Source organism: Canis lupus, chromosome 35, assembly GCF_048164855.1.
Source record: "Canis lupus baileyi chromosome 35, mCanLup2.hap1, whole genome shotgun sequence".
NCBI lineage: Eukaryota > Metazoa > Chordata > Mammalia > Carnivora > Canidae > Canis > Canis lupus.
The window spans coordinates 8316198-8460376 of NC_132872.1; the positions used below are offsets into that span (position 1 = coordinate 8316198).

The following is a 144179-nucleotide window of genomic DNA, read 5'->3' on the forward strand; positions in this document are numbered from 1 at the left end:
TTTTTTTTTTTTTTTTTTTTTTTTTGACCGTTTCACTTGTTACCACTTTTTTCACTTGCTCCCTTTTTTCATTAGACTCTTCAGGGATTTAAGAGTTCTAAGGTACCCAGTGCAATACTACTAAGCTCTTGATAAATATTGTTGAAGATGATGATGCTTACATTTTTAATTTCCCCAGAATCCAGAATTTTGGCCAATATTTTGAATTTTAGGGCTTTAAATTAGGCTGTCTTAGTGGGGTTCTTGGTGAGGTCTCTCCACATTCCATCTGAAGCAAAAAATAAAAACCAGATTCCCTCTATCTGGTCCATTTTGCCCCTCTCCCCCCAAAAAGGAAAAAAAATAGTTGGCCTGAGAGGGCCATTTTGCCAATAAATATAGGTTATTATCATAAGCAACCACTAAAACTGAAAGAAAACAGTAGGAGATGCATGCATTTCATTTCCAATTCACCATTTAAAATCAACCACGCATTTTGAGGAATGGTAACTGATTTGAAGAAGCACTTTGAGAATCTGATTTTGCAGCCCTTTGTAGGGCACCATGCAGATAGATCCTCCTAAAACCACCAGCCCTTGTTCTGTCCCTCCTCTGGATGGAAGCAGGCAATTTGATTTCCATCCAGCCATTCTCAGAGGGGTCACTTTTCAGTGAATGACCAAACAGGTAATCTCGGGGCATTTGAGGGAACAATTTCAGGGGAAAAAAAAATGTGAGTTCTCTCTGCCATGAAATGGAATTTCCTCAGCGTCAGGTTAGCCCAGCCCACAGGAAGTTTATGAATGTGTTTGTGACAGTTGACAGTCTGGGCTATAGCGAAGAAGTCCACATTTAGGCCGCAGGGCACTAATCAAGAAGGTGAGTCAGCTTCCACAGCCTTCCGGATTGACTGGCTAGGAGAGCTCAGAGTAGAGAGTATCTCCAGACAGTTGTCATTGTGTCTCTTGATGGCATCCGCATACCCAAACTCCTGAAGATGACGCTATGAACAAGAGATGACAGAGTCGAAGGAGCAGGGCAGCCTTTGAAGAATCTGCCTGGGCGCCTCAAGCGGAACTCCCTCTATGAACTTCATGGCTTCTCACTCTATCCCCATATAAAATATATCCTCTAAGTGTTACAAACAAAAATTCAAAATGATCATAAAATAGTTTAAATATTTCGTTACTCGGTTCAGAGCTCTGATGGTGAAGCAAAGTCCAGTTCCTTTCTTCCCTCACATTCTAACTGGAACGTGGTCTTTATCAAAGTGTAGACACCATAGTGCACTGCGATGGGAGAAAGCCTATCTGCCCACATTTTCTGATAAGGCAGGAATGTACTTTCCAAGTCTCCTGAACATGGCCTTTCTCATCTGTCACCACTATATTTCTTCACCTTGTTTGCCAAGGAGGAAAAATGCCCTGCCCTAGGACGTTTTTTTTATGGGTTGACTTCTCATTGGCTGCTGGTCCAGGGTCTCACTCACCTAATGAGAATGGAAGACACTGAACTGCCTCTTCACTGTTCCTCTTGCTCACACACCTCAGTGCCCCCTGAAAGGAGAACTCATTAGCTGGCCTACCAGTTACCCTTGCCACAGACACTGGCTTAAAAGGCATAGCACTAGATTTCAAAACTAAGGCTTATCAGGGAAGAAGGGAGAGAGGAATATGTATCTGTTGCAGGATATCGGCTTTTAATTTCTTCCCAGATGAGGTAACTTCAGTTCGGCCTTGGTTGTGAGGTCTGCTGAGAGGTACTGCTAGTCCCTAGAGAAATTTCTGCAATGACAGCTTGTGAACAGTTGAGCCGGACTTGAGCCTGAGAAGATGTGAATAGAGCTAGAAACAGGTCTCTCTTAATTTGTTCCTACATAATAAGATTGTTGTCTTAGAAGGTTTGAAACTATTGATACCCTAATGGGTTTTGCTTTGAGAAGGGCTCTTGGGAAGCCCTTTTGGGGGGAGCACCAAAAATCTGCCAGCAGGTTATATTAGTTTTCCTTCCTCTCACCAGCTGAAAAAAGAAAGAGCCATTGGAAGTTCTAAATAACTGATATAAAATCAGATTGGTTTATTGCTTCTGCTTGCATATAGACAGGAGAAAGGCAAGTGGGAGGGCCTGGGGTGGGTGGTGGATGAGGGGTATCAGGGGGGAGAAAGGTGCCTCAAATCTGCTCTGAGTAATGGAAGGAGAGGGAGAAAGGGAGGCACCCGCAGGCTAAAATGAAATACATTTTCTGCGGGCAGCTCTCACCGAGTGGTAGTGATGGCCACCCTGCTAGGGCTCCCTCCTTATCCTCTCCCGTACTCCCAGCCTAGCGTGGGAGGACTGGGAAGCTGAGCCAGAAGTGTTTTCTACTACTGCCCCATCGATTGGAACACATTAGTGCAGTTCTTTAAACACATCGTGTGGTCCTACCTATGCATGGGGTTTTCCTCTATGATGATATCCTGCTCACGGACTCTGATTTGGAAAGCACACAGATCACTACTCCATACCTAAGTGAAAAGTCAGCACATTGCACTGAGGTAACCCTCAACTCAGCCCTCACCCTGCCCAGCTACTGGATTTATAAATCAGAGGTGAGGATAATGGTAGAGTCCCAAATTAACAAAAGCCACAGCCAGTACGAATTTGCTCTCGTGTATCGATTCTGATTTTCTACACTGACATATGGAACCATCTCCAACAGGTAGGTCTGCAGAGATTCCAGGGAAAGAGCATGGGTAACCTCACCCACTTGGGTCTCTAAGTGTACATTAGCTTGCACCTCTACACATGTGTAGAGTGTACACATCTACAAAGTTTATCAGAAAACTGATCTAAAAGAAAACATGCTTTAAGGAGCATTAAAAAGCGTGAAGTAAAGAGGAGGCCTTCAAACCTCAACAGCAACATTTTCCAACACAGGCAAAGGATTTTTCTTTCTTTCAAAAGACGCATTATTTTAGCCAACTCTCAACGATAATAGATAATGACAATGGGAGAAATGCAACTCACAATCCCAAACTCAATGGAAGCAAGTACTCCATCTTCTTCCCTTACCTGACCTTTTCCCACCTGCCGTTATGGATTTATGTAAATTTCATCCCTGGGTCCTTCCCTTGACCTCTCTTCTGGCAAATGGACTAATTAATAAATGGTCAGAAAGCTGGAGAAAGAAAAGAGGCCAAAAGAGCCCAAACTTGGATAACCTATTCCTGGAATAATGGCCACGCTGGCCTTGAAATAACTTCCAGATGATGAATCATGCCACTTTTTTCCAGACACCAGCAGGTGAACTAATGTCATTCTATTTGCCTCCCACTTCTTCCATCCAGAATCACTGATCTCCGCTGGGGCTGGTAAAAACAGCTGGTTGAGGTCTCTAGTCTTTGGCCATTCTTAGGGATGGTCATTTTATTCCTAAGTGTAACCCCTTCTGGTGTGACCCATGTGTTTTCCGCCAAATCCCCACAAAGAAGGCCAGGGGAAACTGTCTGGGTGGGACTTCTGATAGGGGACAGGAGAACCTTGGGATCTGTCACTGTGGATGAAGGGGGAGGGTGGTCCATAATGGGGAAAGGAGGACTGAATAAGATTAGGCTCTGAGGTCTTCCTGGCCTTGACCTGTGGAAAGGTTTAGAACCCCCGGACGGTCGCTCTATTTTTGAAGAAAGAAGGTTGTCTCCGGATGGCTCTGTCTCTGATGTGCGCTTTCTGCATTGCACTGTTGCATCCTGGGTGGAGAGCAGGTTAGCCAAGACTGGTTCTGGAGGAAGGGTGGGTCCCTCACACATGTGGGATGTAGTGGTATCCATTGGCAAGGACTCAATGGCTCCTGTATCTTGCTTTGGCTTCTCTTCTTTTGGGCTTTCCAAGGAGAGAGAATCCTCTCTGGCAGATCTCTGAGAGGTCCCACCAGTTGAGCTGGGTTCCTCTTGGCTCCTCTCCAGAGGCTGCCCTCCACTGTCCCCTGAGCTCTGAGAGGGCAGGGGCTGTGGGATCTGTGTGTATTGAATCTTGGGTGGGATGACTGGGACTGCCCTAGCCTGGCACATTTTGACCATGAAGGAGGTTCTCACAGCTGACACGCTCACAGGAGCTGAGTTACGGCGGCCTGTCAGGGCATGAACAACAATGTCCAGGTCCTGAGGGTCCTGGGAGCACACGCTCCACGGGTCTACTTTACAGTGAGATGAGGTCATCCATGTGACTTTTGTGTCTCCTGGCTCAGAGAGCTGCGTTCCAGGTGAACCGAATGAGGCCACATTGTCAAACCGGAAGAGGTCAGTGATGGGAACAGCGGAGTCCAAGTTGAGAGAAGAAGGCCTGTTTTTCCCTTTCGGAGGCCCACACTCAGTGCTCTGCAGCTGTAACTTTGGAGGACGCTCTCCAGGTGAGGAGCTGTCTTGCACACGAGGTGAACTCTCCTTGCTGCCGTCTGGCCCAGGAACCCCACCTCGCTCAAGCTGAGGGCTGCTCTGCTCATGGTGTGTCCCCGGGTCCTCTCCTTCTGCTAGGCCGACAGGGATGATTTCAGCTGTTTGGGGCTGCAAACCACCCGGTCCCTTCTGGCTGGGAACAGCCTCTGTCCCTTTTGGGCCAGAGAACTCTCTGAAGGACCTCAGGGTTTTCTCGTCCCATCCAGTAATCTCTCTCCTGGGTGCCAGGGGCTGCAGAGGGTCGCAATTCCTCTCTGCTTCGAGGTTGGCACAGCTGCTGGAGGATGGAGCCTCAAGAGTCCACTGGCTCCTACCCGTGGTGGTTTTGCCATCTAGAGAATGGCTCTGACGGAGGCCGGGCCTGTGGGGGAGCCTCTTCTCCAGTCGGCGGCCCTGGGCACCCTGCACCTGGGCCTCCTGCACATCCTTCAGGGTGGGAGAGTGAAGGGGGCTCGTTACCCACTGGGGCTCCTCCCACGGCTCCACCATCTCCAGGCCATGCTGGCCGATGTCGGTCACAGCTTCGTCTTCGTCACAGTCTGAGGGCTCCTGCGCCGAGTGGGCCACCTCCCCGTCTCCTGGTGGGGAGCTCTCCGCCTCTCCTGTTGGGCTCCCCAAACCAGAGCCTTTTCCCTCAGGATCCGGAGCAGCATTCTTTGAATTTCGCTTTTCCCTTTGTCCTCGAGGGGCCTCCTGCCCCGGACACCGGCGAGGGGCCCCCGGGCTGCCCCCGGGCTTCGGCAGGTCTGTGCACGCCTGTGTCCTCGAGCTCCTGGACGGGTCTGCTCCCTCGGGGCCGCCCCTTGGCGGCTGGATTCGAGGCGCCTCCTCCAGAGGAGTTGGAGGGGGGGCAGCAGGCGGGAGAAGCGGAGACAGCTCCCCCGGGCCTTCCCGGTCCACCTGTGCTGGTGGAGAGGCTGCCCCAAGAGGAAGTATTTCCAGAGGAGCCAGGCCGGTGGGGTCCGGCCGCCCGCCCTTCTCGGGCTCGGGCCTCGGGAGGATGCTCGCGCTCGGGCTCGCGCTCGGGCTCTCCGGCTTTTCCCTATTGGCTGCCGAGGAGGCCCCCTGTGCGCTCTGATTGGTCGGCTCCCTAGTCCCCGCCTCCGCGGGGGTGGGGCCTGCGGGGGGACCGCAGGCTAAGCTCGCAGCGGGCTCCGGGGAAGCCGAAGGCCCCGGGCCGGACCCCACGGTGGGCTGGGCTGCGCTGAGCTTCAGAGCAGGTGGTGGCAGTGACGAGAGCTCCTCCTCGAATTCAATGATCTTCAGCTCCTGTTGAATCTCGGGCCAGATCAGGGCATTGGCCAGGTCATCTTCATCCTGAAAGACATCAAGAAACGGATTATTTTAGAGCCCAGGGCTCGGGGCACGATTTCCCAGTGACAGTGAAGGGACTGGCGCGGTGGCAGGTGCACTGTCCCAGCAAATAAAGGACACGGCATTATTAGCAACCGTGGATGTTTATTTATTATTCATTCATTTTTTAGAAATATTTTATTTATTTATTCATAGAGACACACAGAGAGAGGCAGAGGGAGAAGCAGGCTCCATGCAGGGAGCCCGATGGGGGACCCGATCCCAGGTCCTCAGGATCACGCCCTGGGCTGAAGGCAGGCGCTCAACCGCTGAGCCACCTGGGCTGCCCTTAGTGCTTACCACGTGCCACAACACATTTTAACTGCATTTTCTTGTTTAATTGTCCCAACAACTCTAAGGCATAAGGACTCCTGTCACGACTCCCATTTTAGAGGTGAGACCTATGTTCAAACAGATTAAACAATTTGCCTAGGTCTCCCACAGCAGCAGCCTGGGACTGCGATCCAGGTATGTCTACACCAGAACAGAAACGCTTAATCCCCGTGCACTGTTGATTTATAAAACAAACCGACCCCTGGTCTCATTTAACCTCAGGTTTACCAGATGGCACACAAGAATGAGCTTCTCCTAGTGGAATCTAAATGCTAACTCATACCCTGACATCTGCTTTCCAAATAAACAAATCCAGCTTCTCTTATTACCAAAGAAATACATATATTTCATGTGGAAAAAACACCCAAACACGTGTTAAAGGAGAATATAAAAACAGCAAATTCTTATAATCGTAGTACCCGCAGATAACGGCTGCTGGCCTAGAAGGGTGTCTCCTCCTCTATCCTGTTTGCTGCCCCTTATCTCTCCTCAAGTATAGTTTCTCTTTGTCTGACTCCTCCCTTCCCCTACACAAAGCCCCAAAGTGCAGACAGGAAAGGGATTGGAGGGAGGCCCGGTCAGGGCCAGGGAAACACATTTCAGTGGCCTTCATTTCTTGTCTCAAGGCCTATCTGTCCCAAGGAGCAGTTCCAGGAGGCAGATCCATCCTGTGGGGGGTTCAGGCCTTTATGAGAAATCTGACCTGCTGCCAACTTGACATCACTTCCCACTTGGCTCTGATCACATGTTTCATATTACAATTAACTTGACGCTTTTCCCAATGGACTACGAGCTCCTTAAGGTCAGGAATTATGTCCATTCCTCTTTGATTCCTCAAGGACAATGGTGCCAAGTACACTGTGAGTAGTTGCTCATTAAGAGTTTTTATTTTGTGTTATTTCTATTTGAGATATTTCCTTCAGAGGATTCTCTAGGAGTAGAACTCCTTGGTCAAAAGGCAGGGATGTTTTTGAGATCTGATTCTGCTGTTTCGCACTTACTTGTATCTATCTCTATTGCACCTTTAGGGCAGAGGGAGCCTTTTATCTGTCTCTTTACTCTCCTCAGCAGCTACACTAATAGACCTCTTACTAAGAAATCAATAAATTTGAAAAATAAATAATCACATAAACTCCCCTTCCTCTCCCCCACCATCTCAGTAAGTGGACCATAGTGCATCTTTCTGCTTAGATCAGAAATCCATGAGGTGTCTTGTCTCTTCCTTCTTCCTTACTCACATCACTTCACCAAGTGCTGTTCATTCTAGCTTCTTTTTCATGTGACAAATATTATTTTATTATTATTTATTATTTTAGACACTGCTATTTCATTTCATTTCATTTCATTTCATTTCATTTCATTTCATTTCAGTAGGCTCCACGCTCAATGTGGAATTGGCGTGAATTCATGACGCTAAGATTGAGAGTCACATGCCCTACCAACTGAGCCAGCCAGGAATTCCACCCCCCCCCACCCCAAATATGGAACACTCACAAATTTGTGTGTCATCCTTGCACAGGGGCCATGCTAATCTTCTCTGTATCATTCCAATTTTAGTATATGTGCTGCCAAAGCAAGCACCATTCTAGCTTCCAAACAGCTCTTGAAGCCTTCCATTTCTATCCTTGTGGCCCCCACCCTTGTCCAAGACACTATTTTTTCTCACCTGGCCTGTCACATACTACCCTTCTAACTGGCCTCCCTGACACCTCTCCTGCCTTTTCCAAGCCATTCTCACAAAATAGTGATCTTTAAAGTATAAAATTCTAGGAGCACCTGAGTGGCACTATTTATACTTGATCCCCCCAGAATTCAATCCCTGTAGCAACCTCTGTCTCCTTCACCTTCTACAATTGCAAATACATCTCTCAAGAACCTTTTCCCAGCCTTCGTGAGGCCTTTACAGCACTCCCACACTGCCCTAACTCCCAGCACCTGGTCCTTCTGGAAACCAAATCTATAGAAACAAGCTAAAAGGCAAAGAGCTTCCTTTTCCCCTTTGGCACACACCTCCAGATCACAGAGCTGCCTTCCAAACGCAGGACTCCTCCCTGGACGTCCCTGACAACCTCCTTGCACCTTCATTGTATTCAAGGACATCTCATAAAACTTTGGAAAAACTTCACCTCTAAAAAGTATAAGATGTGAGGCACCTGAGTGGCTCAGTCGGTTAAGCATCTAACTTCTGCTCAGGTCACGATCTCAGGGTCCTGGGATCAAGCCCCGCAGTGGGCCCTGTGCTCATTAGGGAGTCTGCTTGATTCTCTCTTTCCTTCTCCTTCTACCTGTCCCGCCACTTGTGTGCGCTCTCTCTTGCTCTCTCTCTCTCCCAAATAAATAAAAAAATCTTTTTAAAAAAAGTACAAGAGGTGTGGTAAGTTCTGGCATCATGTTTTAACTTCTCCAGAAGCCATAGGAAAAAGGCATGAATCCTGGAAATCTTTGAAAAGATTTCACAAACATACACAGACAACTGTCCATCCAGGATGTCTGGAAGGAAAGCTGGACCCCATAACGGTCATCAGAGTTGGGACTGGGATATGACAAACAGCTTTTGTGCTACTTCTGGGATTGAATGTCATTATATTTCAAGGACATGTCACTCATTTATGGTGACTTCAGATCAGAAATATTTAGAGTTGAGTCTGTCTTAGGGAATCTGAGCTGGAAGATGCCTTCCCATCACCACAGGCCCTCTGAAAAGTCTGCTGAAAAAAAAAAAAAATCCCAGACCTGGTTAGAACGTTGTCTCCTAAAGTTCCTTGGGCAGAAACTGGATCTTAAAATAAACACCCTCTCTCCGCCCCCAATCCTTGTTTTCAGTTATACCATGAACCCTTGGGACAAAGAGGATTCTACTGGCTGGGCCAGGCAGTGGGTCCATCTTACCATCTCATGGAGAAACACCGCTTCGGCTCTGGCCCTGGGGCTCTCCTGCAGAGTGCTGGGCTCCACCTGGCCAGCCTCTCCACCCTCCTCCTCCTCCTCCTCCTCCTCCTCTGCCTTCTCCAGGTCAAGCCTCTTCTCTAATTCACTTGAATGTTGAGAGCCCAGGGAAGTTTCTGAGGTCTTCTTTTCCTCCAGTTGGGAGCCTGGCTCCAGGGAGGGGCCCTTGTTGCATTCCACTGTCCTCACTGCTTCTGGTCCTTGCTTGGCATCCTCGAGAGCCACCTTCTTAGGTAGAGAAGCTGCAATGAGGATGAGAGGTACTTGTTGAAGACTTCGTTTGCAGAGAGGCCATTCCCAGCACAGTCTCTGTCCTGGACCAGCCCCGCTTCACACGTATGGAGGGAGCACTCACAGCCCCATCCTTTCCTCCTAGCCGTGCCCTGCCTTTATATCCCAGGGTCCCCGACTGTCAGAGATGGGAGAGGTCTTGAAGATCTTCTAGTCCAAGCGCTTGCGACCAGACACCATTTGCTCTTCCCCTCCCCAGGAGACATTTGTGTGCAGAGGAGGTGGCTATTGGCATTTAATGAGAAGAGGCCAAGGATGCTGCTAAATATTCTACAAAGCATAAAATAGCACCCCCCCTCCTAACAAAACTGCCCAGCCCACAATGTCAATAGTGCCAAGCTGAGAAAACCTGTTCTAATCCAATCTTTCACTTGACATATAAGTAAATTCAGATCCTGAGAAGTCAAGCTGTTGCCTAGGGCATAGAAATCTGTTATTTACGCCAAGTTACAAAGATGTATTATATTATGATTGACAGCTTCCTGTGTGACTCTCCCCAGAGGTTATCTACACATCAGTTTGGATGTACCTGAAGTGATTACGCCCTGGTCTTAGGTCTACCAAGGCAGCGGAGAGGGAGGCAGACCCCAAGGTCAATCTCTACTACCTCCATGAAGAAGGTCCTATCTCATTGTACAACACTGTTGTCACGGGGAAGAATAAAGACCAAACCCCTAGGACACTAACTGATTACATAGTTTCCTCAAAGGCCTCACTTGCTCCTCTAGCCCTCACTCTGCTCCACCTGGCCCAGCCCAGCACAGAGCATTCTTCAGACAGGGCTTGTTTTGACACCACTGAGTTTTTACTCATCTTCTGCTCTCGTCCTGAAGAGAATGGGAGGAGAAAAGGACAATGACTTATTGCACATTGTCTGCGAGCCAGACTGTGAACGGGCATTTTATGGACCTTCTCCCATTCAGACTTTACCTCAGCCTTGGAGAGAGCGACCACCCCTGGCTCAGAGAGATATCAACCATGTTCCACTGTCACGCGGCCCCAAAGTGCTGAAGCTAGGGTTCAGATGGGCCCAGGTGCGGTCCAAAACCTACACACCTCCTGCAACATTCAGCTGCCTCTCAGCCCAGCATGCCTTCCCCATCTTTTCTTTTTTTTAAAATATTTTATTTATTTATTCATGAGCGACAGAGAGAGAGAGAGAGAGAGAGAGAGGCAGAGACACAGGCAGAGGGAGAAGCAGGCTCCACGCAGGGAGCCCGATATGGGACTTGATCCCCATCTCCAGGCTCATGCCCTGGGCTGAAGGCAGCACTAAACTGCTGAGCCACCCAGGCTGCCCAACTTCCCCATCTTTTCTGCATGGAGAAAGCCCAGCCATTCATGAAGGCCCAGACAAATGTCACCTCCTCTGGGAAGCCATCCTGGAATCCTCCTGAAAGGACTGCCTCTCCTTGATGCCCTTGCAATCCTTTCTAAATACCTCTTTCATTATGTTTCAGGGACCGAAGCCCTCCCTCATTCCAAAAGCCCAAGGAGGGGGGCACCTGGGAGGCATAGTCAGTTAAATGACCAGCTCATGTGATCTCCGGATCATGAGATTGAGTTCCACATTGGGCTTTGTGCTGAATGCAGAGTCTGCTTGACATTCTCTCTCCTTCTCCTTCTGCCCCTCCCCCTTATGCTCTTTCTCTTAAAAAAAAAAAAAAAAAAAAAAAAAAGCCCAAGTTGGGTCTTATGCTACTTCTACAGGCTGACCTTGTGCTACCGTTCAGTATGGTTTTAGTTTCTCTTCCTAGTTCATGAGCTTGCTGGGTGAAGAGATCGTGTTTTAACAATATCTGTAGCTCTACAGCTGATTGCAAACATGGGAAGGAGCATGGTGGAGTGTTTTAAAGCATGGGTTTTAAAATCTGTATTAAAATCCTGGTTCTTCCACTTCCTTGCTATGAGTCATTCGGCAAGTTAGTGCATTTCCTCTCTAAGCAAATGGGGCTAATAGTAACTACCTATCCCTCACAGTGTTGTTGTGTGGAGAATGGAGATAACACGTGTAGAACACTTATGACAGTGCCTGATACCATAACGGTTGTTTCAAAAAAGTTAGCTAATATTAATGACGAAAATATTCTTTAAAAAAAAGATTGTATTTATTTATTTGACAGAGAGAGAACACAAGCAAGGGGAGCAGCAGGCAGAGGGAGAGGGAGAAGGAGGCTCCCTGCTCAGCAGGGATGGGGGCTCAATTCCAGGACCCTGGGATCATGACCTGAACTGAAGGCAAACATTTACCCAACTCAGCCACCAGGTGCTCCTAATGAAAATATTCTTAAACCACAATGAGCATTTGTTGGTTTGTCTGTCTGTTTTCCTTTCCTTTGAGGTTCTCCCTACTTCCATTTTATGTGGGTCACAGTTGGCTGTTGACCACAGAACCCCTTCCAACTCCAGAGATGGTTCAGAGACTCAGGCTTAGCCAGTCTTAGAACCCTCAGTGCCAGGCAACCACGACTGGTCCAAGGCTGGGCATGAGCCCCAAGCAGGCCAATCAGAGTCTTCCCTGCATTTGATATATAATCATTGGGAGCAAGATACCCTTTCTCATTGCTAGGGTTGCTATCCACATTCTCTGCAGATATGAGGGATGGATGGACGGAGAGGGGTTGAGTCAAGACGAGTTGAATTCTTTGAGCTTTTCCTCCTGCCTTCTCACTATATGAGTGACTAAAATAACAGGCAACCTTACTGAGTACCTACTATGTATTACTCACTGTTCTGAGAGCTTCACTAATTTAGTATTCACAACAAACTTTTGAAGAAGATATAAGTAGGAACATCGTTCCCATTTTATGGCTTAAGTTGAGGCACACAGCTGCTAAAGATGGGACAGTAGGGGATCCCTGGGTGGCTCAGCGGTTTGGCACCTGCCTTCGGCCCAGGGCGTGATCCTGGGGTCCTGGGATCGGGTCCCACATCAGGCTTCCTGCATGGAGCCTGCTTCTCCCTCTGCCTGGGTCTCTGCCTCTCTCTCTCTCTCTCTCTCTCTCTCTCTGTCTCTCATGAATAAATAAGTAAAGTCTTTTAAAAAATAAATAATAAGATAAATAAATAGAGATGGGACAGTGGAATGGGTGAGACTGGACTCGGTCTCAGGCAATCTGGCTCCAGAGCCCACAGTCTTCACCACTTCACTACAATGTCTTGCAAACTCTGTTTAAACAAGTTTAAGTCTGTTTTTTTAATCCCTTGCAATGAAAAGAAACCCTCCCGGGGTGTCTGGGTGTCTCAGTCCATGAAGCATCTGCCTTCGGTTAAGGTCACGATCCCAGAGCCCTGGGATCAAGCCCTGTATCGGGCTCCCTGATCAGTGGGGAGTCTGCTGCTCTCTTGCCCCTCCCCCCACTAGTGCTTTCTCTCTTTCTCTCACTCTCTCTCTCAAATAAATAGAATCTTGAAAGAAAGAAAGAAAGAAAGAAAGAAAGAAAGAAAGAAAGAAAGAAAGAAAGAAAGAAAGAAAAAGAAAGAAAAAGGAAGGAAGCAAGGAAGGAAGAGAAAGAAGCCTTCCCTCCCGGGCTTCACCTGCAGAAGTCTCGGCTCCCAGTGGCTTGTCGTCTTCAGGCCAACCTCCACTCTCTGACCCCTGGAATGAAAACTCTTCCAGGCTGGAGAGCGACTGGAGCTCCTTCGGGGGTGTTCTGCATGGGGTGCTGTTGGTGCTGATGACAGCTGACACTCGCAGCGGCACGGACACGGCAAAGGGCTCAGAGATGTTCAGGGCTTTGCGCTGGTGCCGAGGAGAGGGCTCCATCTGGAAGAGACTGCTGGCGAAGACAGATTTGCTGGGGCTGTCGCTGGACGTGTAGAACATACCCAGCATCTTGGGGGCTGTTTGCTCACTCTCGGGGTCCTCGATGGGCCGGAACACCTTGAGCTGCTCGGGCGGGGGCCGGGCCTGAGCGCCCTGCAGTTGGCTTCGGTCACCGCTCATGTCGAAGCCCCCCTCTGCCCCCGCTGGCGTCCCCTCCTGGCCCCACTCGCCCTCCTGCTTGCTGAGATCGCATGAGCTGCCGGGGTTGGTCGAATGCAATTTTGTCGCTGGAATGAAGAATCCACCGGTGGTGACCGTTCGATTAAAATTTCCTTTGTTTTCTTTCCCTAGTGAAAGAGCAAACAAACACGGGGTCAGCAGCCGGGACGTGCACACACGCACTCACACGCACCCCCACACCCCACTACACAGCCTCCGGGAAGGGAGGTGCACAGCACTGCCGAGGCAGAGCATTCTGATGAGAGCGGGGCCCTTCTTGGAAACACAGGCAGACAGCACGTGGTTGAGGCGAGAGCAAGCACAGAATGCGGGCACGAGGCCCTGGGAGGACCACCTGCGGCTGCGTCGCATGCGGCTGCGTCGCATGCACCTGTTCTAAACTCTGCAGGTAGAGCGGTTTCCAGAAGGTGGCCACTGCTAAGGTCGCCAGAGCAGTCCTCCACCACCCAGTGACCGTAGATCACGAAAAAATAAAACAGACAGCTGGGAGATGGCGGCACGACGTTTGCTCAAAATGAAGGAGAAGACAAAAAAGGGCAAAATAACAGAATTTTGTTTTACTTTAAAACTTTAAAAATGTATTGTTCTAAGCCTCCTCTGGCAGATGGACTCCAACAGGGGTTTGATTTCCCAGCAAGGAAACAAATGCTGTTCTCAGCGAGACCTTCCTCCCTTTTCCCAGGCTTCTTCCTGCTGCTTCAGGGGATGAGAAACTAGAAATGTAAATTAACTAAAAGTTAGAAAGCCCAATTGTGAGGAGCAATTTCCCGACTGGCTTAAAAGTGAAAGCAAAGAAAAGAAAAATCTGTATGGGAAATAAAGAGGCTGCGAGATAACACATGAGTCGCCTGGGATGGGGACAGTAACTCCCCACGAGGTCCTAAGGGCCCCGCTGCATGGTCTAGGCAGCATGGGGTTTACGGTTCTCACGACCGCTTACGTAGGACAAGTGTCATGACCTTTAACATGCGAGGAAACCAAGTCCCTGGGAGGCCGACAAGCTGCCCGGTGCCCATCGATGTGAGGGCCTCGATCTCAAAATCCTAAATTCTGTAGAACTGCCTCAAGAGGCTCTGGAACCAAAGCGAATGGCTGAATATGAAGGTGAGGAAAATGCTAGAAGCATCCAGCCAGCTCAAAAAGAGTTCCCTGAGTATTTTACAATTATTTTTAAAAGGTTGTTCTACAGGTTTTCGGCATTGTTTCAGGATGCCTCCCTTATCAGAGAGCAAAATATTTTGTATTAAAGGAGCTGGAGGGGATCCCTGGGTGGCTCAGTGGTTTAACGCCTGGCTTTGGCCCAAGGTGTGATCCTGGAGACCCAGGATTGAGTCCCACGTCGGGCTCCCTGCATGGAGCCTGCTTCTCCCTCTTCCTATGTCTCTGCCTCTGTTTCTCTCTGTGTGTGTCTCTCATGAATAAATAAATAAAATTTAAAAAATAATAAAGGAGCTGGAATGTCATGGGATAAACGTGGGGAGTTTAAACAGTCTGCTGCCAGGGAAGCCCTGTGCCTCACGACTCGAAGCAGTGCCCGTTGGCTGCTTAACAAAAACAGAAGCGAGAGGGACAGGCAAGTCAGCCCTTAAGACCAACATGGTGTCGCTTTGTCGACGTGTCACCTCGCGGGCAGCACTACACACAGCCACCCCGCCACAGGATGACCAGCTGCATGCCAGGCTGGTGCCCATTGCTGTCCACTGGTAAATGAATGAATCACTCAACAACTTGAAATCATGAGCCAACAGGTACGAGGGAGCTAATGCCTATGGGAGCGTGCAAATTCAAGACTTCTCTATCGAGGCACTGAACTGTGAGGTAAAAACCAATGCTGGGCTCTTCTTTACACCCAAGGGGGAAGCCTCGCCTGCCCTGGTTCACAGGAATTGCCCTTTCACCTGGTTCAGGTTTGCCATCTCCCGCTGCGGTTAGAGGAAGGCGGGAGGAGGAGGATGGCCCTTTAGGCCAAGGCCTGTGGTGTGACATGGGGCAGCGGCAGAGGGGGAGCTATGTGAAGCCACTGGGCTCGGGCAGGGTCAGGGGAGATTTGGGACCAGGCCACGTGCTTGACTGTGACGAGACCAGCAGGCAGGTAGCTTGTGAAGGCAGGTCTGGTACGGGAGCTCCTGTCTCCCAGTGACAACCCCCAGTTCTGGAAGCAGCTGTGAGAGCTCACCTTCCACAGGCACTGAGCACAGTGAGTCCATGCTTTTAGCTGGTCGGATGGTAGCCTTTTCCACTAAAGACAAAAAGAGAAAAATAGCCCTGATGAGTGCATGTTGAGAGGAAGTGATCAGGACAGAAGCCAGGCTGCAAGGACACAAGAGAACTTTCTTCAGGAAAGTTTTTCAAGTATTTATCATTTTCCCCTTTGGAAGACGTTCCCCCATTCCACCCTGGATGCTCTTATTTTCATCATGGGACTGAGCTTATAAAAACAGGGCATTTGCAGATCAAGGTTTTTGGGGACACTTGACAGGTAAAGGTAAGCTACAATTTTGTCCGATGGCTGTTGGCCAATGAGAGGCGCTGAACCAAATCGTCCCGGGGGAACCAAATCCTCCAGGAGGCTCCAAGCAACCCCTCCTGCCGTCTGGCAGGCTGGAAGGCAGGATTCGTGACTACAGCCACGTCAGACAGCACGCAGGAATTTGGTGCAGCAGGTGAGGGGGACCCAAGGGACCGTGCAGCTCTGCCCCTGAGGGCTGCAGGCTGGTTGCTCCTCCAAATGACCTCACCGTGGAGCAGATCCAAACCAAGCCTTTCCTGAGCACCCACTATGTGCCTGGTGTCCTCTGTGCATCTCGGTAAGCCACCCAGGCAGATCTGGGGACGAGTGTGACTTCACCAAGTAAACACAGATTCCAGGCACTGGACTCAGCCCTTCGAAATGCCGTTTCTTCTCAGGTTGCTGAGCTGGCTGGAAGGTAGCTCCTCCCAGGCAGCTTGCCAGGAGGGGCAAGAGGACAGCCTGGGAGCCGAGTGGGAGCCCCAGGGCTCGTGGCTGTCCGGTCACTCTGGCTTCGAATCCCAACCCTGCCACTCTGGGCGGCGTGACCTCAGACACACAGCTGACCTTCCCGAAACTTCAGTTTCCTCATGCGGGAAATGAGGAAAAATAGAGTTGTTGTGTCAGTCAGGTGGCACTAACCCAGGGCAGAGGAAATGCTCAGCAAGGAGGAACCCTTGCTGGTCTTGCTCTTCAGGATGGCCCAGGGCTCAGCAGCCGGGGGGACTCAGGAGATGGCCTGCAGGGAGCCCTCGGAGTTGGCCCTACCCCAAACTGAGCTGGGCATCCCTCTTTTAAATCTCCCCCGTTTTCTTCCTCGCCCCAAGCCCTGCTGCTCTGGGAGTCTCTGAATTAGCCCTTTGGCCCCCCTGGCTCGGGGCTTCTCTCTGCCTGCACCCAACCCTGGAGAGCCAGCTGCCTCCGCCTCCATGCTTCTACTTGTACTCGAGACTTATATTCTAGAACTCCTGTCCTTCGAGATCTGCTACTTCCACAAGCTTCCAAACTGACTTTTCATCCTACAGCTGCCTGGCCAGTGCCCCTTCATTTGGAGACAAGCTTCCGCCTTGGTATTCCAGAGGCTGCACTTCTGGACTTCTTCTCAATTTCACGTGTCACCCTTGAGTGGCGCCAGTGACCCGATGACACAAAGTGTCACAGAGGATGGGCAGCAGTTCTCTCTGCACGGCCACCAGTGTTCACCTTCCACGCTGGACCCCTCCCCACCCCCCTTTTTTTAAGATTTTATTTATTTATTCATGAGAGACACACACAGAGAGGCAGAGACACAGGCAGAGGGAGAAGCAGGCTCCATGCAGGGAGCCCGATGTGGGACTCGATCCCAGGACCCTGGGATCAGGTCCTGAGCTGAAAGCAGATGCACAACCACTGAGCCACCCAGGCATCCTAGACCCCCCTTCTGACGATATGGCCTCTTGTGGCCTCAGTGGCCGCAGCAGCTGCTTTGGGGAATAGTCCCAAGGATTCCCTGGCTCCGTTTCTGGATGGTGACTAAGCGCTCAGGGCTCCTTGGCCCATGACTATATTCAGATTATAATTTTCTGTCTGAGACTTTGTCCTGACCTCATGGAGGCTCATCTACCAGTTTTCTGGCAGCTTTGGGTCCTCAAGCCCCCTCTCTTGGATTATCCCTATGGCTTTGGGTCTTCCCTGCTTAAAAGTGTTCACTTGGAGACCTCCCTGGACTCCCCCTGTTGGATAATACATAAATTCCAGTACGTTAGTGTCCAGGACACCGCAAAGTTTATGCATCTCCATTTGGTCAATACCCCAGTTTTTCAGGGCACCTGGGTGGCTCAGTGGTTAGGAATCTGCCTTTGGCTCAGGTCGTGATCCCTGGGTCCTGGGATCGAGTCCTGCATTGGGCTCCACTGAGGAGCCTGCTTCTCCCTCCATCTATCTCTGTGCCCCTCTCTCTGTGTCTCTTATGAGTGAATAAATAAAAAAAATACCCCAGTTTTTCTTCTCCTTTATTTCTTATTTCTGTTCAGCTTTCTAAATATGGGTGAAGACCCTTTCATCTCCCCCCTCCAAAAAAGTCCCCAGTGCTCTACATGGTGAATCAATTTTGAAAATTCCCTTATTTACGGAGTTTAGAAAAGATTGTTAAAATTATTTACATATGTTAATCTACCGACTTTTTTCACATGCATATTTCAACAAATAGTGAGTTCATGTATCACTTACAGAGACCATGTTGGTGGATGCGACCAGAAGCTGCCCGCACCCCCGGTCTTCAGTTTTGAGGGTCTGAGCAACATTCATTCCTCTGGTGAAGAGTGGGCACTTCGGCAGTAGGCAGGGTCAGAGAGCCACTGGTACTGGCACTCATGGGTCCTGCATTTCAACCCTGCATCCCCTCAGAGTTCAGCCATTCCAGGATCTGTCTCTGATTAGTTTGTTCACGAGGTCTTAGACCCATGGCTTCTTCCAATCCTGGCTGCGTTTCAGAATCACCTGGGCAATTTTCTAAAAATGGCCAATACTCTGGTTCCCCCACAGACCTCCTAGGGCAGATCTGCTATGGGAGTGAACCCCTGGGGTGCAGTTGGGCTGGGACCCCCTGGCCAGGGACATCCTGTGCATTCTGTGAGTTGACTACCATTTGAGCCGGCACCTTGGACTTCTTCCTTTTGAAAACCACATGGAGGGAGGGGGTGTCGGGAGGGGGTGGAAATCTTCCTAAGGCAAGATCAAAGCGAATCACTGATTTCATTTTTTGCTGTTTGTTTTGCTCTATTGTTTTTGACTTTTTGTTACTTGGTAAACTTCTTGCATTGTATCACCGATTCTGTAACCGGAATTCTCTTTGATGTACTTCAGCAAATCTCTTTATTATTAGATCAGGAGTTTCTTGCCAAGAACTCCTCCCCTCAAATTCTCCTTTGCGAATCCTAATTTCTGATGTGTATCTGATCTACGATAATTGTGGCCACCTGCCCTCTTCGCCTGAGATATCTTTCCATTTGGAAAGGCATATTCCTCATATGGCGAATGTTGTAGATGCCTACCCAGAATCAGCTTCTCTTCCTCCTTCTCACAAAGCCCTTGTACTTCTTGGGTGCATCTCACTGTAATCCCATTCCCCCTGCCAGTGATTGGTTTAGGAAGCCAGGCCTAAGCCAGTCAGCGCAGGGCACTCCCTTGGCCCTAGGGGTTGATCCATATGACTCAGTGAAGGCAACAGAGATGGTAGTGGGGTGGGGGGTGTTTCTAATGGGAGCTGCTGGGAAAGAAGAGTCCCTGCTCTTAGGAGCACGCTACCAAAAATGATGTTCTTTCTCCTTCTGGACATAGTGATAGAGGGAAAGCCTCTAAGTACTATAGCCATTTCGTCACAGCAAAGAAACCAGTCTGGGGATGAAGCTGACCCACAGGGGAGGCCTTAGCTGAGGAAAAGAGGGGAATGGAGACAGAGCCACTGTGTTAAACCCTGAAACCTTCCCTACATCTGGTGTCCAGTTACAGAGCCCGGTGAGTTCCCTCACTGCATAAGCCAATTGAGTTGGATGTTCTATTATTTCCAGCCTGAATCATTGTAACCACTATACCCGGTGACATCCCTCATTACCCCAGTAGGCAAATTGTGAAGACTTCTAACATCTGTACTTGGCGTACAGTTATCACTGGGCTCAAGGAAAGTCCTTAAAAATATTTTCTCTTATTTTTCCTATAAGCATTTATTTTCCTCCAAAAAATCTTTATCGTTAAAAACTTCAGGGGCACCCAGGTGGCACAGTGGGTTAAGCGTCCGACTCTTAGTTTCAGTTTAGGTCATGATCTCTGAGTCCTGGGATCAAGCTCCACATCAGGCTCTGCACTCACTGTGGAGTCTGCTAAAGTTTCTCTCTCCCTTTGTCCCTCATCACCTCCCTTGCCCCGCCCCTGTGTACTCTCTCTCTAAAATAAATAAATAAATCTTAAAAAAAAAAAAAGGCACTTTGGGGGCACCTGGGTGGCTCAGTTGGTTGAACCTCTGACTCTTGGTTTCCACTCAGGTCATGGTCTTGAGGTGATCCTGCCCCACACTGGGCTCCCCGCTCAGCATGAGTCTGCTTGAGATCCTCTTCCTCATCCTCTCCTTCTCCCTCTCCCCCAATCTCTCTCTCAAATAAATAAAATCTTCAAAAAAAATGACAGCACCTTCAAACATTCACAAAATTTGAAGATCTCTAAACTTACCACTCAGGTTTACCTTCACCATTTATTTCCTTTCTCTCCTTTTGCATCTGTATGCACCTGTTCACTTAAATTTTGCTGAATCATATGAAAGTCAGTTTCGGTATTTTGACACTTCATCTTTAAATACTTCAACTTTAGCATATGCCTCCTAAGAACCATCAGCACTCTATGAAAATTTACGATTCCTTAATATCATCTAGTAACTACCAACTAATAACTTATCTGTCCCCAAAATTATCATTTGTAGCCCCATCTTCCCCCCAAAGGTTCCAATCAAGTTTTGCTCATTGCATTTGTACGTTTACCTTTTACAACTTGTTTCCATAAGTATTGCCCCCCATCATTTTTTTAAAAATCAGACTTTCAAAGGTCACTGTGGCAAATTTCTTTGTACTTCCCTTTAGGACAGTATTCAGCTGGATTGGTTATATTCCCCATTGTACTGTGACCCCCTCAGTTCCTTCCTGCACCAATTCCCATTGATTATTCAGTTATCATTCTCACAAGGCAACACTCCTATTTAAAAATTAGATATAACCCGGGCATGAGTCATGGGACACGAGAAGGGACAGATCTTACTTATAATGCAGTTCAATTGATCGATGTAGAAGGAATGATGGAAACAGAAAATGACCATTTGGTAAACACCACAGTAATAACTGTTATAATTATAGTAATAACCTTTGGGGCACCCGGGTGGCTCAGCCGGTTAAGCGTCTGTCTTTGGCTTGGGTCATAATCCCACAACCACACCCTGCCCCACATGTCTGTCTCCCTGCTCAGAGAGGAGTCTGCGTCTCCCTCTCTCTTTGCTGCTCTCCCTGCTTGTGCTCTCTCAATAAATAAATAAATAAATAAATAAATAAATAAATAAAAATCTTTAAAAAAAATTGACAGTAATAACGTTTGCAGGCAAGAACCATTGATGGGGTGGCTCAGAGGGTTGAGCATCTGCCTTCAGCTCAGGTCATGAGGTCGTGGTCCTGGGATGGATCCCCATGTCAGGCTCCCAGCTTAGCGGGGAGCCTGCTTCTCCCTCTCTCTCTCCCCCTGCTTGTGCTCTCTCTGTCTCTGTCTCTCTTTCTCTCAAATGAATAAATTAAAAATCTTAAAAAAATGCCACTGATGGATGCTAAAATTCAGGGATAAAAGTATAATTAGAAACAGGATATTTTCATAGTCTCAATATATTTCCCACAATATACTCATTAATCAGAAAGGGAAAAAAATGTAACTTTACATGGACAAAAGCTTGTAGACAGCACATTAACCAAGTGATCAAAGTTAACATCACCAGCAATAAAATATTGACACCATGTGCCTCCTGATAGGACACGCTAAGATGGCACAACACTCATAACCTCAATCGAATCATGAAAAACCTTTAGACAAACCCAGGCTGAAGTATATATAGTCTACAAAATAAATGGCCATACTCTTCCAGAGTGTCATGGTCAGAAACACTGAGAAAATGTCCTAGACTGGAGGAGATTCAGGAGGCAGGGAAACTGAACGCAATATGCATTCCTGGACCAGAAAAAGGATATCAGTTGGACAATTGGTCAATTATGAATAAGGTCTGTAAATTATTTAATAGTATTGTATTGATGTTAATTTTTTGGCTTGGCTCACTGTATTACGGTTACCGTCAAAAGCAGCTGCGTGAAGGTAAAAGGGTTCTCTGTATACTAGTTCTGCAACTTTTTTTTGTAAATCTAAAATTTTTTTTTTTTTAAAGACTCCTTAGTTAATCTTTAAGTTTATGTTTCAGGTCTAGTGAGTTTGACATGATCAAACCAAAGACCTAAGAAACAGAGCTAGGAAAAAAACACAAATATAGATATAGATATAGATATAGATATAGATATAGATATAGATATAGATCTCCTTTTATATATATGATAAATAAATACGCATAAAATAGAACATCTATATTGGCTCTGTCCCTGGTTTAGGAGTACAGGGTGATAAGAGCGTCTTTAGCTCTAATGAGGCCACTCTGGGTGGGTTCCTGGATGGGGGCTGCTCCCCAGAAAGACCAAGCCATGATTGGAAGCTTGGAATTTTCAGCCCCGTGCCCTATACTCTTGAGGGGAGAAGGGCTGAAAATGGACTTAGTGAGTGATTATGCCTGTGGGATAATCTTCCATAAGTTCCTAATAGTATGGGGTTCAGAGAGTCCCCAGATAGGTGAACACGTCTACACCAGGAGGGTGGGTTCTTCCCTATGTGGGAGGTAGATTGAACTGAGTTTTTCTAATACAATATATATCTCGTAAAACATAACTGCTAGTGATTCTTACCTGAGAGCCTCTGTCCTCTCACAAATACACTCCCATTTCTACTTAGCTTTGATTTGGAGTCTGATCCAGAACGTCCCAGGTTAAATATTGATTTCCACTTCTTCGATTTACTGGAGAGCTTTCTTCTAAAAGAGCCAAGCCATAATAAAGGGTTAGTTTGGTAACTGGTCATTTCCCTGGGATCTTTAAATTGAGAATGCATGCCCTAATCATGCTCTTGGTTACAAATGGCTCTGACATTTCAGGAAATTCCTCTCTAAAATTCAGGGCAGCCCAGGTGGCTCAGGGGTTTAGCGCCACCTTCAGCCCAGGGTGTGATCCTGGAGACCCAGGATCGACGCGGGCTCCCTGCATGGAGCCTGCTTCTCCCTCTGCCTGTCTCTCTCTCTCTCTCTCCTCTCTGTATCTCTCATGAATAAATAAATAAAATCTTTAAAAATTAATAAAATAAAGCACCTCTTTAAAAATAAAGTAAAATAAAATTCAGTTTGAGCCTGAGTCTGGCCCTGTCTGGGGATGTCTTGAATGACAGGGCAGGCTTTCATATTCCCCAGGGGAAGGAGCAAACGTGTGCTAATGAAGGCAGGTGTGAGGGCAGACAGAAGCAGGGATGGCTGGGAGACTTGGAGGTCACAAGTGAGCACACACAGTTCTGGGAATTCTGGTAGGAATTCTGGTAAGCACCGCAGTCCTAGGTTTTCAAAGACACTTATTTTTGGCAGGAGTAAACACAAAAGACCAAAGAGCTCAGTGCTGTTATGCCCCCTGCACTTTGGCCATACTGCTAGGTCACCCACAGGTGAGGACAGGGCTAGCAGAGACTTCCATGGGCTGAATAGGGGGCAGACGAGAAAGTGACCTGGAAAGGAGTCCAGCCTGGGAGAGCCGGAAGCCACTGGGTGTGGTCAAAGATCACTGCAGAGAAAGCAGAGGGCTGACCAGTGCGTCCGTCCGTCCGTGGTTTCCTTCTCATTTCCCTGATGTCTCCCACCAGGCTGCCTCAGTAGGAGGCAAGGAAAGGAGAGTGCTAGACTGGGTGCGGGGAGCCTGGTGCCACCAGAGGTCACCATAGAGGCCTTGCCCTGCTCTGGCTCCTGCAGCTTCAGACTTCATAAAGCACTCAATGAAACCCTACAACCTGTGGCTTCCACAAAGGACCTTTTCTCCACAGGGTTCTCACAGAACATCCAGATCGCAAGCCCGACATGTTTTTATAATCAATCAGAGCTAGATCTGCAGTGCTTAGTGGTTTCTTTTGAATTGGGCCTAGTTTTTTTTTTTTTTTTTTTTCAAGTACTTGGCCTGGGAGGTTACTTTATAGGGTGGCATGCCTTGGGGTATGGTGTGCCCCATCTGTGGTTAAGGCACAGAGAAAATGCACTTGATGGTCCTCCTGAGGTACTCTTCTTTCTGATCCCTGGGTGGAAGTCTCATTCTCCAGGGATTTAGGGAGCAAAGTAATGGGGTTCAGTCTAATAAGAGCATGATCCACATACTCCAGGTAATGGAGGGGTTACTCGCCAGGTGAGTTCTAGGCATGCCATCCCCATGATGCACATGCACTGTGACAGGCACCCCTACTGTTGTGTAATGTGGAGCCCCTTTTTCCCTCCCTGGATGGAAACAGCCCCACCATCTTGGGGGTCATGCTGACAAGAAGTCCAAAGTGTCTATTTTCAAACCTCTTTGAGGTTGACAGTCTCCAATGAAAATTTTGCCTTTCAGCCCCTCCACCTACTGTCTGCCTAGAGTTTAGGGGTCCTGCTTCAATCACTGCCTACTTTTTACAGGGGTGTGAAGGTGAGAAGGGAAGAAGGATGTGTGGAGACCAGGGTTACAACAGAGGAAGCAATGAAGAAAGTATCCTATGAATAAAATTGATGTTCAGGTTGGTTTTGGAGGGGAAGGAGGGCTCTGACAGGTATGGAAGGAAGAAGGGAAGCCAGGCATACGTGTCCCCAAGTGCTGCATGCCCAGAGCTCTCTGGCGTGGCACTACCTGTCAGCTTATCCTCCATTCATCTCTATGGCTTTTATAATGTCACTTGGAGGTGGAAGATGGTGGGAGGGGGTCAAGTTTTTGATCTTAGCAGATGTCCTTCTGAGAATGTCAAGACTGTTTTGTCTAAACTAAGGAGTAAGGGATTTTAGTCATGACTCTTGACCCCTATGAGCCCCACCCCCATCATTAGGGATCTCTGGGGGGAGAGTTGGTCTTCATGACTTGAGAGCAGTGAGGGAAGACATCAATCCCGGTGATAGAGAGTTGTGAGGCAGCTCCCCTTCTCTTCTGGAATGTTCCCTCACATCTCGACCCAGCCTGTCCCCACAACCTGTGCTGCCATTGTTGGTTCTGAGACTATATAACTACATACTCTGTCCGCCTCCACCCAAACGTTCCCCAGAATTTAAGAGAATGCTGCTTACTTGTTGTCTGGTAACTCAAGAACAGTGTGGAAGAGGGTGCCCATGGGAGGGACAATTTCAGGCAAGCTATTCTCCCTCCTTTCCTTCCGAGCAGGATGGTTAGTAGCCAGACTCCGGGCCTGAGCTTCCTCCAGGCTCACCAGCTTCATGGGCAAGGAGAGGGCTGGCAAGGTCAGGCTCTTCATGATGGGCGGGTTTTCTATACAAAAAAGAAAAGAGCTCAGTGGTGGAAGGAGGCCTGTGCATCTAGTGTAGCCAGATTCCCCACCCACAGTGCCTCCATTCCAGACCCCCTGGCTTCTGGGGGTTGGGGGCCGAGGCTGCACATAAGGAACTGACAACTCCATGGCCAGACAGCCAGCAGGCACACAGGGCTTCAGGAGAGGTAGCCTGTACTTCTTGTACTTTTCAGAGAGGGACCATTCATTCATTCATTCATTCATAGGACAAACATTTACTGAGCATTTACTTCCTAGTACTTTGGCCAGGGAGGAATGTATGTCCAGCCATAGACATGGCCTCGCTCAGCTAGAACAAGGCAGGAGACTGTTCCTGCTCTCTGCAGCCACAGCACACACACTCCAAGGCAATTTAATGTGGGAGCCTATACTTTCCCTGATCACTAATGTTTATATCTCTGCACTGAAAAGACATTTTATAACCTGTACTATTCCTTAAAACACAGATGGCTTTTTACTCACGACTCAGTGGTATTAAGTGTATGCAAGCTAATCTTTTCTTCCTATGGTTTTATTTTTGTTTGTTTTTTGTTTTTGTTTTTATTTTTTATTTTAAGAAATGGAAGTGATGATGAGAGACCAATGGTGTCCAGGGTCATCTCCTTTCTTAAGTTATTGGTTCTCAACTTGAGGCAATTTTGCAGCCCAATGCCGCTTCCCCAGGGACATCTGACAATGTCTGGAGCGCTTCTGGTTGTCATAAGCATGTGTGGGAGCACTCCCGGCATCTAGTGGGTAGAGGCCAAGGATGCTGCTAACCATCCTACAGTGCACAGCACAGCCCCCCAACAAGAACTACCCAGCACTAGCACATGGGGTGCACTGATGGTGGGCCCTTCTCTGGGACCCTCATGGTGTACCTGTGCCAGAGGAGCAAGAAGCCCCACGCCATTGTCCAACCTCCTTACCAGTGGGCTGTGAGCACTGAAGGGGGCTATCTAGTGTGGAAAAATAAGAAAGGAAAAAAACCCCAATGACACATACAAACAAAAAACCAAAAACCCCCCAAAAAACAAAAAAGAACTATGCAGCACAAAATGTCAGCAGTGCCAAGATTGAGAAAACTTGATCTAAGTAAACGAAGAGGACGTCTAAGTTGGCCTCTGAGTGGTCTTTGGCAACCTTGCCAGCTTCCTGTAATACCTTCAGAAGGTGTAAAGAGACTCAAAGATAACTTGGACCAACCGAGAGTCAGCAACCATTTTGGGTATTGGACTCACCTAATTTTCAGAGAGCACCCTGATGGCACTATTTCGCTTTGCAGAGCGTGTGACCCTCTCTGGGAGGAGGAAAATAAAACCACTGAAAAAGGGCCTTGAAGGAAACAGAGACGGTACTGAACACTGGGTTCTTCCAGGCAGGACAGCATGACGGTCATTCCTCAGGACTGCAATGAACTAAATGAACTAAATCCGCAATCCTAAAAACTTCTCAGTAGCTTCTAACTTGAACCCAGTTTTTCAACTTAATCCCAAGGAGGTTAAAATATTTAAATTTTCTATACTCTTACTATTTGCATTTTGATTATTTGTGATTTGTTAACTATTTATTTACTTAAACAATTCAATCACTCTGGGAACAACTGGATCGATGCAAGAACCTACACTGCTGGGTCAAGAGACCTCCCAGCTGGTTTAGCACCCACCTCTCCCCCTACTTTCAGGCTGCAGGGTCCTAAGGCCTGCTCATTGTCTCTGCTTAGATGTTTAACAAGCATCCCTAACTTCACATTTCATAACAGAGCTTGGGGTTGTTGCTCCTTCCTCTAAACTGGTACCCTTCCCATTTTCGTTAAGTTAGTAAATGGCACCATGCGCCACCCAGCTGTAAGCAGAAACCTGGAGTACTTTTTTTCATTCATTCCTTTCTTTGGCATGCCACCCATTCCCACATCTAGCCTAATAAGCAAGTCATATAACATTTTTTTAAAGATTTTATTTATTTATTCATGAGAGAGTCAGAGACACAGGCAGAGGGAGAGGCAGGCTCCCTGCGGGGAGCCCAATGCTGTTCTTGATCTTAGGATCCCGGGATCCACCCCGAACCAAAGGCAGACGCTCAACCTCTGAGCCACCCAGGCATCCCAAGTCCTACAACTCTTACCTCCAAAATGCATCCTGAATCCAGCCACCTTCCTCATGTCCACTGCTAACATGCTAGTCCAGCCCACCAGGACGGCCCACCTGACTTCTGCCATTGCTCCTTAACTGGTCTTCCTGCTTCTAGACTTGCTGCCTTTCCATCTCTCCTTCACACAGCAGTCAGAACGTCCAGGCCCTACACTCCCTGCTCAAAATCCTCAAATACTTTCCCATGGCACAGAGAACAAACCAAACTCCTAGCTTGACCTACAAGGACTCTCCATCTGTTTTCCCTCTCCTCTTTGCCCACTGACCCAGTGCTCTACAAAAATATATGGTAAGAATTTTTGACTGTATATTCCCATTATAAATTATACACATATACCACTGTGTTAGTGTCATATATAACAGAAAACATACAAAATCATAGAAATGACAAAATATACAATAGAAAGAAATGAAGAAGAAATCCTAATAGTGTCTTCCAACACCCATAGTTCAGTATTCTGGTCTTTGGTGCCCATAGGGTAGGGCACTCCACCTTGGACGCCCCATTGGCTCTAGCCACACTGGCCTACTTTCTGTACCACTCTGAGCCCCTTGCCACTTCAGAGCTTTTATAATCTCTGTTCTTACTGTTTGGAACATTCTTCCCCCAGATCCTCATGAGGTTGTTTCCTTTTGTCATAAGGTCTCAGTTCAAAGATCACTTCCTCAGAGACCATGGCCACTCGGTACCAAAATAACACCCCCAAATCATTGACCATTACATCAACCTGCTGTATTTTATTCATGGTATTTACTGTCTTTAAAGTGATCATGTATTTATTTGTAACCTTGTATATTGTCTGTCTTCTCAACTAGACTAGAGTTTTCTGCAGGGCAGGATCTTTGCCATTTTGGGCACTGATGTGTCCACAGTGTGCAGAGTAGTGCCTGGCACCTAGAAGGTGCTCAATGCATATTTACGTTTTAATGAATCTTGGGTACATCACAATCTCTTGGACCTCGTTGCTCTCATTTATTAAACAAAGGTATTGGATTCTATGACTTCTAAAATCTTTCCAGTTTGAAATAGAACCTGGGCAGCCCCGGTGGCACAGCGGTTTAGCGCCACCTGCAGCCCGGGGTGTGATCCTGGGGACCCAGGATCGAGTCCCACATCGGGTTTCCTGCATGGAGCCTGCTTCTCCCTCTGCCTGTGTCTCCCTCTCTCTTCGCTCTCTCTGAATGAATAAATAAATAAATATTTAAAAAAATGAAATAGAACCCTATTTCCAGGGGACCTAGGTGGCTCAGTAGACTGAGCATCTGCCTTCGGCTCAGGTCACTATCCCAGGGTCCTGGGATGGAGCTTTGCATCAGGCTCCCTGCTCAGCAGGGAACATGCTTCCTCCTCTTCCTCTCCTTCTACACGTGCTTGCTCTCTCTCCCTCTCTCCCTCTCTGTCAAATAAATAAAATCTTAAAAAAAAAAAAAACCACCCTATTTACAAATCTAAAATTCCATCCAGAGAGTATGGCTTCTTCCATCTTGTGTAAAAACTATGTTATCTTACCAGAGTCAAAATGAATTCATAACAAGAACACTTAAATGAAATGCATTGAATAATAAGTATTAGAGAAACTCAAGAGTTAAAGGCTCAAGAATAAACTGGATTTCAATATACAGTACAAAAGATGATTAAGGCATGGTCGCAAGGAGAACAGGCATTTCCAGGTTGGAATCAGGAACAGCTTTAACACTAACAGTAACAGATAGGATTTGCTATTTAGAAGAACATTTCCCAGAAGCCCTAATTCTCCACAATGGTTTATTGGTCTATTTTCCTATTTTTTCTCTTCAGAGAGGCAGCATAGAGTTAAGGAAAGAGCAATGGGCTGAAAAATTAGGTTCAACATTCAGTCTCAAAGTTACCTGTTGTATGGCTTTGGGCAGGTACTAAGCTTTTCCCATGCTCTGCTTCTTCATATATAAGATAAGGTCAATAACACTTTCTGGTTGTTGTGATAAGTCAATGAGATGATGTACAGAGACCACCTGCAATCGTTCCTGGCATAGAGTAAGTCCCCAGTAATTTACTGGTTGATTCAAAAGGATGAATAAATGCATATTCTCTCCTACCTTCAAAAAGGCTTTATATAGCTTATGATAAAAGATACATCTATAGGGAAGCCTGGGTGGCTCAGTCGGTTAAGCATCTGCCTTCAGCTCAGGTCATGATCCCAGGATCTGGGATCAAGCCTCCATATCGGGCTCCCTGCTCAGTCAGAGGTCTGCTTCTCCCTCTGCCCCTTTCCCATTTGTGTTTTTTCTCTATGTCTCAAAGAAATAAATAAAATCTTCAAAAAATATATCTATACTGGGAGAATTAAAATAAAAATAAAAGAAACATTAGCCACTCCTAAGTATACAACCAAGAGAATCAAAAACATGTGTTCACACAAGAACTTGGATTCACAGCAGATTATTCATAATAACCAAAAAGTGGAAACAACCCAAATGGCCATCAACTGAAGAATGGATAAACAGAGTGTAGTATATGCATACAACAGAATATGTATATTATTTATGCATAAAAAGGGAGGAAACATGTAACAATATGGGTGAGCCTCAGAGAACATGTGCTAAGTGAAAGAAGTCAGTCACAAAAGGCCACATGTTGTATGATTCCATTTATATAAAATGTCCAGAAGAGGCAAATCCCTAGAAATAGAAAGTAGCTTCGTGGTTGCCAGGGTCTCGGGGGAGGGCAAAATGTGCAGAGACTGCTTCATGTGTATGGGGTTTCTTTCTGGAGTGATGCAATGTTCTGAAATTAGATGGTGGTGATGGTTGCACAATTCTGTGAATACACTAAAAGCCACTGAATTGTATACTTTAAAATGATTAAAATGGTTAATTTTATGCTATGTGAATTTTATTTCAATAAAAATTTTTTTTCAAAGAAAGGTTACAAGCCGCATAGAGGACAGGAATTATGCCAGGAATCAAAATTTGATGTTAACTACAATTGATTATTCTGATGGTTATACTTGTTTTTTCCAAACACATTAGCTAAACTTGAAAAAAATGCTTTAATCAGCTAACACAAATATTTTGCAGATAGGATTCTCATATACCACTGGTTCTCCAAGTGTGGACCCCAACCAGCAGCAGCAATATTGCCTGAAAATTCATTAGAAATGCAAATTCTCTCGTCTTACAGCCATACCACCCTAAGCGCGCCCAATCTCTTCTGATCTCGGAAGCTAAGCAGAGTTGGGCCTGGTTAGTACTTGAATGGGAGAAATACAGATTCTTAGCAGCATTCCAGACCCCCCGAATCAGAAGTTCTGGGGATTAGGTCCAGTAATCTGTATTTGAACAGCCCTCTGGGTGATTGTGACCTATGCTAATGATGGAAAATTCACACAAGTGGTAGTTACAAGGCTTCTTGATCAACTAGATTTTTTATTTTTACAAATTAAGCTCACAGGAATTCAAGCAACATAAACCAACTCATGCCTAGGGTTCATTGTATCATTATGAAAGCTATAGGAAATCGTATTCTCGCATCTCATCACATCCAGCCTACGATCGCTAGATCTTTCTCAAGAACATGGCTACAGAGGGTTTCAGTGCTAACTAGTCTTTGCATAGGCATGCCCACAAACCCACACTCATTTTTGTATGCCTAGTGCCTGCTGGGCGGTAGAACAAAGTAAGCACTCAAGAAATGCTTGTGAAGAGAATGCATTCCGAGCATACATGTGCATATGACCATGCTGCGTCTTAACTCATTCACGTAAAACTCCCAGACGTAGGCAAAAGGGTCTTCCAAAATACCATAATGAAAGGAAAGGTGAAATCTAATAGTTAAAAGGGAGGAATGTTATCTGTAGATAATAACCTGGAGAGTTTGATGGCTTACCACAACCAACAGATTATTCCAGCGCAGAACTCTGTGTTCAAGGGATAGGCCATGTATGAAACTGATCAGAAACATGCTACAGCCACCCACGAACACGTCTTGCTGCACACAGATCAATGTACATATATGCACGACCCCAGACACTGACACCCAAAGAAGTCAGCACACACGCACAGCCAACACTCAGAACTAGAACCAAGCCCGCCTTAACTTATTCTTGAGCCCCATGACTAAGGCAAGGAAGAAGGATGGCCTCGTAGGGAGTATGCCAGAAGAAGCCATTACCATTGTTCTCCAAAGACCCAGGTGTGCCATTGTTAAAGATTTGATCCACATGATTCAATATGAACTCAATCACCACCTGCTGGACCCGAACTGCAAGGAAAGCTGCGTCTCCATTGCAACCAGTGGCTTCGATTTCTTTGGACCTAAATCATGGATGAAACACACTTAGTGAGTGAGTCTGGCCCACAACAGAAAGCAGTAAGGGGAAGCCAATGTGCCTTCTGCACAAGCCCCATTTCCTAAATGTATACAGTTTGTTAATCTCTAGAATATTTTTTAACTAAGACCTATTAAAAGGACTCTCTGAAGGCTGTGAAGCCCAACACACTGAACAAATTTAAAAACAATTACCAGGTATCATACATTGCTAGACTAGAAACATTGTATTTGTAAATATCCAGGAACTGATTTTTCCCCCCCACAGGATCTCTCCCCCCCCCCCCAATTGTTCTGTGGGTCAGGTCATCATTTATGAAGTCATATGAAGCAGTGATCCCACCAAGATCAACAAAAGCCAGTAAATCAGACAAGAAAGGCCTTTTCAAAAAATTATGACCTACAGACCCAAAACTTCAGCCATATGCTAGTTGTAGCCAGAAAACGCCTGTGGAACACAGAGTTTCCAGGTTAACAAAGAGCTCGTGCTAAAACTCCCCCCCCAAAACAAAACAAAACAAAAAAACACAAAAAACAAACAAACAAAAAACCACAAAGAGCTCATGCTATTAAAATTATCTTAATTTATGTGTGACAAGTGACCACTTAGCTATAGGTTTGTCTTCAAGAGGCTTCCGTTTTGAAGAATCCAATCTTTGTTTCAGTTGGGGGGCTGCTCTGAGCCCATGGGGATGGTGAGACGGTGAGCACGTGGTGGTTACCTGAGCAGGTTTGGCGCCCACACCAGGGCCAGGTTCCTGGCATGCATGTTGGTCTTGCTGCTGAAGGAGGCGATGTGGGCCAGGTGTCGAATCAGGTATTCCAAGGTCCTGTAATGGTTCATTTTTTTTTTTTTTAAAACAAAGAAACTTCAGCGCCTGTGTAAAGCCTGACATCTGGAGATAATTTCTGAGTTTGGATTTAAGAGATTCTAAATATTTCTATCTCATGAATTTTGGAGGGATATCAGGAAGGTATCAAGATTGATGGAAATAATCTTCTTGGCCCTAGGCATGCTGGCCCAGGATGGAGAAGGGGTATGGTTTTGTCAGAAGTCAGCTGAGGCCCTTGGAGAGCCAGAGACAGCTCCCCAGGCCTCCCTTTACCCAGGCCACCATTGCCGGCACACGATCTTGAAACTGGCTCTTATCTCTCTGCTCTTTCAGTTATTCTTCCAGCTAGGGGTAACTTGGTCCCTTGTTAGTTAGAGAGCTCATCTCATGGATGAATGGCATCTGTTACTGTAGCCAGTTCTTTTTCATACCGTAACAAAATCTGCCCCCTTGTAAAAGAGGCTTAGAGAACTGGGAAAGGTGGAAAGATAAGGGGCTAACCTGTAAGAACAAAATGGAAGGATAGGATGATGTGAGGGATGGCACTGATGAGCAAACAGAGAGATCAGTCAACCACAAGCTCAAGGGCTACAGCCAAACCCTCCTTAAAAAATCAACCTGGATTCCAGAGATATGTTTATGCTATGAATCTGGGTAAGAACCTAGGATATCATAGCCAGTGATGCTGGCTTGTGTGACCAGAATGACTTCCTGTGAGACTCTGAGGGGTGCCCCACGAGGAAATAGGACATGGGCTGCCCCTTCCTGCCAATGTCTCTGGGCAGGCACCAACTCACTCTGATAAAAGTCGACCAGTTCACCCACCTCAAAATGCCACAGGAAAGTCACTATCCACTGAACTTGTTCCCTTTTATGATACTAGCCTGCATCTTTGGTGTTCAACCACCTTGAGAGGCTGTGGACTTCTTTTACCAAGGGTTCTTACCTATAATGGGATGGGGGAAGCTCCTGGATAACATTTTGGATTCGGGCCAGTTGGCCTTCTTCCGGGCAATGTGACACTGCTTCCTGTGGAGAAGAACATGAAGCAGCCCAGTGAGTGCTTCAGAAGGTGGACACCCACCTGTGTCTCCTGTTTTATTTAGGTTTCGGGTACCCCAGCCTTCCAACCAGGCCTAGAGGTCATCCTGCCCAGAGGCATGCTTTCCTAGTAAACACAAACAACCAAACCTGAGTGTTCATGATGTTCAAGCGTCTAACGGTTGAGTGCACACGGGGACATGTGGATTGCTTGGGTCTCTGTGTGTCCTCAGAAGGTTATTGGGTATCTGGTAAAGGTGGAGAATCTTGGGTGTATGGTGTGGCAGGGAGAGTGACAGAGATTCCCACTGGGACATAAACAGACAGAGATGGAGATGACAGCATGGCTCCATGTTTACTTAGCCAGCTGTCTTCTTGGGTGCAAATAGCTTCTCCCCACCTGGCCTGACACTGTTCCATGACCTCAGTACTCAGTAGCTCATCTACTGTCGTAGGTGCTGATATGAGGAAGCCGGGAAGATGAGCCTTCTCAGCAGGGTAAGAACTTTGTCCCTGAGACCTGATGGTCTCACCTGGACTTGTTCTCTAGTTATTTCCTACATGGGTATTTGTTCTCCCGAGATGGAAACTGAAGGGACCCCAAGAAAAAAGCTGGGCTTTTTTTCTCTGCTCCTTTTCCTGCTTCTGTTCTTGCTAGGACCTACACCTCTCACCTTACACAGGCCTTACAGAACAGATAACATATGTCCTCCTTGCAAAGGAAGAAAAGTTAATGATCTCTTTGGAGTCTTCCAGCACAACAGATGACACCTAAGGATGTCATCCTGACGGTGGAGTTGTCAGGATCTGTTTCCAACACCACTGACTCATCAAAATCCCCGGCTCCAGGGCATAAGTGACTTATGGAGAACACCTAAACACTCGTCTATGTTCCTGGGTTACTGACACAACACATGCACACCACCGTCCTCAATAAAGACCCCAGGCTCCAAGTAAAGATGAGACTCATTCTTCTTTCCTTTCTGAGTCTTCCGGAAAATTCTCTGTCCATATCTACTCTCTGTCTTTGATACATTCTACTCTCACTTCTTCTCAGCTTGTATTTGATTTCCATCCTGCGAGAAGCCAAGGACCCTTGGCTGGGCCTGTGGGACTCTGCTCTGGGTCCTTGGACTCAGCCAGCCTGTATCACTCCCCTCTGCCCAGCACCTTCAAGGGCAGGCAAGGGCATCAGCAAAGGCAATGTGATCACAGGCTTGCCCAGAACTTCTGCACAATGCAGATATCCCCAGACAGGTGCCCCTGTGCCCTGTCCTGAGAAGCTGTCCTGCCCGGGCCCGGGATCCAGGGCCCCTTCCAGTGCAGGGCCTGAGTGCTCAAAACTTAGCCGTACCTAAGCGCTCGGTCAATGATCATCACCTTTCTTTTTTCACTGAGGTATACTTTACATACATTAAAAATCTACCAATCTTGGGCAGCCCGCGTGGCTCAGCGGTTTAGCGCTGCCTTCGGCCTGGGGCGTGATCCTGGAGACCTGGGATCGAGTCCCATGTCGGGCTCCCTGCATGGAGCCTGCTTCTCCCTCGGCCTATGTCTCTGCCTCTCTCTCTCTCTCTCTCTCTCTCTCTCTCTCTCTGTGTCTCTCATGAATAAATAAATAAAATCTTAAAAAAAAAAAAAGCCAACAACTACCAATCTTAAGCTAGAGCCCCATGAATTCTTTCACATGCACATACCTGGGTAACCCCACCAAGGTCAAGATGCGCTTTAAAGACAGCGCTTGAGCTCATGTCAATCCTTACGGCCCTGAATTCACAGGCATGTGTGACTTACACAGCCTTGTATTTCCTGCCAGTGCTAGAAACTTGCTCCACATTTGTATATAAGGAAAAGTAAAATCAGGAAATACAGTCCTTAATTTGATAAATACCGCCCCTTGCAATACAACCAGAAACAGGATCCTAAGTGTCGTATAGTTTTCTTATATCGCTTACTTCTGCTCAGGCTTCAGCTGCCATTTTTTGCTTGTGTGTGAAGGCTGAAGCTCATACTCTCAATAATGAGTATTTTCAAGCATAGAAAAGTAGAAGGAAATTTATTGGGCACTTTCTGTTATGCGAGGCCCTATTCTAGGGCCTATTCTAGGCCACACCTGCTGTGTCTGCTCTGTTCTAACTTAGAGAAGCCCTAAGCGCTGCCCCAGCCTGGCCTTCTCAGCCCCCTTGCCTGTCTCCACTGTTTCCCACAGCCCTCCCACCATCACTGCTGCTGCATCACATACTCATTTATTCCATCCATTGCTTATTGCCAGTCTCCCACGCTAGACGTAAGCTCTGCAAGAGCAGGATGTGATGAGTCCTAGTGCCTAGCGCAGGGCCTGGCACCCAGGAGGCACTCCGTCTAAGGGGGACGTCATTCCAGGGCTTTGTCCATCAATTTTCTTTTTCCTTTCCTTTTCTCCCTTCTCATCTCCCCTTTCAATTTAATTGCAGCAAGACATACACAGACATCAGCTGTTTTAAAAGGCTGTCAAAACTCTCCACATGGGAGCACTTGAGATTTTGCTTCCTAAGCACTGGTGGGAGAAAGGAGGAACCAGGAGGGTGACAGTCGCGGGCGTCCCAATCCTCCCGTGGGAGTGCAAGCCTGAGAATTGAGCCAGCATAAGCATGATCTCTGTCGAAATCCTCCATTTTCGAGATATGGAGGAGGTGGTGGAGGGTGGGAACAAGAATGGGACCTGGAGCAGGAACCCTTACACCTGCGGTCTTCCTGAGGGCCTCAGGAGGGGAGCCAGGGGAAAGAAGCTCTGAGGAAAGAGAGGCCGTGGAATGCGGTGTAGACCCTCCCACATTCTATCCTGCAAAGAGGGAAGGGTGGGAAGCCTCTCTTCCTCTCAGCAAACTTTTTCTAAAAATGTATCTGGGGAATAAAGGTGCAGGTCAATTTAATAGCCCTCATGGAAAGTTTCTTTGATATTTTAGGAAGCTGTTAGTCATCTTTGTTCTGCGAGGCTGGGCGGGCCCTCCCCCTAATGCCTGCGGGTCCCATTTGGGATTCTTGTTTATTTCATTGTTCACAGCCTCTCCCCATCCTCTTCAGAAGCCCTCTGGATCCTGTAGTTTCTCCTAGAGGGGTCCAGTCCTACAAACCTATTCTTCATTCCGTGTTCTCCCATTAGGTTGGCTGAACCCAGCACCAGGGAATTGGGGAAGGGGAGTTGAAACTTTGCCTACCCCCGTTTTTTGCCAGAGAGAGAATTTCACTCAACTTTTGCCAAGCTCATCTGGCTAACAGTTAAATTTTAAAAGACCGAGGATGAATCTGTGACTACTTGCTCTCTTCCAATCAGTATCAATAACACTGGCTTCCTTGCCCTTTGTGGACTTGGTCCAAGATTGGACTCTCGCTCCTTCTGGTGGGTCCCTTGCTCTTGCTTTATCTGTTTACCTGAATTCTACTGTCGCCCTTATAGTTCAGGTCCTGCTGCCTGGGCAGCTCTGTCACCAGGGTGGATAACCAACCCATGCCTCTCCTTTCCAACTGCACCCCAGCTACAACTACAGTAAATTATTTTAAGTTATTAGACTAAAAAGTAATTCATGCACACAATTTAAAGAATGAAAGCAACCAAAGGAACACCCAGAAGAAAGTCTTCCTGCCTACTGCAGACCTTCAGAGGTGGTCTCCAGAGGTAACTACCTCTGTGTGTCCTTCCAGACAGTCCTTACACCTTTATGTCTTTGTCCCACAAGCCTGATTATGAAAGAGAATTTTGGCTATCTCCATTTGACCTCAAACTTTCAACTGATTAAGTTCTTCTTTCCAGCTTATCTGTTCCCCCAGGCAAAAGACCCTGTGGGCAAAGCATCCCTGAGGGAATCAAAGCTATCCCTCAAGCCCGAAGGACTGTTCTTGAGCCAGCAAGACCCCGTGACTGACCCCAAGACAAAGACCTGTTTGACCTTCACTACCCACCTGCACGTACCCACCCACCTTTTCCCTACATTTTCCTTATATAAACCTGCAAAGTATTTTTGGGTCTTTGGAGACAGTCTTGGAGATGCTAGTCCGCGGTCCCCCTGGTGTTGGCCTCCCTGAAATGAATTGCTTCCTTGTTTTGCCACCAGTCGCTTCTCTGCCTTTGCATTTTGCCAGGGTAGGCACCCCCTGTGCCCCAGCTAGAATTAACGTGATCTTGTCCACCTGCAGTTTCCCGTTATCCTGGTTTGCCTGAGATTAAGGGTTCCCTGGGACATAGGACTTTCAGTGTTAAAACTGGGAAAGTCCTAGGCAAACCAGAGGCAGCTGGTCACTGCCCACTTCCACCCCCTACCCCCCACCCCCTCGCCCAGGGGCAGCTCTCTTGAGCTCCCAGCCAGTCCGCTTTTGCCTCCTGCCACACACTCGTCACCCACCTCAAGTGACAGTTTAAATGATGTGTGTGGGTTCACAAACCTGTCAGCAAAGGCTTACTAGGTAAACAGTCCCAACATTTTCCAGTAGCTGGAGAGCAGAGAAAGGAAAACAAGAATGAGCAAAATGAACAGTTTCTGCCCTCAGGAAGCTGGCAGTTGAATGAGGGAGACTGATCCACTAAGAAGTTAGTTCAACATAAATGTAATACAAAATTAAACACCCCTCTAGACTGCCTTCTCTAAAAGTCCCAAATCAGCAACTTTTCTTTTGGGTATAATGATTCCAGCTGAATCAATCTGACCAAAGTTGAATTATTCCTAAAATGAACTTTCTTTTTCTTACTTGATAAAAATAAAAGGTAATATAGTAGGTTGAACAACTGCTCCCAAAGATATCAGGTCCTAATCTCTGGAACCTGTAGGTGTTACTTTATTTGGGAAAGAAGTCTTTGCAGATGGAATTCAATTAAAGATTTTTAGTTGAGATGATCCTGATTAATCCGATGGGCCCTAAATGCAATCACAACTATCCTTGTAAGAGGGAGGCAGAAGGAAATCTGACACAGGATAGAAGAGGAGAGGACAATGCCATCACGGAAGCAGAGGTGGGAGTGATGTGGCCACAAGCCATGAGTGCTGGCAGCCACCAGAAGCTGGAAGAAGTGAGGAACACCTCCTCCCACCCTCCCTCCCGAGAGTCTCTGGAAGGAGCACCGCCCTGCTCACACCTTGATTTCAGGTCAGGGAAATTGATTTCAGACTTCTGGGCTCTTGAACTGAGAAAGAACAAATTTCTGTTGTTTAAGCCACTAAGTTCGTGCTGACTTGTTACAGCAGCTACAGGAAACTAATATGTGTACTTAAAATTAAAATATGAAGTATGAAGGAATTAAAAATCACTTGCTAGCCTACCATCCAGACATTATTATTAACCTATTCATGTGTGAAGCATAAAAGAAGCAATCTGCCCGACTTCCCAGCACCAAATATGAACGCTGGCATCACTTCCTATTCAGTTGCACATATTGCTTTCTTCCATTTAATTTTACATTGTGGCCAATAAATATCCTTCAGAAATGTGACTTTTCATGGCTATCCAGGATCAAAAATAATATATTTATCATAATTTATTTAACCTATTCCTTACCTTATTGTTAGACACACAATCCCCAAATTTTGGTATTATACTACTGCAATAAAGTATTTAGGAGTCAGTTATGTGTGTATACATCTTATTATTATCTTAGAATGTAGTCCTAAAAATAGAGTTACTGTATTTAAAACATATGAGCACTTTAGGATACTCAATAGTATTTCTAATGAGTTTCTGAGGTGTCCAGTCAATTCACATTTATTTATTTAATAAATTAATTAATTATTATTATTCAATTAATATTTCTCTAATTCTATTTTTCCATTGAGATAGTATTCTACTTTAGCTGTGCCAGTGGGTTTAAATAAATCATTTTAAGAATGTGTGACAATGTTAACAGTTATTTCCACATTCCTGAAGAAGTTTTGCTTACATTATCTTAATTTGTTATTGTGATCAAAGAAATCAATTAAATGATAAAATTTTCAACATCATTGATGTCACTAGATCCTACCTATGTAGAAGTCAGTTGCACAGCAAAAAATTTTTATTTTATTTTATTTTTTTAGTGTCAATACCTTGTTAGATTCCTGGAAATTTGATGACAAATGGAAAATAATGTTGCTTTGGTATTACCATGTTGCTGTGGGAGAACAGAATGATTAGCAATGTTAGGGAACAAAAGTGGGAAGTGATAAATATGGGTTTTGTTCTGAGCCTATAAGCACGATTTAAGAAAAAACTGTATTTTTGAAGTTTCCAGACAAGAATTCTTATCTACTTCCAACTATCATAAAATGAAATATAGTTAAAATAAATTAGACTCATTCTGTTCTTTAACATGATGATATTCTACTCTATCATATTCTAAGATGTACTATTATACTGATCAGAGGATTAAAACTATGCAGAAAAAGACAATAAAGTCTTATGCACAAATTAAAACAAAAATAAGATATATTTTTAGTTAACTCAGATTGGCAGATAATTTAACAAATACCCAGTATTAGTGAGGCTGCAGAAAAAATACTGTTCTTATCTCTCTGGAGAACAGTTTGGTAATACATAACAAAATTTTAAATAAGAGCTTTTTACTCAGTGAATCTAAATCTATTTTTTCCCTAAAAATATAAACAGAGAAATGGACAAAGATACAAAAAATATTTATTATCATATTATTTTTTTAAAAGCAAAGTGTTGAGAAACAAAAAGTCTAAATGCCCATCAGGAACTGGAGGGTATTATGCTGAGTGAAGTAAGTCAGTCGGAGAAGGACAAACATTATATGTTCTCATTCATTTGGGGAATATAAATAATAGTGAAAGGGAAAATAAGGGAAGGGAGAAGAAATGGGTGGGAAATATCAGAAAGGGAGACAGAACGTAAAGACTGCTAACTCTGGGAAATGAACTAGGGGTGGTAGAAGGGGAGGAGGGCGGGGGGTGGGAGTGAATGGGTGACGGGCACTGGGTGTTATTCTGTATGTTAGTAAATTGAACACCAATAAAATAAATAAATAAATAAATAAATAAATAAATAAATAAATGCCCATCAGTAGGAAACTGGCTTCAGAAATTCATTACACATATGAGAAACTTCTCTGTAAAAATAGGGTTTCTCTATTTGTGAGCACAGAAAGATGGTTGTACTGTTGAGTTAATGTACCAAAGCAGCGATAGACAGTATTGAAAAGGGCAAGTGGGCAGAAAGAAAGAGACAGATTGAGAGAGCTTGAGAGACAGCAAGAGATCTGTAATGATGTCTCCTGAAATGTCATCAGCAGATATGCCTGGGGTGTTGGATTTCCAGGGATTTATACTTTCTCCCTTATGCTTTTTTGTATTGCTTACATTTTTGCAATAAAATTCTATTTCAATTTGGGAAAACAAAACACAACAAAAACACTATGCAAGCAATAAAAGAGTGAAAGAAGTACCCAAACGTTACTTTGGTAGTTATTTTTGGTGTTTAAGAGAGGAGACAAAAGGTTCCTTTCTACTTTCCTCTATTTTCCAAACTTTTACCAAATATGATTACCTCTAAAATGATGAAATAATCACATATGGTGATGGTGATTATAATCTGGCAGATTCACATGAGACCCATGACTTTTCCTCCTGGTTCCTGGCAAAGACTCCTCTGTGGTTTCAATGGTTAGAGGCTGCCATTATTTTTGACTTCCACTCAGAGAGGAGGGGGCATTTGTCTTCAGCCTTAGATCTTGAGGTCCCCTTAGATCTCTTAAGGTCCACAAACCCTGACACTTCACATCACCTGGTATATGTTGGCTTCTCCAGTAGCACCTCTAGACCCAAGTTTTTTGTGTTTGGGCCTAAATTTTTTTCATTAAAAAAATTAACGTACTTTTAGTAGATGAGATTTTGAAAGTTAAAGTCTAAATAAGCAGGGAAAACAATAATCTCATCATTGAAATAAATGGCTATTAATTCTTGGAACATCTTTCCCTTTAATTACATTTTAATATACAGTTAGGCATCTGATCTTTTCCAGTTAAGATTATGAGTGTTTCCCTCTATTATTGGAAACTCTTAAATATATTTTAATGGTCCAAATATATGTTTGAAATATATATTTCAAAATGTATCCATTTATTCCTATATCACTTGGAATTGAAGAACTTTTTATATGCTCAAAATAAGTTTATTACAGGAGTTATGAGAAAGATTGCTTTCCATGTTAGAGTTTAGATCTGGTCCTTACCAATAATTGCAACTCCTCCATAATCTTAATTTCAAATATCCCCTTTGACCATCCCACTGTAACAGTCTATTGACCTCTTTGGAATGAATGATCCACCGATAGTACTTTTTCACTGTTACTCACTGCCTTACAGTCTCACTTCCCTTCTTATTCAGACGAAATTCCATGGTCAACTCTTAATCACTCTCTTGCATACACCCTCAAGTTTCTCACCCCCCCTTTTTTTAGCTGAGCCTCAATCTTGGTTGAACCCATTTCTCCTCCTACTCTACACCTTCACCCCAGCAGCCAAATGTTCGAGTCTGATATTTAATGCTATCTCTACAGACATTCTGTAAGAATTTATTTTTTCTACTTTTTCTACAGATGCCCCTATTTGGTAACCACAGAGCTGCCAGTAAGGTGTCCTGCCCATCCACTCTTCACCAACCCAACTCATGGGCCCAGCCTACACTTTCTTTTGGATGCATTTCCTGGATTCTTTTCTCTTTTCAGCTTTCTTTTTTTAATTTTTTAATTTTTTTTCTTTTCAGCTTTCTGATCTCTCCCTTGACTTGGGTTTGTCCTCTTTCCCACCTCTACTTGCCCACCTCATTCCCCAACCTCCAAAAGAAATACAGAAGGAGAAGCTTGATAAAAATAAACTAGCAGTAGATGTATATCTGGAGTCTCACATTCCTGTCCGGCTGTGTGACATCGGTCCAGTCATTTCACATCTCTCGTTCTTAGTTTCCCCTCTACAGTGAGGCACATTTGGTTAAGTAAACACAGGGATCATTCTAATTCAGCTCTTGAAACAAATAAACATGATTCTGAAACTCTAAAAAAGGAAAAATGTAGCCAATGGACCCACTACCTTACCTTCCTCACTATGGCATCTTACTTCCATTACCTGGCTAAGATAATGTCAACCATCTGGTGAGTTTTATTATTGTTATTTCAGTGCTGAAACTCTCCTTGGCCAGTCCATGAGTCCCACCCAGTAACCATAATGGAAATCCAAACACTCACCGTGAATTTCTCATAGAGCTCATAAGTCAGGAGAGGGTTGGGCAGCTCCCTAAAGTAGAGCTTGCAGAGTGAGCCCACACAGTGAATGTCCTGGAGGTACACTTCCCTTGTCAGATCTGGACATTGATCTGAGCCAAACTCTTGCCTGAAACAACACAGACAGAGACATAACAATCCCAGGAGCATGTGTTCCATGTCAGCAGCTGCTTGGCTGCTAAGGGGTAAAAAGACCCTAAACTGCTGATCTGACTCTATTTTTGACCTTGATCAAAATGACCTTCTATTCTTCGCATAGGGAAAGCAGGGGAAGACTTCCACTTCAGGTCTGGATCTTCCCTGTAAAAGCTGCCTTCATTAGAAAAACATAATGCCCATGTACAAATGGATTTCTCAGGCCATTATGTCTCAGTTTCAGTTATGAACAGTAGGGGAAATATGAAAACAGTTTGCCAGAAAAGCCTGTTGAGATTTCAGTTCTCCAAAATATTGTTCTAAATGAACTTCTCTATCTTGGAGGAGAGACCAAAATCAGGGTGAGTCAGATTGTTATCATTCATCTCCATATACTCACGTCAACAAACTTGTTTTATCTGGAGACTCAAACCCTTCTAAGCTGCCTGATACTGACTCTCACGGGATAGATGAGAGTATAAGTATCTTGTGAACAATGTACAGGGGGGTGTTTGGGAACAACATCAGATTCCAGGCCTTGTTTCTAATTAAAAAAGGATTTCTTTACTAAGGTGATGTGAATAGACTGCCTCAAATAATATATGCTTCCAAGTTAAAAAATCTGTTTAAAAAATGACAAATTTGAGCTTCCATACAGAGGAGAAGTTAGGTTTCTCGAGAGGATTCATTTGGTGGCCAATTGGTGGCAAACTCAACAGGGACTCTCAGAGCCAGCACTTCAAAACAGCTTGCTGCCCCTTTTCCTGTCACCTGGTTCAGATGTCTAACAAAGGGTGGGGAAATCCCAGATGCTGTTGGAACCTGAAAGGAGAGGGGTGGGGCTCCAAAAAGAAAACCCTGTGTCGGCCTTATAAATTCATGGGTGTGTGTTTGTTTTGTTTTTTAAAAGAGAGCAGAGGAGCAGAACAAGAATAATTCATTGATTTAGCCAGAATATCCCTGTTGAGGCTAAGGTCGGTCCTTTAATGAAAAAGAATTGGCTATTGCCCAAGTGTTCTCCCACCATACCAGCTACGGTGCAGCAAATTTCAGAGCTAAGAGTAAAACATTAAAAAGTATTTGTTGTTGAAACTCTAAAAAATATCACGCGAGTAAATTCGTGAAATTATGTAAGCACATAGATCTGTTAAAATCTACGATTGCAACAAACCAATTAGTTTTTAACAGCCACCAGTTCTCCAGGAGTAAAAAGGATGTCTTATTCCTTTGGTATAGGGATCCCTGGGTGGCGCAGCGGTTTGGCGCCTGCCTTTGGCCCAGGGCGCGATCCTGGAGACCCGGAATCGAATCCCACATCGGGCTTCCGGTGCATGGAGCCTGCTTCTCCCTCTGCCTATGTCTTTGCCTCTCTCTCTTTCTCTCTCTGTGACTATCATAAATAAATAAAAATTAAAAAAAAAAAAAGACTATTCCTTTGGTATAATGTCATTACAATTGTGAAATGAGGGGGAGGGGCAGAAAATCAAATCAGAGGAAGAAGAAGATGAATTAACTATACCAACTATTAAATTTAATGGATTAATCTGGTAACATGAATGTTTTTATTGTTTTATTTATTTATTTTTATTTATCATTTATTATTTTTAAATTTTTAATTGATTATTTCTTTGTTTTTGTTGTTTTAAAAGTCTACACTTATAACTAAATGTATAATAAATACACACAAATAACACCTGATAAAACATTCTATATGTACTATATATCTACTTCTTTTATTGTGTGTGTGTGTATATATATATATATATATATATATATATGTAATACATATAAAACATGCACATACATATCTGTGTTTTGTGTGAAGGCTATTGTACTCTTAATTTAATGTGATAGATATTTCTTCCAAAAAGCTCTAGGATATATTTTAGAATTGTTTAGGATAAACCTATAGAATTGGAAATAGTTCAACTATCCCTAATTTTCCAGATCTCGGCCTCAACGAGAGAAATGCACAATCATGCAGATTTTTGATTTCCCGACCAACTGAAAAACCAAATGTTGAGTGTGTGCCAACAGAAAAACTAATATCGTCTTCAAGTTCTGAACACCGTGTAACCAGGATCTAACTGAGCTCTGGGTAGGCAAGTGAATGATAACAAATGATGTTATCCTAACTTGCGATTTAAATCATTTGAGTTCAACCGAATCCACCTAAGAAGGATAAACCTGGCACAAGACAAAAAAGCAGATTAAAAACCCTCTCAGGAGCTTTTGTTGGAAAGAATTACATCAGACTAGAGGATTTCCTGATTAGATTAAGAACAGCTCGACATCTGAAAACATCACACTTGATCTTCTGCTCTGCTACCCTTCCCACAACTGCTTTGGGTTTTTGGTACTCCCAACCTTGGCAGACAGAGGTATGGACAGAAGAAGGATCATGGGAGAATTCTTTGGGGAGCTATTATCTTCTAGCTTACCTTAGCCTTTGTATATTTGAGGTGACTCCCGAAAGCCGATAAATTCCATCCACGATGCCGTGAGTCTCTATAAATTCCGCACAGCTCTTCAATACGTATGGAACTATGTAAAGAAAAAAAATAAAGTATTAGATAGAAGTCTAATTGTCCTTTAAAGATATCCTTTTAAAAATCCAGGTAACTTCAAGGGGAAGCAAGTATGGAATGCGTACGAGTTGCAAGTGGAAGCAATTACTTTTAAAAGGTAGACGATCTTCTTTTGTATTTAAAAAAAATCATGAGGTTTTGTTAGAGTTTAGAAAAGTCATGTGTTTTAAGAGTTGGTTGAGTTTTCTTAAAGAATTTGAAAAATATGCAAACACTTAGATTTTGAAACCAGCAGTGACCTTGGAAATCCCACAACTCAATCTCCTCATTTCACTGGTTCTGCAAGTGTGGTCTTCTGACTGGCAGCATCAGCATCTGCAGCGAACTTGTTGGGTGTGCAAATTCCCAGGCCCCACTCCAGACCCACTGAAGCAGAAATTCTGGAGGTGGGGCCCAGCAATCTGTGTTTTAAAAACCTTCCAGGTGGCTGTTGCACCATACAATTGCCTATTGTACACATGAAGAAACCAAGTGTGCAGATAAATTTACTTACCTCACTCAAGATTATTTGTTGCTTATGAAAAGTAATTAACACATGGGAAAATGCTTATAAGTAGGTACAAGAAAAACAAGGCACAAATTCAAATATACATTGTGAAGGAAAAGAGACTGAAAATGTCTACCAGGATGTTAAAGGTGATTAAAAGGTCAAAGAGTTTTAAAATTTTTTTAATTTTTATTTTATTTTATTTTTTAAGATTTTGTTTATTTATTCATGAGAGACACAGAGAGAGAGGCAGAGACATAGGCAGAGGGAGAAGCAGGCTCCCTACAAGGAGCCCAACGCGGGGGACCCAGGGATCACACCCTGAGCCAAAGGCAGATGCTCAACAGCTGAGCCACCCAGGCGTCCCTAAAGGGCTTTTTTTAGAAGGTGAGAACCATCCTCCGCCAAGATCACTAAAGGGGTCCAACCAGTCATTGATTGACCAGACTACATAAAAGGGACCAATATGGCCTTTTGAATTCCTGCCACTCCAGAAGCTCAATGCCCAAGTAGAAAAGTCTGGATATGCTAGCCTCTCCTCAAGACTGACCCTGATTGGCCCAGCCAGCTGAGTGACACAGAATGGCAGCTACAGGCCTTTTGGGATGGCATGGAGAAAGCAGCAAGTCACTTGCCACTTTGGTCCCTGGAGTGATCCACCTGAGGTCCCTTCACGAGAGTGCTGTGGATGGTAGTTTTTTTTATGGAGCTGCCCAAGCCTCGGGCACTGAAATCTTCAGTTGTGGAGGGGGTGGGGTGTAGGAACTCCATGAACTAGTGCTTGGGTTAGCACTGTGCTCCCTCCCCCCAAAATATATCCAATCCATTAATGACTTGGGTTTAGAGTAACACCAATCCATTAACACTTAATGTATACAATCATGCCTGCACACAATTGCAAGTTGGGCTGGATTTTTACATAAATAGACACCAAGTACTCAGACTCAACACTCTTCCTGGAGTCCCTATTACAATATTTTCTAAACATTTCCCACCATTTCTTTCAACCACTAACTATAATTTTGGATGCTCAGTAAAATTTGTCCTACTTAAAGTATTCCATCCATCTTTCAAAGGCCGTGCACCCCCAGGACCATTCCTCTCCAGGACACATCCATGGACAGATCCATTTTGCCCTGATCTTTCATGACTGGAAATGGGGAAGGACTTCTTAGTTATCCCAGGTGGGAAGAGGGCCGGGAATGGACTCGGGACTGGAAATATTGAGACCAGCGACTAACAAGGTGGAACCACTCACTATGAGTGAATACAGGGTGGGAGCAGAGTGTGGTGGAGAAGGGGCTGTGAGGGTGGGAAGGGGTCCAGGGCCCCTGCCTGGCTTTCACCAGAAGAGCTATCCTTTGATCAGTCTTATGAAATAGTGTTCCTCATGAGATTTTTGTCTCTCACCCCATGCCTCTAAGTAATAAATAAATAAATAAATAAATAAATAAATAAATAAGGAGGCAAAGAGAGTTCCAGTGGTTAAAAAAATTGTTTTGGGTTTTTTTTTTTTTTTGTCTTTGTTTTCTTTAACCCCTATCATGCACAATAATGGCCCAACTCTTTCCCTACCGCACCAAGCTGTTGTTTTTGGAACCTGCCTGCCACATTTGGTCTATGATTGAGAACACAGGTTTAGATATCAAACTGCCTTCATAACTTCAGGCAAAATACATATGTAATAATTCTGTTTTTCAGTTTCTACATCTATAAAATGAGGATAATAGTGATATTAACCTCATATTTTTTTTAACCTCATATTTTTGGATTGAATTAATACCTGTAAACATTTAGCACAGATCCTGATATATACTAAGCATTCTAAAATGACAGTTATTATTTCTACTTGAAGCCTATTTGTGATATAAGTTCATAATTTGTGAGATGTAATCTTAGTGAAAATAATCTGCCTCCTCTCATCCAATGGGTGATTAGGGTAGAGCGAATCAACCTCTTACGAGTTGACACTCATCTCTACTATTTGGAATGGCTTTTGTGTCCTTCTTTGGTTAAATTTTATTTTATTTTATTTTTTTAGATTTTATTTATTTGACACACACACACACATACACACACAGATATAGCAAGAGAGAGCACGAATGGGGAAGAGAGGGAGAAGCAGGCTCCCATAGAGCAGGGAGCCCAACATGGGGCTCAATCCCAGGACCCTGGGATCATGACTTGAGATAAAGGCAGACGCTTAACTGACTGAGCCACCCAGGTGCCCCTGGTTAAATATTTCTGTTTGAAGATAATTTTGCTTGTCTAAAGTCTCTTTTCTATGTATTGAGGTATGTCTTCATAACACAAAGGCAGCAGGATTCAACAGTGTACAGATTTTGAGTTAGAGTCCCAGGGCTATGGTTGGCCTTGGTGTGTTCCACAGCGTGTGCTCGTACAGAGGTGTATGGCTATCGTGCCAGGCAGGGCGCAAGTGGACTCAAGAGCTCTGAGCATTCCCAAGAAGGACTCACAACAAAAGCCCTGGACTTGAAAGGCTTTTATAAAACACTCTACATAAGGGGTGGTGCAGGGTCACCCACCCATCCTATCCCATTCTCAGGTAGGGCCCTCCCAGCACCATAGCTCTTAGCTGTAACTCCTCAGGTCTGTTTGGTTTAAAGGTGGAGAAAACACATTCCCGGATGGGGCCTCTGCCGTAAATTTATTCTGGCTTTGATACAGAGGCCCTAGAACCTTTTGTCCACAGCTCTGTTTAAACAAGAGGCAATATTAAAACAACTCAGGGGAGGAGGCCATGGTCCTAGTCCCTGAGGAGTGTTAGCTTTCCTGGATTCTGGTCGTAGGCTGAGTTGGAAGATGTAGGGATTCTCCATCAAACTCGGCAAATGGGAAAGGATCCACTTAAACTCTGTAATCATCCAGTTCTAGAGCCAGAGCAGTGGTTTTCCGACTGTGGCCCTCAGGTCAGGTATTCAAGCAGCAGCTGCCTCCAGGAAATTCTGAGGCGTGCTGAGGTTGAAGAACCATTAGACAAGACACGGGCGTCTCCTACTTTAATGTGACACAAATTGCTGGGATCTTGTTAACATGTGCGTTCTAACAGGGGAGGAGTGTCAAGAATTTGCATTTTTAAGAAATTCCCAAATGATAGGAACACTGCCCTCCTGCTTCCCACACTCAGGGTAGCAAGGGTCTAATGGTAATACTGGTGCATGAGTGATGCTGCTCGGGCTACTAGGAGTTTAGTCTCAAAGTCTCAGATTTCTTTAGACTGTTATACCTGAGGTCCAATCAAACTGGGGACAACCTAGGATTCTGGGCAGGGTAGAAGTTTGACACAAAACAGCTAAACAGTGATAGATGGAAAGAAAGCTTTCACTGTCAACTCGGGCATGGGTGATGTTAGAGGTCAGTCACAGAGCTGGTTCTGCAGATTTATCATGGACTCAAAGCACCTGAAGTCCCCTCCTACAGAGGTACACACCGTTGCTGATTGTGATATAATGTTCTAAGTTCTTTGAACTGTTGTGCTGAAGGTTCTCAATGACCCTTTTTTGTTTTATTTTTCCTGGATCGACAATCTTGAATGTTAAATTTTAATCTTGAGCACAAAATAAATCTTGAAGTATTCTGATGGAAAAGAAATACTCTGCCTTGGATTTATGCTTTCCAGTTGACACATTTTAAAGTCCTGTGGCTCGTTTGATCCAAACTGGTGCAACTAAAAGACATTTTATTACTTATAAAATAATGTGGGGGCACTTCTTCCCTCAATTCCTCACCTCTCCAAGGGTTTAGTGTAATCATTTCTCTGTTGATTCATTTCTCTGAGTCCCCCCAAAAGTAATGTCTGCTAAACTGCCCCACTTCCCTTTGTAGCCAGGACCTGATCAGATCTGGACATAGAGATTGGAACAAGCACAGTTTTACTTGGTTACTTATGTGGTTGTGGCAGCCATGTGATTTCATAGTGCAAATTGCATTTGGGTTTTAGGAAAACATGATCCTCTTTCCTCCCTGTTCTGGATTTTTGTTAAGGTCTTCTACTAATCAGATATCATCCCTCTCTGAGTCCTGCATTCCTAATCTTTAAAGTGAAGTCTAGAGGCACCTTGGTGGCTCAGTAGGTTAAGCGGCTGCCTTTGGCTCAGGTCATGATCTTGGGGTCCTGGGATGGAGCCTCAGGTCATTGGGCTCCCTGCTCAGTGGGGAGTCTGCTGCTTCTCCCTCTGCCCCTCCCTCCCCTTGCTCTGCTTTCTCTCTCTCTCTCAAATAAATTTAAAAAAAAATTTTTTTTTTTTTAAATAGGGGCCCCTGGGTAGCTCAGTGGTTAAGCATCTGCCTTCCGCTCAGGTCATGATCCTGGCATCCTGGGATTGAGTCCCACACTGGACTCCTTGCAGGGACCTGCTTCTCCCTCTGCCTGTGTCTCTGCCCCTCTCTGTGTGTCTCTCACGAATGAATAAATAAAATCTTAAAAATAAATTAAAAAATAAAGTCTAATGTTGTATACACACAATGAAATCCTACTCAGCCATAATAAATAATAATATAGCTAGCATATGGGCGAGACATCAGACTATTAAAGAGTACATGCTGTACACTTCCGTTTATGTTAGAAAATGCCACTAATTTATAGTAGGAGAAAGCAGGGGAGAGGCAGGAGGTAGGAATTGGGAAGTGGTCAGGGAAATTTTCTGGAATGAAGGATATATTAATCATCTTGACTGAGGTGGGGCCACGGGTGAGTGAAGAATTGATGCTTGCAGGAGGAAGGTCAGAGAGTAAGGGAGATAAGCCCCTGCACAGAGAAAAAAGTCTCTGAGAATGTGCCACTGTGCATAGGGCAGAGAGTAAGGTCTTTTTTTTTTTTTTTTTTTATTCATGGGAGACACAGAGAGAGAGGCAGAGACACAGGCAGAGGGAGAAGTAGGCTCCCTGCAGGGAGCCCGACTGGATCCTAGGACCCCAGGATCATGACCTGAGCCAAAGGCAGCCGCTCAACCACTGAGCCACCCAGGTGCCCCGAGAGTGAGGTCTTTAAGCAGCACTGCTATGCTCTGACTGAGGTGGCCCTATGGCACTTTTTTCTTGAGATGGAATAAAGATTTCAATTACTTTTCCATTATTCCTGGCTGTCAGCTGAGAACTTCCCAGCTCCCCTCCACCCCCGGTGAATCTAAGAGCTGTCACAGTGGCTCCTGGAAACTTCTCTCTGCTAGCTCCTACTCTTTATTTCTGTTCCACTCTTTCTGTCCTGCATCTCCAGCTTTTTTGTCCCAGGCTCCCCTCAACCCTCTTTGAGTCTCAGCTTGCCTTGAGGTCACTGTCCTCCACGATTTCCCCTCTGGTTCTTCTTCCTCCTCTTATTGTAACTTCTTTCTACTCTCTTCCTCCTGGCCTAGTGTGGAGTTAAAGAAAAGTTTGAAAATGTGTGGTATTGATTTTTTTAAATTTTTTTAAAAATATTTTATTTATTTGAGAGAGAGAGAGAGAAAGAGAGCACAGGGGCAGGAGGGACAGAAGGACAGAACCTCAAGCAGACTCTGTCCTGACTACGGAACTGACCAGGGCTTGATCTCATGACCCTGAGACCGCAACCTGAGCCAAAACAAAGAGTAGGATGTTCAACGAACTGAACCACTCCGGCACACCTGCATGGTATTGATTTTAAAAAGTATAATGTTCCCTGTTCTTTAAAAAGGCAAATTAACTGCTTTTTAATTTTCTAAGGAAAAATAATTAAAAATATTCAGGCTTTGGCATGTTTCCCTAGGAAGAAAGTTTTTTTTTTTTAATTTGAATCCTTAAAAAATTCAGATATAATTCAAATGCTGTGAAATTCACCCTTTCAAAGCATATAGTTAAGTGGTTTTGAGTATATTACAGAGTTAAGCAACCATCATATTTCAGAACATTTTCATTACCTCAATTCCAGGATATTTCCATATATGTAAGCTTACTTCATTGCAACAATTTTTGTAATAGCACAAGATTGTCCATCAATAGAAGGCCGCTTTATAAATATAGAACATCCATATAATGAAATACTATATAGTTATTAAAAGGAATGAGAAAACTTTCATGTACAGATACAGAGTGGTCTCCAAGGTATATTGTCAAGCAAAAAGAACAAGATGGAGACAAGCATGACAGTATGCTAGCATCTGTTTTTTAAAAGGAGAGAATAGAAGAATAGACATGCAATTCATTTGTATATGCATTAAATATTTATGCATGGACACATAAGGAAGTCATTAGTTTAGCCGCCTACAGGACAAGGAATGAGGGGGTGGGCTAGGGCTGTAAGAGGGAGACTTTGCATCATATATTCTTTTATACTTTTAAATTTTGCACTGTAAGAAAAGATTTTCATGAAAAATGAAATTTAACAACAACAAAAAATGAAATTTAACAAATATTTACTGCAAGCCTGATCTTATCCAGCACTGAGTTGTGAGCTCCTTGGGGGCACTGAAGACAATATTGTGTCTCATTCATCCAGAAAGCATTGAAAACACAGGTACCTAGGGCACCTCGGTGGCTCAGTGGTTGAGCATCTGCCTTCAGCTCAGGTCATGATCCCAGCATCCTGGGATCGAGTCCCACATCAGGCTCCCCACAGGGAGCCTGCTTCTCCCTCTGCCTATGTCTCTGCCGCTCTCTCTCTTTCTGTGTCTTTCATAAATAAATAAATAAAAACTCTTAAAAAAAAAAAAACCACACACAAAAAACCCCACAGGCACTCAAGATATTTTGCTGAATAGGTGATTGGTCATTTTTCTCCAGATGGGGTTTTCCATGCTCCATGGATATCTAGATTCCATACTCATTGTGTATCAGGCATTGCATTAGAAGTTAAAAAAAAAAAAAACAGCATTCTCCATTCTATAATCATAGCCAATTGATGAAATAGGTGGAATTCTCACCTAACAATGTGACACTTGATTCTGATTGGTTAGGTAAACTGCCCAACATCACGCAGCTAGTAAATGTCAGAGTTGAGCTCCAAAGCCAGGTGTGACTGACTCCAAAGTCCATGTTTTTTTCATAGTATTACAGTGTGTGTGTGGGGGGGGAGGGGATGCTGGAAAAGCCTTGCCACCATGAGTTGGTGGCCAAGTATGGAGATAGTATTTGAGAAGAGCTGATCAGTTATTGCCCTTTATCACCCAAATGTCTGAAAATCTACCACTGCAGGGCTTAGGCATTTAGTACCTCGTGGTTAATATCTATTTCAAAATTCTTCTTGGGATCCCTGGGTGGCGCAGCGGTTTGGCACCTGCCTTTGGCCCAGGGCGCGATCCTGGAGACCCGGGATCGAATCCCACATCAGGCTCCTGGTGCATGGAGCCTGCTTCTCCCTCTGCCTGTGTCTCTGCCTCTCTCTCTCTCTCTCTCTCTCATAAATAAATAAAATATTAAAAAAAAATTCTTCTTGAAAAAGTTCCAAAGGCAATATATGTTGATTTTTAAAAAATGAAAAACACTTCCGATTTTAAGCTATACTATAAAGCTATAGTAACCAAAACAGTATGGTGCTGGCATAGAAACAGATGAATAGATCAATGGAACAAAATCAAGAATAAACCCAAGTATATACAATCAACTAATATTTGACAAGGGAGCCAAGGACACTTAAAAGAGAAAAGACAGTTTCTTCAATAAATGGTGCTGGTAAAATCATATATTTACCTGTGAAAGAATGAAACCAGACTCATATCTTACACTACTTACAAAAATTAACTTGAAATGAATAAAGTTTAAATATAAGATCTGAAACTCTTAGAAGAAAACATAGGGAAAAAGCTCCTTGACATGGGTCTTGGCAATGAGTTTTTGGAGATGATACATAAAGCACAAACAACATAAATAAAAAACAAACAAGTAGAACTACATAAAGCTAAAAAGCTTCTGCACTGTAGGAGCACCTGGGTGGCTCAGTGAGTTAAATATCTGCCTTTAGCTCAGGTCATGATCCCAGGGTCCTAGGATCAAGCCCCGTATTGGGCTGAGGAATTGAGCGCGGAGCAGGGAGCCTCCTTCTCCCTCTCTCTCTGCCACTCCACCATCCCACATGTGCGCTCTAATAAACAAATAAAATATTTTTTTAAAAAAGCTTCTGCACAGCAAAAGCAATAATCAACAAGTGAAAAGACAACTTAGAGAATGGGAAAAAATATTTGCAAAGCATATATCTGATTGGGGTTAATATCCAAAGTATGCAAAGAACTCAATAACTCAAAAGAAAAAAACAAAACAAAAACAAAAATAAACTAAAAAACAAAACACCAAAAAATTCATTTAAAAAATGGGAAGAAGACCTAAAAAGACATTTCTCCAAAGAAGCTATATAAAAGGTCAACAGCCATATGAAAAGATATGCAATATCACTAATCATTAGGGAAATGCAAATCAAAACCACGATGAGGTATCACCTCATGCCTGTTAGAATGGCCATCGTGAAAAAGAGAAGAGATAAATTCTAGTGTGAATGCAGAGAAAAAAGAAACTTGTGAACTGTTGATGGGATTGTAAATTGGTATAGCCTCTATGGAAAACAGTATGGAGGGTGAAAAAAAAATAGAACTACCATATGATCCAGCCAGTCCACTTCTGGAAATATTTCCAAGGGAAAGGAAAATACTAACTCAAAAAGATATCTGCACCTGCCTGTTCAGAGTAGCACTATTTACAATAGCCAAGACATGAAGACAATCCAAGTGTCCGTCAATGACTTGTACACACACACACACACACACACACACACACACGGGAATATTACTCAGCCATAAGAAAGAAGGAAATCCTGCCATTGGCAACAACACAGGTAGACCCAGAGAGCATGATGCTAAGTGAAATAAGTTAGACAGAGGACACAGAGGACGGTGTTTACTGTATGATCCACTTACCCGTGGAAACTTAAAAACAAAACAAAACTCACAGAGAAAGAGATCAGAATTGAAGTTAACAGAGGTAGGAGGTAGGGGGAGAAGAACTATAAGATAGGTAGTCAAAAGACTTCCAGTTACAAGACAAATAACTACGAGGCATATAACCTTCAGCATGATGACCCTCGTTAACACAGCTGTAGGACATTGTAGGAAAGTTGGTAAGAGAGGAAATTCTGAGAGTTCTCATCACAGAGGAAAAAAATCTTTCTTTCTCTGCTTTCTCTTTTTATCCTAGCTACAGGAGATGATGGATGCTAACTAAACGCTGTTACAATTTCACAATACATGTAAGCCAAACCGTTATTCTGTATACTTTAAACTCACACAGTGATGCCAATTATATCTCAATAAAACTAGAAAAAAAATGTGTAAAGAATAAAAAAAAAATCCTGGTAGTATAAACAAGCAAGAAACAAATATGAAGACTACACAGTGATGGTCTCTCTTTTATATGACCCTTCCCCAAATCTTAAATGATAAAAATAAATAATACACACTAAAATGTTAATAGTAGTTACCTTTGGTTGCTAGAAACCAATTTTTGCTTTGCTATATTTTAAATTTTGCTTTTCTGAATTTTCTGTAATGAAGATCTGGAACAAATAAATTTTTTTTTTTTTTTTTTTAAGAAAGACACAGGTTGGGCAGCCCTGGTGGCGCAGCGGTTTAGCGCCGCCTGCAGCCCGGGGTGTGATCCTGGAGACCCGGGATCGAGTCCCACGTCGGGCTCCCTGCGTGCAGCCTGCTTCTCTGATGCCTGTGTCTCTGCCTCTCTTTCGCTCTCTCTGAATAAATAAATAAATAAATCTTAGAAAGAAAGAAAGAAGAAAAGAAAGAAAGAAAGGAAGGAAGGAAGAAAGGAAGAAAGGAAGAAAGGAAGAAAGGAAGAAAGAAAGGAAAGAAAGGAAAGAAAAAAAAGAAAGAAAGAAAGAAAGAAAGAAAGAAAGAAAGAAAGAAAGAAAGAGAGAAAGAAAGAAAGAAAGAAAGAAAAAGACACAGGTTTTTGGAAAACAAGATTCATTAAAGAAGCCAGAGGGCGTTCTGAAGTCAGTGAGGCAATTTCTAGATGTTGAAATGACCCCACTGAGATAATCACTCCTTGTTAAATAGAAGTATTTGCCTAACCTGCTGGCCTGGTGTGGCCAAGGACCAGGTCTGTTCCACAGTTGGGCCCATGATGGCGGACTGCATCTTGGGGTCCCCTCCCCTTCCCACGTTCACCATCTCAGATACCAAGTCAAGTCAGCTGTTTCTTGTGGAAATGGGAAGTCCGGATCCTCCCTCTGGTGCATACACTGACTCGCCCCAGCTGCCATCAATGCACCCCCTCCTTCCCAGTGGCAAGGATTCTCCTTAGTATAGAGAAGCCGTCTAGCCCAAAGGACACAAAGGTTGAGTAAGACTTTTGTCCTCAGAAAGACAAGAAAGGAATGGAAATGACTGCGCACCTACTTTGTGCGGATCCCTGAGCTCTACACTTCCATCCATTATCTGTACCCGACGCACAAGCACCGTATGAGGAAGGTATTTATTATCCCTGCTTTATAAATGAGGAAGCTAAAGCTCAGAGGTATTAGGGAACTTGGCCAGTATAAAAATATCAAGCCGGCTATGTCAAGGGCTCTAGAGAAGCCCAAAAAATGTGACCAAAGTCCTCCTAAAGAGACTACGCGTGGTGCAAGAGGTCAGGCAGGGCTTTGAGGTGTTGAACAAAAAGAGGAGGTTGTGGGCATTTATAGGTGCTCACGGTACAGAGGGACCACACTAGAGGATGCTGGGACAGGACCCTCGCCCCAAAGGGCTCACATGTTGTGACGTAAGTGGATAAAGAAGGACCAATCTAGGCTATGCGGTACAAACTGTCCACACTGGTTTGAGGGGTGATGGGAGATGCTATGACGTGATCTGACGCAACATGATGTTATGTATCTAATATATACCACTACACACACAGGACGCTTCCTTAAATGCCTGGCATATAACAAGCACTTAATAAATGCCTCCCACCTTCCCACCTGGTATAAACAAGGTGGGAAAGCAAGAAACGATGTGGTGAATTCCAGGAATGCTGACTAGACCAGTCTGGCGGAGAAGCGTTCAGGTAAACTGGGGGAGTTTTTAATGACAGCCCAGGAAGATTTTGTTCTGTCTTGATCTTCACTGCCAGACAAATCTTTCTAAAACACTAACTTGATGATAAAGCTAGCCTACTCTGGAACATTCGGTGGCTCCCTGTTGCCAATAGGGTGATGTCCAAGCCTGGCAGCCCTGGGACCAGACTCTCAGCTGCCTCATCAGGGCTTACCCTCAAATTCTTCCTGGCAAGGGAACAGTCCTTTGAGAAAGTTGGGCGGGGAGAGGAGATACTGTGAGGGAAAAGACCTACCCCAAGCCTGCTGCTCCAAAAAGAAAAAAAAATGAAGGTTAAATGTAGAGGACCTCTGATACTTTGCTGAGAATGAAAGAGAAGGGGAGAAGGCTCACTGTTTTCTAGCTCATTCCTGAAATTTCTCTAAGAAAGGAAAGTGCCTTTCTGACTCACAGGTAATAGGCTGGGGGGCCCCTGAGTGGCTCAGCGGTTGAGCATCTGCCTTCATGACCCCAGGTCATGATCCCAGAGTCCTAGGATCGAGTCCCAGAGTCCCACGTCTGGCTCCCTGCATGGAGCCTGCTTCTCCCTCTGCCTGTGTCTCTGCCTCTCTCTGTGTGTCTCATGAATAAATTAAAAAAAAAAAAAGAAAGAAAGAAAGGCTGGTTGAGGACAGTTAAATATCTAGTGGGCAAGTGGAAACAGCCTTGGAGGGGGTGGCCAGCGGGGTAGAGGACGGAGGCCGCTGTGGCCCCGAGGAAGGATGGTGCTGAGGAGAGAAAAGGGGGGGGACGGGATGGGGTTGCTCACAGGGACAGCAAACCTCCCAGGAGCTCCTCGGCGGCTGGGGCTTAGCAGGCCCGGGTCACCCTGTACACGGGAACAGCACAGAAGGCTGTGGCTGTCCTGTGGCTGGCAATGGAGGCCTCTGGGCTCTGTGTCATTTGTAGACCTTTTTCTTTTCTTTTTTTTAAAGATTTTATTTATTCATGAGATACCCAGAGAGAGAGGCAGAGACAGAAGCAGGCTCCCTGCGGGGAGGCCGATGTGGGACTGGATCCCAGGGCCCCAGGATCACAACCTGAGCAGAAGGCAGACGCTCAACCACTGAGCCACCAGGTGTCCCAGACTTTTTATATGCTCATCCTTCTTACTGTCTGACTTTGTTCTCAGGGTACCCGTGGGGCAGGCATCACTCACTCCACGGGGCTGACCTTCCAGTCACGCCCCAGCATACACCCAGGCTCAGCTTGTGAGCATCCATTTCCTTTTCATTGCCAATAAATCACTTAAATCCTCAATTTAACTGCATGAAGACCACAGCCAGCTTTGGTCACCTGTTCAAGGTTTTATTTCCTGGACCAGCAGCCCCTCCCTTTCTTGCCTTTCTTGCCTCTCGGGATGCTGCGGGTAGAGGCTCGGCCTTGATAACACAGACTGACCGCATCTGCCTCCAGGAAGAGTCCCAGGAGGGGAGTTGAGCAGGGATGGGAGCTGAGCAGGTTAACTAGAGATAAACAGGGAAAATAAACCTGCTTCTTGAATAGTATGCTTCACTAACACCAATCATCTTAAGAATGAGGACAATGTCACTCACTTTTTTTCTCAGCTGAGTGTGTCTGGGCCACTTTTTTTTTTTTTTGCATGCCTAGTGGATGGTCATGGGAGGCACTGATCAAATGCTCTGTGGGGTGTCATGCTTAATGATCATTATTTCATTTAACTCCCACAACTCTGAGGTGTCGGCATTCCTATTCCTATTTCATAGTTGGGCAGCGAAGGTGCAGTGGAGTTGGATGATTTGTCCATGGTCCCACAGTTAGCGGCGAAGCTGGGACGCAATTACAAGCCTCTTCGAGTCCAAAGACCATGCACTTTACAGGACACTTTACAAGCATAACCTCCAAGCTAGGGAAACTGAGGCACAGCCCAGGCATGGGGAAGACTAGAGAGCAGCAGGAAGCGGAGGTGATTTCCTATCCAAGAGCAACTGATGATGGACAAGGATGTAAAACAATGAGGTAAAGAAAGCTGAGTTTTCGCCCTGACCCCAGGTACCAGATTTGCAGAATTCTGAGGAGAGCAACTGTTCCCCTTTTGAATTTTCCCACGGGTACTAGGTGCTGCGTACTTAGCAGTTAAAGCCACACGAATCAGCTGTATGGCTTCCAGGAAAAAGAAAAAAAGCCACTCCCAGCCTCAGACCTTCATCTGTCCCAGGAGCAAGTTTTGGATCTAGATGACTGCTAATGTTCCCCCCAGGTTGGACACCCTGCGACACATGAACTTCCTGGTGGAAGCTGGGCTAGAGACCTAGAAGGTGGACTTGACTCCTACTGGAGGCTTGTATCTAGGTCTTCAGGGCAGACCGTTAGTTTGTGTAAGTTTTGTGTTGGCTTCTTACTTGTGTGAATGACTCCTGACCTTGCCCTTCCCGTATGAATGGAAATTTGTGTTAAATAAATATAAACTTCAATCTCCGAAGGTTTACATGTATCTCCTTTGGTATAACTGGACTCCCATGAGCTCAATGATATTTTTGTTATTAGATGCCAGAGTCCCCCAAGGACTCAGCTTTAAATGGTGGGTGGGAGTCCATCTGAAGATTCCTACCCCCACCCCACTCCCAGCCCCACCTGAGGTGACCCTGCCCTGAGGGTGAGAAATACCTTCTCTTGCTTATTGTACCTTCTGGTTTCCCGGGAGGCTCAGCTTCCTAATGGTTTCCAGACCTATGGCACCATGGGTTCTTTTCATTTCTGTGTTTTTCTAAAATCAAATTTGCTGATGAAAGATGAGGAGCATTTAGAAAAAAACAACTTCATCGCCGGTCCTCTAGGTCCATGTGAAGAACAGCCAGGTAGTGCTTATCAGCTCCTCGCTGTACCCCCTGTCCCAGCATCCTTTCATTTCCTGCCCAATATTCCCGAACTGCAGGCAGCCATTGTTTCCAGAACAGCTCTGCTTGGAAGCCTGGGTTCCTCGGCCTCCCAGCGCTTCCTGTTGTTACAAGGCCTCTCTTTCCTGCTGAAAACAAGGGCACTTCCCTGCAGTATGTAACCCTTTTGGGGCAACTAATTTCTTACATGCGCTTGTTCTGTGCTTGCAAATACTAGGTGCTCAGTAAACTTATTCCATTTAACTGTTAAAAATTTATTATTATACCAATACTGCACATATAAAGATATAGATGAGCAAAAGAAAAAAAATCACCAAATCTCACCCATTCTCTTAGCACTTAAAATCTCTACGGCGTTCAAACTCTAAGTCTCTACATCAGGCATCTACATACACAGAACTTACCATAGGACCTGGGCTTGAAGACATGCTCATTCCCAATGGGTGGAGACAGGCAGGGAGGCCTGCCTGGAAACCAGCCTCTGGACGGTCTCAGACACTAGCCTGCAAAAGCCCTTGGCAGCTTAAGGAAAGTATAAGAGATTCCCCTGCAAAGTCTCAAGACTACTCTTACAGAAAGAGAGAGCTCTTTAAGAATTTTGTTAAAAGAATTCGGGAGGAGCTCCCGGGGCAGTTGAACATGAAGGGATTGGGGAGGTGGCAGAGGGATGACATTGTTGGGGTTTTCAGGAATCAGAGTCTACTCAAGCCATCCCACCGCCAGCTGCCAGAAAGAGATTTTGAAAATGCAGATCTGATTGTGTTTCTCTTTTGCAAAGACCAAGGTCCACAGCAGGGCTAGCTGGGTCTCTCTGGTCCCTCCCCCAGCACTTTCTCTAGTCCCATCAAAGTTCCCCAAAGACCACTGCTCATACCTTTGCCTTCTCCTTCCTCCTACTGAAATACATCATCCCACAACTCTCCTGTAATCTCAAATGGAAAAAATTGCCCCAAATTGGACACAAATCTCTGCTGTATTGCCTAGAACCCTGGACATGACCCTATGATGCAAATCAAGGTATCCTGATTTCTGGAGTTTCTGTTTTGTGGTCCCAAGGAACACAGTTGAGGCATAGGATGTAGAATATTTCAGAGACTAACACGTTCCCCTTCTCCAACTTTTTCTATGAATCAGGAGGATCCCAACAAAAGATATGCTCCTGCAGAGAGACTTCACCTTCACTTCGTAGGTAATGTATTATCCTTCACATAAAATCAGGCAAAAATTAGGAGCTACCTGTGGTTTATTAAAACAGCAAGGCATGCTGATATTCAAGCTTTTTATCTTAAGTCTCTGCTGCTCAAAAATGACCTCCTATTCTCTGAACGTCTTCTATAAGGAACCAGCATTCCTTCAGAGAGGATACTGCAATGACCAGAACGTGCTCACTCCTCTCCCCACTCAGAACGGTTATACCCCTGTCTGTACAAGTGATCTTCAGCGGGTATACCTAGGATTAAGGCTCTGTAACGAAGATGGCACAAACGACTACTGTCAGATTTCTAGATACCTTTTGAGAGGAGGAGGCCGTCATAATATATAAAGGATGTAGACAACTAGTGAAGAAAATGCTAGTTTACCGCTTAGATACCTTCATTTCTAGAGTTCGAGGAGCTAGATATCAAACAGATCTCTTTTGCTTTAAATTTCTAACTTTTGTTCTGCTTTTTCCTTAATGGCTTCAGAACTGGAATTTTCTGCAGTTTGCTATTTGCAATAGAAAATGTAAGTGCTGGATCTGATCCAAGGGGAGCCCAGGGACAGGCAGCTTTTCAACGCTAAGGGTTTCTCGGGTACTTGGAGGGGGCCAGAGAGGGAGTCAAGGAGGCCTCTGGGGGCACTCTGGGCACCAGAAGGCGGCAGCTCAGCCAGGGTGTAAGCCTAGAAGAGGCTCCAAAGGGAGACTAAGTCTCTACTCACATTTGCATACAAGGAAGCCACTGTAAAGCTTCCGTCAAGGAAACAATGGCAAGAAATTGCTATTTTAAAAGACGAATCAGGATCAATCATAGGGAGGAAGAGAATCAAGAGGTGGAGAGAACTTCTGGGAAAAATCCAGGCACTGAGAGACTCACCTCCAGGTCACTTCCTCTGGGAAGCCACCTCTGATCCCAAAAGGAGGGAGTACTTATTACACAGTTTTAGAGTAGCTGATGTCCACTTGATACTTAATTGAGTGGTTCTGTTTTTGTGTTTTTAAACAACTGCTTTTTATCTATTCTGTAAACTCTGTGAGGAGCCATTCCATCTTACTCAACTTACAAGACCCTGCTCATGATCTCATCTGACAGTCCAGGAATTGACCCATTCCCGAGGAGCACCTGGAAGAGGGCAGTGAGCACTGCTGGAATAACAAGTGGAAGGAAAGGTTGGCCCACGGGTGCAGGCGTCAACTGGACGTCATGGGGAACATGGCACGATGCTAAAGACCAAAGTAGAGGCAAAGTGCACCTCTGTCTCAGGTGCTTTTTTTCTTCCCAGCTCCGTATTTATTTTCTCCTTTCTGGCCACCCCATCCCCACCCCCGAGCATTTACTCCGTACTTCCACTCTCCACCTCTCAGGCACCCAGCATCCTGGAATTTGGGAATGTCAGAGTCGCAAGGGACTGTACAATCTTCTTGTTGAACCTCCTTGATTTGGTGCCAGGTAAGCAAGGCTCAAGAAAGTCTGGAGACCTATTCAAGGTCACTCAGCTCTAGAGTGGTAGAGAGATCTAGAATTGGAGAGAGCCTGAGGAAAGGGGGCAGGAGTACTGAAAAGTGAGTAGCATTTCCTCTTTTCAGTTTTGAGGATTAGGGTTTAAATACCTGGTAGGCCTCTCTCTGGCCTGGACTAACTAACACTTTACTGCCAGAAGCAATTTATGATATTTAAGCTTAGGCACACCCTTCTCAGTCAAACCAAATTAAGTGTGTCTCTGGAATCCCCACACGTAAAATGCTGTGCCAAACTCTGGGGATTCAAAGAAGTATCTTATACTTATGAGACCCTGCCCATGACCTCAGCTTAGAGTCTAGTTAGTTCAATTACATGCAGTTAAATTGTGGGTGGAACAAAAATGTCAGGAAGAGCCCTTTCAGCTGTCAGGCAGGAGTCGGTCCGGTTTAATGATATCTTTCTGGAGAGAGGAAAGGGAGTCAGCTGCCAGAGGCTGTCTCTCCTCTTCTTCAAATGTGCTCTATCTTCTTAAAAAGTGAGTAGCTGATCCTCAGCAAGAAGGAGGGGTTTATTTATTGTTTTAAAGACCGATTCCTGGTTAAAGAGGATGTAGGCTTGCATTGAATTGTCTCTAAGTTCCCTGAAGAGAGATGGGAGTAGGAGGCTGTCAAGGCCCTCTCAGAGCAGCCTGTGGCTGGAGTGTGGGTGTGGGAGGGTAGCCTCAGGGCAGGGGCTCTGGTGGGAACACAGAGGAAGGCAGGCCTGAGCTCGTCGGGGAGACTCTGGGGACTCACTGAGAAGATCAGCTCTACATGGAGGACAGAGCAGCCCTGGTGCCACAGGACCCAGGCGATGGGACCAGCTCTCAATCCATGGGATCCAAGAGAGGCAGTGTGCACCTGGGTGACCACGTGAAAGGGGTGGGCAAAGGCTGACGGAGCCCTTCATGACTTAGTCTCAAGCACAGGCTTCATCTTGGTCATGTCCCAACATTTTGGGTTGGAATCATTCACTTAGCTTACGTAATAGCCATCTCTCACTTATCTGGGAAGAGGGACAGATCAAGGAAGAGAAAGGAGTCCCTGCCCTAATCCTCTCCATTATTCAAGCTATGCCCATGTCCCACCCTCTCCATGAAGGTTTCCCAGATTCATCTGTCAATTAAGTATTTTTTTGGCACCCACTCCATGCTTGGGTGGTAGGTGCTAGTGTCAAGGACAGGATGGGAGGCAACACAAGAGGCCCCATCTACAGGGATTTGAGTCTAGTGGGAAAGAATTCATTGAAATGAATCTCCTTTACTGTTCCTGGTTAAGGGGATAAGTTCTGAAGCCACTCTACTGGGGTTCAAGTCCTCCCACTGCACCTTTCTACCAGTGAGACATGGGCATGTTTCCTAGAAGTCGATGCCATAATCCTGGTGTCCTTGGCTGGTTCTAGTTTATGCTTATTGTTCTGTATGATTACAAATAGTAATCCCTTTCACTTAAAAATGTTTCCCAATTTGGGTAAAAAAATTATATGGTTACCTCACTTTTTTTTTTTAAGGGGGGAAAGGGCAGAAGGAGAGAGAGAGAATCTTAAGTAGGCGCCACAGCCAGCACATAGCCCCATGTGGGGCTCGATATCACAATCCTGAGATCATGACCTGAGCCAGAATCCAGAGTCGGATGCCTAACTGACCAAGCCACCCAGACATCCTTGGTTACCTTATTTTTAATGTTCCATTTCCTTATTTATAAACTGAAATCAATAATAAAATCTACCTCCTAGGGTAGTTGTGAGGTTTAAATAAAATCATCTGCAAAGTGCTTGAAACGACATCTCAGTAAGCTCCCAATAAATATTAACAATTGCCATTGTTGCTTTCATTGTGATTACTGTCCCTTTGGACTTCGGTCCTCTAGGGTGAGTGGGACCTTCTCCAAGACTCCTCCCTGAATTCCCTGCACCCAGCACTGTGCCCTGCACAGAGATTCTGACTCAAAATCTACTCAAAGGCGCCAGGCCACAGGTCTTAGCCACAGCAGAGTGAACCTGCCGAATAGCAAGTTGGTGGTTTGTCCAGAGAGGCTGCTTCCCATCTGGTCTCAGACAGAAGTACAAGAACATGGCAGATGTTGTCCTAATTCCCTTTCCGAGTAGGGCTGCCAGAGAAACTGCAGAACACCCAGTTAAATCTGAATTTCAGATAAACAACAGATAACTCTTAGTGTAAGTACGTCTCCAATATTGCATGAGACCTATATTAAAAACACGATTTATTGTTTACCTGAAATTCAAATTCAGTTGAGTGTGTTGTATTTTTATTTGCTAACTATGGTAACCTTATAGCTGAGTCCATCTCCCACTTTTGGCTGCTGCCCGCCCCGCAGCAGTGTTCCCATCAAGCCTCACAGTCACAGAGCCACTGCCACCATCTCCTATGTGACTATTAGCCAACGCTGGGCCAATCTGAGACACCACTCACAGGTGAGCTCACTCCCACAGGAGGAGGACCTGAGAAAGGAGTGGGAGGCAGCAGGCGAGGATGTACTGGGGAGCCACAATTCACACTGGTCAAAGGACTCTGGATGTCCGCAAGTGCCCATGGGCTCTCCTCCCTGTAGAGTAAGGGAAAGCTATTTCCCCAGCTGGTCTCTGGGAGAAAGGGGACAGCAAGGATAAAGGCGGTCTTGATATCTAATCAGGGTTTCTCTTCCTATGTCTTCTAAGCTGTCTCTGCATGTTCCTACCTCCTGGGGGCCCTTCTTCTGGGTTCCCAAGCATATTTTTGATTGCATGAACGTGTGGGTGGGTGGGGGTATCTTGGCAGCATTCTTTCAGAAAAGGAGGGAACAAGAAACCAGGGTATCTCTGAGTTTAGGAGGTATAAATGTTTGGAGTATCATCTCCCCCTCTCCTTCTTTCCCCTAAAACCTTTACTGTGTGCCAGGGGCTGGGTTAAGTATCTCATATGTATTACTTCATTCAATCCATACCAGCAAGGCAAATATAAGTCTCGTCATTTTACAGGTGAGAAATCAGAGGCTAAGAGTTTACTCCCTTGCTGAACACCACTCGGTTTGCAAGTGGTAGAGCCAGGATCTAAGCTGAGTCTCTCCGACTCCAAATCCCACTCTTGAACCTCCTACTCTGCTCCTCTTTCAGAATTCACCCGAGTACCTACTCGGTGCTCAATGAGCAACACTATTTGCTGAATGAGTGCACGACTGAATATTTAAATCAATGTATCTAGCCCTGAGGAACCACAGTTGCCTCTATAGACTCCCGAGACGACGCTCAGCAGAGCGATTTGTCATGATGTATTTAACATATTTTTGATTTTGGAAACTCATCAAAGTATAATTTGTGATCAAATATTTCATGGCTGTTAATACCATTGCAATCTTTTGTGTATTTGTTTTTAAATGAAAATATTTTGGTTATAGGTCCTGGGTTCCATGGATTTTGACACTGCTAGTTATATTTTACATTTATTATAGTGTTTTGGGGGAACATATTCCCTGTGTAATTCAGGATTCAGCTGGCTTTTGGGGAAATCATCCTTGTGGGATACTCAAATCATAGCCTCTGGCTGGTCCCTGCCTTTTAAAGAACTTTACTAAAACATGCTCTGACCTTCAATTTTATGTGAACCAGCAGTAACCAATGGTCTCTGCAAAGCTCTGAGTATTCCATTGAGAAATTTATTTTTTCTTTTGATCTTGATGTACATTTGGTATTAATTTTTTTCTTGGTGTGTTTCCATTTACACATGAATGACCTCAGTCTGTTTTTAGCAGAGCACTGCTAGAGTTGGATGAGGATGCAGGGCTTATTAACAGAAAAGTCCTTGAAGCTGCTGGCCTAGGATAGAATTGCTTTTTCAAAGCACATACATTTATAGCACACGTTCTGTTACACGCACACACACACGCACACACACACTGGGTCATAGGACATCAGGCTGTGAAACACAGAGGGACCTTACTTTGAGGAATATAACAATGAATATGAAAAAGTAAAATAATCACTATCTTAAGAAAAAAGCGGTGGGGACCTGGTTGGGTACAAGCTGTGATATGCAGTCTGGAATGGTTTAGATCAACATTCCAGGAGTGCCCAGAACTCCTAAGTCTGTGTCAGAAAGTGAGAAGACATCTGGAAGACCCCTGAGAGGTAGCAGGAATGTCTTGCACACAGATTTCTGGTGGTTATATAATATCAGCGATGGGTTTTTTAATCAAGATATGTGCTTGGACAAACATAAGAATACTTAAGAGAGGAACAGGGAGGAATAATAAATATGGAATTGTCTCAGATATTCTTGGCCATATGGTCAACAAAATTAAACTGCTCCAGAAAGTCACATAAACTCCTCCTGGAGACTGTGGCCTTGGCCATGTGTAGAAACAATATCCACATCCACACTGAGAACTAGGCTGAGTACCTCAAATCCATGGGTTTCAATCTGATCCTCTAATGTAAGAATTATCATTCTCATTTCCAGAGGAGACAAGTGAATCTCAAAGAAAGGGGTCCCCTGTCACATCGCACAGCTAGAGTGGCCTAGGTGCTGTCCACCTCACTTAAGCGCTGCTCTTCAGCTGCTGATAGGGCTAACTGGTGCCAATTTTTTCTTTTCTTTTTTTGTCTTAATTTTATTTATTCATTCATGAGAGACAGAGAGAGAGAGAGAGAGAGAGGCAGAGACACAGACAGAAGGAGAAGCAGGCTCCATGCAGGGAACCTGACACCTGACGTGGGACTCGATCCCGGGTCTCCAGGATCACGCCCTGGGCTGAAGGTGGCGCTAAACCGCTGAGCCACCCAGGCTGCCCATGGTGTCAATTTTCATAGACATTAGAGCTACTCCTATATCTACTTAGTCACTAAATCCTACTGGAATTATATACGGCATTTGGGAGATACCTCTGGAGACCTTTGTGGATCTACCAATTTGGGGATGCCACTAGAGTATTTAACTTATATTATAAAGTGAGAAGAGAACGAATTACCTTAGGAGATGGCTACTGGGGACAGCTAAGCTCTTTTGCTGGCTGACTTATTAATTTCTCTATGCCAGATCCTCAGTGTATGCCATAAATGTGTGGCTCAGCAAAATTAGAAATGACTGCATGACGAGTATCTCACTGTGGTTTTAATTTGCATTTCTCCAGTGGCTAATGATGATGAACATCTTTTCATGTGTTTATCCATCTGTATATCCTCTTCAGTAAAATGCCTGCTCATGTCTTTGGCCCATTTTCTAATTGGATTGTTTGTTGTTGGTGATTTTGGTTTTGGGAGGGTTTTTTTTACTGCTAAAGTTTGAAAGTCCTTTGTCAAATGTGGTTTGCAAATTTTTTCTCCTCTTCTGTAGCTTATTTACCTTGTAACCAGAGTCTTTTGCTGAGCGAAAGTTTTAAATTTTGATGAGGTCTAGTTAATCAATTTTTCCTTTTATGGATCATGTTTTTGTTGTCATGTCTAAGGACTCTTTCCTAGTCCCAGGTCCCACAGATTTTATTTATTTTCTAGAAGTTTTACAGTTTTGCATTTTACATTTAAGTCCATGATCCATTTTGAGTTAACTTTTTAAAAATTAATTAATTTGTTTATTGATTTGAGGGGGGCAGGGGCAGAGGGAAAGGGAGAAAGTCTTTTTTTTTTTTTGAAAGGGAGAAAGTCTTAAGCAGACTCTGTGCTGAGTGCAGAGGCCATGAGGGGCTCAACCTCATGACCTTGAGATCACGAGCTAAGCTGAAACCAAGAGTTGGACATTTAATTGACTGTGCCACCCAGGAGCCCCTTGAGTTAACTTTTGTATAAAGTTTGGGTCTAGGTTCATTTTTTGGCCTGTGGATATCTAGTTGCTCCAGTACCATTTTTTTTTTTAAAGGTTATCCTGTCTAAAGGATTGTTGCATTGCTTTTGCACCTTGGTCAAAAATCAGTTGGGGTGTACTTGCCTGGGGCTACTACTGGGTTTTCTATTCTGTCCCGTTGCTCTATGTGTCCACCCCTCTGCCAATGCTACACTGCCTTCACATTGTAGCTATGTGTTAGGCTTTAATATTGGGTAGAGTGATTCTTCCCATTTTCTTCTTCTTTTTCAAGTTTGTTCTAGCTATTTTAAGGCCTGTGCCTTTCCATCTAAGCTTTAATATAAGCTTGCCTAGGTCTACAAAAAACCTTGTGGGGATTTTGAGAACTGCATTAAGCCTGTAGGACAATGTAGTGGGAAATTCTCATCTTTCCTATGTTGAGTTTATAAGATCTTTTTGATTTGTTCCTTCTCCATTCCTGTAACTACCACCCAAAGGAGAATGGATGTCATTAGCTCATGTCACAATTACTTGACCAACCTTGTAACTCAACTTTGAATCGTGGTCTTCTGCTGTGCCCATTCATCTTGCATATTGCTGCCAAAATAATGAACCCCAAACCCTCTTCCACAAAGTTTTTGTTTGGGAGTTTCAAATGGCTTTCTACTCTAGACCCAAACCCAAGTCTACCCTCTTCTGCAAACTCTCCAAACTTCCACTTTTCATTCATTCTTGACATACCCACGTAATTCATGACTGTACCTTTTCCTATTCCTATAACTTAGCCAAGAATTCCTTCCACACTGCCAGACTAATCTGTTTCCATTTTTTCCTGCCAACTCAGGCTTACTCTATGCAAGAAACATTCCCTAAATAACCTGGTCATCTTGCATATATGTTCGTATATAGTACCCTGGCTAGTGTCAGATCAATAAAAATAATCTGACATCCACAGCAGATCATTTTTAATACCACCTTCCTTTTATAATGAAATTATTTTTAATAATTAGCATATAATAAGTAGTAGTATAATAATAGTTATTATTTCATTTTGTTCTTTAGTTTTAAATCAATCTACTTAACAAGGAAAAATAAAATTATATATATATTTAAGATTTTATTTATTTATTTGACAGAGGGAGAGCGAGAGCCAGAGAGCACATATTGGGGGGTGGAGAACAACAGAGGGAGCGAGAGAAGCAGACTCCCTGCTGAGCAGGGAGCCCAATGTGGGGCATGATCCTGGGACTCTGGGATCATGACCTGAGCTAAAGGCAGACACTTAACCGGCTGAGCCACCCAGATGCTCCATAAAATTGTATCTTAAAGATAATAAAATTCAGTAAAATATTTCATGTATGAACTAAAATTTGGATTTATAAAAAAAAATTATACCTTGCAGTTTATACTGTTTCACTCTTGAGAGTCTTAACCACAAATAAAAAACTCCAGTGGTCATATAATGACTTATGTTCTGTTTCTCCCTGTTTGTAAGCATTGTGCTATGATTACGTCATATCCATTGTAAAATCCAAGGATATGTAGCACCACAGGGGTTTAAGACACAAACTGTACCTGAAATGAGTTCAAACTATTCAAGCCAGTATGAATGGTTGTTAAATTGAGTACCAATAGTTGAGTCCACATGGGTTGGGATGGCTGTATAGATGGGAGGTTACTAAGTCAACATCCAGGTAGAATACAATGTTTATGAAAGGGTAAGTAGGGGATCTCTGGGTGGCTCAGTGGTTTAGTGCCTGGCTTTGGCCCAGGGCTTGATCCTGGGACCCTGGGATCAAGTCCCACATTGGACTCCCTGAATGGAGCCTGCTTCTCCCTCTGCCTGTGGCTCTGCCTCTCTCTCTCTCTCTCTCTGCCTCTCATTAATAAATGAGTAAAATCTTAAAAAAAAATAGAAAGGATAAGTAATAAAAATGTACTAACACACTAAATATATTTGCATATACGTTATTCCAACTCACAGTCCCTCAAAATGCTAAAATGAGTTACCCTGGGATCCAGCAATTCCACTTCTAGGTATATACACCCAAAAGAAATGAACTCATACATCTTCACAAAAGCCTGTACATAAATGTGCATAGTAGCATTATTCATAATAGCCAAAAAGAAGAAACAACCCAAATGTCTATTAGCCATTGAATAAATAAATAAACTCTCTGCACCCATACAATGGAATATTATTCAGCAACAAAAAGGAAAGAAGTACTGATGCATGCTATGACATGGACGGACCTTGAAAACATCTTGTGAAGTGCAAGAAGCCGGAAACAAGAAGCCATATGTTGTATAATTTCACTCACATTAAGTGTGCAGAAGAATGGCAAATCTGTAAAGATAGCAAATTGGTGGTTGCCTAGCATGGGAGGAATAAGTAGAGAGGTGAGGGAATGGGGAGTGACAGCTAGTGGGCACAGAGTTTCTTTTTAGGGTGATGAAAATGTTCTAAAATTCATTATGGTGATGATGTTTGCCCAACTCTGAATATACTACAGACCATCAAGTTGTCTTTAATGGGTGAATTGTATGATGTGTCAATTCTATCCCAACACAACTTTTTCTTAAAAAACAACAACATAGGAATTGTTTAGAACTAAGACCAACAAAAGACTTTTGTGGTAAAGGATATTTTATCATTGTCATTGTTAGAACTACCAGGACATGGTGATTAAGAAAAGCAATCCTGGGCAGCCTGGGTGGCTCAGCGGTTTAGCGCCACCTTCAGCCCAGGGCCTGATCCTGGAGACCCGGGATAGAGTCCTGCGTCGGGCTTCCTGCGTAGGGCCTGCTTCTCCCTCTGCCTGTGTCTCTGCTTCTCTTTCTCTCTGTCTCTCATGAATAAATAAATAAAATCTTTTAAAAAAATCTTTAAAATAAATAAAATTGCTTTAAGAAAAGCAATCCCACTCTTAGTTGGTTTTATTGTCATTAACTTCTCTGCAGATGGCCTCATTTGGGGCACACAGGGTGGACCTCTCCCACCACTGCACCTTGTTGATATGCTCAATGTATAGCTACACCAGGGCCCACCTGGTGATTGGCTGATATAAATTGCTTATGTAAAGAAAAAAGTGTAATTTGGGACTTACATTTTAAATAAAAAAACTGAGGTAACACTCTTGTTTTTTGGGGGGATTGAGAGCCACTAAAAATGAAATAAAACCTTTTATATAGTTAAGCGAGTCTTCTGTAGACTTTTTACTCAGAAATCACTGTTTTTAAATGCAATTAACACAAGAGTCTAGATTCCCTGTACACTTGACCAACACAGAGCACTCTATACTGATGAGTATGACTGATTCCCCCAAAGCAGTAAGAGCCCCTATTCCCACAGTGGTGGAGACACTGTCCTTGAGGTTACCTCCCCGTTTAGTCAGGGCCCAACACCCCTGCTCTTCAGAGTCCAGATCTCCTCTGTAGTGTAGCTGCCATGTACCTCCCTTCTCCTGACTGAGCCCCAAATCCCTGTAGGAGCCTATGTGTTCTCTGCCCTCCATGTACTTCTGTATCCCTCTTCCCCCACCACACCCCACCTCACAGTGCCACCAGCTCCATCTAAGGATGACATGTTTCCCCAGAGGCCCCCAGGCCCCACCTATCTTCCCACTACATTACCTGGTTGGAAGGAGTTCTTGTCTCCACTTTCAATGAGGGTCAGGGTTAGAGTTCCTGGAAACCTAACTTGCCTCCTGGCAATGTCACAAGTGGTAGTCCATTCCTATAGTACTACAAGTGCTATTTTTTTAAAGATTATTTATTTATTCATGAGAGACACACACACACACACAGAGAGAGAGAGAGAGAGAGGCAGAGACAGAGGCAGAGGGAGAAGCAGACTCCCTGAAGGGAGCCCGATGTGGGACTCGACCCCAGGTCCCCAGGATCATGCCCTGGGCCAAAGGTGGCCCTAAACTGCTGAGCCACCCGGGCTGCCCCAAGTACTATTTTTATTTTTATTTTTATTTTTATTTTTTTTAAAGATTTTATTTATTTATTCATGATAGTCACACAGAAAGAGAGGCAGAGACATAGGCAGAGAGAGAAGCAGGCTCCATGCACCGGGAGCCCGATGTGGGATTCGATCCCGGGTCTCCAGGATCGCGCCCTGGGCCAAAGGCAGGCGCTAAACTGCTGCGCCACCCAGGGATCCCCCCAAGTACTATTTTTAAAGGAATTTTATGCACATTATTTTCTGTGATACTTGTAATTTTAAGAAACTGAACATTTTCTAGATATTATCTCGATTTTTAAAAAAGATGTATTTATTTGTTTTAGAGAGAAAGAAAGAGAGTATAAGTGGGAGGAGCAACAGAGGGAGAGGGAAAATCTCAAGCAGACCCCCACAGAGTGTGGAACCTGATGCGGGGCTGGATCTCATGACCCTGAGACCATGACCTGAGCTGAAATGAAGAGTCAGATGCCTAACTGACTGAGTCACTCACAGGTGCCCCTATTTTCTCAGTTTTGATAATAAAACAGAGGCTCAGAGGGGTTAGGTAACTTGCCTGAAGTCACACAGCCAATAAATGAAAGAACTACGATCGAGGCCTATGGTTTCTGCTTCCTATTCCAGTTCAGTATTACATAGAGAAGTAAACCACAATGAAATTATAGCCTGCATAGACCTTTATTGGTTGGTTGGTCTTGGAACCTAACCACCGCTTTAGACTTTCTTTTCCATGGGAAAATGCATTTTGAATTTCAAGTGATCAATGTACAAGTGTTTCTCTGGAGCATAACTCATTTTTAATTTGGGGGCTGTCTCTATCATCTCTCCACCAAAAGTTTTATTTTTATTGATTCTATTATTATACCGATTAAGACCCAAAGGATTGAAGAGGCTTAGGAGTCAGGCCTGGGTCTACCACTGACTAGTTGTGACCTCAAGCAAATAATTTAACCTTTTGTTTTTGTTTTTGTTTCATTTAACCTTTTAAATTTCAGTTTCCGGGGATCCCTGGGTGGCGCAGCGGTTTAGCGCCTGCCTTTGGCCCAGGGCGCGATCCTGGAGACCCGGGATCGAATCCCACGTCGGGCTCCCGGTGCATGGAGCCTGCTTCTCCCTCTGCCTATGTCTCTGCCTCTCTCTCTCTCTGTGTGACTATCATAAATAAATAAAAAAAAAATTAAAAAAAAATAAATAAATAAATTTCAGTTTCCTTCTCCATAAAAGAGGGGCAACATTATATATAAGAATTAAGTGAATAAGGAAGGCATATCAAGTGCTCAGTGCAATGCTTGGCACAAAGTCTATCCACAGTAGACATGCAGTGTTGTTTTTACAGAGGAGCCAGGTTGATTACAACCCAGAATATACCCTCTTGGCCAGGGATGGCCCTTGTTTATCCTCTTGTACGAGTGAAATTATTAATAGCACCCCTTCCACTCTTAGGGTGCTTCAACATGGATGGTAACTGATAAATTACCTCCCTGCAGATGGCTGACTGGCAGGGCCCAGAAATCATGACTTTAGGGGACTGCACAGCCCTAAGGCTGGAGCTCCCAATCATAGAAAAATGTGGCCTTTGTCAAGAATGTACCGCCATGGAGCTGAGAGCTACCATTTGGTTGTTTCCAGAAGTTGAGTCCGGGTTCTGCTGAGGGTCTGAAACGAGGAAGAGAGCTTGCAGGGATTAAGGGAATCCAGCCAAAGGAATCAACAGCCATGCAAGTGTCTGGTCAGCCAGGAGCTCTGCCAAGGAATTAGGCCACAAGGGCAGGGCGGGGGCTGGAGAGGGGGCCAGTATGACAAACCACATAGGAGGTGAGGGTGAGCTAGGAGACAAGGGACACCAGCAAGGGAGGCCAGCAAAGTGACAGAAGGGTGATGGGATTCACTGTGTGTGGGATGGGATGCTGGGCATCAGTCCCCCACAATACCTGTCTCCACCCTTCCTCGTCTTTAAAGGGGTTGAGGCACATATGGGTGGCCCCCTCCATGATTCCACGTACGTGCCAGGGTTAATCAGTGACTCTGAGAAGACTGCTGGTGATAACAAAGACCAAACATAATGTGGGCAGGGTCACTCAAACCTCCTGAGACAAATGTTTCCTCCACCTTCCTGTGTCAATTTTCCACGTGGAAGAAACAGAACTGACAGCTAGTTGCAATTTTACCTGAGTACTTCTCATAAATGAGGTGTAATGATTGAAAGCCCTTTCAAAAAATTAGTTAGCAAAAAGAAATAATAGGGTAGGAGTCAGAACATGGTTCTATCCTGGTTCTGCTTCCTTCTGATTCTGAATTTTGAGCTAAATGACCTCACCACCCTGAGCTCATTTTTCTCAACTGTCAATGACAAACAGTTGTGAAAACAGAAAACATGGGTATGCAAACATTACAAAGGCCGTGGAGTGCTAACAAATATACAAATATATATAAGCTGGACATTATACAGCTAGATAAAATATATGGCTCCAATATAATAATAAAGTAGCAGTGTTTTTAAAAAGATTTTATTTATTTATTCATGAGAGACACACAGAGAGAGGCAGAGACATAGGCAGGGGGAGAAATAGGCTCCCTGTAGGTAGCCCGATGTGGGACTCAGTCCCAGGACCCCGGGGATCACAAACTGAGCCAAAGGCAGATGCTCAACCACTGAGCCACCCAGGCACCCCTAAAGTAGCAAGTATTTTATAAAACAAACATTTATCATTGGTATTACAAAAAAGCCCAGCAGTGCCTGGCTGGCTCTTGATCTCAAGGTTGTCTGTTCAAGCCCCACATCGGGATATAATTTTTAAAAAATTATAAAATAAAGAAAAAAGACAAACACTCAGAAAAATAACATCATATTTAAAAGAAAACCGCAGCTGGGGCACCTGGGTGGCTCGGTCAGTTAAGCACCTGACTCTTAATCTGGCTCAGGTCTTGATCTCAGGATTGTGAGTTCAAGCCACTGATGTGGGGGCTTGAACCCAGTGTGGGGCCTACTTAAAAAAAATGTAGCTGGGGTGAATGTAATAAACAACTTCTAGTATATTAGAATCACAACAATTTCAAACACTAAAGAAACGCTCCTTTTCCATGCTCCTTGCGTGTGTCAGTGGGAGTTGCTAGTCTCACCTCCCTCTGGAAACATACAACAGTTGGAAAAAATAAATATCCTCCCAAAAGGTTGGGATAGATACAGGGATGATAGGCCCATGTTGGAATATTAATATTCATGGAAACCCAGAGTCCCCATCTGAAGAAGGAAGGACAATCTTTTCTTTCTAATGAACACTCCTGGTCTGAACCAGAATGCTGAGTTGGACTCTTTAGACCAGTATTTCCAACAGATGGAACAAACGGCACCTTTGATCAAGGCAGCGTAGTGTTATAGAAAAAAGTGTGGGCTCTGGAATCTGGCAAGCCTGGGCTCCCTTCCAGGCCAGCCCTTCTTGAGACTCTGCCACTTTACACCAGGTCTTTATTCTCTCTTGAGCCTCGGTGCTCTCAGTTGGAGAATGAAGATGGAGGTTGCGGAAGAATTAAATCACACCCGCCACATTGTCACTATGAAAGCACCTCGACCTCTGCCTTGCACTGCCAAGAAGTCAGGGGCCAAGACCATGGCAGTGGCTGCAGCTAGTCAGTATGCATGAGCTAGACCTGGCGGAGACAAGGCTGCCAAGAAAGTTAACCCAACCCAGGCCTCATGCATGGGAGCGAAGGGTCTGCAACTTGGGTGTGGGTTTGATCCCTGTGCATTCTGCTCCAGTTAGACCACATTTGGAGCTCCAGGTGCAGCTCCAGAAGAGGGAAGAGGAAGCCAGAGGGCCTGAACACTATCTCATTTGGGAGATTTGTTGAAGAAGCCAGGGTGTTTAACCTGGAAAAGAGAAGTCTTAGGGCACAGTTAAAACTCTTCTCAAATAGTTGAAGGGTTTCATGTGGACATAGGTGAAGACTTCTTTGTGGCTCCAGAAAGCAAATCAAGACCCAGAGATAGAAATGACAGAAGCACTATTTGACTCCATGGCAGAAAAGACTCTCCATCACCAGGAGCTCTTCCCCTAAGGGAATGTCAAGGCAGGCAACTCCTTGGGTCCAGGATTCCTGCACTGGGCTGGACTGGGCTTAGCTGCCCTGTGAGGTCCCTCCTCAGTCAACAGAAGCCCTGTTTTGACACAGCCCTGTTTTCAAAAATCTGTTATAATTTTCTGTTCGTCTTTTATATTATTAAATCAAATTTTATAAATCTCAAGTTCTTCAAAATGGTTCTTCAAGGTGATTCTCCTGAGACTTATTCAGAGCCAGAGGGAATAGTGACTATGTTTTATCATTACATCAGAATGCTTTTGATGATTGTCATCCCAGTCTAGAATTAATGCTCCGTTACTAAAGTTCCCAGGCACTATATATGTACCTTCCCTGACTCCTCCTCCCACCGTCAAAATCCAGTCTGAAATCTAAGGGTCTTATTTATTAGTGCTCTGCCCAAAAGCTAAAGTATTTTTTTAATTGAAAGACCAAAAAGGTTGGGGCACCTGGGTGGCTCAGTGGTTGAGCGTCTGCCTTTGGCTCAGGTCATGATCTTGAGGTCGTGGGATCAAGTCCGTCATGGAGCTCCCTGCTTCTCCCTCTGCCTAGGTCTCTGCCTCTCTCTGTGTGTCTCTTATGAATAAATAAATTTTTAAAAATCTAAAAAAAAGTTTTAAAAGGTCAGTACCGCTTTCCTGAACCCCCTTCATTGTTTTTCTTTTCTTGCAAGTTATTCTAAAGTTTGTAATGAATTTGTGTAAAAATACCAGAGACACACATAGAAAGAAACAAGCAAAGGGCTGATTTTGATCCTCTTTTGCCTCTGAAGAAAGCCGTATATGTTGCATTATTTATCTCGTCTCAAGCATGGAACACCAGAGAAATGTGATTCAGTGCTCAAACAAATGTTCAATTATTCAGCATGAGGACCCTGGGGCTAAAGGAGTTTTGGGGACTCTAAGGTCCTAGCCAAGCACCCCTTGAACTCATTAGACCAGGGGCAAGACCATGAGAAGTGGACATTTGAAACATGTCAGCAGTTTCAGAGGAGCACCCAATGACATTTTTAATCTGAAAAATTATAAACAACCTCACTCCCACCAGCAGCCCTGCCACCTCCTGAGGAATGTGCAGTGTGGCAGATCTGAAGGAGCTATTGATAAGCAGAGCAGCTTTCAAGTGCCCTGGTGAGGAGAGAGTTTGACAGCGAAGATTATGTCTGATGCTTTCAAAGGCACACACTTTATAAATACATTGCACACATAGAGCATAGGTCTGTTGCCACACATGGCATGTATACACCACAGCCTATTTAAAAGCATTTCAAAGCCCACTTGGTAATGGCTTCTCCTAAGTGCTGTGGGATGAAGGATAAAGAGATAAAGGAGGCACAGCCTCTCCCCACAGGACTGTGGAATGCCCTATCTGATGGACACTTCCAGCCCACCTCCATCTTCCTCATTTGACAGATGAAGAAACTGGGATTCCAAGAAGAGAGGTGACTTGCTTGAGGGTTGTCAGAAAGTCAGAGCCTAGGGTTCTGGATTCTAAAACTGGAGTTTACTATGCGATGGTAGAAAGAAAATACCCACGCTGTAAAGCACAAAAACAATTCTAAAAAAAAAAATAGGCAAAGCCACTGGGGGCCAGGAGCCCTGGTTTTTATCCCAGTAAAAGAAGAAAAGAAGGCACACTGTGTCCCATTTTTTTGGCCACTGTAAAAAAAAAAAAAAAAAAAAAAAAAACCACGGGGCCCTCACACTGGGTCACAGAACAGTCATGCCTTGGACGCGGAATGCAAGATGGCTGGTCAGGCCTATGAATGAGCTGCTGGCCCCAGCCCCTTGCAGAGCGTAGAGCCGGCCACGCCACGCTGCCTCTCTTGTGCAGCCCCAGGTTCTCCGTCATTGCTGTTTGATCCATTAAGTACATGAAGAGTCAAGAGGGAAGCTACAGAAACCTCATCTCCTACATTTCCCCAGCGTGTAGCTCCTCTTGCCTCTCAGCCTGGATTGCTCCTCTCCAGAAGGCTTGGCCTACAGGGCTAACTGGGGTGATTAGATGAGCCCCAACAATCAGTCAATTCAATGGAAAGATCTACCACAGCGGTAGGTTTGAGGAAGCAACTGGCCCAGGGGCTGAAGATAGTGGAAGAGCCGCCTCACTCAGACACAGCCCCATTCTCTCCTCCATGTGACCTCATCAGTGCCTCTGTTTGTTTACCCAGACAGGGTCTTCATTTACCCGTTTCTCGGCACAGCGAAGACCCACACAATGAGGCTTGGCTAACACTGCGGTGGGGACGCTGCGGATGCGGGCTCTCCATGTGCCCAGGGTTTAGTCACAGAACAGTCCGTCCTTTCACTGGCCACTGTGGAATGAGCGCGAGCTCTGTGAGCGGGCACGCAGGGCATCCTCTGTCTGAGGGCCAAGTCCCGCTTCCAAGTTCCCCACTGTAACCTTGGAGACGCTGCATGGGGTGGGAAGGCCCTGTGAGGGGCCTTTGTTCGTCCCTGGAGACTCTCTAGAAGGAGGGTGTGGGTAGCTGGGTTCTGGGCCTAGCAAAGAAGGAGGGAAAAGAACTGGAAATAGGGAGCAGAACTGCAGGCCCACAAACAAAGAGCCCAGGCCGGGACAGATCCACCTTAATAAGCTCTCCGGGTTTTCTAGCACCCTTCAACACCTCTTGAATGTTTCCTTTCAGCTGCTCCCACTCATGCAGGCCGCAAAGGTTTTTGCCCAGGAGGACCTGAGCCCGTGGTGCTGATGTGACATGTGCACGTCCGTGTGCATGACTGTGCAATGGCACCATCAGGCAACACTAGGTGACTGGATATGGGCAGTGTTGATGTGTGGTGGAGATAAGCCGTAGGGAAAGATGGGCTTGGTGACCAGACGCCACCATGACCAAAAAGGCAGTGAAATGACAGGATCCTCCAGAGTCTCTAGCTCAGGGTAGACTCTGCATGCTGGACTCACTTCTAGCCTCAGACAGACTTCCTTGCCATAGGATTTCTAGGCTCCTTCCAAGGTATGTGAGGTGGCTATATGATCACCTCATGAAGTCCCATCATGGGTGATCTAATTATCCAATGGATATTTCTTAGAAAAATAATAATGATTATTATTTTTCCAGTAGCTATCACTTAAAGCATCTATGAGGGGCACCTGGTGGCTCAGTCCATTAAGCGTCCAACTTTTGATCTCAGCTCAGGTCTTGACCTCAGGGTTGTGAATTCAAGGCCTGTGTTGGGCTCCATGCTTTAAAAAAAGCCATCTAAGGGGCAGCCCCGGTGGCTCAGCAGTTTAGCACCACCTTCAGCCCAGGGCGTTATCCTGGAGACCCGGGATCGTGTCCCACGTCGGGCTCCCTGCGTGGAGCCTGCTTCTCCCTCTGCCTGTGTCTCTGCCTCTCTCACTCTGTCTCTCATAAATAAATAAAATCTTTTTTACAAAAGAGAGAAAGTAGTAAACAAACATTGCATTCAATTTTTTTAATGTTTATAATTTCTTAGTTGCCATATAACATGTATTCAATTTTGAGTATCATTTTCCTTGCCAGGGGCACAAGTCATCGTTCTGCTGATTATACCTGACAGGAAGCACACTATGGCTGAAGTGTGACGTGGCTGACAAGGACACTGGACTATCGCAGGCTGCATGACCAGAAGTATAGTGTCTAGAAAGAGGAAGGAGGGATCCCTGGGTGGCGCAGCGGTTTAGCACCTGCCTTCGGCCCAGGGCGCGATGCTGGAGACCTGGGATCGAATCCCGCATCGGGCTTCCTGCATGGAGCCTGCTTCTCCCTCTGCCTGTGTCTCTGCCTCTCTCTCTCTCTCTGTGACTATCATGAATAAATAAATGAAATCTTCAAAAAGAAAAAGAAAGAAAGAAAGAGGAAGGAGAACACCACTCTGCACTCCTTAGTCGACACCTGGAACAATATATTCCATTCTTGGAAACGCAGTTCTTTTTTTTTTTTTAAGATTTTATTTATTTATTTATTCATGAGAGACAGACCGAGAGTGAGGGAGGCAGAAGCAGAGGGAGAGGCAGACTCCTGAGGAGCAGGGAGCCTGACGCAGGTCCGCGGATCACAATCTGAGCCAAAGGCCGACGCTTAGCCGACTGAGCCATCCAGGTGCCCAGAAACACAGTTTAAAAGGGGCCTAGGCAAACTGAACCACATTCAGAAGAGTCTGATCTTGAAAGCAAGTGGACTTAAACAACGTCCTTTGCAGAAAAGCTGAGAAGCAGAGGTTATTTGGCTTGGAGAAGAGTTGGAGTTAGTGGTGACATTGTGGGAGCTGGGGTTTGTGGGGAGAAGAAGGGAGATAGTGGGTATTTTCAAAGTTTGAAATGCCATCTAAAGGAAGAATGCAGTTCTCCAGTGTAATGTGAATGAATAGCTCTCTACACTTATAAAACTAGCATAAGGACGTTGCATCATCAACAGAAAGAAAAGCTTTCCAATTCGTGGAAACTGTTCATGGATGGAAGTCTGCTTTGTGAGGTAATGAGTTTCCCGTCACTGGGAGTGATCTACATAGAGACAGGACTTGAGTGTTCATGGGAGAGAGGGAAGTCAAGTATGAGGTCTCCATGACCTTAAAAGTCCCTTCCAACCCCCCCCCCCCATTCTGTAGTTCTTCCTTCTAATATCCCATTTGCATATAACCTGTTATGCTTGGTAAACTTTACTTTTTCCCTTCATTGGAATCAATTGTACCTTAGAATAGTTCAATACAGTTAATTATTGACGGTTTTATGAGATTTCCTTGAAGAAAATTTCAAAGACACTTGATCTTTCTGATCAGCCAAACATTTGGTCCTAGATTTTCTAATATGGGATATTTATGCAAACCTCTTGTCCATCAAGGAGGAAAATTTATTTTTATGAACACATTATTCTAAATTTTCCTACCTAGTGACCAAATACTGTCATCATTTCCTCTTTCAAATGAATACTAGCAAGCTTAATTCCTCTGGTTTCTCCTACCCCTGAATGATGAGTCTACTTGCATTAGCAATAGTACTGTGTATGCATTCAATTCAGTTCATTAATTCACTTATTCAATAAATATTTATGGAGCGTCCAATATTGTTCTAGGCACTGCGGAAACGGCAGCAAATAACACAAACAACATTCTCTGCTCCTGTGGAGCTGCCTTTTAGTGGAGGAGACAGTAAGCAAGATAAGAAAGCAAATATATACAAGATAAACAAAATATATACTAGATGGGGGAAAGAAAGAGGGTGTTTCCATTTAAATAGGGTGGTCAATTCTCTCTACATTTTATTTAAATGATGGGAATCCCACTAAGAAGGTAACAGTTAAATTTAAAGTCTCAAAGGAAGTCAGTGAACAAAATAAGTTCTCTATCAGAAGAACGTTCCAGGCAGAGGGGGTATCAAGGGCAAATGCAAAACCTCACTCAAAGGTGCAAAACCAGCTGAGTGTTTCTCATCATGCACAACAAAAAGAAGTAAAATCTGGATCTGTGCACATAGGATCTTAAGGGAAAAAGAACATCAAAACAAGAAGTGGTCAACTGCCACCTGCCAAATCGCATAGATCAGATCATCGCACATTTTCTCCTTAGTTATACTGGACCAGCCATTGCCCCCAAACACACCTTGCACGGTCCCACCTCCAGGCCTATGACTGGCCACAGAGGCCAGAACGTACTACCCATACTTCTACGTTAGATTGATTTTTTTAAAAAAAAGATTTGATTGATTGATTGGAGTGTGCAGCAAGCTCAAGCTGGGGAAAGGGCAGAGAGAGAGAGGGAAGGAGGGAAGGAGAAAGTCTCAAGCCAGCTTCAGAGTCAAGGGCAGAGCCCACCTGGGGCTTGATCCCCGGACCCTGAGATCATGACCTGAGATGACATCCGGTCAGACACTCAAACGACTGAGCCAGGCGCCCCTGCATTAGATCTCACGCCACCTTCCAGCCCAGTCCAAATGTGTCCTCCTCGTGGGGCTCTTCCTGACTACCCAGCGCCCATTCGACTGAATTCAAACACTAGCACGCCTACCTCTCAACCTACTGAGTCAGAACTCGCATCTTCACAAGACCCACAGGCGACCCAGGGACACACTAAACTTTAAGGAGCCCTAGGCCCCTCATCTTCCCATGTGGCTTCACACTGTAAAAGCCTGGGAGCTTTTAAAAACCACCAATGCTTAGTTCCACCTACAGAGGATCTGATGTAATCAGTATGGCATGAGTGCTGGCTCTTGAGAGTTTTGAAAACTTTCTGGGTGATTCTCAGATGGAGCAAAGTTTGAGAATCACTGCTTGCTTCTCTTTCATTTCTAATTCCTCTCTCTACTGTCTTCCTGTAACTGGCAAACAGCCTGCCCTCAGGTCTGGTCACTTTTTTCTAGAGTTGGATTCTTAGGTCAGAACCAGGAGAAGAGGTTTCCCTCCACCTTTGTCTCCTGACTCCAGGGCCCTGGGCTTGGCCTCCCCAAGTCCTTAATAGGTATGGAGACTGGAAGTAGGAAGGAGTCAGTAGGGCAGTGGGAGAAAAAGTGGACCCCCACCCAGCAGTGTGGCCCTATTGTACGCGCCTTGGGTGAGACTCATAAATACCTTCTCTGTAAAGGGGGCACAATAGTATCTCTCCAGTGTGCCTCGTGGAGTCACAGGGGCTTGGGGAAGACCAACAGAAGTTATCTGTGAAAGTATTTATGAGTTTATGAGAGAACTATGCACTTCCTGTCCAGTAGTCTTAGGATACTCATTTCAAATTTAAAAATCTGCCTTTCCCCTGTTTCTCAAATCTAAGCAAGAATTTTAAGTGATATTTTATCTTAGCATCCAAAAGGGATGACCATGCCTGTGTAGTATCTGTACTGGTGCGGATCGGTGATTCAAATTATACTTCGTGGGGTGCCTGGGTGGCTCAGTGGGTTAAGTGTCTACCTTCAGTTCATGTCATGATCCTGAGGTCCTGCAATCAAGCCCTGTGTTGGGCTTCCTGCTCAGCAGAGAGCCTGCTTGTCCTTCTGCCTCTCCCACTCTCACTGTTGGTGCTGTCTCTTTATCAAATAATTAAATAAAACCTTTAAAAAAAAAAACCAGAAAACAAGTTATATTTCACTGCACCATTGGTTATCAAAAGGAATGATCTTGTGACTTGTGGATATGTCGATTAGTACCAAATATCTTGTGAGTATTCAATAAATATTAACCAGTGAGGCCTAACTTAAGATGGAACCATGGTAAGATCACTTACCACTACCATGTTAAGATCACCATGCCACTACCGAAGTAAGGAGTGCTACTTCTGTCTTACCCACATGAGCTAAAGTTCACCTTTTAAGGAAAGCATAGCACCTTCATTTAGCCATTCTGCTGACTGCAAACGGATAAGACCAAGAGAACCTGGCTTATTCAAAATAGATTTGTTTTACCAAAAGGAATAGTTCCCTAAGAGTCATGGTGAAAGCTAAATGCTAGACGTTAAAACTAGATACAACTGTTCTACCTTTATCCAGAGCAAGTGCAAGATGGTGAGTGAGCATAGAAAGGCCCCTCTGCCCAAACATATTTTTCCCACATCTCTCTTTGGAAATTCTTTAAGGTTCTCATTGTGGGAGTTTCTTTGAATGGATGCAAGCGCCCCTGGGGAGGGGAAGGTCCTAGCACTCTGGTGCAAACCTGATGCTGAATAGAGCAATGGCACTCAGGATTTCTGGATTTTCTAAATCAAATTTTTTCACAATTTCTTTTAATTTCTTTTTGAAAGATGTTATTTATTTATTCATGAGAGACACAGAGAGAGAGAGAGAGGCAGAGACCCAGGCAGAGGGAGAAGCAGGCTCCATGAAGGGAGCCTGACATGGGACTTGATCCTGGGTCTCCAGGATCACGTCCTGGGTGGAGGACGGTGCTAAACCGCTGAGCCACCCAGGCTACACATATATATATATATTTTTTAAAGTATCTCCACACCCAACATGGGGCTCAAACTCATGACCTTGAGATCAAGAGTTGCATACTCTACTGACTGAATGGGCCAGATGGCCCTGTAATTTAGTTTTAAAAGATTTTGGGGGACTCACAGGGGATTACTCCTTTTTTTATTTTTCTGAGAGAGGACATCAACTAACAACTAAACTATCATCATTTCATAATAGAATGGACAGTTCAAAATAAAATCATGAAGAACATAATCTCAAGGTAAAGTACTCCTTTTTTTTTTCCAAAGGGAGAGGGAGAATTTTTTTTTTTTTTTTTTTTAGATTTTATTTATTTATGTTAGAGAGAGGGAGAGAGCATGAACAGGGGTAGTGGCCGAGGAAAGAATCTCAAGCCGACTCAGCACTGAGCATGGAGCCTGACGTTCGTCTCTATCTCACTACTCCAAGATCATGACCTGAGCCACTCAGGAGCCTCAGCACTATCCTTTTCAGGACAGGGCAGTTGTAATCTTAAAACTGTGACGATTCTGTACCAACAAATATGTTACATGATCCCTCCCCCTTTTTCCATGGCTCTCCATTTGCCAGCGACCCTCCTAGACAGTAGGAGGATGAGAAGTGAACTGAGAATGCTTAGTGTCCTGGAGATGGGAGGGGACTAACGAAGATGGTTTGTTCTAAGAAGGGGGAAAGAGGGAAGAGAGGAGTGCTCGATGGCAGTCATCTGACCTAGGATTATGTCCAGCTGGACAGCAGAACCTACCATGCCGGCCCTGAAGGGAACGCAGGAGCCCCACTTTTTAACCTAAAGAAAGCAAGCGCACAGTGGCAGAGGGCCCCTGGGGCCTAACTTTTCTGTTTCATTCATGAGTGTGCCCTGTTTGTCTCCCTGGGGATCCACCCGCCCATTCCCTGCAGGAAGGAGCAAGGACGAAGGAGGGAGAAACGTGGGAACAGTCTCAACAACCGGAAGCATAAGCTAGAATGTAACTGAGATGCAAGGAAGGGAGAAGAAAGGGAACGGAGAATTTTCATAAGGAAACGAATCCCTCCCTTTGAAAGTAAGGATATGAGCCACAAGAGTGATGCAGCCGTTTTCTGGTCAAGATGAGCTCATCTTGGGAGCCCCGATGGCCCAGCGGTTTGGTGCCGCCTTCAGCCCGGGGTATGATCCTGGGGTCCCGGGATCGAGTCCCACATCGCGCTCCCTGCATGGAGCCTGCTTCTCCCTCCGCCTGTGTCTCTGCCTCTCTCTCTGGGTCTCTCATGAATAAATAAATAAAATCTTAAAAAAAAAAAAAATGAGCTCATCTGGCCTGAGAACCCGAAGGCCCAGGCTCTGCCCAGGGCGGCGCAGGCGGCCAAGCCAAGCTCGCAGCAGGAGGCAAGGAGGCCCTTTCCTAAAGTCTGGACGCATCCTCCCTTCTCCGGCCATCAATCCCATCGATCCGGTTTCCCTTCCTCCTGGATGAGGTCACCCCCCTCCCCGCCCCGCGTGGGCTGGGCGCGGGCTGGGCGGGCCCCTTGGCGGCGGGGGCGAGGATGCCGCGCTGCCCCGCCCTGCGCGGGGGCTCCCCCAGCCGCCGAGGGGGCGCCGCGGGGCTCCGGGGCTCGGGCCCAGCTTCCCGGACGCGGCGGGGGCGCGGGGTGCAGATGGGGACCCGACCCCGGGGGCGGAGCGGCCCGGGAGGAAGCCAGCGTCCCCGTTCCCTTGGGGAGGGATGGGAGGGAGCGGGCCTTGACCCCACCGGAGCCCAAGTCGGGGACCCCCGGGAAGGGGAGCCCACGGTGTGGACCCCCGGGCCGGGTGTGGGGGCGGGGCCTTGACCTCACGGGAGCCCAGGTCGCTCCGCCTCCCGGGGGGGGGGGAAGAGCCCACGGTGTGGACCCCCGGGCCGGGTGTGGGGGCGGGGCCTTGACCTCACGGCAGCCCAGGTCGCCCCGCCTCCCGGGGGGGGGAAGAGCCCACGGGGGACCCCCGGGCCGGGTGGGGGGCGGGGCCTTGACCTCACCGCAGCCCAGGTCGCCCCGCCTCCCAGGAGGGGGAGCCCACGGGGGGGGACCCCCGGGCCGGGTGTGGGGGGTGTGGGGTGCTGGGCCTTGACCTCACGGGATCCTAGGTCGCCCCGCCTCCCAGGAGGGGCAGCCCACGGGGGGGACCCCCGGGCCGGGTGTGGGGGGTGTGGGGGTGCGGGGCCTTGACCTCACGGACGCCCAGGTCGTCCCGCCTCCCGGGGCGGGGGAAGAGCCGACGGGGGACGCCCGGGCCGGGGGTGCGGGGTGGGGTGCGGGGCCTTGACCCCACGGCAGCCCAGGTCGCCCCGCCTCCCGGGGGGGGAAGAGCCGACGGGGGACCCCCGGGCCGGGTGTCGCGGGACGCGGTCGCCTGGGCCCCCGTCTCCTCCCAGTCGCCCGCGCGGAGCCAGGCGCAGGGTCCGACCCAGACCCCGGTCAGCACGGGGCCCGGAGCCCCCAGGCCTGTGCGGGGCGCACGGGGAGGGCCCCCCAGGCCCGCCGCCCCTCCGTCCCCACCGGCCGCTTCTCCGTCTGACGTTCCTTTGTTTTCCGCGTGGGCCTCGCAGCGCTACGGCGGGAGGAGGACGGAGGGCGCCGGGGCTATCGGGGAAACCAGCGGGGCTGCGGGGCCGGGAGCGGCGGGAGCCCCGGGGTGGCTCGGGGCGCGCAGGGGAGCCCCTCGGGACCAGCCCTCGGGAAGCACCCGGGCGAGGAGGAGAAAAGGAGCCTCGAGGGAAACGGAGTGAAGGGCTCGACCCCGCGGCAGCACAAGCTCAGAAACAAAATCTTGGCTCTGCCGAAAGATGGAAGGTGGTGCAAGGCTGCCTCTGAGTTAGGCACTTAAAATGCACGATCTTTGTTCTCCTCTATCTTTATAAGATAAACGCTATTTATTCCATTCCAGAGACAAGGGAAAAGTCAGAAAGTTAAAGGTTCGCTCTCAGGTCCTCGCTCACTGAACAGCCCCCCCCCCCCCCCCAGCCCCTTTGCAGAGGTCTGCTTGTATTATGAATCAATCACCACTACTTCCCTTTCATTCTTACCTAGTTTGAGTTCCTTCACTACCAAACAGAAAGTCCTAATAATACACCTTTTACCCAGTCATTTACTTCTGGGAAATTTTTTTAAAGATTTATTTATTAATTTTAGGGATTGAGCAGGGAGGGGGAGGGGCAGAAGGAGAGAATCTTCAAGCGAAGTCCCTGTTGAACTGGGAACCCAAGGCTTGATCCTAAGACCCTGAGATCATGACCTGAGCTGAAACCAAGAGTCAGAGGCTTAACCCGGTGAGCTACCCAGGCACCCCTCCGGGGATCTATTCTAAAGAAATACAACATAAGAGGCATATGCCTCAAAATACTCCACTGTGGTCTTCTTGTTAAACGTGGGGTTTGATAACTAGAATAAAGACCAAAGGTATAATGTTAAGCGAGAGCAAGATACACACACACACACACACACACACAACATAATCACAACCATATGGAAAATATACATAGAAAAAAACCAGAAATAAATTACATCTTTTTTCCTAAAATGTTTATATATTTTCCAACTTCTCTACGATATGGATAAATATGTATTATTAGTAAATGTATTATTGTATTATTATTATGTATTATCATGTATCATTTAATTAAAATATTAATTTCAGAAACTTTCCATAATCTCTCTCTCTCTCTCTCACACACACACACACACACACACATATAAAACATGAAATCACTAATGAGCAGGAAGTTACTAGGCTTGGGTGAAAGAAGATAAAATGTACTTGAGTGATTTTTCCACCAATTGAAAGATTTTCCATAATTTAAAAGATGTGGAAGCTAGAGGGTATGGGACAATTTTTATACATCTATGATATTAATGAAAGGGAAGACCATGTCTCATTGGGCCAAAGGAGAGGCAAATATCTGAACTTTATAATACACAGAAAGGAAATGATGAGATCTAGCTGATTCCTGATTGACAAGGACATACTGATTCATGGGGAGAAGGGACCACGTTGGAATGGAACTCTTAATGGCAAAGGAAAGAATATATTCATAAACATGATTACTTAGGAAAGGAGGTAAAGCAGTAAAAGGTAAGGTAATGTCGTCATGAAAGTTTATTTTACAGCAAATGTATTTATCAAGAGAATACTTTCTAATCATGAAGATTAGATATGCAAAAACACAAACAATATGTTTATGTTTGGCCTGAGATTATTGATACCAGTAGAGTATTTTGTATCTCAACCCAAGCGGATGATAATTATGCTCATTTGGGGTTAGAAAATGCCTAACAATGAAATGGCCCCTTATTTGGAGCTCATAACTTTTCTATGAGGAGGGAAGGGGAGAAAATCAAGAAAGCCACATGTCTACATGCTGTGTGTTCCTGGAGATCCTTATGCAGCAGCAGGAAAATACAAACTAATTCATAAAAGCAGGTTTCTTTGGTTTGACAACTTCCAGTCTTGTGTAAGGACCTGGTAGAATGAAGAATACAGCAGTATCCCTCAAATAATCTAACACTAGATAATGGTATGAAAATCACCGATGGAGCATAAACTGTGTTGAGAACCTATGTTATGGTAGAAAGCAAAATTCCTATTCTGGGATTGAAATCTAGGATTCTCCGGGTGGTTAACAAACCACATACAAAAAGTTCCCTGTTGGGGGCAGCCCCGGTGGCTCGGCGGTTTAGCGCCGCCTTCAGCCCAGGGCGTGATCCTGGAGACCCGGGTTCAAGTCCCACATCGGGCTCCCTGCATGGAGCCTGCCTCTCCCTCTGCCTGTGTCTCTGCTTCTCTCTCCTCTCTGAGTATTCTCATGAATAAATAAACAAAATCTTAAAAAAAAAAAAAAAGTTGCTTAAGGATGTCTTGGGTATTTCTAATTCCCCTCCCTTGACTCTTCCCGACAAGGGAGATGCCTTACTGATGTCACCTCTGTTGCTGATCTCACTTTTTCTCCCCCAACCATTGAAAGCTGTGCACTCTATACAGGGAATGAGGTGGAAAAACGTATTAGATTCAGGGCCTTGTGGATAACATCTCCCCAACACTATCACCCTCCAGTCTTCCCAATTTCATCACTCTGTTCTCCAATCACTCAAGTAGGTTACAGGGGGGCAGGAGGAACCACTTTTTTTAAAATTAAAGGTTACTAGAGCCAGGAGATAGGATGTTTCAGCACTAAGACAAGGTTAGGATTTCTAGAAATACTTAGCAGTTAAATGAAGAGATAAAGAGCACAATGTGTTGTTTGGATATAACTTTGTGTCCATGCCTAGATGGAAGGCGGGAGCCCATCCTGCTTGGTATCCTGTAACTCATGGAATGCAGTGAAATGTTATCTTTTTAAAATTTCTTATGCTATAGTGTGCAGTGAATTCTTAATACCTCATGTCAAAATCAAAGAAGGTAGCAAAGAAATCATGTAATTTGAAAATTTTAATAGAGGAACGGAAAGCATTTTGGTTTACTGCCTAAAACAGCAAACACCGAATATATAGCATTTGGATGACAGTTGGGTCACAAAATAAAGAATTTTCTGACCCTGCTCTAAAATACCAAAAAAAAAAAAAAAAAAAAAAAAACCCCAAAAAACCCCAAAAAACCCAAACCCCACAACCCTCTAGAGGGTGTTTTATAAAAATATGTGATGAAATCCAGAAGGTGCTTTTATCTCATAACACCCATACCAGAAAGATTAATCTCTGTGGTCAGTGTCTTGTTCTGGTTGGGGATGCGTTTGAGCCCAGCTTTGGAATCTTCTCTAGTTAGAACATCTGTTCCACAGTTGTTAATGTTTGTTTGGTATTGCCCAGAAGAAGACAGCAGAAGGGAAGAATTTTTAACAATGAGTCCCAAGATAGACTAGATCAGCAGCATTGTTTATTTTGAAAAGGCTTTTTTTTTTTGTTTTTTTTGAGTAATGTAACCTGTATGTAAAAAAAAAAAGGAGGGAGCAGGTCAATGGACCAAGAGATGGATGTCCATCCAATACTGGAATGCAGTTCAGCTTGTTTTCACCACTTCTCAAATTTTCTTCCCAGAAATATTTGTTCATTGAGTTATTACTACATTCCACACTAGGCTTAGTTTTTTTTTTTTTTTTAAGATTTTTAGACAGAAATTTGAATGTTCAATTTAAAATAATCATAAGTGAGAGATTGATTCTATAGTATTCAATTAAGAGTAGGCAAGAATAAATAAAATCTAGTTGTTTTAGGAAATCTAAATAAAATATGTAAATAATCTATATCATTTGGTAATTTGCTCCCTTAGCCAAGAAAAGAAGGAACTATTATTTCTTGAGCTCAGTGAAACCAGATTACATTAGTTGATCAGGAAGTAAAATATCTTTTTATTTTTCTAAATAATGTGAGGTTCAAGATAAATCAAGCAGGCCTGCATTGCAGAGTGAAGAACTTACATTTAAGGCAAAATTCAAATTATTAGATGACATTTTTTTTTAATTAGACTGTAACTTCTCTGTCATTACTATCTTTAAATTATACAACATCATTCGAGACTTCCAGTGGAGATCATTTATAAAGATGCTGAGTTTTACCCAGTAAAAAACTACTGAGACCTAGCATTTGAAAACTTTGTAGAAACAGCTGGGTTTAGTTTCAGAGCTCCAAAATCAAATTGAAAGAGGGAAAGATCCTAATCCCTCAAACCATCTGTTCAAAGAACAGTGAAAAAAATGACGACAGTTTTCAGTTTGGGGAACAATGACCTCCTTAAGTGAGATCTGAAAGTCCCTTTCCTACTCAACATTTCAGCTGATCCTCACAACATCCCTGTGAGTGTATAAGGTAAATATTTTTACCCTCTTAGTGCAGGTAACGAAACTGAGGCTGCTCACTCCCGCCACACAAAACATCATTAGCAAAAGCTAGTCTTCCACCTAGGTTGGCCACTTCAAAAATTCTAAAGCTACTCTTCTGTACCACCTTCCAATTCCATTCTTCCTTCAGATCTCTCTTCCTTTCTTCTTTCCTCTTGTTTCTTCTTTCTTCCCCTTCCTCCCACATTAATGGAGATTCCTCTCTAATGCCAGAAATTATTCTACGTCGCTAGTGTTCACATAAGAAACTATACCCACTATGGCAAGAAGGCTAAGAATTATTCATAGAAATCTAGAGAAGAGGCATGAATGCCAGCCCTGTGTCTCTGCCTTCTTTCTTTTCTTTTTTTTTTTTTTAAGATTTTATTTATTTATTTGGGGGGTAGTTGAAAATAAGAGCAAGGGGAGGGGTGAGAGAGGCAGACTCTCTGCTGAGCAGGGAGCCGGACACGGGGCTTGATTCTAGTACCCCAGTATCAGGACCTGAGCTGAAGTCAGACACTCAACCGACTGAACTACCCAGGCCCCCCCCTCTGCCTTATTTCCATACTCTTCCCATTGAAAACGGAAACTTCGCTATCCTAGAAAACAGAAAACAGCACATTACATACGGGTGCTGAACATTTTTTGCCAACGAACTGAATTTGCGTGGGTGTTCTGCAGGCCCTTTGTGAAATGTCATCAAACCAAACAAAACACACAGGACACCTGGACTGTCCAGAGGAAAGGTTCCAGGGCAGACCTCAGGGTAACAGGATCTCAGAAAGGAGGTATTAGTGAGGTCAGGAGTGGGCACATGAGATCAGTGGTTGGCTGGGTGGGTGACCCTCAGACAAAAAAGAAAAAGGAGTTTTGCTGATTTGCAGATTTAAGCAGCAGTGGTTTTCAAACTTATTTTTTTATTTTTATTTTTTTCAAACTTATTTTTTTAAAACATAAAGTGTTTTGTTCAGATACACTTTACCCCAAAGCATAAAACAAATAGGACTGAAGAAAGCAAAAATGCTCTGCTTAAGCAGGGTGGGGGATCCCAGAGCCCTCACTCTAGGCCTCTGTGATGGTCCCTTCTATGGGAAAAGCATAGCACAAATTTAAGCTTGCTGATTGATTGATTGATTGATTGATTGGGGAGTTGGGGGTGGTGGTGGCAGGCTTCATGTCCAGTGCAGAGCCTGGCGTGAGGGTCAATCCCATAACCCTGAAATCATGACCCTAGCCCAAATCAAGAGTTGGATGCTTAATGACCTAAGCCACCTGGGCGCCCCACAAATCTAAGTTCATTTGTATTTAAATACCCCTCAAAATATGTAAGCAAGCCCAATTTTTTAGGATTAAAGTATAGGCTCCCAAGCAAGTATTTGAGGAAGAAATCCCAAACTCAAGCCCAGTCCAATCCTGGTGGGTTTCAGAGAAAAGGGGCAGCTGGTCAGGGATGCTTCTTTTTCCAGGAAACCTGATTACTTATCTTCAAAGCTGAAAATCTACCTGAAGCAGGATAGGAGGCATGAAAATAGATGGTTTGGCTTCCTAGGGAACTTGTTGGGGGTTACTGGATTGTTGGGGGCTGCAGTAAGTTTATCCAGTTCTAAAATAACAGTTTTGTTTAGAGAAAGTTATTCTCAAACACATATCCCTCAGTCCTGCCCTGGGAAATTATACTTTTTTATTCCTTTAGCAATTCACTATGTTCGAAGTATACTATTTTGGTGTTCATTTTCTTGTCAGATCCCCACCCCATGAAGCAAGCTGGACAAGTATTATTATTCCCATCCTACAGATGAGGAAGCTAAGGCTCAGAAAGATGAAGGGACTCCCAACAAGCTCACATGACAAATACGTAGGTCTTCTGATTCCTAATTCAGACCTTTTTTTTTTTTTAATTTTTATTTATTTATGATAGTCACACAGAGAGAGCAAGAGAGGCAGAGACACAGGCAGAGGGAGAAGCAGGCTCCATGCACCGGGAGCCCGACGTGGGATTCGATCCCGGGTCTCCAGGATCACGCCCTGGGCCAAAGGCAGGCGTTAAACCGCTGCGCCACCCAGGGATCCCCCTAATTCAGAGCTTTAAGCATACCTGGTATCTACACAAATCTTGTGTCCTACTACGCACAAAGTAAAGGCCACAGATTTGGTGTTACCAGTTCTGAGTCCTTGGGGATCATCAGTGCCCTCTTTACACAGCAGATGTAATAATAACCTGTCATCTCACTCACAGGATTATGAAGGACAAATGAGACAATTTGGTAAAAGCACTTGGTAAATGCACCATCTAAGGGTTAGTTACCCCTCCCCTAACCCCTGCCATCTTGGCAGTTTCCCTGTCCTTCTATTAACTTAGGACTTCACTTTTACAAACTCAAAAATATTTGTCTCATAGCCTCTGATGGCATCATGCAAGTCTCTTGCAAAATTCAGCAGGTGGCCAGAGCAGTCAGCTAGCCATACTTTTGCACAACCTCAAACCAAAGTTCTCTCTCCCTATGTTGGAGATTCAAGGATGTGCTGCCAAAAGCTCCCAGAGTGCTTTACCCTGAGCCCCAAGCAGTGACCGTAGGACTGAGTCCAGCTGATGTGTTTAGGGGGGCCTCGCGGGGTGTGTGCATGGGGGAAGCTGGTCCATCACAGTCATCACAGACCAGGCTCTTTGTCTTCTCCTTGGCAGAATCAGAACCTGAATTTGGCAAGTCCATCTGAGAGTGATCCATTCTCTGCAACCAAGTTCTGTCGGGATGACTCTGTGGTATCTAATGGCAATTTCATCTTTTTTTTAAAAATAGGAATTCACAATTGCGTCTAGCCTCTGTATAGGTGGGGGCCTCTGTCAGGAGGGCAAGTTGCAGTTGATAAAAGTTGTTGATAAAAGCAAAATCAGAGTAAAGAAAGTTGGAATAATTTAGGGAATATGTACGCTTTTACAAAATGAAAATGCCTTATTGTTTTTCCAAAGTATAAACATTATACATATACATTATTTAAAAAACCCCAAAGCATTAAAAAAAAAAAAAAAAACAGCAACGTGGCAAAGTATGCAAAAGACAGAAAAAGCTGTATTGTTAATGTTTTGAGTATATCCCCCCAGACTTTTTCTTATAAAAATAGTGGCTCACAGTTTAGCGCCGCCTTCAACCCAGGGTGGGATCCTGGAGACCTGGGATCGAGTCCCACATAGGGCTCCCTGCATGGAGCCTGCTTCTCCCTCTGCCCGTGTCTCTGCCTCTCTCTCTCTCTATATATATATCTCATGTATAAATAAATAAATAAATAAATAAATAAATAAATAAATAAATAAATAAAAATAGTTACCGAAATAGAATTATACTGTATATCTATTTTGTGAGCTTTTTCACTTAGATATTGTTGGACATCTTTCTATGCCAGTAAATATATATCATCCTTTTAACCAGCCTTATAATAAAGGATATTTTTCTCAGGCTGTGAGGTAGTCTTATGAACCCTCCTTCTCTGTTAAAGGCAGTATCATCTGGGCCTCTTCTCCTCTTTCAGGGATTCCTGATGCTGGGTGGTTCTGAGAAATGCACTGACCCGTTATTTCTGGCTAACACCAACTGGCAGCCAGAAAACACCACTGGCCAGCTGCACTTTCTCAGGCAAATTACTGTACTGTCCAGGGCCTTGGGCTTCTCTGTGTGTTAAACAAGAAGTTTGGATAACAATTTTCTGCGATTCTGTCAGCTCTGAAGTGACACATTAGCTTCTAGTTCATTTATCTCTGTGTTTGCCTTGGCACAGGATGATCCCAGCACACTGAATGAAAGGGGAGCCCTAGCTGTGCACCTGCACGACATACTTAAAGACCCCGAGGATGGGGGTCTTGAAGCTGGCAGGGCTGGGGAGGGACCAGGGTGGAGGGGCGGTTATGTCAGGGAAACAACTCTCCTGGTTTCCTTCCAACATGGAAGTGGGTGATGTCTACAAGAAGGCATGAAATTCACAGCATTGCAGTAAACACAGCCTCTGGGGCCTGTTAGTCCTTTCTGAGCACAAGTGTCTAAACTGCCAGATAACTGTGGTATTCATAAATACCAGAATTCATTTCCCATTTTAAAAGCTCTTTGGTCTATATTTCTTTTTTTTAAAGATTTTTATTTCTTTATTTGAGGGAGAATGCATGAGTGGGGGGAGGGGTAGGGAGAGAGGGAGCAGCAGACTCCCCACAGAGCAGGGAGCCCGATGCAGGCCTCAATCCCAGGACCCTGGGGTCATGACCTGAGCCAAAGGCAAACTCTAACTGATTGAGCCATCTAGGTACCCTAGCCTGTATTTTCTCATCTAAGTCTCATTTCTGCCTTTTGGATGAGGAAATTGAGATTCAGAGAGTGTGATTTGCTGAAGACCAGTGGACAATTATTTGCAGAATGAAGATCCCACCCCACACTCAACCAGTGGATTCCTCCTCCACCTCCACAGTCTCCACATTGGGTACATAGTCACATAACAGATGCATGCCTCTGTGTAAGATACTCACGAAGACACACTCCTCCGTACCCACTCCACCACCACTAGGACCCAGGACAGCAAGCATTGCCCTTCCCTGGCTCCATCTACTCTTTTAACACATAATTATGAGCATTATGCTAGGCACCAGTGGTAAAGTGGTGAACCAAGAGACATGGATCCCCATCTCACAGAGTTGACTCAGGGTCATGGAGAGTCTAGAATGAGGCAGGGATAGGGTGGATGTGAGGATGGTATATACAGTGTGATAAGAGCAGCACTGGACAGTACAGGGTAGGATGGAACACATAGGACAGGCACCCCACTCTTCCTCAGAGGGGTCAGGGAAGGCATCCTGGAGGATCCACTCCATGACCCAAATGATGGAGTTAGCAAGACCCTTGGTAGCACTAAAGAGAGATAGGAGGTAGGCTGACTATTCTATACCAAGAGAGGAGCATATACAAACACTTGAGGGCATGAGGAGCACGGTACTTTTGAGAAACTATGAGAAGTATCGTGTGGCCAGGGGTAATGCTCGGGTGGGATGCTGGTATTTATTAAGGCTACAGAGAAGGCAGGTCTCTGAGTATGACAGCTGGTCAACCTTATTGGTGTTTATGGAGCTGATGTTTGTCTTGAGGGCACTGGGAAGTCATTCAAGGATGTAGGGAGTGATAGTGGCGACAGGCTCTTAGCAGACATTCTCTTTATCAATCCTACTAGAAGATATACTCTGTCTATAATTTTTGCCAAATTATGGATGCTCAACTTCGGGATACGTTTCCTTTTTAGGCTGCCACCTGTTTCATTGTTGTTCACCCACTTCTGGGGTCTCTGCGGCCTGTGCTAGGATGGCTCAGATGACCAGAGCTCTGTGTTCAAGATGCCATGGATATGGGGCATGGGGCCAAAGAGCTTCTAACTATTCCCTATCTTCAGCCTCAGCCTTAACCCAGGGCCTGGACTCCAGCTGACAGATATGGATTGACCAGCCAACATCCCTAAGGAATATTGGAACGCAAGTTTAAAGCATAACTAGAAGTATGTGGACTAAGCAAATTCAACCCTCATTATAAGCAAAGGGAAGCAGTATTAATATTCAATAAGTTATAGATAATAACAATTATCAATGAGATGATGCATGACTCCTACAACATATTCAATAAATACTAAATCAATTGATCAGTATTTAGATCATAAGAGAAATCTTATAGGAACATGTAAAAAAGGGAAACAGTTAAATACATCAAGATATTTTATAAGAAGTATGTATATCATGCACAGAGTATCTAGAGAAAGATTTCCAAGAAAATTAACACTAGTTACTTCTGGGATGAGGAACAGGGAGGATGAGGGCAGGGAAGGGAGGGAGATCTGTTTACTATGCCTTTCAGAGTCTTTTACATTCGGAAACACAGAAATATGATACATGATTTAAGAAATAAAATTAACCTTAAAAACCCATCCATTCAGCAGAACCCCATGCAGTGATTAAAAAGAGTGAGATTGAGCTATAATTACAAAAATGGATAGTTCTCCAAGATCTACTGTTATTTAAAGCTGCATATTTCAAAGCATATATATGTTGTCACTTTGTGGGACAGAAAACAAACTCATTCGATGTGTACATTTTTTTAGCACATACAGAGAAAGTTCTCTGTGCCGTTCAATTCAATAACCATTGGCCACATGTGGCTAGGTACATTTTTTTTTAAATTTTTTTTATTTATTTATGATAGTCACACAGAGAGAGAGAGAGAGAGAGAGAGAGAGAGGCAGAGACATAGGCAGAAGGAGAAGCAGGCTCCATGCACCGGGAGCCCGACGTGGGATTCGATCCCGGGTCTCCAGGATCGCGCCCTGGGCCAAAGGCAGGCGCCAAACCGCTGCGCCACCCAGGGATCCCAGTGGCTAGGTACATTTAAATAAATTAAAATGTAAAGTTCAGTTCCTCAGTAGGGCTAGCCACATTCAGGTGCTAACAGCCGCGTGTGGCTAGTAGTTGCCAAATTGGACGGTGCAGACAGAGCACGCTTCCCTCAGAAAGTTCTGCTGTACAGAACTGGTCCAGTTGATCCGGCCCAGACTGACACATGGGACTACAGGGATGTGAGAAGAGACCTTGTGCTTTATAAATCTCCATGTGTCTGTCTTTCTTTCTTTCTTTCTCTCTCTCTTCTTTCTTTCTTTCTTTTCTTTCTTTCTTTCTTTCTTTCTTTCTCTCTCTCTCTTTTCTTTCTTTCTTTCTTTCTTTCTTTCTTTCTTTCTTTCTTTCTTTTACAATTACTTTTATAATTTTACAAGAGAAGAGGATGGCTTGCACCTGTGGCAGGTGTTTATTCCTCATTAAAATCACATCCTGTATTTTTTTCATGACTCCACCAATTCCAATTAGGGGTCAAGGGATGGCACAGCATTGCCAGGGGAGCTATTCTCGAGGGAGGAAAGGCGACAACTGCTGTCCCGAATCGGAGCAAATGCACCTCCGGGAGGAGCACCTCAGGGCGGTGGCTGACCATCCAGCTAGTCTTGCTTCCTTCTGCTCCTCTGCTTTTCAGTCACAAGGGACAGGATCAGTTTGAGCGTCTGCCAGAGGGAAAAGCAGAGGCTGAAGTATTTTTAGTTCTTGGAGCTGTGGAATCTGGCAGAGGTCAGGCGGGCACTGGCCAGGGAGGCCCACCTCCAAGGGACCCCGAGGTCTCCTTGGAGATGGAGAGCTAGCAGAGTGGGGAGGACCCTGCTCTGAGATGGGGATGGCCATCCAATAGTGGAGTAGGAGCGCGCTGGGCCAAGCTCAAAATGCCGCCTGGGAGTAGAACTGACAAGAATGATGGATGTGATAACTGCTCCATGGTTTCTTAAACTGGAGGAATGACAAAGGTGAAGAGAAACTTGGAAGGAAAAGACGTGGGATGGAGGAGAAGTCTGGCCAGGAGGTAGGTGGGAAGGAACGTTATAAAATTTTTCAACTCAAATAAAACTTGGATTTGAAATATTAAACATCGCTCTGGTTATCATCCACCAGACAGAGAAAAGCAAAATTTCCCAAGATTATAAATAGATGGAATAAACTGAAACTCTGGGTTATAACTGCCTGGGGCATTTCATTTTTCCTCCACCTGGAGGAAGTTTATTCCTAGACCAGGGTCCAATGTTTTTCTTACTAGCAACAGGAGAAACAGCAAAAAGGACACAGAAGCTTTAAGGGTGGCTCAAGAGTCTTCCTTTATCAAACTGGAATTTAAACTGGTACATTTGTGTTCATCGCTCTTTTTTTTTCCTTTGGAAGATGTATAATGGTCATTTAATAATCCATTTGCTCTTATAAACCTATCCAAGCAGGTGGGTGGCTCATGCTTCACCCTTGTTCTCTTTGTTCTTCTTTTGAGAATGTTGATCCTGCCATATTGTTTTACACCCAATGCCTTTGCTTAGCTTCTCCCCTCTGTCTGGAATATCTTCCTTGCAGGAAGAGACCTCTCAGATTCCACTCATCTTAGAAGATCCAGCTTCTCTGAGTCAGAATTAATGTCATTCATCTCCCATTGTGGTTTGTGTGAGAATCAGTTGAGAATGCACCCATCTCCTGCATGAGACTTGAGCTCCCACAGGGACAGACAATGCACGTTCATTCCTGTGTCCCAGCTAACCCAGAGCCTGGTTTATGGTAAGTGCTTAACATGCTGATGTCCATCTCTTTCTCCCCTCCCATCATCACCTCCCCTCCCATTCCCTTCATTCACTTTATTAATATCTATTAAGCCAATGTACTGTGGGGAAAACAGATTGTGGTGGGTTGAGTAATGGCACTTCAAAGAAGTCCACATCCTTATTCTGGAACCTGTGAATGTTGCCTCATATGTCTAGAAGGATTTTTGCAGATGTGATCAAGCTAAGGATCTCAGAACTAGGAGACTATCTTGAATTATCTGATGTAATCACAGGGTCTTTACAAGAAAGAGACCTTCTGATTTCTTAATCAGAAGATATGATGAGGGGCCGTGAACCAAGGAAGGAGGACAGCCTCTAGAAGCTGGAAAAGGCAAGAAAATGGATTCTCCCTGAGAGCCTCCAGAAAGGAACCAGTCCTGCAGACATCTAACACACAAGGAAATAGGGAACGACCCCAGTCTTCAAGGAGCAGATTTTTTGTTTGTTTGTTTTTGTTTGTTTGTTTGTTTGTTTGGGTTTTTTCTGCAAATTTTCTATCTACACAGGGAGGAGACAATTTAGGAAACTATGACAGGTGGCAGTAGAAGTAGAGAAGTAAAGGTCGGGATCCCTGGGTGGCGCAGCGGTTTGGCGCCTGCCTTTGGCCCAGGGCGCGATCCTGGAGACCCGGGATCGAATCCCACATCGGGCTCCCGGTGCATGGAGCCTGCTTCTCCCTCTGCCTGTGTTTCTGCCTCTCTCTCTCTCACTGTGTGCCTATCATAAATAAATAAAAAAAAATTAAAAAAAAAAAAAAAAGAGAAGTAAAGGTCTACACTTCCCCACCCTGTTCACCTTCCTAGATATGCTTCTGTGTACAAGCTTCCATCTTCAAATAAAGCACTGAGACGTGAATACAGACTCCATATTTGATTCAACCCATGAAGAGTGTAGTATGGATCCCTATGCTCTACAGCATAAGACTCTGTCCATACAGACTAAGATCGAGTCAGATCTATTGCATTCAGTCAACTGTCAAAATGCATTTGTGAAGCAAAGAAATAGGCAGATGTGAAATAACCTATGGGCCAGCTAAAACTCAGGCCTCACGATGTTCCATCACTGATGAAAACAGGCTCATTTTCCAGGTGTACAGCCCTCCTGAAATACAAATGGAAACTAGAAGACTGGATGGCTGTCCCTATGATTATAGCCTTTTACCATTAACTCTCCTTTTTTTTCCTTTCGATTTTGTTTTTAGGTTATTTTTTCTGATTACGAAAGAAATGTAAAATTTAGAAAGTTCACCACAGTCCCACCCCTGAAATATTTATCAACAAATAAAAGTCTTAAGACTAGCATTTTTATGCATCCAACCAAAGAAGATAAATAATCGGATGTATATTAAAGATTTTTTTTTTAAAGAGGAAGACCCTAAGGATATACGGCAGCCTCGGAATAGTATGTGTTCTCAGCTCCCTTAACTTCCATATCTGTAGCATTACTCAGGAACCACATTCTGAGTAATGAGGCTGAAACAGGGTAAGATTTCCAATCACCAAGGAAATAATAACCAGAGTCAACACTTAACGGAAGGTTTGCTTAATTTTAGGCAGTACACTAGTTCATTTAGTCCTCATAACCTTGAGCAATAATATCATATAATCCCTACTTCACAGATGAGGAAACAGAGAGATCTGGTAAGCTTGTCCAGGGTCACAAAGCTAGTTTGTGGGAGAGCTGAAATTTGAACCAAGGCAGATTATCAGCGAAAAAAGCCACATGCTAACCAACCACCTTGTCACACTGCTTCTCAGAGAAGTTCATTGATATCACTAATCTGCACCTAGTAAAGCAGGAAAGCAAACAGAAGTTTTAAAATAAGGATTAATACAAAAAGGCTTTACGAATGAAGACATCCCATTCCCATTAAAATTTTAAAAGATTTTTTTCCAATTCAAATAGTAAAAATACATGTTTACTGTTGAAAATTTGAGCAATGTATAAAGTATAATGAAGAAAAATAAAAATCATGTGGTTTCATTCAGCTGCTTCTTTCTGTGGGCTCAGGCAACGTTTCTGAAAGCGAGATCTGTAGACCAAAGATATCAGAAGCACCTGGAGTTCATCTTTAAACATGTGGATTCTGAGACCCCATCTGAGACCTACAAAAGCAGAACCTCTGAGGGACCGACCTCAGATGCTGCTATGCAGTGGCACTTGACAGCTCGCAGCCCCATAAACGATAGAACTCATTCAGTGAAGCCCCATGCTCTCCGGAGACCCGGATGCTACAGGACCTCGGCAAATGCCTACTGGAAATTCTTATTAGGTGAACATTTGGTTTCAGAAATACTCCTGAAATGGAATTTAAGGAGTATTTCTAATACTCCTTATAGTGTACTCACAGTGAGCTAAATTTAATTAATATTTTTTGACTTTTGAAATTCAATTTTAAAAGTAAAAATTGCAGTTTTAGTCATTCTTACGCCCAGTAGAGTTTGAGTATCACTGCCCAAAGCTGAGAAAGAGAGGTCTAGAATCCTTTGAGACCCAGAATTCGAAACCCATGCCTCCCACCCCCCACCCTCCAAGGCCTACCCACTCCCCCCTTGCCTTTCTGAAACCAAATCGTCATTAGGGGCAGTAGAGGAAGGGGAAAACCATGTCCCATTTGAAAGTCAGACTTGGGGGGAGAAAAAACAGGTTACTCCATAAGTATATTTTCCTGACCTTCTGCTACAGGCTCTGTGCCCAGGGTCCAAACACCCCCGAAGGGTCCCCAAGCAGCGTTTGCATCCTCAATTCTGATTCCCATTTGGGAGCCCCGCCTCTAGCTTTGCTTTTCCATCAGGCAAAATGGCTCCTCTCCATTAACATCAGGCCCATGTTCTAGCTATTAGCCAAACAAAAGATTTTCCAAATATGGACCCAAAAAACCATGTGCACTTTAAAGGCCACAATAAGCTTAAATAGCTAAAACATATTTAAAAAAAAAGAAAGCCAACAATTGACGCCAAAAGCGTGAGTCCTTAAGGAGCAGAACAGCAAGACAAAAGCCAGAAAGAGGAACAAAAATATGCATTGTAGGGGAGGGGCAAGCAGGGAGGTGTAGATTTATATGGAAGAGCTGACATCATTGTTTCCCAATAATACTCTGCATGCAGGAAACAGATGGGAAAGAAGTGGTGGAAGGGCCTACTTATGGTAACAGGCCATGCTCTCTGTTTAGAAGCCTGCCATTTGGAACCTAAAAGTTTTACTTTGAAAAACTGGGATGAGAACTCCATTGCCAGAAGTTTTATTAAAGCCTGGCTAACTCCTGCTGAACTTAGCACCTTGGCGACGCATGGTAAAATGGAGCTGTGCGTATCAGACCCGGATTGACTGCCAGCTGACCCGTTTGAGTCCAGAGGACAGGGAGCTGTGGGATGGGAATTGCTGTGGGACAGTCCCACTTTCAAGCCCTGGTTCTTCTACTTCCCGGCTGGGTGACGTTAGGCAAGCTACTTAACCTCTCTGAGTCAGTCTTCATCTAAAACATGGGCGACAAAACAGAACTTTCCACACCATGGGGCGAGGCCACGGTTGCACATTGATGCCCTCCTGCTAGATTTAATCAAGACGCATAATTAGAATGGTCAGCTAACATCATGAAAAAGAGTTTTCTCTTTTAACAGACTCCCTCACTGAACCAGTTGCCACTCTTGTTATGATCAGCTACCCTGCTTCCTCCTGAGGGTCGCTTCAGATCTCCTGCCCCTGAAGACAGCTTCTGTCTCCCCAACCATGGCCCCCCACGCCCCAAGCCTGGCCACCCTAAGTCTCAACTCCCTTTCCCAGAGCTTAATGTCTCCTCCCTCAGGGTGCCAGAAGTCATGACCAATACAAGTCTCAGGCAAAACCATGTCATTTCCTGTCTGTAGACACCAAGCATCCCATCTCCCCTCTATCATTTTTATTGATTTCCCCCCCTGACAAACAACCCACTCCAATGGCTCTCTTTCACTCAGTCGCCTCGCATGTAGACATCCTCTGGAGCCCTCATTTCGTTCTCTGTGCTTCTATTAGCTACCTTCCCCTCCGGCGACCCCACCAGGCTGAGAGCAACTTGAGAGCATCTTTACAAATCCAAGAGTGTCTTGCACAGTTCAGCCCCCTTAAATACTTGTTGCATTGAATTGAAAACCCCATATGAGATGGTTTCTGAATAAAAACATGAAAAAAAGCCAGGGAAAGAAATATGCATAATTACACAAATTAGCTCAGATGCCTGTCACGAAAGCTATAGATTTATTTATAGTTTGCCAGATTCCTACTTTATATATCAAACGTGGTGTCTGTAACAGTAAGGGATGGTATATATTGCTGGGTGGGGGGTGACATTCATCCCTCTCTCCCTGGGGGAGGTGGGGAGGGGGCCCCAAAGGCATTCTGGGGCAGCATCAGGCCATGGGCGTGGTACCAGGGCCTGGTATGCATCAGCCAAGCTTGAACTAGAACAAAGAGTGCCTGAGACTCTATCCCAGAAACTCAGTTGGTTCTGGGGCCCCGCCAAGAATGTGGTTCATACCAAGGAGTAACTGGTGAGGCACTAGGAAAAGGCAGTGTTTCTGGGGCATCCTGTGCGAAGTCTGGGTCAGCTTCTATCTTGGAGGAGCCATAAGCCCCCCTGGGGAACCTTAAACAATCTTGGATCCCTAATGCTGCAGCCCATCAGCAGCGTCTCCGGTCCTGAGCTTCCTAGAAGGGCTCTAGCACCGACTTCCCGAGGAGGAAACAGGGTCAATCAATCAAGTGCTCTGTGTTGGCCACAGGCTCACCCTGAGAGGCCCCGTGCACTTCCAAATCTGCGAGAGCTGCTGAGTGCGTCGGCCTCCAGCAGAGCCCGCCGCTGACCTGCCAGTTAGAAAATAGAATAATGAGGGGAATGGAGATCAAACTGGGTGGCTCTTGACGCTAAGGCAAAGGGCGTTCCACAGGGAAAGGAGGATTGTGGCTGCAGTGGGCAGGGAGGGGACTGGAAGGAAAAGGTGGGGACTGGTTGGTCTTGAAAGCTGGTAGGTCTAGAATAGATGTGTGTGCAAAGCACCTTGCAGAGGGTAAAGTGCCATGCAGATGTCCAGATGTAATGGCTGTAGATGTCCATAATAATATTATTAATATTAATGATGTTATGGCTGGGGGAAGAGCTAAGCAAAGAGAGAAAAAGCTATTTTTTTTTTGTAGGGTTATGGGTTTTGTTTTGACAAAAGTGTATGTAAATGCCAAATTATAAAATGTGCTATTCTGGGGCACTGTGTTTGTGCCTAGAATGGTGGCCTTGGGAATCAGGTAGATCTGGATTTAAATCCTGACTTTTGGGCACCTGGGTGGCTCAGTGGTTGAGCATCTGCCTCTGGCTCAGGTTGCGATCCCTGATCCCAGGGTCCTGGGAACGAGTCCCACATTGGGCTCCCTGCAAGGAGCCTGCTTCTCCCTCTGCCTATGTCTCTGCCTCTCTCTGTGCGTTTCTCGTGAATAAATAAATAAAATATTAAAAAAATAAATAAAAATAAATCCTGCCTTTCCTATCTCTATAATCGTTGTAAGATAATTATCCTCTTTCATCTAGTTTCTTCCTCTATAAAATGGGGATTAAAAAAAACCCTGATTCTTAAAGATGTCAAAAAATATTATGTTGTATGTATAAAGTGACGGGCACAGTGTAAGCAATCAATGCATGCAGTAACTCTACTAACAAAAATAACAAGCAGGTCTGATTTGCGGCTTGGCCTTCTTTTCTCGGTCCCTTCTCTCTTTCCAAGAGGACTTCTTTTCCTCCTTCATCCTTTAGCCATCTAGCAACATCATGTCATCTTTCTCCATCAAAAGTTACTCTCAGAAAAAATCCTAATACCAGTATCTGCTCTTCTCTGAATTGCAGTGAGCATCTTTCCTCTGGGTGCTCTTTATTTTAAGCCTTACCTAAAACTGCATCCTGGGGGGAGGGTTAAAAGGACAGGCCCTAGACTCTTGAAGCTTTCTCAGGCTGTGGCCCCACCTCAATAAAGACTGGAGGCCAGCCTTTTGAGGGAGGAACATCAAGACCAATTAAACTCAAGCGTGGCATTGGTACCACGCTTCGAAATAGCTCAGAAAATTGGGTGGGATATGCACCCATAAGCAAAAAGAAAAGTCATTTGAAGGGAGGGATGAGTGGGAAAAAGCTACAACTCAAGGCAAGTCATGAGTGAAAAACAAAACCATAAAAAAAAAACAAGTAGCTCCAAGTTCCCGGGCCCCAAGACCGGTGTGAAGGAACCACAGAGAGGACGGTGGAGTTCTGAGACCCAGAGGCCAGTGGGGGTGGACAGCTCAGCTTGATCAGTCTGTTCTGGAGGAAATGAGCACCAGGTCGCCCCAATTAGAAGGGTCTGTTACTACTTCGTTCCAAAAATATTTAGTTCCAACATCTAATGGAAAAAGAGCAAAGTGGGGGGGGGGCATGCATTTCTTATCCTCAGATTAAGTCCTGGACCTTTCAGCCCACCTGCTCCTCCCACCCACTGCTGCCCAGCCACTCGCACAGCCACCAAATCCCGGCGAGGTGATTCCCGGGAACAAACACTCCCCAGCAAGTGTTCCAGAGCAGCCTAGGTCAATCAGCTTCTGGAATTCAGAAATTGTTCTCCCCTCCTCCCCACTCCCACAGAAAAGTTTTCCAGCTAGCCTACAGATGCCTGCTGGATGGGGGGTGGGGTGGGGTGGGGTGGGGTAAAGAGGATGCAGCAAAAGCTACAGCTCCCATGACACTGGAGAGCTTCTCCAGTCTATGGAAAAATGTCTTCCTGCTTTCATCGTGTTTCCCTCTGCCCCAGCATTAGGCCAGGCCTGCTCCCGCCTCCTCCAGCAGATGGTTCACTTGACTCCAGGGAATGTCTGGGGTGACAGGTCCGCAGTGCCAACGCCTGAGCCTCCTGAGGCTGGAAGGCATCTGGGTGGCCTCGAGCGGGGGTGGGCAGGGGAAGTGGAAGGGCGAGGCCACGCCTGCGGTCAAGGGGCTGTTGCCATAGGTCTGGACAGGGGCAGGAGGGAGGGGTGCGGGGAGATGAAGTAGCTGTTTCTATTCTGTGTGGGTTTTTGGCCACATCCAGACTATACAGAGTAAGATTCAGGCAGGCTTTGTGTTATCAGTCGGTTAAACCTTAAGGTTTAAGGCCTTAATTCTCCTCTTTTGGTTCTTTCTGTTCAATTCTGGGACCCAGCGATGGGGATGCCCCTCTAAACCCAAGCCGATGAGGTTGCTGTCCTGTCCACACAAGCTCTGGTTCCTGGATCTGATTTCTCTTTCAGTTCCCTTTGGGTTTAGGAGTAGCTGGGGCTCTTTCCCAGATCTTTCTGAGGGCCCTTTTGACTCAAATTGACATTTTGCTCTTGCACTCCCGGGTGGCTCTGGGAAATCCCTGCATAAATGGCTTCTTCATTCAGTGGGGCAATCAATCTGCTTCCCATCCCCCTTCACGACTGATTAACCCATCCGACCATATCATTTACTTATTTCACTGTAGCCCTCGCTCATTCAGTCATGGATGGTAGGTGGTTATACTAGGGCAAGTCTAGGGTTTTATAATAATAATAGCTACATTTGTGGCTTTCCATATGCATGTCCTCTGCCAAGTGCTTTGCCTGTATGAACTCATTTATCTTCCTGTCAGTCTTATTACTGCCATTTCACAGATGAGGAAACTGAGGCTCAGAAGAGGTAAGTCACTTACACCAGGGTTGGGAACAGGCAAAGCTGGCATTCAATGCCAGACAGTAAGCTTCCAGAACTCTCAATGGGAGCCCCCAGCAGGGGCACCCGACTTGGGAGGTCAGGGAAGGTTTCCAGAAGCAGCTGAGACCTAAAGAATGAAGAATGAGGTAGGGAGGGTGTGATAAGGATGTGCCAGGCAAGATGCTGGGGAGGAAAAAAAAGGAAGCCAAAGAGAGTATCTGCCCTGGTTCTCCAGGCAGTGTTAACTCCTGCTTTGGACAGAAAAATACTCACCTTCCTTGCTGAGACTTTGTTCCTATTTCTGTTTATCTTATCTGTTTAATTGTAGATAGTAGCGTTTACATGTTCTCTTCAGTTATGACAGCTAGTTTCAAAGCTTTGTTGAGGCCTCGGTTTCTGAAAGTTTGTTCACATCCCTTAGACTATACATTTCTCGAGTCTGGGGTGCATGTTTCTTTCTCTCCCACTGTACCTCAATACTTACTTTTTATTAAAAAAAAACCAATAAACAAACTGAGAGAATGACTTAGCCTCAGAAATTATACTTTTAATTTCTACCTTTCTACCTTTCAATCTGATAAGAACTAGAAAAAAATCTTCAGTAATAAAATGTCTTTTCAGACATTCAGAGGATGCATTGTGAATCATTAAGTTTCCTTATCCAGGGGGAAAATGTTCTGTAAAACCCTACAGTGCAAGTGGTGGTTCCCAAATCTGCCTACATATCGGAATCATCTAGGAAGCTTTTAGAACATACCCATGCCTGCCTGGGCACCAAGAGATTCTGATTTAATTGTTTAATTGAGATGGGATCTGGGCAGCACCTTGCATCACCCCCCCCCCTTTTTTTAAAGCTCCTCAGGTGATTCTAACATGCCACCATCATGGCAAACCCCTGGATCAGACAATATCCCCTTTTCTCAGGGATCAAATAAAACGACAGATTGTTTGGAAGGGTGAGAAAGTCCTCTCAGCCTTCGTTGTGAAGACAGATGACACAAATGGAGGCAGGAGACAGCTTTTCCCACAACATTCTCTTACTGGTCCCTTGATTCCTGGCCCCAGCATTTCCAAACCCTGTGGGAAGACCCTGGGCACTTGGTTGAGAATGGAGGGGTTTAAAAAAATGCTTATGGATGCACTCTGGCCTCACAGGGCTTCACCTGCAGCCTTCCAAGCGCAGGTGACAAAACGATGGGATTTTCATTACCTAGCTGCAAGCAATGACCTTCGTATTCAGTGGTCAAAAAGAAGACCACAGAACCGTACTATTTTCCGCATATCAGCAAGGAAGAGATGCTCTTTTCCCTCTACTCCAGGCAGGAAGATAAAGTTATCTGGTTCCCGGGAGAGATTGAGGGTTGGGGTGGCAGTCATGGTCCTGGCCAAGGTGGCCAGGAGCAACTTTGTGCCATTCTTGAGTGTTCTTACCGGGTTGGAGGCAAGTGGTCAAGGAAGCAAAAAAGGCGGAAACTGGCCCTTCATGTCAGGCCTGTGTAAAGCTGGAGATGATCAACAGCAGGATCTGAACTTGGCATCTGCGTGGATGCCACAGAAACTGTATACGTGTGTGTGTGTGCTCACACCTGTGCATGCATACATTTCTGTGAGAAACGGTTTCTGGTTTTCATCAGCTTCCTAAAGATTAAGGATGGTACTTGGCCCTGAGCAGCTCCTGCTCTGAGCTGGACACATATTTGTCCCCCACACACCCCTGTCCTGGCAGATTTATCCAGCTGAAGGTAGCAGGGCTGGCCATAGCAAATTACCGAAGTGGACGGCATTCACTCTTTACAAGAGGCCTCAGGGGTGTAGCTTCCCCATTTTCAGATGGCCTGAGCACAGCTAATGGTCACCAGCTTTGTCTTCCTCCCCAGCTTGGGGCTTTCCCTCCCTGTCTGAGCAAAAGGGCTCTCTTGGCTTCCCTATATCTCTGTCTTCTTCTGCCCTTGTGCTCTCAGACCTGAACCCATTTTTCTCTGTCTCTGCAGGATCATCACTTTACCCTTGATTCCAAAGTTCAGTAGTCACCGTGTCAGTCTTGTGGGCCCTCCCCAGGCTTCTGGTTTCTAGTTACTATGCTGACTTGTCACCATCAGGACTCTGGGTTGAACTTCCAAGGTGATGGGCAAAGGGGCAGTGCCCAGGTCAGCCTTTCCCCCCCGGGGAGCAGAGTTCCAGGCCTTGTCTACTAACCAATACATGTATCAGAAAGTCAGTGAGGAAAACACATAGTTTTAGAGAAAAACATTAGCACTTAGCTTACTGATGCTACACTACAGGAAAAATAAGATGCAACTATATAACTAGTTATAGATGCGGCAAAAAAATCCTAATTACTCTCATTTATATAAGCTGTTTATTATGCATGCCCAATTCTCATGTGGCACAAGAATGGTGTCTAGATCATTAAGTGGGTCAGTTTCCTTTTGTTTCAAAGCTAAACTGTATTCAGGTATGTCAGACTTGAAAGCTTGCCGATCCTGTGACAGGGCTGTCTGCTTTCAATTTAGGAAAAAAAAAAAAAATCATTAGAGGAGAATGTTGGCCTAGATGAGGAAGCTAGGGAGGGGAGAGGAGCCTTGTAGGTCAGGTCCCTCCGCATCCTCCATGATTTACTGTATGAACTTGGGCAGGTCAATTTACCTGCCTGGGCTTCCTTGCCTTCCCTGCGCCCTTTCCGCCCCCTCACTCCAACACCAAGTCTGGGAGCACCAGGTACTGGTTTTCAATTTTTTTTTATCTTTAAGCAGGAGGCCCCTTCCTTTTTTTTTTCCCCAAATAAAACCTGTATAGAGGGATCCCTGGGTGGCGCAGCGGTTTGGCGCCTGCCTTTGGCCCAGGGTGCGATCCTGGAGACCCAGGATCGAATCCCACGTCGGGCTCCCGGTGCATGGAGCCTGCTTCTCCCTCTGCCTATGTCTCTGCCTCTCTCTCTCTCTCTCTCTGTGACTATAATAAATAATAAATAAAAATTAAAAAAAAAAACCTGTATAGAAACCCAAAATATAAAGCAGGTGAAAGAAGAGCTGCCGAAAGCTGCCTTTGGGGTGTCTTCACCAAATGCTGGGATTCCTCGCTCATACTATGATTCTTACATTGCAAGAATGGGGCAGGACTGGCAAGCAACCCCATGCAACTCTCACGCTTGAAGGGGAGCCCAGGATAACACCCACTTGGTGGACGGGGGCATCCCAGGAGCATTTGTAGTGAACCTGGACTTAAACCTGGAATTCCTCACAGAAGCAGGTGGAGGGAAGCATGTCATGCTGAACTTCTGAGGGTAGTGGGTAAGACGCACACTCGGAGTTCTAACACCTTCAAAAAAGTTCAGGCCGCTTTCATTTCAAATTGCCCTCTCCCAGGTTATTGGAGGGGATGAAAGGAGTTGACTGTTATGCCTTGGTTTCAAAAGAGGCAGTTTTGAAAACTGTGGTCCCCCAAGCTCTAAGATACTAAGCCATTTGTCCTAATGACACAGCAGACGCTGAAGTCTGGAATACCGCAGGAATATCACACCACTGCAAATTACTAGGTGGTGCTGAGTCTTTAAAAAACAAAGCAAAACACAGAATTGAAACAAAACCATTGCACTGTTTTTTGAGATGCATGCTTGATATGAGCTAATCAAATGGTTTTTGAGAGGGTTTTCCTGGAGGCAGAATTATCCTGCACAGTTAAACAATCCTCCAGTTTCCTCCTTTGTTATAGCTATGGGTAAATACAAGGCCTATATAGTGGACTATTTTCTCTCTCACTTATGTTCCTGAAGACAAGGCCTTTTTGTCACGGGTATGCTCAAGACCAGTCAACCTTACAAAAGGAGTCATTTTCTGCTCAATTTCCCCAACTTTCCTATGATGAAAAACGTGTAACTTCAAATGCTGTTATTGTATTCCAGATTGTTTTCTTTCCCTCTCCCCCAACAAATGTTTAAATTGTCTCTACTCTGCGGGATCACCCCCTGCCCGGCTTTTTTTTTTTTTTTTCTTTTTCCTGAATCCAATCTGACCTTGCAAGCAGAGAGAGGTGGCTCTCCTCTTCTTTTCCACACCCTAAACTATTTTAAAATCCAGGCCCTCTGACCTTTTTACAACACTCTTCTTGTCTGACACACCAAATGCTAATCCGAGAGCCGAGAGGGGGTAAAGGGTCTTGGGGGGGGGGGTTGGGGAGGGGAGGGAGGGAGGTTACCATATATCTGGCATCAGTTCAGAAATTCAGAAAATGTTTGTGCAACCACTCCCCCGGCCAGGATCCACCGCACCCCCTGCCTTCCAGCACATTAATAAAAAAAGATGTGAGCGGATGAAACCGGAGAGCCCAGGAAGGACACCCAAGGCGGTCAGATTGTGCGCCCGGGCGGCGGGGGTGGGGGGAGCCCACCGGCCACCACCATCCCACACGTCCAGCCCGCATCCCTCCCCTCCCGACTTCCAAACTTGGAGATGAGGACCTCGGGCGCTTCCAGCCCCAGCCCGCGGAGTGGCCGGTGGGAGCAGGAGCAGCACCGCCCCTAACGGCTGGTGCGGACCTGCGGAGGGGCCGCCGCCACCTCTGCGCGCCGGGGTGGCCGCGCCGGGCACCTCCGCGATCCCGCGAGTCCTTTAAAAAGAAAGGAAAAAACATGCACGGAGCCCCCAGGCCTCGCAGGCACGAACTTGCGAAGTGCGCCTAACACGCCCCAGAGGGGTCCGCGTCTCCCTCGAACAAAAAGCAAAGCCGGGTTCGGAGGGTGGGGAGGGCGGGGAGGGCGGGGGGTGCGCAAGGCCCGGAGGCACCTCACCATCCTGTCCTGAGCTCTCCAGGTGCTCGGTCAGGTCACAGCCAAAGGCTCCGGCGGCGGCTCCCTTTCGTTTCAGCTTCTGCTTGGCACCCTTGTTCTTCATGAGTTAGTCCCGCCGAGCCTGGCCTCCGGCTCCCCTCCCGAGGGCTCGGCGCCGCGCCCAGGCCGGTGTCCGGGGTCGGGGGCGCGGGGCTCCTCCAGGGCCGCGCTGCGGGGGGCGGGGCGGGGCGGGGCGGGGCGGGGGCGCACCTGGCCGCCGGCAGCCGGGGGCGCGGGGCGCGGGGCGCGGGGCGCGGGCGCGGGCGGGGGCGCGGGCGGGCGGGGCGGGGCGGGCCGGGGTCTCCTCCGCGCGGCTCCCGGGCGGCGGCCGCGCCCTCAGACGGCTCGGGGCGCGCGCGGAGCCAGCATCCCGGCCCCTCGGCCGCCCGCCCTCGCGCCGTCCCTTTTTTCCTGTCTTACAAACCCGAGGATCATCCAGCTCAGGAAACGCTGGAAGGAAGTCAGCCGGGGAGGGGGCGGGGGTGGAAAGTTTTGGCAGCTCGGCGCGGCGCGTGTACGGGGCCGGAGGAAGTAGGTGGGTGGTGAGGAGTCCGGGGCGGGGGCGGGGGCGGGGGCGGGGGCGGGGGGGCCCGGCCCGGAGCTCCGGCCCCCGAGCCCTCCGCGCCGCCCGGGAGGAAGCCGCCGCGCCCCCGGGGCCCGCAGCCCGGCCGCCGCTTCCTGCCCCCCGGCACCCCCCCCGACCCGGCCCCGACCCGCACCCCGACCCGCACCCCGACCCCGACCCCGACCCCGACCCCGACCCGCACCGCGGGAGGCGGCGCCCGGCCTCCTGGACCCAGGCTGCCAGGTGGGCCCCCGCCGCCCCGCCCGGGCTGCCCCCTCCACGCCCCCTCCACGCCCCCTCCACGCCCCGCGCTTCGGTGCCCCCGCCGCCCGCACCCACACCTGCCGGCGGAGACAAAGGCGGGGCCCCCGCCCCGCGACCTGCCGGCCAGCGGGCTTCCGCCTGCCCTGCGCCCAGGTGCCCCCACCCAGGTAGTCCCCCCCACTACCAGCGGCCTCTCCTGCGCCCAGGTGCCCCCACCCAGGTAGCCCCCTGCCATTCCCAGCGGCCTCCCCTGCGCCCAGGTGCCCCCACCCAGGTAGCCCCCCGCTCCCAGCGGCCTCCCCTGCGCCCAGGTGCCCCCCGCCCAGGTGCCCCCCACCCAGGTAGTCCCCCCCACTCCCAGCGGCCTCCCCTGCGTCCAGGTGCCCCCACCCAGGTAGCCCCCCCCACTCCCAGCGGCCTCTCCTGAACCCAGGTGCCCCCCACCCAGGTAGTCCCCCCGCTCCCAGCAGCCTCTCCTGAGCCCAGGTGCCCCCACCCAGGTAGCCCCCCACTCCCAGCGGCCTCTCCTGCGCCCAGGTGCCCCCACCCAGGTAGCCCCCCACTCCCAGCAGCCTCTCCTGCGCCCAGGTGCCCCCCACCCAGGTAGTCCCCCCCACTCCCAGCGGCCTCTCCTGAGCCCAGGTGCCCCCCACCCAGGTAGTCCCCCCCACTCCCAGCAGCCTCTCCTGAGCCCAGGTGCCCCCCACTCAGGTAGCCTCCCACCACTCCCAGCGGCCTCTCCTGAGCCCAGGTGCCCCCACCCAGGTAGTCCCCCTCTAATCCCAGCGGCCTCCCCTGCGCCCAGGTGCCCCCACCCAGGTAGCCCCCCACTCCCAGCAGCCTCCCCTGCACCCAGGTGCCCCTCACCCAGGTAGTCCCCCCACAACGCCCCCATTCCCAGCGGCTTCCCCTGCGCCCAGGTGCCCCCCCACCCAGGTAGCACCCCACAACCACCCCCCCCTCCCAGCAGCCTCTCCTGCGGCCAGGTGCCCCCCACCCAGGTAATCACCCCATAACCCCCCCACTCCCCGCAGCCTCTCCTGCACCCAGGTGCCCCCCACCCAGGTAGCCCCCCCACTCCCAGCGGCCTCCCCTGCGCCTAGGTGCCCCCCACCCAGGTAGCCCCCCACTCCCAGCGGCCTCCCCTGTGCCCAGGTGCCCCCCACCCAGGTAGCTCTCCCCCTGCGAAGTTAAGGGAACACTGGGGGGTGCCGCCTTCTAGCCACTGCCTGGGAAATCAGATTTCTGATTAGGGATTCACACACACACACACACACACACACACACACTATTGCAAGTTTGCTAAATGGAAGTGACCGGCCGGGCATCCAAGACTTAAGGTGACTGATATTCTACGTGGAGAAAGGAGGCTCCCAGCCCGTCTCATAATTTGTCTCAAGTTTTCAGGAGGGCACGATTTTTTTTTTCTTCTCCAGTTAGATCCGAAATTCCTTGACTTCTGTGTACTCAGCACACACAGTAAGCACTCGAATTCTTGTGATTTAACCATTTGGAGATTAGATTAAACTTCCTGCATAAATTCAAATCCATATATAGACGTGAAGGGTGGGGACCTCCAAGCAGCTCAGATCGCTGACTGAAGCTTTAAGGACAGTATTTTAGTTACTGAATCCCTTTCCAGTCACTTACTTAACTCCCCACGTATCAGGGGGACAGTGCACTTTGACCCTTAGCCTTCTGTCCTTGTCAGAGGTCACAAGGGACAGCCTGCCTCCCGAAGCTGGGCCGCAGATGTGTTTGGTTTGGCACCCACCGTGCTTTAACGTTTTTAAAGATTGATTTCCGACGTTAAAGGGTTAAGAGATTTCACTTCCGAGATCTGAGTTTCTAGCTTCTCTTGCAAAAATGGAAGGTCTGGTCACACGGAAGGTGCAGTCCCACGTGGCAAGGACTGCCCAGCTGTGACAGCCCCCTTTCAGGTTTGCAGCCCCCACTGCCCGTCTTTCCCCGCCTTTGCACCTGCCTGGCTTCTGGAGCCACTTGAGTTCCCACCCCAAGCTCTGTGCAGGGTGTCTGCTTCCATTTTCCATCTGTCTCTCAGTGACACTAGCATTGCCCGGTCATCTTGGCTAGACATCTTCAACTAACCACTGACTCATTTCTTTCCTTCCACCCCCCCTCCAGGCTAGTCCTGCCTGGACCGATGAGTCCTTCAAAATGCCTCCCTTCTGGGTTTCTTCTTTTCCACGCCCATTCAGCAAGGATTATTCACTCCTCAGTTATTAGAATAAGTCATAGTGGGATTCGCTGAGTCCGACCTCTGCCCGCTTCATCCATCCTATGTACCAAATTAGGCTTGATGAGCCCTCCTGAAATATGGTTGTTATATGCCTGTTTTGTTCAAAACCTGTCAATGGTTCCCTGTTCCCTAGTGCCAGAAGGGCAATTTCTAAGCATTTTGTAGGATTCTTAGAGAATATTTGGTAGGGGATTCAGTGTGATGGCTTGTTCCTCCCTTTATTTATAGAGAAGCATTTCCATATGAGACTGTAATTATTACCATTAACATTTGTTAAGGCGTTTACTCTAGCGAAGACTTTCGTATTCATTTATTTCATCTGCCACACAGCGGATTTCATCAGTTGGGCAACAAAGGGGAGAGGCCAAAGGGGTGCTTTTTTTCCTGGGTCCGGGCACAAAATATGGATAAATTATCTAGTCCTTGAATTACCTCTTTAAATCTTTAAAAACATTCTTTTAGCTTTTCATTTTGAAGTAATTTCAGCTTATAAAAAACTTGCAAAGAATAGTCAAAGAATTCCCATCTACCCTTCATCCTGCTTTCCCAAGTATTAATATCTGCTATAATCAGAGCACAGTTATTAAAATTAGGAAGTGTATATTGATACAGCCCTTATTCAAATATCAATTAATTTTCAATTACATGCAATTTTCGTTAAATATAATCTTCCTCACAATAAAGCCCACCAGTAATTTATAAATCTCATACACTTGGCCGTGTAGCATTAGCCATGTACCAGATCCCCTTAATCACCAAATGCAGAAGTGTAGGTTGTCACAAAACAGAGCTGCCTAGGTGAACCAGGAAAACTAGTGACCCTGACACAGCCCTAAGATTCTTCTGTGCTTTACTGGGGATTCCCAGGGGGACTCTGCAATCCTAGAAGCTTCATCCTAGAACAGCCTGAGACCTTTTGGTCCTTGCTTCCTGGTAAGTCGTGGTAAGTTGGGTTCAAGGTGTTTAGAGTTCAGACTTGAGGTAATACTGAGCACTGGGCAAGGCATCCATTATGCCTGGGCTGATATCAAATATTCGATATATGTTCACGGTGGGGTTTTTGTCTTTATTTGATAGCTCTCAATTACCTACACTTTATGGTTGGAAGAACTCACAATTTATCAAGCCAGATAATGAAGCTACATAGTGATGGCGAGCCCCAGAAAGCTGGAAAACTTTCCCCTTCCCCATTTGTCCCTGTCCCCTTTCATTGCTGAGTATGCCCTGTGACAGATGCCAAACTTGAATCTGGCCCTTGTTCTAGACACTCTATTTTTCTTTCTCTTTCCTTTCTCTGCTTATCTCTTCCTCTCCTTTTTTTCTCCTTGCTTATCCTAAGATGTGCAGCTTTGTCTGGATCTGTTGAAGAAAATCAGATTTAGGTTTCAAAGGGTTTATCTGTTGAGCTTGGGATTTCCTAGAAAGCAAGATTATATGGAGCTTGCATAAGAATGTTAATAGGAGGACGAGCTGTTTGATAATAATATAAATGATCCCTTCAGCAGATTATCATAGGACAAAAAGCACTTCACTTATGTGGAGCTTCCATCATAGAGTTTTGTTGTTGCCTATGATTTAGCTGGTCTGTGACTAAGACTAATGCCTATCAAAGTGTGCCATCTGCTTCCTTCGCTCACCAGTGATGGTAGTAATCTCTGCTATAAATAAATGAGATACAGAAGACAGAAGGTGGGTATTGGGTGATTTTAGCGTAACCTGTGAGCTAGCCTTTTATTTTACTTGGCCATAAAGCTAGAACTGGCAATCGGCAGCTTTATTTTATTTTTTAAAAATGTATTTATTTATTTATTTATTTATTTGAGAGTGAGGAAGGGATAGAGACAGAGCATGAGCACGAGCTGGGGTAGGGGCAAAGGGACAGGGTGAGAAATCCTCAAGCAGACTTCCTGCGGAGCCTGATGAGGACCCACGGCTAGATCCCAGGACCCTGAGATCATGACCTGAGCTGACATTGAGAGTTGGACACTTAACCGACTGAGCCACCAAGGTGCCCCAGCAATCAGCAGTTTTAGAGTATTCTGAATTCTTTGTTCTGCAATAGAGAATGCCAGCTCGTTCCTCCTGCTGGGTACATTTTCTCTTCTTTTCCTCTTCCCTGTTCCCAGCTTAAAAATGCTGGTCTTATCGCCAGTTATTACGTTTTATGAGCTGAATTGTGCCTCCCTTGCCAAATTCATATATGAAAGCCCTAACTCCAGCACTTCAGAATTTGACTGTATTTGGAGAAAAGGCCTTTAAAGAAGTAATCAGTTAAAATGAGGCTTTTAGATCCTAATCTGAAAGTAGGATCCTAATCCAATCTGACTAGTGTCCTTGTGAGAAAGGGAGATGAAGACAGAGACACTGGGGATGTGAACCACAGAGAAAAGACCATGGGAGACACCGTGAGAGGATGGCCATCTACAAGGATAGGAGAGAAGCTTCAGGAGAAACCAAACCTGTAACACCTTGGTCTTGGACTTCCAGCCTCCAAAACTGTGAAAAATAAACGTCCGCTGTTTAAGCTCCCCCAGTCTATGGTATTCTGTCATGGCAGCTCTAGCAGACTAGTTGAGAGGGTGAGGCTCCTATGAGAGAGGCCTTGTGCTCACCCTTTGGCCAGTGCCCTAAGGGTCTGAAGCTAGTAAAAGATGAGGATGGCCAGAGCAAAAGGACTTCTAGAAAGTTATATATCCCAACTTCCATTACTGCATTTCTCTGTGCCGTGAGTTCCCAGTTCCCAGATATATGTCACAAATTGTTGCTTCGAAGTGTTCAAAAGAGGTGAATAAGCATCTGTAGTAGGGTTGGAGGAGGTCCACATTACCAATCTGAAATCAAACAGAAAAGAGTGAAAGAAAGATCCACCTGATGGGAGAGAAGGAACAAGAGCCAGAATCAGTCTTTCAGTCCTAGAGGCAGGGATAGCCTGCTAGCAGTACTTCCAGAAACATGCCAGCTGAGCAAGATAGGCTTGCTCTAGCACTTCTATGCCCAGGAAAGTCAGTTTTGCTTCTAAGTGAGCTTCCAAGAGCAAGCCATTGCAGTGATAAGAACAGAGAAGGAGGCCTTAAATGGTCTTACTCCCAGCTCAAAAGTTGAAGAGCAGACATAGTTATAATAACCCATGATATTTTCTCTTTCTCTGAAGCATTGTATATTTTAGTTCCCTTTCAGTTCCTAGAATTGCAAAACTGCATTACTCAGGGGGAGAAAAAAAGCATTGGGAAACCCTGCTCTGTAGCCATAGCTGAGAATGCAGTTCAGTGGCTTCACCACCAACTAGGCATTTTTGGGATAGAAAGGGCAGAAAGTAAGGAAATAGTGCAAAAGAAAAAGATTCAGTTATAAAAAATGAAGTCTTACCAAAATTGCATCGATCAGTACGCCTATCTACTAATTAAGAACCTCAGGTTTTTATTTAAAAGAGTAAATGTAGGAAAGTAGAGTCTAAGATGACTCCAAGTTTATAAAATTGGGGGCAGGTGGGGTGCCTGGGTAACTCAGTCCATTGAGTAAACGACTCTTGGGGTCATGATCTCGAGGTTGTGAGATCAAGCCCCCCATTGGGCTCCATGTTCAGTGAGGAGTCTGCCTGGAATCCTGTCTCTCGCTCTGCCCTTCCCCCAGTTTGCAAGCTCTCTAAACAAACAAACAAACAAACAAATAAATAAAATCTTTTTTAAAAATTGGGAACTGGTAGTGTAAAAAAATTTTTTTTGTAGAAAGAAAAAACTTCTCTATATGACAAGGGCCCTACTGTAACTGAACTAATGTGAGTTCACTCCATGGTGAGTCACAGTTGGAAACTACACCAGGGCCGCCTGGCTGGCTCTGTGGGTTAAGCATCAGACTCTGGATTTCAGCTCAGGTCATGATCTCAGGGTCCTGGGATTGCCCCTTGTGGGCTCCGTGACCGATGTGAAGCTGCTTAAGATTCTTTCTGTCTCTCCATCTGGCCTTTCCCCCACCTTGCTCGTGTGTGTGCATGCACTCTCTCTCTCTCTCTCTCCCTAAAAATAAGAAAAAGAAAGAGCCTTAAAAAGGGGCTACCCCAGGTGAGTTGTCACACAAAGGAAACTTTATTTGCAAGACATAAGGAGATCATGGAGAATAACATCCAAAGCCTTGACTCCCCAGCAAGGGTGAACAGATTCCTTTTATTTAGGGTTAGGATGAATAGTTAGATGAGGTAGCCTCATCATCAGATGCAGAAGTGGGCATAAGGTGGTGCATGTGCCTTAAGGAGTCAAGCCTATACATAAATTGTATGTTATGTAAACGATGCTTGGGCTCCTCCTTGGGTGGAGATTTTACTATTATAAGGAGGTAACAGCAATTGTCCGACACTCTATGGGTCACTCAGTCCATTTGAGCGGGTGTGAGGTGGGGTGAGGGGTTATATTCATACTGGTCTGGGTAGTCTGGGCCAGCAGGAGCTCTTTGTCTGAGCAGTCTTTACCGCTTGAGGAATAGTTTCGGTTTCCATCACAGGATGTTATGCCCATTGGGTCTTTTGCCTGAGTTAAAAGATAAACTGGACAGAATTGCTTAAGAAGAAATATGGGTCAATGGTCAGTGAGTACAAGCAGGTAAGCAGTAAAGGTTAGGTCTTGGAGTCCAGCTGGTGACACTCTCAGAGCTTTTAGGAGGAAATGCCCTTTGTATGAAATGCAGGACTGGGTAGGAGTGAGGAGGTTAGGACTAGAAATTAGAGGAGACATCTGCACACTCTGTTTGAAATTGAGAACTAAGTCTTTTCCTACCAGTATTATAGTTATACTCCAGTTTCTTTGCATTGAATGTCATTCAAAAACAGGAGGTTGGGAAATCTTTTGTGTTCTGCGGTGTTTTGAAAACTGTAATGACATTTGACCCGTGGTGCACAACGCGGCAGTAAATGAGTCTTTAGTATTTCAGAAAGGATGAGCAAACCGGGCAGCACAAGACTGCCTTGTCCTGCTCCAGCAGGGGCACGGGACACTGCCAAACAGCAGCAGGAAGCATCCTTCCTCGTCTCCTGTGGAGAGACTTCACAAGGCCAGGGGGAGAGCCAAGTGCCGTGGGCTGAATCACTAGCACAGACATTCGAGTCTGCCCAGGGCCTGGCCTCAACCTCGGTCTGAATGTGGATCATTGGCTGGAGGCCTGGGTCTGGCGGCCCAGAGGGAAGGATGTGAGAGGCTGTTCCTGTAAGCAGCAGCCCCCACCAGCCTGCCCGGCTCTGTCCTGAGGGTCTAACCGTAGTAGGATCTGGGGTCCCTCTCAGCAGCGGGGTTTGGGATCACTTCTCTCACTCCATACTACTCCTGTGTCTCTGGAGCCTGAAAGCTAAACAGAGACTTGGATGGAAAAGCCTGGACTCCTCCTAGAATTCGGGAGTTCCTCTGGATGGGGGATGACTTGACTACTTGACTGACTTCAGTTATGTTGGTGTTTATTTGTTTTGTTTTGTTGCCTCTCATTCTGCATCTGCTTCCTAATTTTGCTCTGTTCCGCACCCCTTTGGGTGGGTTGCCTCCTTGGCTCAGAGAAAGGCGGTAAAAGGAGCAGAGACCCACTTCAGAGTCCAGCTGTCCCCCCGCAGGGTCTCTGAATACTGGAGCTGGTGATGTTCTTAGGTGGGTGGGGATCTGTCCCCGCCCCGTTCATTGTGTTCCAGAGTTTCCTGTGCATTGCCTGTAACCCTCTACCAATCTGCCAGGCGCCTTTTAACACAAAAGGGAGGAGATGGGGGAAGGGAGTGCTGAGGAAAAACATCCCTATAAATAGCCCTCTTGAACAAAATTGTTTTCCCAACACACAGTTGTTGTGAAGCCTTGATGCCCCTTAATCTACCTCCTCACACTCCTCCCAGTCCTTTCCAACCTTCCTCCACAGGCCTGGTGGTGCTCCTCCATTCTCTCTGGGGGGAGGTGTTGTGGAGGCACATCATGCAAGCCTCTGCCGCCCACAGCTGCTCACCAGCTCTGGGCACATGGGCTGTGGGTTCAGGCTGATGTGGATTCCAGGCCTGCTTCTGCCATTTATTCACCCCATGGCCTTGGTTGGACAAATCACTCTGAGGTTCAGTTGCCCCATTTGTTAAATGGAGGTGATGAGAGCTACGTGGTAGGGGTGTTGGGAGGATTAAATTAGATAAGGAAACAGCCTACCGCTTTGCCTGGGCCTAGGGCAGTGCTCACACATAAAGAGTGATGATGATTCTCTTACTGAGCGGTTTTTCCATTTCCTTCACCATTATCCAACTTCTTGGGGTCTTTTCCTATTTCCTATTACAAGGATGTCCCATGTAAAACATATTTATAAGACTTTTTAAAATTTTACTTTTTTTAAATTAATTTATCTTTCCTAGTTCCAACATGATTTGAGAAGATTTACACTTAAGTGTTGGAAAAGTGGAAAAATTCTCAGAGTTTTCTTGTTAAAGAGCTTCTCTAACACGGAAGGTATATTGCAGTTTGTGGGCTATTGGGGAAGCAGTTCCGATTGTAGCTCACACTTATTAAGTAACAAAAATTCAAACAATTGAATTTTAAAGATCTAACTGTCTGCCCCCGATTTAGCACCGCCTTTAGCCCAGGGCCTGATCCTGGAGTCTCGGATGTCCCACGGGCTCTCCGCATGGAGCCTGCTCCTCCCTCTGCCTGTGTCTCTCCCTCTCTCTCTGTGTGTCTCTCATAAATAAATAAATAAAATCTTAAAATAATAAAATAAAATAAAATAAAATAAAATAAAATAAAATAAAATATGATTCCTGAATCGGACAGCCTCCCATCTTGCAAATAGAAAGGAACTCCACCAAGCTGCCAAAAAGGAAAGGTTTTTAAAGGTAGAGAGGGAGCAGAAAAAAAGGAAGTTATTAGCAAAGAATCCATTGTTTTAGGCAAGGTTGCTCTCCTAAGGGGAATTGAAGGGGTCTCTCAGTACATTTCCTAGTGCTGACCAGGAAATTCTCAGGCTAACTGGTTAAAGGTTGCATTCCTGGGGAGCTGAAACTGCAGTTACTTTGGGTATTAAGTCTTGGTTTACTGACCTGGGGACTTAACATAAGTAGCACCATTATGGCCCTGTGGTTTTCTTTTTAATGATTCCTCCTTTTTGATCAGGCTCTCAGCTTAGCTGAAATGTGATCAAAATTTAAGGCATTAACACCACTCTCAGCTACTGCTCCAGTGTTCTCCCAGCTTTTGTTGGTTTTTTTGTGTGTGCACTATTCACAGGTCATGACATTTTTGCTTCATCTCCGTGATATTCATAGGTTATGACTTCAAGCTCTCAATTTTTAAGTCCAGCATCCTCTCCATTCCTTTTCTGATGTTCCAGGAGATCATTTGCTTGGATGTTAGCAGCTGTGAACACGCATTTAAAGCTTTTAAGAGAATACAATGCGCCGGGGAGATTATTACGATAACTGAAAGCAGGATAATTCCCTATGTCTGGGTACATTTTGAAGCCATGGTCTCCGAGACCCAAGCCAATCAGAATCAAAGAAGTAAAACAAAGACCCTGCAGAGTCTCCTTTTCAAGGGCAGTGACTTGCTCAGTGACCTTATGGAATTGTGTTTTAACTTCCCCAGAAGTGTTAATGCAGCTGCAACAGGTGGTACTGGTCGTAGCACAGACACCTCCTTGCTCAGCTCAAAGATAATCAGGTGCTACCCGATATCAAGCACAACTTTGGCCAGAACAATCTAAGGATCTTTGCGGCTGTTGGCTTAGCAATGGATCCTGCAATATCTTTATGTGTTGAGGAGAAGTTCCTGATCATATTCTTATTTATGTTTACTCCTTATCAGGGAAGGAAGGCAGGTCGTTTTTTGTTTTTTTTTAAGAATTTATTTATTTATTCATGAGAGACACAGAGAGAGGCGGAGACATAGGCAGAGGGAGAAGCAGGCTCCCTGCGGGGAGCCGGATGCGGAACTCCATCCCAGGACCCAGGATCATGACCTGAGCCAAAGGCAGATGCTCAACCACTGAGCCACCCAGGTGCCCTAGGTCTTTTTTTTTTTTTTTTTTTAACAGGACAATGTGATTCCAGGGGAGTGCACCAAGGAGATGTCTTAGTTTGCTTGTGAAAAGTTAGGGGCACAATGGAGGAGTCATTGTTCACCTCTGGACCAGCAACCTAGCATTTGTAGGCCCGAGGGGAATGATAACCACCAAGGATGCAGATAAAACCCTGCCAGGGCACAAACCCCCTTCACTAAGGTGGCATTGTTGGTGGACAGATAGAAGTTTTTGATAAACCCAGCAGTCTGAAAGGCAAAGCTTACCCCCTTTAGCAAGAGCCTGGAAAGTACAGATGATGACGTTATCTTTCCAGGCCAGGGTCAGAGTAAAGGAAAGAAGGGGAAGGAAGGGTTTCATGTTTAGTTAGAACGAAGTCGATTCAGCATCTTGGGCAGAAGCAGTCTATGTTGAGGTCAGCTACTTCTCTTCTGAGTCAATTTGATTTGGAGGTTTTCAACTCGCGTATAGTAGCAGATGTCAGGCGGAGGCTTCTTAGCTGTGCGGTGTATGTTCAAGATGTAAGGCCCTGAAGTTTGGCTGCCATGTGTTAGTGAAGAGGACCTAATATAGACCCTTCCAAGCAGATTCCAGGGCTGTCTTTTTTTTTTTTTTTTTTCAGGGCCGTCTTTGAGAGTTTCTAACTTCCAGTTCTGTGGTATAAGCTGAAGGTTATTGAAAGTTTGTATTTCTAGTGTGCTTGTCAGATCCCTTCCATGAATTCCACTGACAAAACACATTTGAAAAGCATCAGAATAAAATAATACCTGTGAATGACATGGGACTTAGTTAAAAGTGGCCATGGCTAAAGGTCTGATAGGAGTTCATGATGATAAAATTGACAAGGAAATTTGGTTATTTCTATGACACACTTGAAGTTAGTAACATATTAGGAAATATCAGATTTCTGGGGGTTTCATAAATTTCTAGAACACTTATTTTAATGACATATGCCTACACAAATATAATCAAAGGTTTAGCATCACTTATTTGGCAATGTTTCCCATGTGATTTAACATACTGCATAAGCCTATTTACCTTACTCTCATTTATGATGAAAATAAAACCTTGAAATGTTCTAGGGGCCCCCTGGATCTCCTCAGTTAGATTGTGGTCAAAAGACTTCATTTTACAATTTGATTTTTGGAAGTATGTCAAAAATAGCAAAAGATTTGAATGTTTGATTAAATAGGATCACAGACCATTATGAAATAGTACCTAACTATCCATTTAATCTAAGTGACAATAAAAGATTTTAAAGGCGGGATCCCTGGGTGGCGCAGCGGTTTAGCGCCTGCCTTTGGCCCAGGGCGCGATCCTGGAGACCCGGGATCGAATCCCACGTCGGGCTCCCGGTGCATGGAGCCTGCTTCTCCCTCTGCCTGTGTCTCTGCCTCTCTCTCTCTCTCTGTGACTATCATAAATAAATAAAAATTAAAAAAAAAAAAAAAAAGATTTTAAAGGCATATACAGAAGGTTATATATTTGTGAACAAAGTTTAACTCTTTTAATATTAAGACATACTTTTCTTAAGTAATCAAAGACCCAATAAACATAAGAAATTATTTTGGCAAAACACAGAATCCTTCTTTTCTAAGCAGATAATCTTACAGGTAAAGAAAAACTTCTGTTTACAATTTCTTCTTAAGGGTAAGCAGACCAGTGGTTCAAGAAAACTTTGTCCTTTTACCAAAAAGAAAACTACATTTTAATTTTGCAAAATATCATTTTTGATATTAAAACTCATTTACTTAATTGAGTTTAATCTTAGCCAATACTGACCATACCTAAAATTTCTTTCCAAAGATGTCTTTTTCATAAGTCTTCTACAAATTTCTTTTTACATCCAGATTTGGTCCTAAGTTTTCCCTATTTATTTATTTATTTATTATTATTTATTTTTTTTTTAGTTTTCCCTCTTTAAACAACTAGCCTCACTTTTGGACAAAATGACTTTCTTTCCCCTCAACAAAAATGCATTTCCATTTCTCATACCTTCTTTTACTGAAAACACACATTCTACTTTTCTTGCACAAAGATGTTTCTCTTATTTCTTTTTTTTAAATTTTTGTTTCTCTTATTTCTAATAGCTTTAATCACGTATATTAATTAGAATTCTTAACCCTTGGAGCTAAATTCTAGTGGAAGCTAAGAAGTAAGAAATAATGAACTGTTACACTAGTATTCTTTAGATAAATTTATGAATACATTTTGTAATTTGTAGAAACAAGTTTCTTCTTTGTATAATCTCTGAATAAAGCACAAAACATGTTTATTAACAGATCCAGATTTAATTTCTCTGTGATAAGGAAACCAAAAGAAAATAAACCAATGTTCAATAATTAATATTTCACTGGCACCTGGGTGGCTCAGTCAATTGAGCGTCTGCCTTGAGCTCAGGTCATGATCCTGATCCCAGAGTCCTGGGATTGAGCCTCACATCAGGCTCCGGGCTCAGCAGAGAGTCTGCTTCTCCCTCTGCCTCTCCCTCCTTCGTCCCCACTGCTTGTGCTTGTTCTCTTGCTCTCTCTCTTTCTCTCCCAAATAAATAAGTAAAATCTTTTAAAAAAAATTAATGTTTCACTCTATTGCCTTCTTTGGAAATGGTTTTGATGTGTAATGAACTTAACTCATCCCTTAACATAACTTTTAGATTTCAAGTTACCAAAAAGATTTTGGGGAAGCTATTTAGAGAGTTTATCTAAAACCTTTTAATCTTATTTGCATCTATTTAATTTACTTGTTCTTATGTTTAGGTTACTTACAAAAACTTTATGACCCATTAGACAAACCATTACTTAAGTTATTTTTTTCTGGCAAATTTTGTGACATAAATAATATGAACTTAATTGACTTTCAGTAAATCCAGGCAGAATAAAAGTTTTATATTTAATGCTGATAACTCTAAAGTCATATCTATTGTACTCAAACTAATAACCTTAAATTTGCCTTAATATGGAATATTTTTCAGGTCATGTGAACCTGAAAAACATTTGAATTAGTTTAGATCTTTCTGCAATTTTTATTTTATTTTTTATTTTTTTAAAGATTTTGTTTATTCATGAGAGACACACAGAGAGAGGCAGAGACACAGGCAGAGAGAGAAGCAGGCTCCATGCAGGGAGCCCGATGCAGGACTTGATCTGGTGACTCCAGGATCACGCCCTGAGCCAAAGGCAGACGCCCAACCACTGAGCCACCCAGGTGTCCCATTTCTGCAATTTTTAGAATGCACAAAGCTACATGTACTTGCCTTCAAACCAACTACATAGGGCTGTTTTATAAATTAATTTTATCAATACCACCCAGAGGTAGAAAAATACCTCACATTTATAACATATATACATCGTAACACATACACACTCACATACACACACACAGACCTCATAGTTATTAATACTTGTGGAGATCTTTAAGATCTGTATTTGTCCCTGGAGTTAATGTTAAGGAGGCTGTAGCAGAGTTCAGACACAAGAGCCCTTTTAGCAGTTTGTATTTTTAAAAGATCTCTTTTCCGGGAGTCTGGGTGGCTTGGTCAGTCAGGTGTCTGCCTTGGGCTCAGGTCATGATTCCAGGATCCTGGGATGGAGGCCCATGTCAGGCTCCTTGTTCAGTGGGGAGTCTGCTTCTCCCCCTGCTGCGCCCTCTGCCTGTGTGCTTTCTCTCTCTGTCAAATGAATAAGTAAAGAGGAAAGAATACAAGTTTCTCCAAGAAGGTTTTTGGTTTCCTAAAGCCAATAATTTACAAGATGTTTGAGATAAATAGGGGAAATTTGAGGATAGGTGGATTTTGAATTGCCTTTATGATCGTGTAAAGTGAATTCAGTCCGAGGACAATTTAGGATGAGTATCCAAATAAAGGAGGAAAAAAAAAAAAGGAAAGCATTAAGAATTACATCAGTCTAAAAAAAAAAAGAAGAATTACATCAGTCTTATAGCTTTTTACATTTGGTACCTCTTAGGTCTTTTAAATTTTTCTGTCAGCTTTTTGCAGCAAAACTTTCAATAAAGCTATTTTGGAATTTTGAAACCTTCTGGAAGCTTCTGCTTACTGATTAAAACGGGTATTTCATACTGTCTTCTTTGAGAACCCTTGCTTTTAAGTGCCTTTCTTAATTGTTCCTATCTTTTTTCCTTTTTTTTTTTTTTTTTTTTTAAGATTTTGTTTATTTGAGAGAGAGCAAGAGAGTGAGAGCACAAGCAGGGGGAGCTGCAAGCAGAGGGAGAGGGAGAAGCAGGCTCCCTGCTGTGCAGAGAGCCCAATGCAGGACTTGATCCCAGGACCCTGAGATCACCAACTGAGCCAGCCAGACACTCCTTAAATATTCTTATCCAATTGGAACATTCTCCATAATGGCCACTGTAATTTTAGGTTGCTTTTAGTAGGATTTTGCCATTTTACCGGATAATCTGCAACTTCTGGACTATATATAGTTCTTGGACAAAAAATAAGCAGGTGTGCTGGAAAGTGGCAGGCTCAGTGCTTTGGATTTAAAGGACCCCATTTCTTTTACCTAGACTTTGGATTTCTCAGAGCCAAACTGAAACCCAACAGAGGGACAAGCTGTGGTTTGGGAATTGTGGGATGATCTCTAGAGTACCTCATTGCATGAGGTTTTCTTGAAGTTGGTGCGTCAACCACGTCTGTTAAGTTAACAACAATTCAAACAAGTAAAATGTAAAGATCTAACTGGCTTTATTAAATGATTCCTGAATCGGGCAACCTCCCATCTCGCAAAAAGAAAGGAGCTCCACCAAGCTGCCAGAAAGGAAAGGTTTTTAAAGGTAGAGAGGGAGCAGAAAAAAGCAAATTATTAGCAAAGAATACATTATTTTAGGCAAGGTTGCCCTCCTAAGGGGAATGGATACAATACATTTCCTGGTGCTAAGAAGTTCCCGGGCTCACTGGTTAAAGGTTGCATTTCTGGGCGGGGGCGGTGAAGTTGCAGTTGGGTTAAGCATTAAGGCCTGGTTTACTGGCTCCATTGTGGCCCTGTGAGGTTTTTCTTTAATACACTTGTTCTTGCATCTCTGGTGTCCCCAGACTTGTTTCTGTTTCTATCTTGGGAACACCGTATGCAAAAATTAGTTTGAGGACAGGAGTTGTAATAGGTTACAGATATAAGGTAACCTCAGTATATAGTAACCCTAATATTGTGAACATTTGGAAATTGGATAATATATTTCTGTTGCTTTTTTATTATACCTTTTAGATATATATTTACAAAGTCGTGGGGGTTGTTGTTGGTGGGGAAATGAGAGCAGTTTGTAATAAAAATCACATTTGAAAAATCTTACCTCTATTTCAGGGAACATTCTGCTTTTTTCAATCCTCAATACACAAGTAGTTAATTCTCCATACTGACCCCAAAAGAAGCTAGTAGAATGTACACAGATCTCATTTGCTTGTGCACTTTTTCAAAGTAACATGTGTCTATGTGTGGGTGTATGTGTGTCTATCCATTTTATATTGATTTGATTCATGGGAAGTCCTCTCTGATTTCATGGGACCTGATTATTTACAGCAGTCATAGGTGTCTGCTCTAATTCTAGGTATTTAGCAGAGTTTCTTCAATTGGATATCTACTTAGGGGTGTTTAAAAAAATTTTTTAAAGCTTTTTATTTATTTATTTATTCATGACAGCAGAGAGAGAGAGAGAGAGAGAGAGAGAGAGAGAGGCAGAGACACAGGCAGAGAGAGAAGCAGGCTCCGTGCAGGGAGCCCAATGCGGGACATGATCCCGGGTCAGGGGTGTTTTCAAACCCTTCAGATTAACACCCACATGCTTAGATTTACTTTTAAAAATGATGCTCCCTAAATCCCCACATTTCCCAGACAATCTTGACTTCAAACATTCTGTCCCAATGTCAAATCAAATGCTGAACAAGGGGCCTTAATTTTTGCTTTAGAAAATATGGTCACTGTTCTGAGTTGAATAGTGTCCCCTCAAAAATCGTATGTTGAGGGGTACCTGGTTGGCTCAGTCAGTTAAGCGTCTGCCTTCAGCTCAGTTCAGAATCCCTGGGGTCCTGGGATCAAGCCCCAAGCCAGGCTCCCTGCTTGGCAGTGAGCCTGCTTCTTCCTCTCCCTCTGCCACTCCCCCCTTGCTCGTTCTCTCTCTCTCAACTAAATAAATAAAATATTTTTAACAAATCATATGTTGGGCTTCTAACTTCTAGTACCTCAAAATGTAAACTGTGTTTGGAAATAGGGTGGTTGTGAGGTAACTAAGTTAAGATGTGACAGACTGGAGGCAGATGGGTCTCTGATCCAGTATGACTGGTGTCTCCTGTATAAAAGGTGGAAATTTGGTCACAGACGTGCACACAGGGAGAATGCCATGTGAGGACAAAAGGCAGCAATTGGAACGAGGCTTCTACAAGCCAAGGAATGCCAAGGATTGCCAGGGAACCACCAGAAACTAGGGGAGAGGCATAGAACAAATTCTGCCTCACATCCCTTCAAAAGAACCAACCCTGCCATCACCTTGATCTTGACGTCTAGACTCCAGGACTGCGAGATAATAAATTTCTGTTGTTTAACCCACCTAGTTTGTGGTACTTTGTCATGGCCGCCCTAGCAGACTAACGTAGCCCACATAGTTAATGAGCAGAGCTAGCCTCCAAGACCCACATTGAAACCTTTTACTCTAATGGCCAAGTTGGTCTAAGTAACCTCAGAAGATGTCTTTTGGTGGAGCCCCCAGAAGGTGTTTGAATCTCTAGCTGGAATTGATATATTAAGTGATGAATGCTCATTGCAAAGAAGGTCAAGGAGAATAGTTACAAAAAGAGCCAGGATTCATCTGATTGTAAAGGACGGTGAGATATAGAAGGCTGTGAGGGGCCTCCTTGCCATGTATTTTGATGTTTTGAAGAACTGTTCTTGGGACACCAGAGAAAGGAAGCTGTGTGGTCCCACTGTAATAGCCCTGCAACCTCCTTGAGTCAGCCTCTCTGGCTCTGGCCCCTTGTTCCTCCAACCCCATCCACACCTATGCAAGCAACTCATTGTGGGAGTTATCTCCCTCCTACATCCCATGACCTGAAGGCTGAAATTTTTAAGAGAATCAATAGTCTGACGATCTACTAAACTCAGCCTTTTTTCATTTATTCAATTAGTCAAATTTACTGAGTGTCCTCTCTATGCCAGACACAGAGTTTGGTACTGAGGACACAAAGTTGGAAAGACACCATCCATGCAATGCTCACTCTAATGGCAGGAGGCATACTGGCAACAGCCAAATCATGAGATAAATGGCATGATGGGAGCATGGAAATGGGAGTGCCTGATTCCTGGCAAAGTTGGAGTGGGCACCTTAGATGAGGTGACCATGGTAGAGATCTGAAGTGTGACTACTTGTTCCTACAGATAAAAGGGGTGAGGATTTACAGGACAGCAAGGATAGTCATTCTAGAAACTTAGAGGTGAGTGAACCCAGACCTTGTTCAGGGAATAGAAAGCAAATCAATGTGGTTGGGTGTGAGAGAGATTGGTGGCATATCTAGCTTATGCTAGCTCAGAGTTGATCCTGTAAGGGGTAGCCACTGGAGAATTTTGAGCAGGGCAGTGTCAGCCAAGGCTGGCAATGATGTGGAGGTCAAGGGAGGAACCGAAGGAGGTGGTAAAACTAACAGGGAAAGGGACTCTTATCCCTCTTTGGCTTCTTTCCTTTCATCCTAGAGAGGAATGGAGGTATATCCTAGTTAGTGCCTACCTGCTGGAGTTAAACTACTGGGAGTCAAATCCTGGCCTCATCATTTGCTTTAGTCCCCAATTAATTCATATTGAAGCCTAAATATTAAACCGGATGATCTAGTAAGGGAATTTAATTTGCCTGCATTAATACTGTATTTTGGCCGGAAAACAAGTCAGTAGATTTTAGAAACCGTGGAGCTATAAATTCAGCCTCTATTTCTAGAAATTATTTGTAAGACCATCACCGCAAAGTTAACTTGTATACTTTTTTTTTAACTTGTATATTTCTTAAACTGTATGTAATATCTTGGCTTTATAGGAATTTGGTTTGAGTTATTAAAATGCCCAGAAGGGGCATCACAGTAATTGTTGACATTTGAAATGTGGGTTTGCCACCTAGTGGGCATCTTTGAGTGTGTATGCATTATATACACACATCCAGCATATAGACACAAACAAAGAGTTTCCATCCCTGGTTCTTCGTCTTACTCCCCTCACCCCAACACTTACAGCCAAACAGTATTTTGGACACATTACTGTTTGTAAAAGTGTCTGAGTTTATATCTGTCAGGGTATGGGAATGTTTTATGATGTGTGTGCTTATACACACAGTCAAGAATGATAGCATCCCTTGGAGAGTTCTTTCAAGCTACACCCACTCTTCCACATCTCATTTTCTTGCTCCAACTTGAGAATTACTGATCCAGAAAAGAGGCAGAAAGTTATAACATCACCATAAAGTCATAGCGCCTGCTCCATAGTAGATACTCAGTACACATGGGCTTCCTTCCTCTTCTTCCCCACTCTCTCCCATAAAAGCTCAATTCCAAATTACACTTTGATGGTAAAATGTGCGTTTGGTGTGTGAAGTGTTACTACGTGTGACGCATGTCATTGTCTACCCAAATAGAAAAATGAGTAAGACCCAGCTCCTATCTTTAAGAGGCCTGCAGGAGAGAAACTTACAGCTTTATAACTAAATTCTAGTAGAACAGGTCTCAAATGTTTGTTCGGGGAAGATCTTTTGGAAGTTAGCATTTGATTTTCTTTTAGGAACAACAGTACAATAATGTTAGTTTCCCCAGACTCAGAAGAAAGACCCTTGTGATAAGATGTGAATTGGATATAGGGGAAGCTTGATTTACATTTGAATGGGTAGATATTTAGAAGATACAGACCCACAAAGGAAAGGAAGAGAAGTGGTGAGTAAAGGAGCCCAGGAGCAGCTACCATATGGTGTGAGATACTGAGAGAGGGTCAGAGAAAGAAGATTTTAAGAGTTTTTGTTATGTATTATGAGTGGAACCCTCTTTTGATGTTTTCATGACAGTGCTGTAAAGATTTAAATTGCTTTACTGTTATTTTTGGATGCGGGTTTGTGTTTCTTTGGAAAATACCACCAGGTGGAGACAGGCTGTGAAGTGGCTTAGCTTTATCTGGAAAACATAAATGGTTGGACCATAAAACTTTAAATATACATTATATTTTCCTCATGTGCCTCAAACCTAAAATTAAACAAAACTAAAATGATAACATTGTATAAGGAATATTTATTGTACTAACAGTAATAACATGCACTTGGTTAAAAAATTCAAAAGGTAGAGAATGGTATTAAATGGAAAAAAGATAAAAGTTTCCTGTTTCATTTCCCAAACCTCTTCTTCACATCCATGTCTTATCATCTTCCAGAGTTTGTTTTTAATTCTTTTGGCAGTGTTATAATTGTGAACTCTATGCTGATTACACTTTCTTGATTTATTTACTTTATTCAGAGTCTGTTAACCCCATGTTGTGAATGAGAAATATACCTCATTGAGACTCTCCATTGCTTTCTCCCTTCATGTGCTTTCTTAATTATATTTCCCATTTTCTGTAATCATTATAATTTTTTTAAGTTGACTGTATGCCCAAAGTGGGGCTTGAACTCATGACTCTGAGATCAAGAGTTGCATGCCCTACCAACTGAGCCAGCCAGGTGCTCCTACTCTTGTAAACTTAAATACCATGCTTAACCTTTGAATTCTTGTTCTATCAGTATAGATAGTAGCTCTTGATCCACTACCGGGTAGTATGAGAAAAATAACACTCTCAAATTAGTCTTCACCTCTTCTTGTCCCCTCGCTGCTACCCTATGCCCCTACCTACCACCTAATTTCTCTCTTCTCTACCTTTACACAATATTAGGGTTTATAGCATTTGCATTTTTCCTTAGTATCATTAATTTTTCTGCATTTTATCTATTGATTGATTCTAAGAATTGAGATCAATGAATTAGTTTATGATGTATAGTTTATGCTTATGCAAATATTATTTCTTACAGAATAGAGTCATTTGCTCAGAAGATAAACTACTTCCATATCTCTAAACCTGAGCTATTCAAAGGAGGATGAAACAAGGCCAAGTGGATTCTTCTTTCCTATACTGCATAACTTGTTCAAATCGTATCACATAGTTTGCCTCACATCTCGTGCTGTAGTTTTTTTTTTAATTTATTTTGTTTTACTTAGAGTCTGCAACTGACTTTCCTTTTCCTTTTCTTAAACTTTTTTAAAAAAGATTTTATTTATTTATTCATGAGAGACACAGAGAGAGAGGCAGAGACATAGGCAGAGGGAGAAGCAGGTTCCCTGCAGGGAGCCCGATGTGGGACTCAATCCCAGGATCCTGGGATCCACCCTGAACCAAAGGCAGACGCTCAACCTCTGAGCCACGCAGGCACACTTTGACTTTCTTTTTAAATTTTAAATTATAGACCACATCTTCTTTATCCAAATTCATCTGTCGATGGACACTGAGGCTCCTTCCACAGTTTGGCTATTGTGGACATTGCTGCTATAAACATTGGGGTGCAGGTGTCCTGGCGTTTCACTGTATCTGCATCTTTGAGGTGTATACACACACACACACACAATGGAATATTACTCAGACATCAGAAACGATGAATACCCACTATTTGCTTTGAATGTATGGAACTGGAGGGTATTATGCTGAGTGAAGTAAGTCAATTGGAGAAGGACAATCATCATATAGTTTCACTCATATGGGGAATATAAAAAATAGAGAAAGGGATTATAGGGGAAAGGAGGGAAAATTAGTGGGAAAAATTAGAGAGGGTGACAAAACATGAGAGACTCCTAACTCTGGGAAACGAACAAGGGGTAATGGAAGAGGAGGTGGGCGGGGGGGGTGGGGGTGACTGGGTGATGGGTACTGAGGAGGGTACTTGATGGGATGAGCACTGGGTGTTATACTATATGTTGGCAAATCGAACTTCAATAAAAAAGTATACTAAAAAAATCTAAAATATTTTTAAGGGACGCCTGGGTGGCTCAGTGGTTGAGTGTCTGCCTTTGGCTCAGGTCATGATCCTGGCGTCCTGGGATCAAGTCCCACATCAGGCTCCCCTCAAGAAGCCTGCTTCTTCTACCTGTGTCTCTGCCTCTCTCTCTCTCCCTGTCTCTCATGAATAAATAAATAAAATATTTAAATATATATTTTAAGATGTTAATTCTTTTTAGATATGCTTTTCTCATTAACATTGCTAAGAATGTCCAGATTTTAATTATGCTTTTTATTTTGTTTGTGAAGAGATAATAAATGTACATGCTACATAATTTAAAAGGAAATAATAGATATATAGCGAAAAGTTAGTCTTCCTTTCACACTTGTCCCTCAGCCATTCAGTTCTTTCCAGAAGTAACTACTCTGTTAGTTTTTATATATTATCTTTGAGATATTTTATGCATTTGCAAGCATACAAGTATATTTGGTCCTATTGATGGCAATTAATTTCTGATTTGGTTATAATAAATGATACTTTATTGAATATCTTTTTTTTTTTAATTTATGATAGGCACAGAGAGAGAGAGAGAGGCAGAGACACAGGCAGAGGGAGAGGCAGGCTCCATGCACTGGGAGCCAGACGTGGGACTCCATCCCGGATCTCCAGGATCACGCCCTGGGCCAAAGGCAGGCGCTAAACCGCAGCGCCACCCAGGGATCCCTATTGAGTATCTTTATAGACACACATGCTTGAATATCTGTAGAATAAATCTCATGGAAGAATAGTTAGGTTAGAGCAATGTGCATTTCTTAAAGGTCTGATAATACTACCAAATTGTCCTCAATGGAAGTCATACTAATTTACGCTCTTACTAGCTAGTAAAAGATTGCTTGTCATCCTGAGCTCACACCAATGCAATTATTAGAAGTCTATGCCACTAATTCTCTCAGTGTAGTTTTATTTTATTTTATTTTTTTTTATTTTTATTTTTTATTTTTTTATTTTTTTATTTTTTTTTCTGTGTAGTTTTAATTGGCATTTGAATTTCATTTATTTTATTAGGAAGAATGAGCATGTTTTCATAAAATAAAGATGCCTTTACATATCCTTACTTACAAATTGTTACTTCATTTAAAAACATTTAAAAAAGATTTTATTTACTTATTAATAGAGACATAGAGAGAGAGGCAGAGACACAGGCAGAGGGAGAAGCAGGCTCAATCCTGGGACTCCAGGATCATACTCTGGGCTGCAGGCGGCGCTAAACTGCTGCGCTACCAGGGCTGCCCACAAGTTGTTACTTCATCTATTTTTCTCATTTTACTATTACTTTGTTGAACTTTCTCATTGACTTGTGAAAGTTTTTTACATTAAGGAATTTAAACTATTATCTGTAATATTACTAATATTTTCCCCAAATTTGACTTTTGACTTTTTTATGCTTTTGCCATGCAATTAAAAAAATTTTTTTAAATGTATACATATATTCTTTTGTAATTTATTTATTTTTTGAAAGTATTTATTCATGAGACACAGAAAGAGAGGCAGAGACATAGACTTTATTTAGTTCTCTTTTTTAAAAAATATTTTTTTATTCATGTGAGAGATACAGAAAGAGAGGCAGAGACACAAGCAGAGGGAGAAGCAGGCTCCCTGAGGGGAGCCTGATGTGGGACTCGATCCCAGGACCCCAGAGTCAGGACCTGAGCCAAAGGCAGATGCTCAACCACTGATCGACTCAGGTGTCCTTGCATACAAGTCTTTTTCAGACATATTCATTGCAAAATTTTCCCCCTAGTCTGGAGCCTGCTTTTCCATTTTTTCTTTTTTTAATTTCTTTTCTCTTTTTTTTTTAATATTTTATTTATTTATTCATGAGAGACACACAGAGAGGCAGAGACATAGGCAGAGGGAGAAGCAGGCTCCCTGTAAGGAGCCTAATGTGGAACTCGATCCCAGATCCTGGGATCACACCCAGAGCCGAAGGCAGACGCTCAGCCTCTGAGCCACCCAGGCATCCCACATTTATTTTTTCTTGATTAAAAAAATACTTTTTCATCATGATAAGTGTACTCTTTAATCCCCATCCCTTATATCCCCCATCCCCTCACCCACCTCCCCTCTGGTAACCATCAATTTGTTTTCTCTAGTTAAGAGTCTGTTTCTTGGTTTGTTTCTCTCTTTTCCCTTTGCTTGTTTGTTTTGTTTCTTAAATTCCCCGTCTTTCTCTAACTTATTTTGCTTAGCATAATACTCTCTAGCTCCAACCATGTTGTTGCAAATGGCAAAATTTCATTCTTTCTTATGGTAGAAAAAAAATATATATATATATCTCACATCCTCTTTATCCATTCCTCTATCAGTGGACATTTGGGCTGCTTCCATAGTTTGGCCATTGTGAATAATGCTGCAATAAACATAAGGGTGCATATATCCCTTTGGTGTTTTTGTATTTTGGGGGTAAATACCCAGTACTGTAATTACTGGGTTGTAGGACAGTTCTATTTTCAATTTTTTGAGAAGCCTCCATACTGTTTTCCACAGTGGCTACACCAGTTTGCATTCCCACCAACAGTGTATGAAAGTTCCTTTTTCTCTACATCCTTACCAATACTTGCTATTTCTTGAATTTTTTATTTTAGCCATTCTGATAAGTAGCTGGAGTGCTTCATCAACAGCTATGTGCTCGAGTTCCAGGTGCAGGGGCTGCTGGCTGACAAGACGAGGAGAGATGCTGAGAGCCAGCAGACGCAGTCCCACATCTCCCCTGTGAGCACCAGTGGGGCCTGGGCAGGTGAAAGGGCCTCAGCAATCCTGTGTGAGGTGTGAGGTGATATCTCATTGTGGTTTTGATTTGCATCTTCCCGATGATGAGTGATGCTGAACGTCTTTTCATGTGTCTGTTGGCCAGCTGTATATCTTCTTTGGAGAGATGTCTATTCATATCTTCTGCCCATTTTTTAATAGGATTGTTTTTTGGGTGTTGAGTTGTATAAGTTCTTTGTATATTTTGGATACTAACCCTTTATTGGACATGTCATTTGCAAATATCTTCTCCCATCCTGTAGGCTCCCTTTTAGTTTTGCTGATTATTTCCTTCACTATGTAGAAGCTTTTAATTTTGTTGTAGTTCCAAAGTCTATTTTTGCTTCTGGTTCTCTTGCCTCAGGAGACATAGCTAGAAAAAAGTTGCTATAGCCAGTGACAGAGAGATTACTGCCTGTGCTCTCTTCAAGGACTTTTGTGGTTTCAAGTCTCACATTTAAGTCTTTAATCCATTTTGGATTTATTTTTGCATATGGTGACAAAAGTGGTTCAGTTTCATTCTTTTGCATATAGCTGACCAGTTTTCCCAACACTATTTGTTGAAGAGACTGTCTTCTTCCTATTGTATGTTTGTTTTTCCTTTGTTGAAAAGTAATTGATTATATAATTTTGGGCTTATTTCTAGGTTTTTTTGTTCTATCCCATTAACCTGTGTGTCTATTTTTATACCAGTACCATACTATTTTAATTACTACTTTGCAATATAACTAATATAACTTGAAATCTAGAATTGTGATACTTCAGTTTTGTTTTTCTTTTTCCAGATCGCTTTGGCTACTCAAGGTCTTTTTTAGTTCCATACAAATTTTAGGATTATTTATTCTACTCTTTTTTTAAAAAGTAATCTCTACAGGCAATGTGGGGCTTAAACTCACAACCCTGAGATCAAGAGTCACTTGCTCTACAAACTGAGCCAGCCAGGCATCCCTTCTATTTACTAGAATAAACAATCCTGTTTATTTGTGAAGAATGGTTTTCTTATTTTGATAGGAATTGCATTACATTTGTAGATTGCGAGGATCCCTGGGTGGCTCAGCAGTTTAGCGCCTGCCTTCGGCCCAGGGCATGATCCTGGAGTCCCGGGATCCAGTCTCTGTGTCTCTCGTGAATAAATAAATAAAACCTTTAAAAAAAATTGTAGATTGCTTTGGGTAGTATAGACTTTCCTTTTTTTTAGATTTTATTTATTTATTCATGAGACAGAGAGAGAGAGAGAGAGAGAGAGACAGGCAGAGGGAGAAGCAGGCTCCATGCAGGGAACCCGATGTGGGACTCGATCCCCATACTCCAGGATCAGGCCTTGAGCCAAAGGCAGATGGGCTCAACCGCTGAGCCACCCAGGGGTCCTGGTAGTATAGATATTTAATTTTTAATTTTTAATTAATTAGTTAATTTATTTTTTTAATAAATTTTAAACATTTTAATAATATTTGTTCTTCCAATATATGAACATGGAATGTCTTGCCATTTCTTTGTTTCATCTTTAATTTCTTTCATCAGTGTTTTATAGTTTTCAGAGTACAGGTCTTTCCCCTCTTTGGTTAAGTTTATTCCTAGGTATCTTATTGCTTTTGGTGTAATTATAAACGGGATTGTTTTCTTAATTTGATTTTTGCTGCTGTTTCATTAGTAGTGTATAGGAATGCAACCGATTTCTGTACTTTGATTTTGTACCCTGTGACTTTACTGAGTTCATTTATCAGTTCTAGTAGTTTTTTGATGGAGGCTTTAGGGTTTTCTATATATAGTATCATGTCATCTGCAAATCATGAGAGTTTTGCTTCTTCCTTCCAATTTAGATGCCTTTTATTTCTTTATGTTTTATAATTGCTGTGGATAGGACTTTCAGTACTATGTTGAATAAATGTGGTTAGAGTGGACATCCCTGTTTTGTTACTGACCATAGAGGAAAAGCTCTCTGTTGCTCCCCATTGAGTATGATTTTGGCTGTGGTTTTTTTCATACAAAGGTTTTATTATGTTGCAGTATGTTCCCTCTAGACCTACTTTGCAGAGGGTTTTATCATGAATGGATGTTGTAGTCTGTCAAATGCTGTTTCTGTACCTCTTGAAATGATATGTTTTTTAATCCTTTCTCTTATTGATGTGATGTATCATGTTGATTGTTCTGTGGATGTTGAACCACACTTGCATCCCGGGAATAGATCCCGCTTTATCATGATTTATGATTTTTTAAAAATGTGTTGTTGGATTTGGTTTGCTAGTATTTTGTTGAAGATTTTTGTATGTATATTCATGAGAGATATTGGCCTGTAATTCACATCTTTCGTGGTGTCTTTTATCTGGTTTTAGTGCTTCTTCATTTTCTAAATATAGTGTTCTTTGAAGAGCAGTTTTAATATTTGAAGTCCAGTTTAAACGATCTTCTGCTACGTTTTCTTTTAGACATTTTATAGATTTAGGTTTTACATTTAGGTCTGTCATTCATTTTGCGGTGATTTTTGTACACGTTAAGGTGAGGTTTTTGTTTTTTGAAGGAATATCTCATTGTTCAAGCACTATTTATTGAAAAGATTATCCTTTCTTTACTTGATTGCATTTGTGCCTTTGTCAAAAGCCATATTTACATGACTTTTTACATCTTATTTTTAGAATTTAAAAAAAACATTTTTTTAAATTAAGTAAACTATACCACCAACGTGGGGCTTGAAATCATGACCCTGAGATCAAGAGTCACATACTCTACTCACTGAGCCAGCCAGGTGCTCCTATTTTTGGAATCTTGATTATATTCCACTAACCTGTTCATTTTTATGCTTATGTTACACTGTTTTAATTACAATTTATTGATAGTAATTCTCAAAATCATATAATATTCTTTTCCAAAGTCATTTTTAGGAATTGTAGTTCCTTTGCATTTCATTATGATTTTCAGCTTGTCAATTTCTGAGGAAAAGAAAACTTGTTGGGATTTTTTTTATTAGAAATGTATTCAACACAGAGATCAGTTTGGGAAGAGCTGATAACTTGACAATATTGAGTCTTTGGTTCCACGACAAGGCTTGCAACTCTATTCATTTAGGTCTCTTGAATTTCTCTCAACAATGCTTTGTCATTTTCAGTTTAAGACCTTTCACATCTTTTGTCACATTTATCCTTAAGTCTTTCATATTTTTTTTAAATTTTATTTATTTATGATAGTCATCACACAGAGAGAGAGAGAGAGAGAGAGAGGGAGAGAGGCAGAGACACAGGCAGAGGGAGAAGCAGGCTCCATGCACCGGGAGCCCGACGTGGGACTCGATCCCGAGTCTCCAGGATCGCGCCCTAGGCCAAAGGCAGGCGCCAAACCGCTGCGCCACCCAGGGATCCCAAGTCTTTCATATTTTTTGATGCTATCTTAAAATTTCAATTTCCAATTATTCATTACCAATAGATAGAAATTCAACTCATTTTTGTATATTGATGTTGTATCTTGTACCTCTCTAAACTCATTAGTTTTTGTAGCATTTTTTAATATATTGCATTGTAACTTCTACAGAGACAATCATGTTATTTATGAAAAAGACAGTTTTTCTTCCTTCTTTCCAATCTGGACTCCTTTCATTTCTTTTTTAGAAATATGATTTCATCTGGTTTTTCTTTTTAGTTTGCTAAGATATTGAATTACATTGGTTGATTTTTGAGCGGTTGAATCTCTCTTGGAATGAATCCCACTTGGTCCTTATGTAGTATCCTTTCTATATATTGTTGAAGTTGTTGAAAATTATGTTTAGAGTTTCTGTATCTAAACATATACATAATGTTGAATAGAAGTGGTGACAAAAAGGATCCCCAGGTGGCACAGCAGTTTAGCACCTGCCTTTGCGATCCTGGAGACCCGGGATCGAATCCCACGTCGGGCTCCTGGTGCATGGAGCCTGCTTCTCCCTCTGCCTGTGTCTCTGCCTCTCTCTCTCTCTCTCTCTCTCTCTGTGTGACTATCATAAATAAATGAAAATTAAAAAAAATTAGAAGTGGTGACAAAAGATACCCTCCTATATTGTTCCTGATCTTAGTGGGAAAGTATTCAGTCTTTCACCACAGAATATGATGTTGAAGTTCCCTCATATTCCTAGCTTGACAAAAATTTTTATTAGGAATAAATATTAGATTTTGTCAAATGCAGTGTTTGCATCTATTGAAATGATTATATGGTTTTTCTCCTTTGGTTTGCTAATATGGTGAATTACTGTTTGATTTTTGAACATTAAACTTTTAATTCTGCATTTTGAGGATTAGCCCACCCCACTTGGTCATGTTGTGTTATCCTTTTTTACACCATTGAATTCAATGTGCTAGAGTTTTGTTTAGATTTTTTTGCTTCTATATACATGAGAAATATTAGTCTATAGTTTTGTTTCTTGTAATATCTTTGTCTGGGTTTGAAGTTAGGGTAATGCTGGCCTCATAGAATGAGTTGAGAAGTACTCCCTCTTCATTTTTTTGGGTGAATTTTGTGTAGAATCAGTATTATTTCTTCCTACTATGGAATTAGTACCAGAACACTTCTGGTTCTCATTTCTATAGAAAGTAGTGTTACTGCTTCTAGCTACATGGGCCTGGGATGTTCTGTGTGGGAAGGTTTTTACATACAGTTTCAGCTTCTTTAACAGACATAGGGCTTTTTAGGTTATCTATTTCTTCTTGTGTGAGCTGTGGTAATTTGTGTCTTTCAAGGAGTTTGCCCATGTTATCTGTGTTGTGAAATTTATTGGCATAAAGTTATTATTACTCATAGTAATCTATTTTTATCTTTTCTTCTTGTTTTTTTTGGGAGGAGGGTCAGGTGGGTAATATGTTGTAGTTGTAACAAAGTTTGAAGGAGGCACATGTCACCAAACAGTGTGAATACTCAATCATCACACTTGTGAATTCTTAAAAGACCCAATTTTATCCTTTAAGCCTGTAGAATATGTAGTGATGTCAACTGCATATTTCTGATATTGATAATTTGTCTTTTTTCTTTTTTTTCTGATTAGTGCAGTTATAAAGCTTAATCCATTTTTATTGATTTTCTGGAAGACCCAGGCTTTGCTTTATTTGATTCTCTCTATTGTTTTCTTCTTTTATAGTTCATTGGTTCCTGCTTTGGTCTTTATTATTTCCTTTACTCTGCTTTTTGTTTGATTTGCTCTTTCTTTTCTAGTTTTGTAAGACAGAAGCTGAGGTCCTGATTTGAGACTTTTCTTTTTTCCTAATATAGACATTTAGTGCTGTAAGTTTCCTTAAGTACTGCATTAATGGCATTTACAAATTCTGATATGCTGTTTTCATTTTCATTTAGTTCAAAATACTTTTAAATTTCTCTTTTGATTTCTTTTTCCATCATCCAGTTATACTAAAGGGTGTTGTTTAGTTTCCAAATACTTGGGGATTTTCCACGGATCTTCAAGTTATTGATTTCTTTCTTTTTAAGATTTTATTCATTTATTCATGAGAGACACACAGAGAGAGAGGCAGAGACACAGGCAAGAGGGAGAAGCAGGCTCCATGCAAGGAGCCCGATGTGGGACTCAAACCCGGGAACCCGGGATCATGTCCTGAGCCAAAGGCAGACGCTCAATCACTGAGCCACCCAGGCATCCCAAGTTATTGATTTCTAATTTAATTTTTTCTGTGGTCAGAGAACAGAGGTTGTATGACTTAAATCCTATTGAATTTTATTGAGTCTATGACCCAAAATAGTTCTCTGTGTACTTGGAAGAATGTGTATTCTGGTATTGTTGGGTGTTCTAAAAATGTCAATCAAGTCAGGTAATTAATACCATTATTCAAATTTTCTATTCCATACTGATTTTCTGCATACATGGTCTAGCAATTATTGAGAGAAGTGTTAAAATCTCTGACTATAATTGTGGATTCATCTATTTCTTTGTGCAGTTCTATCAGTTTTAACTTCATGTATTTTGAAGCACTGTTATTAGATTCATAATGTTTAAGGTTGTTATTTCCATTTGATAAATTGACCCCTTTATCCTTAAAATGATAAAACTACCTTCTTAATCTCTGGTTATATTCTTTGGTCTGAAATTTACTTTGTTTGATCTGAAAGTAGATAATCTCATTTTCCTTTGGTTAGTATTAGCATAGTTTCTCTCTTTCCATTCTTGGGATCTTGTTTTTATTTTATAGTAGGTAGGTCTGGAGCCGTGCTCATAGTAAGGCTGCTTCTCCACTACTGAGGCAAGATCTTCCTGAACACTGTAGCCAGTGCCTTTGAATTATGGGTTTTTCCAGTCTGGCTAATTGAAATAGATACTGGTCCTAGCCCAATGTGAGCAACAAGAACCATTCCCTCCAATCCTTACAGATGGTTCTTACTCGGGCCTAGAACAATTTCCTTAGATTTATGTATGGGTCATAAATACCTGCGGGAGAACACTGTAGATCTTTCCAGTACCCTGTCTCTGTGCAACTGTCCTCTTTCTGTTTTTCTGTCCTGTGAACTCTAGCTGCTTTGGTCGCTGGACTCTCTGGTCTGTTTTCCCAACTCAGGGAGTCTTCCAGTCTCTGTCCCAGCTTTCTCTTCCTTCTGCCATGCTTGGAAACTCTCGAAGTAGCAAACTGGGGCAGTTATAGGACTCCCCTTGCTACTTCCTGTCTCTCAAAGATCCTTTACTGCTTCATACAGAGTATCTTGAAAACTGTTGTTTTAGATATTATGTCTGATTTTTTCTTTTGTTTTGCTTTAGGTAAATTGGGTGGGGTGGTATATCTTGTCCTCGTTAGTTCATCTTGGCCAAAAAGGGAGGTCAAGTTATTGCTTTTTTCCTCTTCGAGATTGGATCCTTTTTCTTTTTCTTTCAGTTTTTTGGGCGTGAAATGGCAAGGCTTAGAAAAGTTGTAAAAATTATTCAAGGAACACCTGTATACACTTCATCTAGATTCATCAGCTGTTAGCATTTTGCCACATTTATGCATGCTTATTTTCTCTCTTTTTAATTTTTTTTAAAGATTTTATTTATTTATTCATGAGAAACACACAGAGGCAGAGACACAGGCAGAGAGAGAAGCAGGCCCCACGCAGGGAGCCCCATGTGGGACTCAATCCCAAGACTCCAGGATCACGCCCTGAGCCAAAGGCAGATGCTTAACAGCTGAGTCACCCAGGTGTCCCATTCTCTCTCTCTCTTGCTCTCTCACACACATACTTTAACTGAACTATTTGAGAGAAATTGCAGACGTCATGATAGTTACTCATTAAATAATTCTTAAGAATAAAGTCACTTTCCTATATAACCATAATACAATGATCAAATTCAAGAAACAGTATAGTAGAAGCAGAAATTGTCTTTAAAAAATAATTAATTTATTTTGAGAGAGTGTGAGAAGGGGGAGGGGCAGAGGGAGAGAGAGAACCTCAAGCGACTCCACCCTGAGCATGGAGCCTGATGCAGGGCTCAATCTCATGACCCTGAGATCATGACCTGAGCCAAAATCAAGGGTTGGACACTTAACCAACTGAGCCATCTAGGCACCCCCAGAAATTGCCTTTTAACGGTTGGGCTCAGGGAAAAAAAATAATAAAAAAAATAAAGGCTGGGTTCAGAACTGGCACTCCTTCCCTTCCATTCTACTCCATTTGTCAAAGCAGTCATAGGCCAGCTCATATTTAAAAAGAAGGGAAATA

The 144179-nt window shown here is 44.4% G+C and overlaps 1 protein-coding gene, 1 long non-coding RNA gene and 2 other non-coding genes across 4 annotated transcripts; 1 reads left to right on the plus strand and 3 right to left on the minus strand.

Annotated features, from left to right (window-relative positions):
* Positions 1 to 2024: 2024 nt before the first annotated feature.
* Positions 2025 to 112059, minus strand: ARHGAP31 (Rho GTPase activating protein 31). The gene is made up of 12 exons (XM_072812421.1): positions 111598 to 112059; positions 45144 to 45246; positions 42532 to 42676; positions 33233 to 33315; positions 32176 to 32283; positions 31298 to 31440; positions 24780 to 24978; positions 22354 to 22478; positions 15515 to 15577; positions 12870 to 13445; positions 8985 to 9283; positions 2025 to 5726 (listed from the first exon to the last, which is right to left on the minus strand). The coding sequence occupies exons 1-12, from the start codon at positions 111698 to 111700 to the stop codon at positions 3273 to 3275; spliced, it is 4401 nt and encodes a 1466-aa protein (XP_072668522.1). The 5' UTR covers positions 111701 to 112059; the 3' UTR covers positions 2025 to 3272.
* Positions 7571 to 7676, minus strand: LOC140625255 (U6 spliceosomal RNA). Its single transcript, XR_012024614.1, has one exon. It is a non-coding gene; the product is annotated as a U6 spliceosomal RNA (small nuclear RNA).
* On the plus strand, positions 97554 to 100280 carry LOC140625137 (uncharacterized). Its single transcript, XR_012024520.1, has 3 exons — positions 97554 to 98337; positions 98871 to 99068; positions 99346 to 100280. It is a non-coding gene; the product is annotated as an uncharacterized lncRNA (long non-coding RNA).
* A 29270-nt stretch (positions 112060 to 141329) lies between the features above and the next one.
* LOC140625279 (small nucleolar RNA U13) lies at positions 141330 to 141433 on the minus strand. Its single transcript, XR_012024631.1, has one exon. It is a non-coding gene; the product is annotated as a small nucleolar RNA U13 (small nucleolar RNA).
* Between the last annotated feature and the right edge of the window lie 2746 nt (positions 141434 to 144179).

Coding starts and splice junctions, on each gene's coding strand:
- ARHGAP31 (XM_072812421.1), bottom strand. CDS start 111,700: ATGAAGAACAAGGGTGCCAAGCAGAAGCTGAAACGAAAGGGAGCCGCC. Junction 45,247..111,597: donor GGAGAGCTCAGGACAGGATG/GTGAGGTGCCTC, acceptor TTCTTTACATAG/TTCCATACGTATTGAAGAGC. Junction 9,284..12,869: donor GGGAGCCGAGACTTCTGCAG/GTGAAGCCCGGG, acceptor TCCTCATTGCAG/CTTCTCTACCTAAGAAGGTG.